Source organism: Cibotium barometz, chromosome 62 (assembly GCF_041138505.1).
Source record: "Cibotium barometz isolate CiBa-2024 chromosome 62, ASM4113850v1, whole genome shotgun sequence".
NCBI classification, from domain to species: Eukaryota; Viridiplantae; Streptophyta; class Polypodiopsida; order Cyatheales; family Cibotiaceae; genus Cibotium; species Cibotium barometz.
The window spans coordinates 35,286,340-35,394,450 of NC_141107.1; the positions used below are offsets into that span (position 1 = coordinate 35,286,340).

A 108,111-nucleotide genomic window follows, 5' to 3' on the forward strand; every position below is an offset into this window, starting at 1 on the left:
TAATAAATGCATGAGAGTTATCTATGCATTTAATATCAAATATTCTCATTGAAAATAAATTTTAGATTTCTCATAACAATGACATCACTTACAGTGATTGAAAGGATGTATCTATTAATATATTATTTTATATATTTAAAATTTCTTTACTTATTTGTTTGGATCCATTCTTTTAAACCTAAATTTGTTTTCTATTTTTCATTGTGCACTTCTAAGTTATATGTCCTTACAAACACAAATCTCCTTACCAACACATCTCCTTTTCCTTTAAAAAAAAAATTATGTTTTTGTTTATTAGGTTATATAGTACCTTACAAACACATCTCCTTACCAACACATCCTTACAAATTGATCAGAGTATTTATTGGGACTTTATATTTTTTAAAATAATAAGAAAGCTTACACAAAACCTTTCCTTGCTTAGCTTAACATCGGATAGATATGGCTCTCTAGCTTGCTTCTATTGTAAGGCCAAACCTATATCTAGAAGTACATGTGATGCTACAGTGTACGATTGTATGCCCAATGACTTGCATATAAGCAGACTAATGATACATCAAGGGGAACATTTACATGAGGTACAAAGTGTTTTGTCAATGTAAGCATTGCAAAAGATAAGAATACTTGTGCAATAGGTAGTGTCAAAGGTTGCTATTACAAGGCATCCAAGGAAGATTTAAATGGTTATCAGAAAACAACTAGTATTGGATACAGTTATTAGAAAACATATAAGGGATGGATCAAATATTAGCAACATGGAGTCACAATTATTGGAACACATGTATCCCCAAGTTTGATGTCAAAGGTAAGTTTAACTCTATATACATTTTAATTACATGATTGCGATTCTTAACACAAATTTAAATAAATTGTTAAGTTATCTATTTCTCTTGTAGATTTAGAAGGATGGTATGTTCTTCTAGAAACAACGATATAGTACAAGGTGCAAAGTCTAGTATTTTAGATTTGAAGAGACAATGCACTTTTAAGTTCTTCTATGATATTCATTTTCTAGGCCATGCTTTGGATGAGTTAGAGAGATGCTATGTATCTAAAATGTCAACCACCATAGAGCCTGCCTCAGGTTTAGACTTAGTGAACGTATGCGTCGATAGAGGAGACAATGATTTAAAAAAAGGATTTGATTTACTTTGATCACGTCAGGCATGTGCAAGGATGGACAACAATGGGCTGTGCATGTATATAATCTAAGGTACACTATGATCTTGTAAAACTCCCAGAATTTGTTAACTTCTTTATAACTGCTACATGATGGCATGCATCTTAGAAGAGCTTTTGATAGTTTCATACTCCGATGACTGTGGACTCTATAGCGGAAGCACTTTGGTTATGCAAAATGTGAGAGGAATGGCCAAGGTTCACCTCCCACCCATAGAGTAAGAATGAGCATGCACCCATCCCACCAGGCTATATTATATAGTGGCCTACGTGCCCACACTAGCATGGTTGCCCGTGTTATTCCAACCTAGATGACTAACCCCTCAACCCCAGACTTACTCGACGCCTACACTCCAATGTACGTACTCGAAGCCCGGTTGAGCCTCATGTGAGTTACACACCACGTGACATTACCTCCCCCTTAGGAAGTGTTTTTGTCTGCGAAAACCAACTCTGAATAGTTCTTGGTTAGCGTACTTAAATGTTCCCATGTAGATGCTTCTTGTTCCCTATCTTTCCGTTTAACAAGTTCCTCTTGGTACACAAAATTTTTGCACACTGTAGAGCTAAGGAGGTTCAAAGATGGCCATCGTGGGTAGAGAAAGAGAGAGAAATGAGTGTAGAAAGAGAAAGAATGTAAGTTGCACGACTCAATGAATACTTGAATCTATATTGATTGATATATGAAATTAAGTACAAGGCCTTTGCATATATAGCACTTTCAGTATACCAAACCCTTTGACTCTTATTAAATACCAGCTTATCCACCTATAGAGGTGGTTCACATGCAAATACTCTAAAGCACACTTACAACCATTAAAGGGGCTATTCACACATATACAAGCTCTAATATATCCCAACAATATCCCCTTCGAAGTGAAGGTGGTGAGACCCAAAATCAAAAGAAGTTGCTATCACCTACCCCACCCACCCTACCTCACCATATGTACCTCCTGTGCCATGGTATTCAAGGTAAGACCGAGAGGTAGCAAGGCTAACACGTAGTCACCCCCTTCGCTCCTAACTAGGATAGAGAAAAAAATAATCCTTTCATAACTGAAGGCAAACACACATAGATACGATTAGATTTTAGGGGGACTACCCAGGGCGGCAGAGAACCCTTATTGACACACACATACATAAAGGCAACTAGAATGCCCACTCATTTTATACCTCATCAAGGGAGACTTAGGCCATTGCTGTAAATATATTCTCCTCTTCATCAGGTTCCTCTTCAATTTGTGTAGTGTTTCTTTTTCTTTTCTCCAGATTTTTGAAACAGTTGGCCTCCTTATGCCCCATCTGCAATACCTGCACTGAATCTTTTTGTTGGTCCTCCACTTCTGCTCTCTTACAAAAGGTTTGACATAGTTCACACTACTGCTTCCTCGACTTTCCTTGTTTCTTCTATCTTTTTCAAGCAGCAAGGCTACCATAACTTTGAATGCTGTCGAAGTTATGTGTATGACTTCGATGGTTTGTTAAAACCGAGTAACATCTTGCATACTTTTGGTGAGAATTGCCACCTTGTCCTCATATCAAGCTCAAGGCTAGTGAGCTGTTGAACTAGTGAGTAGAACTTGGTAAGGTGATCACTTAATTCTTCATTATCTAGTATTTTCAAATGGGTGTGTTTGTGGAGCGAGCACGAGTTAGTGAGAAGATTGGGTTATTGACAACCTACTAGTGCGTGAGCGAGCAAGAGTGAGCCAAAAGATGTATGGATATGTACAAATGTAGTAATTAATCATAAAGGAATACTAAACTACCTATATTTACTAACATCAAATAGCAAGTTGCTTCATGAATTGACAAACACTTTACAACTAATACAACATAAAAAATATACCAGAGGTAATACTGAGGCAAGAACAAGTAACATTATAGTGCTAGTTTTTAGGAGAATCTGAGACACATGGCATTTCATGATAACTTCAAAAAGTTAAAAATTCTACCACATGGAGATGCCTATGCTGGTATTTCTACCATCACAAAATAGTGCTATACTAGGTATTCCTGGTCTACCAAAAAGGAGTACAACATAAAAGGAGGCAAAGGAAGTCTGGCCTAATGTGAAATGGAAGGGTAGCTCCTTACAACATAAAAGGAGGCAAAGGAACTCTGGCCTAATGTGAAGTGGAAGAGTAGCTCCTTATAGCTTTTGTGAGCATGAACTTCAAAACATGTTGAGCTATTTTTGCTTGATGGATGTGCATATTGTTATTCACATCTTGCCCAAGCACCATCAAAAACACAAAATATATATGCTTGTAAGCAAGATATGTCTTCTCGTTGTTTACCCTTTCCATAAATGCACCACATGAACAAGAGGGTTGCTTCTGTTATTATCACTTCAAATGGTGGCATCCCCTTCTCTTCAGCATCCTTTGTTTTCAAGAGGGTTGCTTCTGTTATTATCACTTCAAATGGTGGCATCCCCTTCTCTTCAGCATCCTTTGTTTTCAAATACAACATTTCTTTGACACCAGCCTTGTATACGACTCTGCCAACAATCTCTACTTTCATGCCCAATGCTTGCTGCATTTGTTCAAATGCAGCTTTAGATATACCTCTTTTATACGAAAACTTAAAATAAGCTTTTGTGCTTCTCCAATTTTCAAGGAGGTGCCCTTTGCAATGGGCCATACATTAGGAGCACTAGGGGGTGGATGTAAAACTAGTGTTTGAATCTTCCATGTATGTCTCACATCAGTATTGCAGAAATAGCACATCTTATCTTTTGTCCATTGTGACAACTGATAGTCACTTGAAAAACAAGAAGCAACATCCCCACCTCGCAACTGCACATCACATTTACGACCCTTTGCCCAATGATGGCACTTCACCCTGCTTGTCTTTGGAACTGTTCTCTTGCCCCCCACCCCCCGGGCTCTTTCCTCCCACCATCTCTGTCGTCCTCCTGGGCTCAAAGAGAGGAGCAGTCAAGAGCACAAAGGAGTAGCTCCCGTTGCTCGCCCACACACAGACACAAAAGTAAAAAACCTATGCATCCTCCAGGCTTGACAAACCTCACCCTGCTCTATTGCTTAGCTGGATTTTGTTCGTAGAGTGTGTATAGGGACTTTGAGTGAACTGGGGAAACGCAGGCCTCACACAAGATGCCTCCATCTACCATGCTAAAAAACAACAACATCCGCAAGTTCGTGCTAGAGGCTATGAAAGACGTAGAGCTGGTAGCCTTAGACACAAAGACATAGAAAGAAAATGAGGGACCCAATGCCATCTCCCCTCCTATCCCTATTTTAGGGCCGCCCTTGGATTCACATGAGGCAAAATATAGGCCGTCACATAGCCACTCCCATGGTTGGTTATCACACAGAGATTTACATTCCTCCTGGCTTGTTGTCAAGCTTCAACCTACACATAGACAAAAGAAAAAAAAAAGCAGAGAGATGGACATGGGGTAGACCAAAAAAAAAAAAGCAGAGAGCGAAAGAGGGGACGGGGGTAGGGGGGAAATCAAAAGAAAAATTTAAGGACGGTAGCTATGTGTTGGAAAGGTATGCAAGATATCCCTTCGCTAATAATAGAAATTACTAAATATAAACCTAAGGCCATTCAATTTTTTTTCCAATTACTAAATATAAACCTTAGAAAAAAGGCTGTTCAATTCAGAGTCCATGCATTGTTTTCATTTAATCAAATGCAAAAAAACATGGGGGTGCATATATAGTATCATATTGTTCTTTAATTGTCTTATTAGAGCTACAGTTTTTAAGCTCTTCAAAATGAAGAGAGCTCTACGCCTTAGGAAATACTCCCCTTTCAAGTTCAGCATTAATCCCAAGAAAAAGGTAGAGTGCATGACTCTCTCCTCTCTCTCAGTATTGTTTTGGCTTGTCTATTTTTTTGGTCAAGTTTGTTGGCTTCCTGACCTCTCTCTCGCAAGAAAAAGGTAGAGTGTCGAAGGCCTTTGGCCCATGTCCATAATTGTGAGCTATCCCATGCCCAAAGCCCATGTCCAGCGCGTGATTGAACTCCATGGCCAAATAAGCCTTGGAACCAAGCTTCTAAGCCATATGGTAGGCACGATGCCATAGCAGAAAGAGCGACATAGGGCGGCAAGAGCAGCGGCGCATGGCGCATGGCGCATGGCGACAAGAGCGGCGCAGAGTATCGAGAAGCTCCAAGGTGTCAAAAAGCTCCAAGGCGTCAAAACCACCACTAGAGATTGGATTGACTGTGTACTACACTTGCATAACAATGCCAAATGCCAATGAATCCCACAAAGAAAGACAATGCAGGCCATGATGCCATGGCGGAAAAACCAACACACAAGGTAGGGTAGTGCATGCCGAGTTAAGGAGAAAACGCTAACATTCGAGTCAAGGAAAAACCCTAACATGTTGATACGAACATTACTTTGCTCATAACATTACTTTGCCCATAACATTTACTTTGCCATTCATGTTAACATTGATAATAAGGATTAGCTTATCAAAAATCCATGAGACCCTTAGCTTATATTGCCATTTACTTTTAAAAAGCTTATTTTAACATTGATACTAACATTGATATTAACATTACTTTGCCCTTAGCTTACCAAAAATCCATGAGGCATCACATGAGTACAACTAAAGTCTCTTGTACTTTATACTTTAAACAATTAAGTGTCTCTATTTCTTGAAGAACAATTAACATCATACTTTGTGAATTTTTGATAACCGCCTACCTATTTTTAGACCCACTTTGACTCTTGGCTTAGTATTTTTAAATGATGAATTCATTGCCATTCGACTCAATGCCCCACTGCACTATGACACTTATATGGGTTACTTTATGAGATTTCTTCTTCTGAAGGAGCAGTAGTTTGCATAAAGTATTACTTGTTAATGAAAATTTCCTTCTTTTTTCTTATCAATGGGCCTAATTTGCTCACTCACAAATGGTGGGATGGGAATTATCATGCTTTTGATCACTCCATGGAAGTTGAGGGAGCTTCTTAAAATTGCTTACTCTCTGACTTGTTTTTCATTATAAATATTTTGTGAGCTTACGAGCCCACCTTTTTTGATGTGATGCAATCTAGAGAGATTGATCAGCTTTATTAGATCACTGCTAAATCACAATCAAACTAGAGGCCTAATCACATGAAATTCAAATCAGACACAAGGAATTCAAAAACACAAAGATTATTCGATTCACGTAGGTTTTTTGAAATCAATTAGAGACAAAGACTTCACATAGATAGATGAAGAATTAATTCAAAAACATATTATTAATGAGAGTAACTTACATTGTAGTTGGAGACAGGGACTTTACATAGATAGTGGGAGAGGAACTTACATGGTAGCTAGTGTTCGATTAGCAATGTAAATTGAGTAATTTTTTCCTGTTTTTCTACATGTCTTTGTTTATACATTTTGAGCGTCTTCTTGAACGTATGGTATTCAAAATCTGTATTTGTTATGAGTACCAAGGTCGTGGGTGCAATTTTGAGATACTGTATGGATATTTGTCATCATTCTCCCACTGAGGAAATGAATTCCCCATCCCGAAAATTTTAGAAAAATAAAATGAAAATTTTATTTTAATTTTTATTTCTAATTAAATTTAAAATATGTCAATGCTTATGTTTTTCTCAGTTCACCTAGCTTGTCAAAGGGTAGTAGATATTTTACAAGGTCATGTTGCTCTGAACCTGAATGATCATGTGAAAACATGGAGGTTGAAAGTCTAAGACCTAACTGTAAGCGAAAAAAGAAAAGTCCATCAACAGAGAAAACTCTATCAAGGTCTTTTATATGAAGATGGGTGGTTACTTGGAAAGTAAGGGGTCCTTCATTGTTTCTATCCTTAATTTAGAGGGGGAGGAGACATCCCTGACAGATGAGAGGAGGGAGTCTTGGAGTGATACATGGAAGACTATGAATGATAGGTTTGAGTAACTCTTGATCAAAAATGCAGAGTGGGGTCCATACCTGATCCACATATTTGATGGTGGAAACAATCGCCACAAAGCATTCATGTATTGCATCAAAAGAGGTGAGTATTATATTATAATTATTTATGTTGATGGTCAAATCTTGTCTTTTACTTATTTATAATTGTGTTCTTGATGCTGTAGAATACCAAAATGATTTATCAATGCACAACAGTGTTGTTTGTGATTTTTTTTCATTTGAGAATAATGATGTTGGGGAACTCTTGTTTTCTCTCACCCAATTGAACAAGTAAGAAATTTCTCTCTCCCAATTGAACTTATATATTCTCTCATCTAATTGACCAATGTGCATTTTGGGTCATTGATTGAAATGTTGTCTTGTGTGGTAGGATCAATCAGTTTGGGTATGTTCCCAACACATTTAGAGATAAGCTTTTTCAAATTAGAAAACTTGGGGAATCAAACCTTACTACTCTTATTGCTGAATTTGATGAAAAAGATAAGAAATGGATTGAAGTAGAGTTGAGCAAGATAGTTGATGCAAGAGGAAAAAAGTGTCGGTACAAGATTCTAATTCAAATACTCACACAACTTGTTTTCAAGGTAATTTCTTACTCGTACTTGCATTTTTTAAAATGTCGGATTACATATATGTCTTCCATTTTACAAAGTGAAAACATGTCTTCCATTTTACAAAGTGAAAACATGAACTTTCGTTAATTATTCTTGTTTTATTATATTATGCTTTCTATTAAAGGATGAAACGGAACAAAAAGTGGATGAAAAGACAAAGGTCATGGGATGATGAGGCCATATAAAAGGTCATAAGAGAGGTGGAGGTGTTGTATAGAGGAAAAGCATGGAAGTATGCAAGGCTTACAGATCCTCTCAATGGTGAGTGTTACTGGCATGCTGTCCTTTCTTTGCCTTAGCATAAGTCAATACATTACCACAGAGGAGAAATTGAACATGATTGCTGCTGCCTGCATTAAAGATGAAGACAAATCCTTTCTTGTGGGGATGCTTGTTGACAATTCCCAATCTCTTATACACATCTTGGAGTACTTACCTAATAACAAGAGGGAGATACGGGATTGGTTGCACATGTTTATTTATTGGCTTCACATTTCTGAATTGGGGATATCTTTGTTGCACGACATATGTAATGCAGATAGAGTGAGGCTTCCTAGTACGTGTACACAGAGTATGTCATGACCAATCGGGAAAGTAATTTAAGAAGGCTTTCAAGACTCATCAAGGAAGCATTAGATTCAACAATGATATTGAGCATTAGCCTAGTCTTCACAAAGCTACACAATGTGTTATTTATAGTTGAACTTCTTCCTATATACTTCTTGACCTCTTAAATTAATCGTTAATGACACTTATTGAAATTAGCTTATGTAATAAGCAGGTGGCTTCTTAAGCTTGTGAGTGTGGGTTCACTTGAGAGCATACCTCTGCTCTAGCAACCATATGGACTTGTAATGATATACCATCATATATGTATGAAGACTTGCAATTGGGAAGAGTAAGTGTGTATCCTTTGAGTTCTTGTTATACCATAGTCAACTATAACTTTTTCTTATTCTTGTTACACCTATACACAAGCTATTTCTAGTATTGAGAGAGATCATTGTCCATGGTGGTGAAAAGATGCAGGGGAGAAGAGAGCTTGAGCTCTTGCAAGCACACACACACACTCATAAAACCCTAAAAGAGAATACACAAGGTGAGAGGCTGAAAATCTTCTTCTTCTTCACACAACACTCAACACACCATATACAAAGGTACTCAACCAAATACATACTAGGGTTCTCTATAGTGTGAACCCAACTAAATGAGCTGGCGCTATAACTATGCTAGTCTCTAGAATGGTTGTCATACAGCCTGTCATCCCACTGGCCGCATATCACCCATGATCTCACCAACCATGCCAGTGGTGTAAGTGTGGGGCCTATCCCCCAGGCGGGTCATCAGTGTCCACCGCCTCACTAGATGAGCTCGATATCTCAACACTCCCCCTTGAGCTCAGCTCCATCTCATGTACACCAAGCAATGCCCTGAATCTGCGGAGCTTCTTTGTACCCAATGCTTTGGTGAAGATGTCAGTGACCTAATCCTGTGTGCTGACATAAACAAGGTCAACGTCTCCTGCCAAAACCTTCTCTCTGACAAAATGGTAGTGGAACTCTATATGCTTCATGTGAGCATGAAAAACTAGGTTCTTGGCCAAGTTCCTGGCCAAATGTATACTGCTAATGTTATCACAGAAAATGACAACTTGTCTATCCAACCACTGATAGACCCAAATCTACAAAGTAGCTTTCTCAACCAAGCTACCTCACATGCTGTCATAGCAGCACCTCTGTACTCGGACTCTGTACTACCAACCCAATCAGCATCTGTGTACCCATGTACACATATCTCTGTCTCCCAGTTTCATAAAATAGTCCACAATGCAAAGTAGACCTCACATACCTCAATATGCGTCTCAATGCATCCAAATGTAGCTTCCGAGGAACCTACATAAATTAACTCACCAACCCAATAGCATAGCTCAAATCTGGCCTGGTGATTGTCATGTAGATCAAGCTTCCTACTATGCGCCTATACATAGTAGGATCCTCAAAAATCTCTCTTGAATCTGCACTCAACTTGCCATTCTGATCCAATGGCAATAAGGTAGGCTTACAGCCTGTCATACCATACTTGGACAACATGTCCAAGCCATACTGTCTCTGCAGTAATCCAATACCATGTAGTGACCTAATCACCTCAATGCCCAAGAAATATCTGAGCTCCCCCAGATCCTTCATCTCAAACTTCTGTCTAAGCAAGATCTTTACATCAAATATCTCTGCATCATGGTCCCCTGTAATAATGATCAGGTCATCTACATAGATGACAACAAGCACAACCCCTCTATCACTGTGTCTCACATACATTGAGAAATTTGCATTGGCTACATGAAAGCCAATAGTGACAAGATATTCAAAAATCTTGTCAGACCATGCTCTTGGTGCTTGTTTTAAGCCATACAAGGTTTTCTTTAACCTGCAAACATGCTCGGGGTGACTCACATCCTCATAACCTGGTGGCTGTAACATATACACCTCTTACTACAAATCCCCATGCAAGAATGCATTGTTTACATCCATCTGATGTAAAGACCATTGCTTTGACGCAGCCACTGCTATCACAACTCTCACTGTTGCCATCTTGGCAACTGGGTTGAAAGTTTCCTTTTAATTAATGCCATATGTTTGCGCATATCCTTTGGCTACCAATCTAGCCTTGTACCTGCTTATGCTTCCATCACTGTTATGTTTTACTTTGTACACCCACTTGCATCCAATGGCTTTCTTGCCTTCAGGCCATTGCACTAAATCCCAAGTCTTATTTCCATATAGTGCATCCATCTCCTCATCCATAGCTTTCTCCCAACACACATTTCTAACAGCCTCATCAATGCATGTGGGCTCTACAACCTGCACAACTTTTGCCATGTATGCATAATAGTGATGTGCCACATAACCATCATAGGTAAACCTCCGCACAAAATTCTTCACTCTCCCAGATCTTCGCAGCTTTGCATTCATGGCTTCCATAGCCTTCTTTACACCAGGTGTTCTCATAGCTGGTATCCCAAAATCCTCATCAAGGCTCATCTGTGAGCCACTAGACTCTCCATCAACATGAGAATGCCCTGCAGAAATGTCAGGCATACTAAGGGGCTCAACCACTTTCTCTTTGCCTTTATGTGATGTACTAATCACATTTGCAGGACTGGTATTATGATGCAGCCTGCCACTCCATGGTCTATCAACTGAACCACTAGATGAAGACTCTCCTGGTCCACTCAAAGACTGTGATTGCTGACTTGCATTCTGTTCAACCACATTTCCACTCACATCAGCCCCAACAGCTTTTTTTTCAATAGCATACCAGCTGATCATCTCATCAAAAACAACATCCCTGCTTACCCTCAACTCACGTATAGCAGGGTTATAACACCTGTATCCCTTTTGCTCAAGGGAATACCCAATAAACACACAATTTTCAGCTTTTGGATCCAGCTTAGTTCTCTGCTCATCTGGCACATGTACATATGCAATGCATCCAAAGACTTTTAGATGAGACAAATCAGGTTTTTTGCCACCAGTAAATCTCTCCTCTGGAGTTACATCATGTATGGCTGTAGTTGGAGTCTTGTTCATGATGTAAACTTCTGTAAAAATAGCCTCAGCCCAATAGCTATGCGGCATATTCTTCTCTCCCATCAATGCTCGTGCAATCTCAGCAATGTGCCTGTTTTTCCACTTAGCAACTCCATTTTGCTGCGGAGTGTATCTGCATGTAAAATGTCTCTGAATACCATTCTTCTGCAAAAATTCAGAGAACTCATTGGAGAAGTACTCTCCCCCTCCATCTGACCTGAGGCACTTTACATGTTTCCCTGTTTACTTTTCAACCATAACTCTGAAATTTTGAAAATGAGTGAACACCTCACTCTTTTTCTTCATGAAGTATACCCACACTTTCCTTGTGTGGTCATCAATAAATGTCACAAAATACCTGCAGCCTCCCACAGACATGGTCTTCGTAGGACCCCATACATCTGAATGCATACCATCTACATTTCTGTCATGTGGAAATACATGCTTTGTTTGCTTTCCAAATTGGCATGCTTCATATATTTTCTGCATACCTTCAACTTTAAACTTTGGCAGCCCTGTCACAATTCCTTTAGTCTGCATAGACTTCATTCTCTGCACATTCACATGTCCAATTCTTTTATGCCAAATGTCTATGCCTGCAACAATTCCTAAACCGTTTGCAAACATCGCAGCACTCACTTTAGGCATGTTTACATTCAATGTAAACATTCTCCCCACTCTGTTGCCTTTTGCAACCAACCTGCACTTGTCTTTAAAGTCTTCAACATAACAACCATCAGGGATAAACCGAACCTGCAAACCCTGCACAATCATCTGGCCAACTGAAACGAGATTCTTTGTTATGTTCGGAACATGAAGTACATCTGCAAGGTACTTCACTTTGCCATCCTGCATAGATAATGGCACATCTCCAACATGGGCAATTGGATGAGCAGTGTCATCCCCTGTTTCCACAAAACCTGGTCTTTCAAGGTTTTTCATCTCCTTGAACCACTCCCCATGACTTGTCATGTGGTTCGAAGCACCTGAATCAATGTACCATCATACATCATCTTTATATGGTGCTTCAACATTTTCAGACATGGCATTAACGATATGCTGCATAACAAACAACCTTTCATTATTCTCATTGTTTCTGCTTGAGGATGCATAGTTGTTTTGCTGCAATTTCCCATTTTGCATGTCAGCTTGCTTCCTATAACAATCTGCCTGCACATGTCCATAGTCACCGCCGACACTTTGCAACCCATGTGTGAACGATGTGGCATTGATCACATGTTCCAAGATTGTCCAAGATGAGTTGCTTCAATGCAACTTGTCTCACAAAATACAACTCTTAATATCTTAAGTGTACAAAATAGGAAATTGTCCACATACGGTACCCTTGAATGTGCTTACACACTTACAAGCAAAGGCATGAGAAATAGTAAAAAAGAATGCAAAAGATAACACTTCGAAATAGGTAGGACATGTCTTAAAGTAGCAACCAAAAGAGAAAACAAAACCTTCTAAACCTAAGAAAAACAAGGGACAACAAACTATCGAAACCAAAGTTAGAAGAGAGGACATGAAAAAGGAACCTGTGGGGAGGAGGACATAACCCCAAAAGAATTATGCTTTGGCTATGTCTAATATGTGTGAAGAGGAAGAACCTCTTTCATTTGATGAGGCACAAAAATCAGAAAATTGGTTAGCTGCAATGCAAAGTGAATATGATGCTATAATGAAGAATGGTACATGGTCTTTGTGTGATTTACCTATTGGTAAAAAAGATCATTGGATGTAAGTGGGTTTTTAAGTTGAAATGAAAGCCAGATTGGCAATGTTGATCGCTATAAGGCTAGACTTGCAAAGGGTTATCCTCAAGAAAAGGGCATTGATTTTGATGAGACCTTTGCTCTCACTTGTCGTATGACTACCATTCATAGCATTTGTGCATTGGTAGCTCATAATGGTTGGAATGTACATCAGTTGGACATAAAGACTGTGTTCTTGAATGGAGATTTGCATGAGGAGGTGTATGTATCGCAGTCTCGTGGTCTTGTTCAAAGAGGGCAGGAAAACAAAGTGTGCAAGTTGAAAAAGGCTTTGTATAGTTTAAAGCAAGCTCCACGAGCTTGGTATGAAAAGATACATGCATATTTGACTGCACATGGTTTTCAGAATAGTCCAACAGAAAGCACTTTGTATGTTAAATGTGTGGATGATGTACATCTAATCATTGCTCTCTATGTCTATGACATGCTGCTCACAGGATCAAATGAGAGTCATATTGCTGATTTTAAGGCTGATTTGAATGCCTCTTTTGAGATGTCAGATTTGGGGCATTCGCATCATTATTTGGGGATACAATTTAAGCAGTGTGATGGAGGTATTGCTTTGTGTGTCAGACAAAGTATATTGAGACATTGTTGCGGAGATTTGGCCTTGAAGACTGCAAGCCTATTGCTACTCCAATGGAGACATGTTTGAAGTTGAGTCTTCAAGATGTTGGAGATCACTTTGATGTCACACTCTATCAGACAGTTGTTGGTTGCCTCATTTATGTATGCATTACGAGGCCAGACATTCAGATTGTAGTCTCACAGGTGAGCAGGTTTATGCATAGCCCAGGGTCTCAGCATTGGAGGCAGTTAAACGTATCTTTCGCTACTTGACTGGAACCATACATCTTGGGTTGTTTTATCCCAAGGGGGAATCGTTGCCGCCAGATTTACATACTTTTTCGGACTCAGATTGGACTGGTTACTATGACACAAGAGTGTCCACAAGTGGTTTTTGTTTCATGCTCGGTAGCTCATGCATATCTTGGTTGAGCAAGAAGCAACCTACTGTGGCCACTTCTAGTTGTGAAGCTGAGTACAAGGCAGCTTTCACAGCTACGGTTGAGTGTGTGTGGCTCAGACGGCTTATGGCTGACTTGGGTGTTGGACAGGAGTCTGCCACCTCTATCTACACACTGACAGTTAAAGCGCATTGGCAATTGCGAGAAACCTAGTTTTTCATGCTCGCACAAAGCACATTGAGGTGCATTATCACTATGTGAAGGAGAGACTCTCAGCAAGAGAGATCAGCTTGGCATATGTGCTAACACAGGACAACCTCGCCGATCTTTTCACAAAGGTGCTTCCTCGTGAGAAGTTTGAAGCTTTCCGCAAAGCTTTGGGCTTGCTCCCCTTTGTGGACTGATCTACTTCGGGCATGGCACTTCCCTATACATGAGTGCCAGCACTCGTTCACACCATCACTCCCAGGGGAGATTTGTTGCCATATATATAGGCAGTGATGTGTGTGAACACACTTAGGACCGCCGGGGCACTTTTTCCCTCTTTAGGAGGTTTTTTCCCCTGCTTGTATATACGCCCATCATTCTAGGGCTAACTTATCTTTTACATTGACACAATCTAATACACTATGTGTTGTGTGCATTCTTACTTCTTCTTCTCCATAGCTTTGTGTGCTTTCCTGTAACCCTAAATCCAACACTCATAAATTTTGATTTTACACATAGAAAAATGCATAAAAGATTTATTTTTATTTCGAAAGTGTTATTCTCCTTAAAATTTAATTTATGCATAAATAGATGCATAAACAGATTTTTATAAAAGTATTATTTTCCACTGAAGTTGTTCTTATGCATAAATAGATGCGTAAAGAATCTTTATATCAAAAATAAGAATTCTCTTACATTCTATAAATAGATGTAATAAGATGTGATATGAATCAGATAGATGAGAATGAATAGAGGATGGATGTGATGAGAATAGATGTGATGAGAATGAGAGGTAAATAGATGTGATGAGATGGGATGCGAATCAGATAGATGGGAAAGAATTGATGGATGGATGTGATGAGAATAGAAGTGATGAGAATGAGAGGTAAATAGATGTGATGATATGTGATTCGAATCAGATAGATGGGAATGAATGGATGGATGGATGCGATGACAATAGGAGTGATGAGAATGTGATGTGAATAGATGTGAGATGTAATGCGAATCAAATAGATAGGAAAGAATGGATGGATGGATGTGATGAGAATGAAAGGTAAATAGATGTGATGATATGTGATACGAATCAGATAAATGTGAATGAATAAATGAGATGTGATGTCATGTGAATCAGGATGTAAATGAATGATATAGCATGTGAATGAATGTGATAACATATAAATCGGGATGTGAATGAACAATAAGGGACGTGAATGAATGTGTTAGCATGTGAATCGGGATATGAATGCATGAGATGTGATGTGAAATGGATGTGATAAGATGCGATGTAAACTAGATAGATGTTAATGTATGTGATAAGATGCGATATAAACTGGATAGATGTTAATGTATGTGAAGTGATGAGATGTATGGGTAGATGCAAGTAGATGTGATCTGATGAGGATAAATGAGGAAGTAAGTGATGAGTTAGAAAAAGATGTGATTAGATGAGAATGGGAATACTTACGAAATGATTGTGGATTGATGTGGATTGATGTGTGGGTAATGTGGATTGATGTGGATAATCCACAATTGGAAGAAGCAATAGATAACAACTATCGTTGGGTACTTACCTATGCATTGAGCTCACGTTCCTTGAGTCTCTCCAAGCTGGCTTTTGGAAGCTCCACTCCTCCAATCTCCACCTCCACACTGTCACCCGCCGCGAAGTCGCTCATGCCACAATGCAAGGCAATCTTCCTCTCACTCTCCCACACACATGCATAGAAGAGGAACATACATTAGAGTACACTCTCTCACACACACACAAGACAACCAAGAGCTCTCATAGCTCAAAGGGGGATTGTGTGTTTCCATTATGAGAAAATGCCTTATATACAAATGGCTCTTATTCATACTTAGACGCCCAAAACTTACTAACTAAAGCCTTGTACAACCTTTACCGAACTCATGATTGAAGCTTTTTGAGGGTTCTTCAGAATGCTGAGTGTGATGTCCAGAACCCAGTGTCTACCATGTCTTCGAATGTGCCATGCATGTATCCTAGTAGTAGACACCTGAGGTGATGATAATAAAGCATCATTCCGCATTCATCAGGGCCTCTATGTATGTCGAAGCATAACTGCTCTGCCTCTCATATCCATGATACCTTTCCTTTGGTTGTTCGATAAGAACTATGATCAACTTCAAAAATCTGACAATAGCCACTATGTTGGGATCTAGTATTCTGCACCATGCTCGTACCCATGTCAGCATCTAATTTTGTTGACTTGTAATATCCTAAAATGTTGATGGTGAGAACTGAGGGAAGTTATAGCAATAGTGGGAATCCCGTTGCTTTGCCTCGTGGAACTATAAAGAAGTGAGACGCCTTTTGATTGGCATATAGAGTGGGTCTAATCTTTGTGTTGGCAGGGAGCACTAGTACTGAGAGTTGTACTTTGGTACTGTGAAATACTCCTTTCACCAGCCAGCAGGCTATATTCCAAAGTCCACTAGGCGAGGGTTGGTATCATCTGTAACTATTACTATGTATCCTCCCTGTGTATGTACTAGATGATGCTTGCCCCACTTGTGGAAATTATAACTGATCATAAATGTAACGATGTGGATTTCTAGTAGGTCGGCCAAGTGTGGGTTTACCAGTTTTGTGTGCCTCGCAACATTTTCCCACAAAATGCCTTCACCTCCCATTGGTAGCAGCTCCGCTAAGTTGGGCATTGGGACTCGTAGAGTATATGGCACATATGGTTGCCGCTTAGATTCCGTGGTCGAGTGGGCCTCTGGCAAGATTCTTCTTGCTGGCTCAAAGAGTGTAATCTACTGCACATCAGCACTTTGAACATCAATTTGGGCTTTAGGAGGGGATTCTCTGCTTAGATGAGGCCCTCGTATTCTAGCTGATAAAGCCTCAATGAAATTTTCATTAGTAGAATCTTGTAAACCATCACTCTTGTGAGGAGGTAGATCACGTACCTCATCGAGCTGCCGTGGTGGTGGAGATAAAGTAGTTGCCGGCAATGTGAGACTCCCTGCCCCCTCTGCGCACCGAACTCAGGAGTGCTAGCAGTAGCGAAAGTAGCAACCTCTCATGTGGGGCAGGGCTTCCCGGTGGTCCTTCCGATTACCGAGACCAGAAAAACTTTCCTCGCCCAGAAGGCACAGACGATTCCTCCTGGAAAATCTTCTAACTAAAATTTATCTAACGGGATCAACATCCTTAACTATCCTTTGTATTCCAACCAAACCCGTAGGTCACATGGCTGAATCAAGGAAGGGACTTGCACTTGGTTCATAGAGACCATCACTTTTTTCCCCTCAAGCGAGGCACAGCCTGCCGTTGATTCTTTCCCATAGAATAAGAATCTCTCTAGGACTTACTTTAACTACTGTGACTTAAACATAACTGAACTACTGTGACTTAAACATAACTGAACTATATTGTAGGAATCCACCGATCCAACCTAACCCCAACTCGCCCATGGGTTGGCCAACTGCCCAAACCACTGTATTGGTGGGATCCCTCTTTATAAAAATTAGTTATGTTTGTCTCGGGTACCAGGGAAAAGAATTCCCAGGCCCCTTAGCCGACACTCATGCAAAGATATCAATTAGACACATCACTTACGCACCCAATATGAAATTTGCCTTTTTCTCAAACTCAACTATTTTCAAGACAGAATTGCAATAAAACCATAGTATTTCCATCATAATCCTCAATATTCCATTTTCATTGTTCTACAAACAAGTCACATCTGGACTCTCCGTTGAGGACCAGCTAGTCAACCAACGAGATTCAATTTCATAGTTTTTCTAGTTCACTTAAATAATTTCTCTCGCCAATCCATGAATATCTTCCTCAACATACGCATGGGTGTCCTAACAGCCGCGAGCCCATCCATCGTCTAGTCAAAACCCTCTAGGATCCTCTTTATGTGTCCTAGCACTTCACTCAGGGACCGCTTCGTTGGCCCTCGCCCATCGTATCGGAAGCGCACCATTTTCAACCGTACCAAGGCTGGTCAAGACCTGGCTTTGCCGCAAGAGACATCCTTTGATGACTCCTCGCGAGCTGTTTTACAGCGTAACTCTCCTTAGATTAAACAATAAGCCAAATGCTTCCTCCAGCATTCTAGTGTAAGACAGTCCTTTACAAAAACAGAGTTTCTATGCAAGTAAGAATTTCCCATTGAGTTTGATTTCACAAGATCCCTTTTTTTCAAAACCCAGAATTTCTTAATGAAAATCACAAATCTCGTATCTCGTTGTTCCATCCATCAATTACAACGAATTTCTAACCTTTTCTAGATGATTTCGGGTTTTAGGGAAAACTTCTCTAAATCAGTCGGTTATCCATTCTTCATACTAAAGAAATGGGATTGGTCATAAGTCGAGATGGGCAGGCATCTTACTGATGACCCACCTTTCTCACGTGGTCATGGTCTAGCACAGAATTACTTGAATTTATTCCTGAGATATTTTCTAAAAATAATTCTCCATTTCTTCGATAAAATAACTGTGATTTCTAATTGTAAGGGTAAACATCCAAAATTATGAAAATTCATTCTTCCTTGGACATAATAGAATTATAAATAATTCTATTTGTGAATAATGAAATTTAACAAGGATATTTCTTTTTCCAATGATCCTTTAATGAATATGCATACATTATTTCATTAAAATATTCATATAGAAATATTCTTCTCTCCCTTTGGACATCAACATGCCCTAATTATCTACACATAATATGGTGAAACTTTCTCTTTTAATACCAAAATTAATTTATGCATTTTCCTAATTAAAGATACGATGAAAACTCCTCTTTTGATGAATAAAAATACCCATGCATATACATACCATGAATATACCCATTTTAGAATATATAAAAAATTCCTCTTTTAATATTTAAAATATTTGTACATAGAATATCGTGAAAATTCATCTTTTTGCATCTAGATTTTTATGCATGCACATACTATGAAAAATTTGTAACAAAAATCCTTCTTTTTGCATTATAATGTTTATGCATAGAATATGATGAAAATTTCTCTTTTTGCATTCTTCAAAATATGCATAAACCTTCATTCTCTAATGATAAAAATTTTCCATAACTTCCCCATATTTTCTATGAAATGTGAATGCTTGAAGTTCCACTTTTAATATAAAAATTTGTTTATGCATTAACCTAAGCATAAATATGAGCATAATTGCATCTAAGCATCTTATTTATTTAGAAAAATATCCAATTAAATCTTCCATATGAAAATAATTACAAAAACATTAGCATAAACTCTCTTTCAACTTAAAATGAATAAATATGAATTTTTTTAATATAAAACAAGCATAAATGAATTAATCCTCATTTTAATTAGATTAAAAATCATAAAAATGCTTAATCTCCATCTCTAGCTTGTTAAGCCTAGAGTTTTGGGTAAGAAAATGAGATTATGACTACGATCTATCCTTCCAAGAAGGATTAATCCATAAAGGTGAGTATTCTTACAAAAAGAGAGATTTGAAAATTACACTAGCATAGAGTTTCTCCAATATAAAAATCCAAAGGAATGGTGTTCTATTTATAGGAGAGGGAGGCCACTAACCAAGTCCAACTGGGGTTTAGAGGCTTCCAGCTTCAGTTTGATCCAATTTGGACAAGTTTTGGACCAGTTAGGCCCACTTTTTTGATCCGGTTTGAAAGAGGAGAGAGGAGAGATGAAATATCTCATTTTTTTAATTAAAAATTAGAATTAATGATGAGATTCTAGGCACCTCCTTCATGAGTTCCTGAGGTGTCAAAATTTTAATTTTTTACTAATAAATCCTCATTTTTTTACTATTAAGTACCTCTACTAGTCAACTCTTCATCTTATGTGAGAATTTACTCCTTTTTGGGAGATTTTCTTTTATTCTTGCATTTTTCTCGTCTAAACACTTGGATTAACCCCATTGGCCCTTTAGAACACTCTTTGGACCTTAATCCATAATTTTCTAAAAATGTGGACCCTTAGGCTAAGGTGTCTAATGCACATATTCAATTAATTTCTAATGTGGACCCTTAGGCTAAGGTGTCTAATGCACATATTCAATTAATTTCTAATGCATATTAGAAAACTCTTTTTATACTTCTGTTTCAGGGAAATTCATCTTAAATAGAAGGCATAACTTTATATCCAAAAATATCTCAAAACTATATTATCTCTCTCTAGAATATTTTCTCTCTCTAGACCAAAAACAAAGGAAAACAATGTTTTCTTGCATTCTGAAATAGGGGATGATTACAGGGGACTGAGAAGAGAACTTATACATCTTTTAGGGGCTAAGGAGGAACCTTATAGGAAACTCCTCGAGGTTGAGAGGGTGAGTGGGGAATTCAACAGGGGTCAAGGAGTAACGAGAGAATATACAATCTACCTCAATTTTGTTAGTAGGAGAGACACTATGAAAGGGATTTAGTAGTTTACTCGAAAGAGAAGTAAACATGGGGTAAGTTACAGAGGTTGAGGGTCCTAGGGTATCTTCTTGACCTTCCCTTGAACTGGGTGGAGGCTGAGGGGGTTTCACAGTCTTCATAAATTCATTAAGGTCGGGGATTTCTTCTAGGGCTATAGTGGGATATGAAATATGTTCATGATCAAAATGATAAATTTACATTAGTAATCATGGCCTCTAGATGTTTATGTATCAACACTATCATCTAGAATGACAGACTGTTATAACACCCAACACCAACTACAGAAGTTGAGCACTATGGGGTGTAACTTAAAAAAGAATATCTTAGCTGGGTTAGTAAGAATGATATCACCTGTTAATATCCCCATTACCAGTGTTGGTTCTACGTCCCTTTTTGTATTTTGATGTATGAGAGTGAGATCTCCTAAACTGAGGTCTTCTGTTACATTTATTTCATACTGAAGAAGAGAGAGAGTTAGTGTAGATTAAAAAAAAGTTAGAGTTTGAGGAGGAGCCCGAGGAGTCACCGACAAAGAGCTTATCAACGAAGCACGCTCAATGAGTTAACATAGTTCATCGGATTGGTCCTCCCTCTTCGAGGTCATTTGCTGGAGTTTTAGCCTTTGCTCTAGTTCATGGATCTTGGTATCTTTTTCGTTGAGGATCGTGGAGATAGCTGCCTCACGTACTTCCCTAGCAGTTGCTAGTTCTGTATATCTTCTTTCAGCTTCCTCGTGGGCTATCTTGGAGGTGGTGGCATGAGTATGAGCCTCCTTGACTTGCTTTAGACGCTCATGTGCCAAGGTTTAGCTACTAGTGATGAGTTATTGGTTGACATGTTTGGGTACTTGTTGGTGGCTGACCAACATCTCATCCATTTCTTGTGTCTTGGCACTGATAACCTCATTGAGGTTTCTTAGTTTCTCTGGGTGTGCCTTGTTTAGCTATTCTCGTTCTTCTTGGAGGTTAACCACTTTATGTTCCAAGGTAGCAAGTGCTTCCTTAAGCTCGTTGATTTTCTATGTATACCCTTCTTCTTCAGCTTGGAACATGGAGTGCATCCCTTAGTTGTTGTGTGTGTTGTACCTCCTTCTCTTTGGTGTGCGCCAACTCCTTCTGGAGTTGTTCCTTTGCTTGATCAACTTGCACTTTGAGCTCTTCATTTTCCTTGGTTGTTCTGACTATGGTCTTGCTTAATAATAACCAATTGTGCTCTTTAATGGTTTGCATCCTTGCTTCTTGTTCTGCTGCGGAGGCTACCTTTAAGCTTTTAATGATGACTTCTTTGTGTGGTGTCAATTTGCAGCTAATTGATCTTTGAGAGCTTGTACTTGGTCAGTTGTTTGGATCTACTTCCATAACTCTGTGTTTCTTTCATGCAACATATGAGTGGTCAACAGGTGATAGTGTCGTGCCCTTTGTTCCTATGACCACATATTCCAACTTGTTAAGGTTGAGCCATCTGATTCATGAAATCGGTGTTGTAGTAGCATATCCAATCCTTCCATGCTCTCTTCGAGGAAAATACCTGCATCCGTGGTGGGCATCTCTATATATTCAAAGAAGAATCTTGCGCCTTGGATGTTTTCAGAGTCCAATCTCCTTCTCTTACTTGGGTTGGGACCTTCTTCAACCCTTTTGCGATGTCAGTCTCTTGTTCTTATTCTTCTCGAGCAGCTTCTAGATGTTGTGATGAAGCTTCTTTGTCCTCCTATGTTACAATCCCTTATGGCAATTATTGTTCTTCATGTTCTTGGGGCACACCTGTTTCACTTGAGTTTGGCAGATCTGAGAGTACTGGATCCCTTATGGCAATTATTGTTCTTCATGTTCTTGGGGCACACCTGTTTCACCTGAGGTTGGCAGATCTGAGAGTACTGGATCATGTAGAGGGGAAAGGTTTTTGAAAACCAAGGTTGCCAGATCTGAGAGTACTGGATCATGCAAAGGGGAGAGGTTTTTGAAAACCAAGGTGGCGAGGCTAGAAGGTGGTGTTGGGAGTACTAACTCTGGAACCATAGAGTCTGAGGACAATTTTTCTTTGACGCTTATGCTTTCAATTTCCAATTGGGGGTCAAGAGTGGTTACCTTCAATGGTGTTTGGTGTTCTACCAGCGTTGCCTGATATGAAGCAATGTCCTTGGCCACCTCCTCTTCTCTACTTCCACTTGTTGGAGGATGCCTCTCATCTTTTTGGGTTTTCGTGGCTTCTTACCTTCCTTGGTAATTTCCTGTACAAGCTCCTTTGTATCCTTAAGGACAACTTGTCCTTTGCTGGAGTTCTTCTGGGAGGTGTGCTGGATTTGCCATGACCTCTTGTTATGTCTAGGCTTGTGATGCTTCCTGTTCCTGAGTTCCTTTGGGGTAGCGAAATGTCGCCTGCATGGCTAAGTATTTTGGTGAGAGGGTAAGGGTTGCACACCTTTGACTAGTCCAACTTGAGGTAGTTTTCCATCTCCTTGTGGATAAAACATGCCAAATCCTTTGTTTTCTCCTCATGCACCTTGGTGATTTTGTGAAGAGGGACTCTGCTGTACTTGTCCACACCGGCTTGATTTGGAGGATCATCGAAATAGCTCAGCAAGCTCGTTTATTTGCTTCTTCCGTGATGTTTTCATATTCAACCCCATTTGAATTATATGAAATCTTCTTTAGCATGTCTTCCATTGGCATTTTATCTATGGGATGAACATGTGACGGGAGGGGGGGCAATTACAATGCCTCTTGTATCATTTCCTCGGTGATGTGTACATGTTATATAGATCCATCTGGCTTTGTTATTGTTCCCCTTTTTGTATTCTTGTCATATGATTTGAGGAATTTTGCACAGAGTGATTGGTTGAACATGCGGGGTAGTACCTCTGTCATCTTGCCCAGCCCCACCTTTTCCAGCTTATATTACACATCTATGTCCTCGAGAATCTTGAGGCACTTGGGGCTATGGTATTGGAAGAGGATCTTTCCCTGATCCATTTTTGGATGTCGGCCTAGGGCATTGTCCCCTTTAAATCCTGTGCATAAGGACCAAGATATGTCAGCTTGGTGCTTCATGGTGCTCGCTTCTTTTTTGTGACCGGTTATCCTATAGCACTAGCTTGAGTCACAACCGGGTTCCCTTCAAACTCTAGTGGGTCAAAGTTTTTTGAGGATTCCATCTGTAACATTATCAATAGAGCATTAGTGATTAGTGACTGGTAGCAGCTCGTGTGTGAATAGTGAGCTAATCGGTGACGTATTATGGGAAGAGTGTTAAGGTGAGCAACAACAATAATGGAGTGATGTGGTGAATTAACAGGGTAACTACGCAAATTAGTTTGGGCCGTGAGAAACATTAGACTATAGTTCATAACGTGAAATTGTAGATTGCATTTCACGACGTGAAAGTGGTAGTAGGTGTGGAATGATTAATTCATGAACTAGTAACCCATGAAATGGTTAGTTTATGAAATGTTAATTCGTGAGAGGTTAACCCATGAGAGGTTAACTCGTGAAATATCAAATTCGTGAAATAGTTATTTCGTAAAACAACTATTCCATGAAATAGCAATTTCGTGAACTAGCGGGTATATTTCACCGGTTGAAAGTTTGTGACTTGTGTTAGTAATTTGCACTATTGCATGAGCAATTTTATCATTAGTAGGTGGATGCAGGACATCGGTTTATTTTCTGTGAAAGTGCATATGGGGTTTTGTTGCCATGAAATAGCAGACTCCTATTTCACGTGTTGCAATCCCGCATCCATTTGTGAGTGTGAGGGGAAGTATTGATGGAAACGAAGCAAATGGAAGATAAAAGTATAAAAAGGGAAAAGAATTGAAGTAGATGTAAGCATCATGTTCTTTAAGAAACAAGCATTTTGAAGAGAAAACTCGTGATTAATCGATGATTGAAGCAATCACAGAGTAAAGCGTAGAGCTCCTACTACCTAAGAAACGAGTAGTGGGCAAAATGTTGGGAGGAAGGGCTGCACACAATGACCGTAAACAAGAAGTGGGGGGAGAAGAAGACCTTTGAAAAATGATGAAGAAAATGCACGAAAGAGGAAAGACGTGGTATTTATGTTCTAGCCCCGTCGGCACTGGGCGCGGCCATCTTTATTGGGCATGCCACATGTTTGGAGATGATGATTCACGGAAGCTTTTTGACCATTTTACAGCATGAATTGTTATGAGGAGGTTCATGATGTGAAATAGCCCAAAGTGTCTCACAGTGTGAAACAGCCTGAAGCGGTTCACGACGTGAAATAGTCGGGTTCCCCTATGCATGCAAATGTTGATACCTTATGAAGTCCTATATGCTCAAACATTCCAAGGCCACACAATATGCATTTAGAGGAGTAGAATTGTACACGTGAAACGTATGAACATGTTTCATGGTGTGAAATGCATACCCCTTTACCTTATACCCATTTGGTGTTATTGCTTGGAGCTAGGTACTCTTTGTCACCCTCCTTCCTTTTATTGCCACGGTGTGAAACAGCCTGAAGCGGTTCACGACGTGAAATAGTCGGGTTCCCCTATGCATGCAAATGTTGATACCTTATGAAGTCCTATATGCTCAAACATTCCAAGGCCACACAGTATGCATTTAGAGGAGTAGAATTGTACACGTGAAACGTATAAACATGTTTCATGGTGTGAAATGCATACCCCTTTACCTTATACCCATTTGGAGTTATTGCTTGGAGCTAGGTACTCTTTGTCACCCTCCTTCCTTTTATTGCCACGGGAACCAAGTTTGTACTTGGGAGGTTGTGGGTATGTGTTGTTGGAGCCATTGTAGTTCTGAGTGAGAACTTCTGATTTTTCCTTCCATCCAGTGGAGGAGTACATCTACTAAATCCTAGTGAACCTATTTTGTTTCATGTGCATGTGGGTGCACATCTGTATTACCTAGGTCCACAACTTGGCTCAAGTTGATCTCTTTGGTGGGTGAAATTGGAAGTGTCGCACTCCTTTGTTTACTTGGTTGATCGATTTTCTTCTTCCAGACCAATTTTGGTGCTGCCTTGACACTTGATCTCTCTGGGCCTTGATTCTACTTGTGCCTATGGATCTCCTCTATTCCTTAGGAAGTAAATGCTGCATTGGATCTTGTGTTGGTTTTTGGTACCCATACTTTTGCATTTCCTTGATAGTAGTCATGTGCTGTTAGTAAGACTAACAAGATTTTATGTACTATCTTGACCAAGACCTTAGACTCCAATTAAATAGATTGGAAACACAAGCTCACTGCAGCACTATGGGCCTATTGTACATCATATAAGGTGGCGACGTGATACACTCCCTTCCATCTAGCTTATGGCATGTGATAATGCCTATGAAATTCTTAGTTTCCGATCCTTACGGTACAAGAAAGACTTACAGAAAATACATTAGCCAAGAGGCTGATTGACTTAGAAAAACTCGATGAAACCTAGCTAATTGCATTGCATAGGCTTATTGTCGAGAAATTACAGAGAAAACATAGTTTGACCGTAACCTAAAACACAAAGAACTGGAAACGGGGACCTTGTCCTCATGTATGGTGTTGGAAGCACCAAGAAAAAGAAATTAAAATACAAAGGGTTAGGACCTTTGAGAGTGTCCAAAGTCACCCCTCAAGGGCCAGTCTGAATTGAAACCATCGATGGGGTAGAAATGGAGGGATATATCAATGGAAGAAAGATCAAAAAAATATTATGGACCCTTGATCCAGGAAATGCTTGAACAAGAGCATATTCTAAAACAAAAGAAAGAGCTAGTCAAGGAAAAAATAATACAAGCTCAAGAGGAAGCCAAGGCAAGGGAAGCCAAAGCAAAACAGAGACTCCAAGGGAGAACGCTACATGTAAACATGGCTTCATTCACCTTACTTGAAGAGGATAACTTGGATATTGAGCCAGAATGCCTCAGTATAAATCTCTCTACAAAGGGTAGTCATACAAAGAGAATTGCATTGATTGTATGAGATCAGGTAATAGCTTGATTTCCTATGAAACGTGGGTAAACAAACCCCACCTAGAAGCAACTAGTGCACAGGTTCACAGTGTGCATTTATTAGTTACGCAAACAATGGGGTTTTTTAATGTTAATATCTCCATTAAAGATAATCCCTTGGTTGGAAAGGTATTTGTTATGCTTGCAAGAACCATGGAAGAGGAGATGATTCTTGGACGATCCTGGATTTAAGCCAATAACTATCACGTCCAATGTGGGCACAATAGGACTTAACGATGGAAATGACACCATCACCATCCCATAATACAGTTCTCATCTCATATTTCCTTTGAGGGTCTAGATGTGAAATGGGAAAGAAGAAGGGTTCAAGTGTTGGCATGATGACTTGTGGGATCTAGGGGGCAAGAAAAATGGAGAGAGAGGGAGGAAATATAATGATAGTTTAGGTTGTGTTTCATAGACCAAAAAAAAAATCATAACAGAAAGGATGGCACGGCGAACATTGACAAAGGAATCATAACATGGCATGGCTAACATTGGCAAAGTCAATTACCTTCAAAATCAAGGGAATCCATGGACTAAGGTGTGGAGATGGGGTGAGGTGTGGTCTAGTCAAGGACCTTAAGTCCAGGTAAGGATGTAGTATGTTAGAGTGGCTCATTTCCTATTTGAATGTCAACAAGTGGGATGTGAGATGAGGTTCCCATTGATTTCCTTATGGGGATGGGAAGGTCTTTGCAATGGGTTTACCCTAGCTCCTAAGACAAGTCTTGAGAGTTTGGTGAGGTTTAGAATTGTTAATGAGAAGAGTCAAAAAAGGGCCTTGGGTTGTGGGTATATGATGATGGTGTAGGCATAGATGGGTGGAGTGACCTAGTGGTAACTATGTAGCTCTCCATTAGATTTCATGGATTTGGGTATCCTGTTTAATAGCTTACTTGAATGTGAGGTGAAAGTGGGGGGGAAAATCATCCTCATGGCAATAGGCATTCTTGTTCATGGACATAAGTCAATTTCTTGTTGCCTTTAGCTAGAGATGTGAAGTGATACCTATCCTTCCTTGTGAGCTTTAGGTTTCCATTGTTGCCACTACGATCTGGTTTTTCCTTTCTGGTAGTGGGTGTTGGTGGTGTGTATAGAAGAGGAATTAGGTGTGGACGAGGTTGACTTAGGCAACCAGATTTCATGGATTTGGGTATCCTGCTTATTAGCTCACTTGATTGTGAGGTGAAAGTGAGGGGATAGTAGTAGGCATTCTTATTCATGGACATAAGTCAATCTCTCCTTGCCTTTAGCTAGAGACATGAAGTGATACATATACTTTCTTGGGAGCTTTAGGTTTCCATTGGCACCACGATGTAGGTTTTTCTTTTTGTGGGTGGCGGTGCTCGTAGAAGAGGGTTTAGGTGTGACGAGGCTGACTCAGGCAACTAGATAGTGTTGCCTTCATTATATCCTTGTGTATAGAGTAATTTCTTTAATACCCACCATATCTTTGGTGTGCAGGTTTGGATCAAGGTTACTCTCTCCTATTATGGATGGAAAGCTAGGGCTGCTACATGGGAGTTTCATTTGTAGTACCCATGTGCATGCACTGACCCACCAAACTTGGGATTATGTACTTGGGTTCCTATAGGATGACCAACATAGAGTGAACTTGGGTTCCTGTAGAGGTAGGTCTCTTCTTCTTCTTGGCCTTGGTTGTTGATGGATGACCAACATAGAGTGATTAACACATTAATCAACTATTAATATATTAATTAACATATTAATCAACTATTAATATATTAATTAACATATTAATCAACATAGTGATCTTGGGTTCCTGTAAATAGGTTTCTTCTTCTTCTTAGCCTTGGTTGTTGATGGATGACCAACACAGAGTGATTAACATATTAATCAACTATTAATGAATAAACAAACAATAATAATAGATAACATGCCATAGACACATAGTGATTAAGATATTAATCAACTATTAGTATGAAGAATCTAGAGAGGTCTAAATCACCTAGGCCAAAAAGAATGGAAAGAAGAAAGTCTCATGAGCATAGAAGCTCACCCACTTAGGCCTGTACCTCATGAATGTGACAGGCACCATCATCAATTATGATGTGCAGACACAAAGGGCAAGGTCTCTTTTTAGTACCTATATTAGGAGGTATAGATTGAATAGGTACACCATTCCCCATCAAAGAAGAGGCCTTTGCAGAGTCAATGAAGATAAGCTAGGAAGGGGTCCTGGAGGATTTAGAAGAAGAAAATATACTCATCACCAACAACAAGGAGATATTGGTATTTATGGTATAGAAAAAGAAGAAATAAAGTAGAGAAAAAAAGATTTTAGTGAGCCATGCCCATGTGAAGCTAAGGCGAGACAAGAAGAGTCAGAAGAAGAAGATGTACAAGAAGACTTGCTGCTATCCCCAACCCCTTTCTCTTCCATGGTCAACCATAACACATGAAGCGAATGTGTTGCATTCACACGAGCCTCAAGCCACACCTACTATCAGATCTCCACATCATGTATAGGAGCCTCTCCTCTTCTATGTAGAATTTATACAATAAATAGTAGAAGTTAAAGAGAAGTTGCAGGAGGAGCCACTATAACCCATGATATAAGAAGAGACTCACGTACCCTTCCCATCACAACAAGATCAAGGTAAGATAGAAGAAGCCAAAGAAATAGAAGATATTTAGAAGGCTAAGGGGCAGGACAAAGAGGTGCCATAAGTGAAGCTTCCACCAATAAAACCAATTTTACAAGAATCCACTCCTCTAGTAAAAATGGTAACAAAATCGGCACCTAAGGCTGGACCATGACAGATCTGAAGAAGCAGAAAGATCATGCTTTATAGATGCCAGCCCTAGGAATACTTGCTCTTGTCCCCACACCATATAGAGTCTAATCTTCTAGGTTACATGTCAGCTTTAGAACATTGCCTTGGTAAGAAATACTGATCTTCTGGTCTTGTCCCCATGGCACAAAGAGCCTATACATGTTGGCTGTAGAACATTGCCTTGGCAAGGAATACTAAAATGCAAGCACCTACATTGAAACCGTAAAAATTGAAGATAATGCAAATGAAGGTTTACATGCTGGCTAGTTATATATATACTTAATCGCAATGAAGGCTAGAGGCTTGTGAGGAAAACTACAAAGTACAAAAGAGAAGCTCATTGGAGAAAGGAAAAAAAGAAGCAAAATCTAAGCCAGAACTCAATAAATGGAAGCCAAAGTATCAATCTACAAAATAAATGCCCACCACCTCGATGTACTGAAACCATGGTTTGACATATAGGTGTTGGAAATTCTAGCACACGAAGCGGAATCCCAAGGGAGTCTGTAGGGACAAGTAAGCTAACAAGTCAAGCAAATACAAAACATCAAATAGAATTATGAATAAAAATTACAAAAGGAGGCAGAACAAGCCAATGAACTAAAGGCAAAGCTTCAGGACAAAGAATGACTTTGAAGCAAGTAAAAAATTGGTAGGAGCAAATAACTGAGCTCCATAAAGCTGAAGGAATTAAAAAGGAAAGAACAGAATATCTGGAGAAGGAAAGAGAAGAATTGAACAGAGAACATGCCTAAGCCCTCTAAGCTCTTCATGTAGAAATCCAAGCAGGTAAGGAATAGTTGGAATTGGCAACAATCAATAGCCATAACAAGTATCACATTTAGTAGCATCCATCCTAAGTATGAGGTTAGGAATGCAAGCAAAAGAAGAACTACATCAACAGACTTTACTCTACGGAAAGGGAAATAAGGGAGGTAGCCATTATAGGATTGCTAATGGAAAAGGATGCACAAATAGCAAGATTGGAGCTATCATTAATCCATTAGGTAAAACTGTAAATAGAGGAGCCTAGTAACAAGATGAAGCAACTAGCTTCATTACTAGTGACTCCAAGGGCCCCTCCTCAAATGATTAGTAGCACCTTTAACCTTATCCTTCTCCGAAAAATTATCTCCAGAAAAATAAATTATCATAAAGCTGCCATCATAATCCTGAAAAGTAAAAGCCTTTCTGTTGATCTTGTGTCCCTTCCAAGACTCTTGAGCATTGAGAGTAGCTCACAGAGTCCTTTGGATGAGACCCTCCTTAGAATCCAAAGAATTAGATTCGTAATATGCACGTCTTCGCTTCTTGTGGGTAAATTTTTGCTCAAGATCTTCTCTTTGCCTTTTCTCACTCAAGAACTAAGTTTGAAGTGTATTTAACTGATCTTGGATAATAGATGGTTGTGGATTTGTAGCCATGATTTTTTTTAAAAGAAGATAAAACATTGAGATAATATGAATTACGATAAAATAAATAAACTTAGCTGTTATTTTCAATGCTTTGCCTCAAGTCAAAGTCAATGGCGTCCAACGAAGAATAAGAATAATAATCCAATAATGCCTTGATGTCGACAATTCAGAAAGAAGCTCGTTCCAAATTGCTTCAAAAATTTTGCTGAGAAGTAATACCGAAAATCTTTATTGCAAGAGAGTTCCAAAAGAATATGAATTTTTTTTTGGTAATTTTCTAGCCTAAAAATTTTAAAATTTTCCCTTGAGTTGTGCCCCTTTTTCATCTTTCAAATCCTCAAAAGCTTTTGAAATTAAGCTTATATAAGCTTTCAATATTATAAGCTTATAATGTAAGCCTATAACATTAAGCTTTTAATAAAGCTTACAAAGCTAAGACCGTTTCCCTCTTCAGCAAAGGAAGCCGTCACCCAGCGTATAGTGGAAAAAGAAGAAGAACCTAGCCTGCACTCCTACCGTTGTGGAGAAGAGAGAAGAAATTCGCTAAGTTTTTTTTTTTTTAAGGCTTCTACATGGCTGCTGCGAACCAAGCGCCCATCGCATTAAAAGAAAACTGTTGCCTCTTTTAAAATAATAATAATAATTTATAAATCTTAAATTATATTAAGCTGAGTAAGCTTATTAAAGCTTTATAAAGTGGCCTGCTCCGACAATGCGCTCATTTTGCGGCTTGCATATAAGGAAACCGGCCCTCTGCGTGGCGAGAAATTAATAAGTGAATCCTTTAGTCATTGCCGAATTGGAGGGAGAGGGGAATAAAATTTAGCTTTTTAATTGTTCGATTTCTTGCAAGTGTGAGAAAAAAAAAGTGGATTAATTCCAAGCTTGTAATTCACTTTTGAGCCCACCACACCCATCCATTATATCCATTATAGAAATTGGATGTTTCCATTGGCTGAGCATTCCAAAAATTGGACCAAAGCCTCCTTCTCATGCCGGTTTCATCCATACAGACAGACAGACGGGGTTGAGAATCCATGAAAACCACTTTGCTTGAAAAGGGTGGGTTTTGAGAATCCATGGATGGTTTTTCTTCAAAAGGTGGCTTTCTTCCTAGCCCTTGATCTAAGTCTTCCTTCATCTAGTACTTTTGCCCAAAGGTCTTCCACACCTTCTCTTCCTTTATCTCTTGGATTTTTGAATGAATCCTCTCTTTGTCCAAAGCCTTTGTACCCTTTGTAGTTTGTACCCTTGTTGAAGATTCTCCTCTTCCCGTGCAAGTATTTTGAATTTGTTGAAAAGCCTTCAAATTTGCTCCGAGCCAATAACCTTTGAGTAAAAATCAATTTCTTGATTTTTCTTCAAGTCTCCATGACCCAAATTCAATACTTGAATTTGTTGCGCTTTGATACCACTGTTAGAGGACCGGAGATTAAAATATTCCACAAATTGAATAATAGAAGAAATAAACCATAATCACCATAGCCTAATTCAAGAGCATAAAAATCAAAGAACATAAGATTGGGTGCAATCACCACCCCCCCACCCCCCCATGTGTGTGGTTCCACTCCCACACGCTGTATTTAAATCATATTATCATAAATTTAGTCCTTGGAACTATAAATAGCATAGTTTTCCAAAATTGGGCTTTTTACAAAATTGAACCTTAGTCCAATACTTTAAAAGTACCTCATCAAAAATAAACCTTGCCTAATATATGTACAATGTGCCAAACCATACAAAATTAAATATTTAGCACACATGTGCTTGGCTGGATAATCTCATCCAATGTCCACCTTGGTTGTTCCGAACTCATGATCTATACTCAACATAGTCCTCAATGTTAGATCGCCATTACTTTGGAATTACTCTCAAAAATAATTTTGACAAATGAAAATCATTCACTACCATGCTTCTGACATAAACCATGCATCATACATAATTAATCGGATTCACTCCCATGATAAAATATTCTAAAAATCTCACTCCCGTGGATAAAGAAAAATCATAATCACCCTAAGAGAAGTTCATGAAACTTGACACCTTTTGCTTAAGGGAATGGATCTCAACCTCTACACACAAGGCAACTATATTTCCGCATATTTGGAACCTCCAATACATTGCTAAACTCCCTACGTAGTCAAATCTTGAAGAGATGCACCATAGTAATTTTTGTTATGATGAATGATAGGCACCGTTATATGTGAAGCTTCCCTGATTTCTTCAAGCCTTTGTATTAAGGTTTCAAACACCTAGTTTTTCCAAAGGTCCTTCATTTTCTTTCTTCTTTGTCAAAGGGTCCTTCGTAAACCTTCCTTTGAAATTTAGTTCCTTTTGATTTTTCTCCTTGATAAATACCTTGGCTTTGATACCATTGCCTAGACCTTGGTACCAGGAGAAATCTCTCACCACTCACTTACAAGGAGAAATCTCTGACCACTCACTTACATTTCAAACTAGAATTGAACGACATATGCAAATAAATCAGCCATTGAAAAAAAAATAAGAAAACACATAAAAGCATGAAGAATTAACACAACACAAAGCATTGGGTGCAAACCCCCCCCCCCCCCCGGATGTGAGTGGCTCCACTCTTCACACGTACATATTTTTCGTAATTTCTTCCAAATAACCTAAGGAGCCATAAATAGCTTTCCTTACAAAATTGGGCTTGTCTTTCTATAATCTTGCAACTAAGGTTGCAACCATAAATCATTATACTCACATATGCATAAAATATTACACGACCCAATTATGCAAAATGGGTGGCGTTTACTAACAAAATATTGGCTCATGGCCAAATAAATGAAGTAATCCTGGATGATATCGCAAATGATAATTACGTGCTCTATGCACAACCCTAAAACCATATGATATCCTAGTCAACTCTGTTGTAGTGCTAATCACCTATTACTCAATAATCCCAACCATGCTAGTTACATATACAATCACAATCATTCCCAACATGATAGCATATGATATGCACAAACATATACACTAATAACACTAGCCTAGTATATAACCCAAAATCCACCCACAATACCAATAACACTAGCATGGCCCCAAATGTATATTCACCAATAACACTAGCCCGTTCGTATTTAATAATGGAATCACCTACGATACCAACTACCACACAATGGTATTTCAGGTGTCCCCAATCTACCATAAAAGGATCTAGCCTAACAAAATATCAATAATGAGAGCTCTACCACTAGGGTAGTTATCAATCACATAGGACTTAAAAGATTTACCCACCAAGGACATTACTCCACTATACTACGTCCTCTCTAAACTTCCATAGAATATTAACCAATGCATGAAACATTTCTTTCTTCTCACATCTCTCCCGAATAGATCATGTTCCTAAATTGCCCAAACTTTACATCTTCTTTAAAAAACATTGGCCTAGAAGGCCTCTCTTTTAGCCTTATCTTTCAAGTCTTTGACATTCCAAGAAACACCATCCATGCAAAGAGATTAAATGGTAAACCAGATTCTCTAGTAGAGTCTTAGGAACCGTCTCAACCTCCTCATCAATATTAGGGTCCCCTTCCCCCACATGAAGCGCATCAACATTCTCAGTATGGCAGCTAAACCTTCGAAGAGAGAGGAAGGGTCACTATCTTCATCACTCAAAGGTGCATATAAGTTAGGGGAGTAAACCAAGGGGGGAGATTTGAGAGTGGAGTAAACTAAGGGGAGTAAACTGAAGGGAGAGATTTGAGAGTGCATTCCTCTATCTCTAGAAACATTTCTTCCAAACACTTGGTTCCACCTATCATCTGACTGCCTTGACCCATAACTAGAGCTATCTCCCTACCCCTCTTTCTTTCAACATGATGGCCTCTTGTCCTTTACCTAATGACATTGGATCCTTAGAGCTTGCTGGCCTGTTAGATTTAGGAAAAATGAAAGGAGCTTTCCCTATATCTATATTTGGTCCTATGTGTTGAATCCCATTTTTTATCATGGAGATTCTTTCTCATAGAAAAAATGTTATAGTCTTTCATATAGCTCTCTCTCTCTCTCTCTCTCTCTCTCTCTCTCTCTCTCTCTCTCTCTCTCTCTCTCTCTCTCTCCCCCCCCCCCCTCTCTCTCTCTCTCTCTCTCTCTCACACACACACACACACGCACATTCTGAGTTGTTCTTATCTTAACCAACTTAGGTTTTTTTGAGTTAAACACCTAAGTATTTGGAATTTTACTACTTTAATGAATATATTGAGTTGTTGGTTCACTACATATATCCATTTGATGTTGTGAGATGTGGCTCATTTGAAAATGCATGGGATACATTTGATGCACTTCACACACACACACACAAATGCTAGTATGCTTGTGTATATTCACACACACATTCCTAGTAATTCTTATCTCAACCACCTTAGGGTTTTAAGAGGTAAGCGCCTTATTATTTGCCCTCTTTTGGCGGTACCCATGCTACGGGCATTACCACTCTGGGTATTTCCTGGCAAGTTTTGATGGCGGAGCTCTGCACAGAAATCATCAAAGGATCCTCCTTGAACGCGAATGGCAGTATTAGTTGGCTTCCTTGGCTCCACGGCGGGTATAAAATGGCCTTGCATGTGAGTTCACATACTCACTTGGCTTGTTCTATGTTACTGGTTTTTCTAGACATGTCGATGTTGTTGGCTTCTGCTAGGAGTTCCTCTTCTCAGGAGGTAACTTGGTGCTTTGGGTTTTGCTTTCGTTACTACCTATGGTAGTCTCTGCACTACTTGAGTCATTTTGTAGTCTCTGCATTCTTTGGGATTGTGATCTTTCTGAATCCCATATGATGGAGTTTGTTTTTACTGTAACTCTGTTATGGCATCTGCATGCTGTAGATACTTGTGTCATATTGACTCGGAGACGGTGGGGCTTTCCCCAAATCAAATATTTATTCTAAAAAACTTGCATGGATAAAATTTGTTTATCTCTTTAATTTTTGCGATTATCTGACCCGAAAATTCACACATGCATTTTGACAGATGTTATTTCATTTTCGCCTCTAGAAATGCTTATGGATATTTGTTGAATAATTATTTTGATGTTGTGTTATTTTGAATATGGATTGGTAAGGCTCTGATTTCAAATAACCCACAACATTGTAGATTATGGGGGTTATATTACACTGCGTGTTGCATAACGATTAATGAGATTTTAGGGGCTTTTCGCTTTTTCTTGAAACTGATGATAGCCTACAAAGATGATGGTGTGGCTATTAGAATGCTTGTATTGTGTTAATCGCAAATTTGGCATCAATTACACTTAGGCTTGATCTCTAATTTGGCCATTACCATGAAAAAAATATATTGCTAAACTTTACATTTTGAGGGATTTTTGGATTTATAGACTCTTGCGGGGCTGTTGTTTTGCAGAGATCATTGTACATACGGCTTGCTCCTGGATTAATAAACCAAATCATTTATAAATCTTACATTGTACTGACAGTTTGACACATATGGGTATAGTCGCTTAGGGCGGCAACATGACTGACTTCCGACCAAGCACTCTGAATTATTCTGTATTTTTAGAATATATTCCTTATCGGTGGGATATACATCTTGCTTTCTACAATTGGCCGAAGAAAAAAGTAGAAGTAGGATTGTTATGCATCTCTTATGGAAAATTACATTATTGGCCCATAAGTTATCCGAATTTTGGAATGGGCTGGCAATTGAATTATTATAGGACTAATTGACCCAACTTTAGTTTAAACTTTGGTGTACTTGAGTGACATCTATAACATATGGTAGGGCCTAAGACACCTGTAAGACACACACATGCTAACTATATGTTTGTCTGTGTTGGATGGATGCAAGTAAGAGGTTCTACCCTCTCAAATATCTCGTAGTCTAAGCTCTTGGACACATGGTGTACTACCTGAGAGATTGTCTCATAATATTGATAACATGATTATCATAGCAATACTCTTATTTTATGATCATGTTAAACATTTCATTTATCAAGATTGTTTGGGTTTCCGAAATCTTTGAGTTCGCCTGTAGATATGTTATTTGTATAATTCACACACACACACACACACACACACACACACACACACACACAAGGACCTCTTTGTGTCTTGCTCTCCCCACCAGTAAAAGGCATGCAAGGACAAGGTCTCAATTGGATAATATTAAGGGCTTATTGACGTAGTTTGGCATTGATTGGATTATATTAGGGACTTATTGATGTAGGTTTTTTTTGGGTGTGTGTGTGTATCTGTAAAACCAAAGGAGCCTTTGTTAAAACCCTAAGATCTCTCTAGATAATTGTTATGCATAAACATGCATAAATCAGGCATAAACTCATCCACCCGTGAGCCCAAGGGATGCACACATGAAATATAATGAAATACATCATACCTTTACCTTGATTTCCCATACCATCAAGAGGTATAACTCCAATCCAATAGCATTTAGCTATAGTGTGAAATGGTAGGTGAGTAGATATGATCCTCTACACAAGAGACCATAACATAACCTAGCCTCAAGCTAACATTAAGAGACCATAGCCTAAGCCTCGAGATAACATAGCCTTGGCCCCCCAAGCCTCCCTTGAGTGTGTCCTATGTCCCTATTATATAGGAGGGCCCTCAAGTGACTCTTGACTCTCCGTTTCCCATGTGTGACCCTTGGATGCCTGACCCTAACCTTAACCCTTAAGGTTAGTCCTAACCCATGCTCCACTAGAGCTTGTTTCCATGCTCCCATACTCACAAGCCTAATGTGGGTTATCCTCCTAGTATATACACACATAATGAGCATATAACATACTTTCCCTCTCTCAAAACATTGCACTCTTGCAATGAAAAGAAAGAGAACTGAGCTGAACAATCTCAACCGACTCCCAAGTCAAATCCTCTATTTTCCTATCTTTCCACCCAATTTTAACCTCAAGGATTAGTCAACTACAAAGTTTCCTTTCGCTAAATTCAAGTACCTTATCAGGTTCATGTGGAACATAGGATAATTCTTCGACTTCAATGAGTTCTTGAGGAGTAACTATGTTATCCTCACCTCCCAGTTTCCCTTTCAATCTATCGATATGAAAGACTGGATGAACTCTAACATGTGGAGGTGGTTTAAGTTCATACACAACCGTGCCAATCTGATGTATAAATCGAAATGGACCACAATATCTAGGAGATAAACTCGAGAATTTTCCTATTGAAAAGTCTGAGAATCTTTAGGAACATTAAAATAAACCAACGCTCTTGGTTCAAAAGACCAAATTGAGCGTCCTCTATCAGCATAGAACCGTGCCCTATCCTGAGCACTCCTGATAGAATCCCGAGCTTCGGTTAGCATTTCTTGCATATCACGCAAGAAATTCCTCGATGCATCAAGCTTGATGTCCTTAAGACCGACATCAATAAGTGCCCTGGGTTGATACCTATACATAGGCATGAACGGACTAAAACCAATAGCCGTATGTTTAAAAGTATTATAGGAAAATTCCATCATTGGAAGATATTTTTCCCAATTTGATGCTTTTCTAGAGACATATGTACGAAGCATATCCTCTACAATCTGATTCATATGCTCTGTTTACCCATCAGACTGCAGATGATCAGAGGGATTCATACTCAAAGTAATTTCCTTATTGTAGACCATTCGGAATAAAGTAGGAAAACATGGCATTATAACAGTAGAAACCAGGGATTCATCGGTGCCCTAACGTACCTACATCTGCACATGGAATAATCGACGTCCCGAGTTACCCATATCAACATAGAGAGTCATCAAAGTCTTGATGAGTCACATATGTCCATCTGTAAACCATCAGGTTGACTGTATAAATCTGTAAACCATCAGGTTGACTGTATAAATCACCTAAAGTATGGAACTAGAGAAAGAAATGCCAACAAAGGAAAAATCCAAATTTTCTTAATCTGAACACAACAAGATAAACTTGTTGAACTCTAAAGAAAGAGATTTCAACAAGTGAATATGTCGATGAGATTACCCTCGTTAATACATGTAGGCTATAGATAAAAGAAGTTTATCTAGAGAATGTCCACACTGTAACTTCTAGTGAATTTAGAAAATGAGATTGTCTTTGAATATTGAGGTCAATATACTAAGTGATGTAAGCAAAGCAACAATCTTGAGCCCAAATTATCCCATAAGATAATATATGTGAGGGATCACTAGCGTCCCATACCATCATAATACCACCCATACATACCTTAACAATTTGAAACTCCCTAGTATGCCGTCTAGAAAAAATGTATAAAATCCTGTATAAAAGGAATAAGATAGACTTATCCCAGACTTTCACATACTAAAACCTGTCTCTATATACATGAGACCACATCAAGGAATAACTCTTTCCGAGTACATCACAGAAAAGAATTTGAATTATTGGCGCCTTTCTAATGATAACTACCCAATAAACATAATAAAGCTAGGGTAGAAAAATAACTTGCCTAGATACATAAGCAACTAGGTATCCAAGTTGGAATATGTACAAAAGTATAAGGAACATAGTCCAAAATTACGTGCAAAAAACGAAGGCAAATGCTACCTTCAAAGCACATGATATTATCCAAAAGATCAAAAGATCCTTATAAAACCATGGATAAAAGCATAGAAGCTCCTCGAATCCATGAAAACCATAGTTGATCATAAAAATCAATGCATACCATCTAATGTCATTAATCATGCCAAAAGAAGCATTAAAATTGGTGGCCAACTCATCAATCCGGAGTATATGAACATAGTGTCGTTCAAGAAAAACTCCAAAGTAAGAAAGTGAAACACATGTGTGTAGCACTCAATAAAAAACCCAGTGATCTTGGTAAAACCTAATGAGTCCATATAAAACTTGGAAAACATCCAATAAAATCCACCAAAATAAACCGATCAACTGACCCATGATAGAATTTGTCTTAGGCTTAAGAAATTAAGCACAAACCACACTTAAACAAGTGCAAAATAAATTATCATGGAAAAGTATCAAAGGTGAAACACACTTTGAACACAGATTATAGCCATCAAAAGTATGGAACATGTCCAAAAAGAATGGCTAAACAATGGTAAAAAATCATGAAAACATCGTTTTAGAATTAATCCAAACCAAAATAACTACTAAAACGAGGTACAATTGTATTAATAATATGCGAATAACCCCATCTATCTAATGTTAGCACGCGAATACATACTTCAACACTAAATAACCCTCGAAAATATTAAATTCTCGAGAAAAAAAATTATTTCTAATTATTTCTAATTTTATAGGGCCTCAAAATATGATAATTTTGAATTCCACCAAACCTATCTTATGGCATTCCAAACCTATATTTTTCCAAAAAAATTTTAGCAGTTAAATTTACTAAAATACCATTGATATTTTAAAAAATATCAATTTTTAAGATTTTTAAAAATAATTTCTAGAATATTCCTAATTTCTCTTGAGAATCCCATCATTCATGAAATTTCAATTCCGTCCGACAATTCTCAAATCCAATGAAAATTTATAATTTTTATGGATTTTCTAATTTTTCAGGCTAAAAAATATATTTTAAAAGGAATTTGAATGGTCACACGGGCGCTCGAATCGACACACCACATGCCAAACACCAACCCCACATTTTCTTGAAATTTTAAATAACCTTTGTCTAATTTTTCACTAATTTTCAAGAATTTTTAAAAAATTTTAATTTACCCAAAACGCATTCAGAATACGAACGGTCAAAAAATTTTGGAATCCCAATGGTTTTCCTGGAATACGAAAAGCCAACAGTTTCGGGAAAATAAAAAGACAAAAAAAAATCGAAATATGAAAGGTCAAAAGATTTTCCGGAATTCGGAAAGCCAAACGATTTCGGAAAAGCGGAAAGCTAAAAGGTTTCCCGGAAGATGAAAAGCCAAAAGTTTTTAAGAGAAAAAATTTTAGAAATTTCCAGAGATTTTTTTTCTCAAATGTCAAATTTCCTCTATTTTTAAAGGTTTTTTCCAAGCTTTTTTTTTGGAAAAAATTTCAAAAGCTTTTTTTTAAAATTAAAAAAAACCTCATTAAAAAAAAAACAAAGCTTAATAAGCTTTATTAAAAAGCTTATGGAAATTTTTTTAGGGGGGAGGGAACGTTTTTCTGCCGGCAGCTCTGCTGCGCAACCCCCCCCGCTTGTACGTAGAATTGAGAGAGAGGAGGTTCTCTCTCTTCCCTCTCCACTCTCCTTTCTCCTTCACTCCATTTCCATTTCCATGGAACCTCTCCACCCCCTCCTTCTCTGTAATCAGAGGGGGTGGAGAGGTTCCATTTCCATGGAACCTCTCCACCCCCTCCTTCTCTGTAATCAGAGAGGAGGATTAACATTTGATTAATTTTTAAATTAATCTTATTAATCATAATTAACTCTTAATTATGATTAACATTAATAAAAAATGTGTTTTTTCAAGAGGTGTTTATACACGTGAGAGGAAAATAGAAGGAAAATTTGGAATTGAGAGACGAAGAGGGTCCCACGCACACGTGAGAGCATTCAATGCATCAACATGCTGACCCTACTGCATTTCAGCAGAAAATTGACAGAAATTTGATTCCATACTCGCGGAAAAACCTGTAAAAATGTATATAAAATATATTTTTAACCATAAAAATGCTAAAAAAAATTAGAAAAAAAATCCTAAAAATTTAGGGAATTCATTCTACCAAAAATATCCACAATAAAATATGTGGTATTTTCGTAAAAATTTCCATTAATGCTTATTTTAAACCATAAAAAATAGAGAAAAATAGCATTAAACTCACAAAATTTCCCTGCAACGTCGATTCGTCCATTGAATAGTAGTAACACGCGTTCCAATCGCCAAATGGATGATCCACATGCAAATCATCAACACAAATTAATAAAATACCATTTTTATTAGTAAGTATTAAAATTTACTTCAAAAAAATACTAAAAATTACAATAAGAAAGAAAAATCAGCAACAATTAACTAGAGATTACTCTGATACCACTGTTAAAACCCTAAGATCTCTCTAGATAATTGTTATGCATAAACATGCATAAATCAGGCATAAACTCATCCACCCGACCACCCCCGAGCCCAAAGGATGCACACATGAAATATAATGAAATACATCATACCTTTACCTTGATGTCACATACCATCAAGAGGTATAACTCCAATCCAATAGCATGTAGCTATAGTGTGAAATGGTAGGTGAGTAGATATGATCCTCTACACAAGAGAGCATAACATAACCTAGCCTCAAGCTTACATCAAGAGACCATAGCCTAAGCCTCAAGATAATATCCCAAGCCTCCCTCGAGTGTGTCCCATGTCCCTATTATATAGGAGGGCCCTCAAGTGACTCTTGACTCTCCATTTCCCATGTGTGACCCTTGGATGCCTGACCCTAACCTTAACCCTTGGATGCCTGACCCTAACCTTAACCCTTAAGGTTAGTCCTAACCCATGCTCCACTAGAGCTTGTTCCCATGATCCCATGCTCACAAGCCTAATGTGGATTAGCCTCCTAGTATATGCACACATAATGAGCATATAATAGCCTTCCATTTATCTTATTTGGTCCTATGTGTTGAATCTCATTTTTCATCATAGAGATCTTCTCTCTCTCTCTCTCTCTCTCTTCCCCCCCAACCCCCCAAACTAACCTTGGCTTTAAAACATGGTGTATATAATTCTCGCTATTTGTTGTCTTTCCTATGTAGATTGGAGAACTCTCTCTCTCATAGAAAAAAAGTTGAAGTTATCTTTCATGCATCTCTCTCTCTCTCTCTCTCTTTCACACACACACACACACACACACACACACACACACACAAGGATCTCTTTATCTTGCTCTCCCCATCAATAAAAGGCATGCAAGGGTTGGACAAAATCAGGGGCTTATTGATGCAGTTGTGTGTGTGTGTGTGTGTGAGAGAGAGAGAGAGAGAGAGAGAGAGAGGGAGAGAGAGAGATGCACACATGCACACACAGAAGGGTGAGGTATGCCTTTGGGTTAGGCATAGTAGCAAGAGAGGAGGGAAAGGGAGAGAAGTGTGCTATGTGGGGTATATGTGGGTTGTAGGCCCAAAGTTATACCTTATAATTTATAGATCAGCCCAAAGCTACACCTTGTAATTTATAGATGAGGACATTGACCCCACTTAATGAATAGGCTATAGTAACGTTCAACCTTTGGGATGTCAACCCTCATTGGTGATTACACACTTAATATGTTCAACCTTGGTGTAAATGGGCAATGAAACGTTCAAATGCAAAAGGCTTGGTAGCTATTCTTAGGCCCAAAGCTATACCTTATAATTTATAGATCAGCCCAAAGCTATACCTTGTAATTTATAGATCCTCATTGACCCCACTTAATGAACAGGCGATAGTAACGTTCAACCTTTTGGGATGTCAACCCTCATTGGTGATTACACACTTAATACGTTCAACCTTGGTGTAAATGGGCAATGAAAACGTTCAAATGCAAAAGGCTTGGTAGCTATTCTTACGGACCACATTCACATGTGACCAACTGAAAAAGAAAGACATGGTGAGATTTCCTCCTTTCTCTGCACTGTGTACAACTTCCTACAGCTTTTGCTTTATGTTGCTGTTTAGCCGTTGCCACCGATGTACACTTATATTCTACCCTTTGCTTTATGTTTTTATTTAGCCGAAACAGCTTCTTCAAAACATTGAAATGGTACTACCAACAGTTAGTTACGAAACTCTGTAGCCGCTCGCCTAGTGGCATGATGCCTTCCAATTTTCTCACACTTAGCCGGTATGATTGCAGTACCCAACTTGAAAAAAAAAGGAAAATACAATATATTAGAAAACTAGAAAGTAAGTAGGTACTAGGTAGGTCCTGTTCCTGCGTACCTAGCCTGGAGTGGAAAGTTGAAATATCTGTTTCTGGGGCCGTAGGTTCTTCTCTCTCTAGACTCTGTCTTGCGTTTTGGCAGACACAGATGGTGGCCGATGGGACTGACATGATGAATGCGTCTCTTCAGTAAGACTTGGTGGGTCTGGCGCAGGTGTATTTTGGCGGACTTGCCCATGTACTTTTTGCAGGCTCAGCAAGATTACTTTTAACAGTCAAAAGAAAAAGCAATTTCATTTCCTTGGATCGCCCATTGTTGGGCTTTTGATTTTGGAAGGGGGCTTTGCTTGTTTTTGGGTCTCGATGGGCAACAGCAATAGTGCCAGGGAAGGCGGGAAGCAGGAGGAAGGTTGTGCTGAAACCTTGAGATCGGAGCTGGGCGGCGCCCAATTTGGAGATCACAGTGCCCACCAGGACGAGGGTCACGTTGACGACTCGGATTCAATGGGCAATACCCCACCAGACTCCCCTAGCAGCTCTGCCCACTCACCACTCATGTTCTCCCCACAGGTTAGTACTACACTACCTTCACTCGGCTTCTTTCCATAAGCTTCCTCTTACTTTTTCTGCTTCTGATGGCTCTAAGATCTGTATGAAGCTGCCTGCTTGGGCTTTATCAGAAAAAATTTCTGTTTTGATTTTCAGTATACAAGGTTGTCTGGTTTGCAGGCTTGGGCAGTTGTGTGCTCAATTGAACCAGCCTCTATTTGGGTTTTTCAGTGTACAATCCCAATTGAAGTTTTATTCTGGATAGCTGTCTAGATTACGGGTTTGATCGGTAGGAAGTAGTGATCTATGCTTCAAGGTTTAATTTGAAGGTCGTAGTGTCTTTTCCATAGAAGGTTGGGTATGGCTGAGGGGGTAGAGGCATTGACGAACCAGAACAAGTGCATAAACAGTGTGTACGTGCACACACAAGTGAACTAGAGATAGAGGCAATAAAAATACAAAAAATCGATATCCCCTACTTGAGCACTAGGCACAGACACACTATGTTAAGAAGGAAATTGTTAGTAGATCTACTTTTACATAGAAGTCTACCAGTGAGCGCCATGGGCAAAGACATTAGTGAGAGTACTCTCTCAACATGCTCTTCATTACTCTAAGAGCATTACATAGAGCCTACTGTTTGTGCTTCTCATGGATTTCAATTCTTTTAAATATTTTAGGTGCACGCCTCTTACTGCAAAGAGCTGAGCAGTAGGGATACACGTGCCATCTGTGTGTGACACATTACCTGACATTAACGAGTGAGCAGCTTGATACCACATGGAGATGAAGATTAAGGATGCAGGTTTTAGGGTTTGCCAAGGCACAGGCAAGTCTTTGGCTGATGCAAGAACCATTCCAGACATACTGCAGAGAAAGTGAGCTGATAGGTGCAGCAAGTCTATTTTAGCGGAATCTTGGTTTAAAAAATTGGGAAGTAGAACTGAGCTTAAGAGGCCATTATACATGCCAAAGGAGGTGTTAATTGAGCTGGCTAAACAGACATGATATTTTGGGCGTATGATAATGAACTCTTTGACACATCCAGCTGCATGTCTGTATTAGGAGGGGCTTTTCCTCACACTTACAAATTCCTTGCAGTTAAGCAAGTTTGCTTATTAAATGAGGCTATGAGCAGGCAGATCTGACAGGCAAGAGAAAACCAGTGTTGGACATTGTTGATCACAATTGGACGTGTGAGATGCTGCCAGGGTGTGCGTTCGGGGCAAATGGGAGCAAGAGCCAGTCTAGTTAACACTCGGGCAGGTGAACGGCATTGGACAGCCTGGGATGCCCAAAACAGCCAGCCCAAAGGGGCCGCCAGGGGCTGTCGGTGTGAAGGCCTTTAAGAGGGTAGAAATGGGGATTGGAGGCTGAAGTCGGTGGTCGTGCCGGAACGCAATCTGACCATCCAAGGATGCCCTCACGCTAGGATACGGTGTGTGTGGACAAGCTGAATCTGATACTAATGTAATATGCAGCAGAAGTCTTCGTATTGGAGGATCCTGTCACACAAATGCTCACACCTCTTTTGTATCCTGAGTTTCGTGAGTTTAGCAATCCACTTTAATACTTCAAACTTTAGAGAGATATGTATGGACTGCTGTACTGCTGCGCTGAAGAACTGTGGATGACTGAAAGCAAAACGCAGAGGCTCAGGGGCTGCAGAGACAAACGCAGATGCTCAGAGGGCTGAAGAGACTATTGGCTGTAGGCGGTTATGCTCCTAGGGCTGAGGACTGAGGCACTTGGATTCTGATTGCTGAATGGGAAACTAAGCACAAGGCTTGCCTATTTATACTAGTTGGGAGTTGGTCAAAGTTGGCTGACTGGTCATAAAGTTATTAAACTTTATGTTATAAAAATGGCATTAAATGCTAATAAAATACTATAAAATATTGAAAAAATACCAGATAAATCCTAGTTAATTTCCTAAGGCTTCTGTGATGTTCTAAGTGATGCACAGGCATACGAATGCATGTTATGCAAAATGCAGAGTGCTTTCTGATGCAAACCCTAAGGCTTCTACTGACTCTACATGCATGAAGGATTCTCTCCAAGTGGGTTAAGGGACTTGATTGATTGACTGACCCGCTAAGGTTGAGGAATGACCTACGTAGCTCGTGCGTGATTTATCCTGGACTGAGGATATACAATGGGGTCACATACGACAAATATCATCCTACTGGGTTCTAATAATGTACAGATGTTGCACTGCTGATGATGAGCCATCTTGTCACCATGCACTGAGTGCAGAGTGCATGTGACAATCAGTACCTGTCTGTATCTGCTTGCTGCTGTCTTGTATCCGATTACTGTACCTGCTGGGCTGCTCCGCTTGTACCTGCTGTTTGCACCAATTAGGAGTACATTAAAAGGGTATGGTCTTCTCTCCTGAGATCTGAATTTAAATCTTTATGAGGTACTTGTTTTTGTATTTCAAATTCAGGTAATATTAAATTTAAATGTTGTTTTTTACAAGTCTTGTGTAGGCAAGTATCACCCCCAGTTGCCTTGACCATGGAAGGCCACCGGGATGGTGATCTTTCCCGTGATTACCCTGACCGCGCTCTCACATTTAGAGGAGCCAATGAAGGTCGTTGGGGTATGAGGAAAACTGGAAGCAAAGCTTACTGTGGAGCACTAGGTATCACTCCCTCCGCGGTGCTTCACCTTGCCAGGCGTTAGTATAGGCGTGCCTGTTGGTGCATGGTCGCGGAAGACCTGTGGTGGGGGGCGGGTGTTCACCCAGTGAAGGTGGGAGACTGTCTGTGATTTGATCTACTCCAATAACTGATTCTTCATCGACAAACATCTTACTGTTTTTCAATTGTATTCACTCCATGTTATGGAGAAATCTGGCCTTGGGGCCCGTGAACACTTGTACATATAAAATCTCCAAGAAATACAAACTGTATTGAGGGGGGGGCCTGTCCTTTCCGGCCCCAGTGAAGGTGTCAAGTGTTCTTTGTCATTTTCAGTTTTAATGTTGCTAGTAATGTCCGTTGTTTGTTTTAGTTGAGTGATCTAAAAATGTGTATTTTATCTTCCAATTTGTAGGCCTTCTGTAGGGAGCGTTACATAGGTGGTGGATGGGGTGGGCGGTAAGGGGGTGGTACAGCCTCCTCATTCGAGGGCAAATACTCGCTGACAGAAGAACTCGATGAAGAGGAGGAATCTGATAAAATTAAAGAGGGGGTGGAAAAAGTTACTCGGGGACCACGGTCATAGTAGTTAGGAGGTTGTTTGAAAGGGGTTTCCTAAGTTTCAAACGCGTTTCAAACGGGTTTCGTAAAACCAGCCCAAAGTTTCCCACTAGTTTCCTACCAACAGGTTTTTGCATGTACAAAATTTCAATTATGTACTGTATAAAATATGTAAAAATAACACTAAATGCATAGAATACATGGAAACATCAATTTGAAGCCTACAGTCTTTGAATCACAAATAACAAAAACCATATAATCATCCATCATCTATGTCAAATGATCATGATTCAAAGACCATGGTCCGCTATCCATGATCCATGATCCAATCATCCATCATTCCATGCCGCAAAAAAAAAAACCATACATGACACTACATAGGGTTAAAACTTATAAGTTTGAAGTGTGCATGCCACATGAATCATGATGAATCAATAGTCATGGCCCAATGCCCATAAACAATACAAAATAAATCAGCCCCGATGAGGGAAAGTGGCACACGGAAACCAGAAAAAACTTTATCAAAAGAGTCACACAGATTTCAACGTTAGATTTGGGGGAAAAAAAATGTCAAAAAATTTACTTGAAAAAAACGCGTTTCCTCCACGTTTCCTTCCTTGTAGGAAACACGTTTCCTAACTACTATGAGGTCCATGGTGGAGGTGGGAGGTGGAGACTGTGGTGCAGTAACTGGTAGAGGCGACCGGGGCACGGAACCAAGATTTGCCACTGCTGTGTAGAGTTTCCGTCGAGGGCCATTGAAGATGCCGACGTAGAAGCTTGGACCATAGAAGGAACTTAATGCGACGGCCGGAGGACGTAGGCGATGGAGTATTGGTAAGGCACAGGGTGACGAGGTAAATCGTTAGCCATCACTGCAAAAGAGAGGATTTTTTTGTTTTTTGTTTTTCTACTTCTTCTTTGTTTGTTTGTTTTTTTTAATTTGGGAAGATTGGCAACGAGGAAGAGGGGTCTGCAGACTTGGGCAGGTGGAATGCACGAAGGGCGAGTAAGAAGAGATGAAGAAGAGGCAAGGAAAAGTGGGGAAGGCCTGATGGTTGAGGTTCGGGTAGGTTGAGGTTCGGGTAGGTTGAGGCTGGGGGAGGTGGTGAGGGTATGGGGAAGGCGAGGGGGTGGGGAGGGTTTGGCGTCGAAGGCAGGGGTGGTGAGGGTTTGGGGAGGCGAGGGTAAGAGGAGAGGGAGAGCGGTTAGGTGAAGTGATGAAGGGTCGCAGGTAAGCGACAAGAAGGGGGTGGGGAGGGTAGCCATGGAGAAGGGCTGAAGCGAAGATGCGATGGGAGAAAGAGGATGCCGGGAGGTATGGGGAGGGTGAGAGGATGTGCGGCGAGGGAGAAAGGTGAGAGGGAGAGTATGGTTTTGGGTTCGGGTGAGCTGCGAGGGGGGCAGTGGTTAGTTGAGGGCGAGGGAGGAGATGTGGCCGTGAAGGAGGAGGTTGATTGGGGGAGGAAGTCTGCGAGTGGGGGGGGGGCGGTGATGGATTGCGTAGAGGATGCAAGGGAGGCAGTGAGGTGATACCGGCGAGAAGGCAAGGGGAGGGGTTGGGTTATGGCGTCGAACTTGCAAAAAGGGAGTCGGGGTGATGTCGTCGAAGGTGCAAAAAGAAGGGGGCGGTGAGGTTTTGTCTACGATGCAAGGGTTGGTGAGCGGATGGTGAGGAACGCCGCGAGGGGCTTGGGTGAAAAAGTTGAGGTGAAGGGGAGAGGCGGATAAGCGAGGGTGGGGTGGAGGAGAAACGGCTAGATAAGAAGCTTCTTGGATGCTGGGAAGGCCCCTTCAGGATAAAGCAAAAGTTCAAAAATAACACCTATCTTCTAGATGATGCAAGTGGCCAGGAGGTTCCCGGACGTGCCAATGAGTACCGACTAAAGATATTCTACCCTCGAGCATCATGGCCAGCAGACCTCCAAGACAAGCATGGAGGATCTGCTGGGGGGAGGGGGGGGGGGGGGGGAAGATGTGACATGAAAAATTGATATCTTTCATTTTCAAATTTGTGCATATTTTGATGGTTTCTCAATGGTAATAAGGTGGAAGCTTGTCGAAGAATATTGCGGCGCCCACAATGGAATAACGGCGTGGTGATGCGGCGCGAGAGGGTTGGGTGTGGGATGTCCACTAAGGGGTTGGAGGGGTGTCAGGTGGAGGCGGTCGGAGGAAAGGATGCCCGGTAGGGGGTGAAGTGGCGAGGGTGTTTGGGAGAGTGGGTTGGTGGAGAGGATGTCCACTAGGTACGTGAGGTGAGGTGGTTGGCCGCAAGGGTGAGTGGATTAGGTGAGGGGTGGGGGGTTGAAGGGGTGGAAGCCGCGAGGGGGCGGTGATGTGGTTGTCCACGGGTTGAGAGGGTTTAGAATGTACGCGAGGGGTTTGAGTGAGGGTGAGTGTGTCCGCGAGGGATTGAGGATTAGATGGAGAGGATGGCCACCAAAAGGAAAGGTTAGACGGATGTCCGCAGAAGGGATTGGATTGAGGATTAGATGGAGAGGATGGCCGCCAAAAGGAAAGGTTAGATGGATGTCCTGCCAGCGAGGATGTCCCATGGCAAGGATGTTCGTAAGTGAGAATGTCCTGAGTTGAGGTGGAGAGGACATCCACGAGGAAAGGTGAGGTGGCGAGGATGTCCGTGGGGGGAGTCGGTGAAGAGGACGTCCACTAGGAAGGTGAGGTGGCAAGGATGGCCCATGGTGAGGATGTCCTGTGACGAGGATGTCCCCAGGCATAGTTGTTTCCGTACGGCGTATGACACCATACCGTATAGAATAACCTATGGGGCAATACCGTATGGACTCGTACGGATTTTTCCAAAATTTTTTTTTTGGGATTTTAAATTTTTTTTGGAAGGTAATGGTCTTTTTTTTGCTTGTCTATGGCTGTTTGAGCTTCCTCTATACTATGATGCTTCCCTCCTTTTTAAAATACTCCATATCTCGAATTGGAAATACCTAAGTTTGTAAGTATTTTTTTTAAACACTGTATTTTATCGTACGATAAGAAAAAAAAATTATATCATACTGTATTTTCCTGTACGACATCGTATCGTATGAACCGTGCGGCATCGTACCTGACAATTGTCCCTAGGTGAAGATGTGAGGCTCATGCTTCTTTTATACTTTGGAAAGCCTTGCTTTTCGCCAAAAAGTGATGCTTATGCTTTGCTTTTGCCTTTTTATTAAATATTATTAATAATAGCCAAAGTTCTTGATTTGTGCTTTTACAATTTCAAGGCCTTGCTTTTTGGCCTTAGAGCTGCTTTTTGAGAAAGCGGCTTTTAGCTTTTTGTTCCGGCTTAGTCTCCTCTTTCCAATGGTGCCCTTGGCTCGTAGTCAATCCTGTTTGACTTTTTGCTTTTTCCTGCTTTTTGACCAAGAATGGTGCTTTTTCTTAATCAATCCTTATGGATCTTGTCCCCATGTCTTCTTCCACTTGTCTGGTGTTCGGGCATGGATTTCATTATGTGAAATAGAGCTAGGAGAGCCAAATAGTTACACCAATGAATCCAAATCCAAATCCAAGTCCAAGTCCAAGTTTCAGATCCAAATCCAAGTCTAAGTCCATATCCAAGTCAAAATCCAAGTTCAGATCCAAGTCAAAATCCAAGTTCAGATCCAAATCCAAGTCTGGATCTAAATCTAAGTCCAAGTTCCAAGTTCCATGTTCATGTCCAAGCTTCATATCCAAGCTATATGTCCAAGTTCCATGTTTATGTCCAAGCTTCATGTTCCATGTCCAAGCTCTATGCCCAAGTTCTCCATGTCCAAGCTCTTTGTGCAAGTCCAAGAAACACTTGCTCATCCCATGAGTAATCTCCACAACTCCTATAGCCTTGTTCATGAAGAAAACCATAGAAAAGCTCTTTCTCACAAGAAAACTGATATAAAAGCTGTTTTAATGGTTTTTGGGCGATAAAAACATCCAAAAAGCAATTTTTAGGGTTTCTGAAATTTTTGTCCGTACATGTCCGTGTAGCTCCGTACATGCGTCTGTATCACCCTTGCATATATGCCCATACAAGTCTAGGGCTAACCGTACATCTGAAAAGCAAGTTGGAGAAGGTATTGATGGCGAAGAAGAAGCTCTCCATGATCATGATGATGCCCACACATACACTCCACAATCTCCTTCATGATTGCTACAAGAGAGGTTCAAGCCTTTTTATACTTGAAGAGGGCTCTGCTTTTTTGCCAAAAGCTTAACCAAGATTTTGCTTTTGCCTTTTTATGCTTTGCTTTTCTCTTTTAGCTTTTGCTTTTGCTCTTTCTACTTTTATTAATAAAATATTACTCAACTTTTGTCAAAGCTCCTAAACTTTGCTTTTCTAACTTCAGGGCCTTGCTTTTTGGCCTTGGAGCTGCTTTTTGAGAAAGTGCCTTTTAGCTTTTTGGTCCGGCTCAGTCTTCTCTTTCCAATGGTGCCCTTGGCTCACGGTCAGCCGTGTTTGGCTTTTTGCTTTTTCTTTCTTTTTGACCAAGAATGGTGCTTTTTCTTAATCAAACCTTATGGACCCTGTCTCCATGTCTTCTTCCACCTTTCTGGTGTCCGAGCATGGGTTTCATCATGTGAAATAGAGCTAGGAGGACCAAATAGTTACATTTTCTTCCTCTTACATCGCAGTTGTCCTCAACTGTGGACCGCAAGTGTTCCAAGTATGTCCATATCTTCCAAGTACATCCATATGTCCCTGGTACATCAAGTACATTCATATGTTTCAAGGTACATCAAGTACATCCATATGTTTCAAGGTACTAGTCCCATCTGGTGAGCTTGTGCATCTGGTCTTTCCCCATATCTGTGGTGTCATTTGCTCATCTGGCAACATCTCAGTGCCTTTTCTTTGATCAATAGCTTTGTTCTTGATGGTACTTCTTCATGGCCTGTCACGTGCTAGAAAAAAATAAATGCATACTTATCTCCTGTAAAAACTAGACACAAGCTAGTCAACAAACAAGTATGCATCATTCATGTCTACTGGGTATTCCACAGTGGACTATCACATGCCATAAATCCAAGCATTGTCCACGCATCCAAAACAACACACAAAGTCAAAGAAATTCAATCAACCACTTCCTCATAAGCTCGAAGTATATCTGTATAGTCCTAGAAGTACTTCTTTGGCATCCATTTTGCATTCAATAGCGAATAATTCTTGAATTCCAAGAGGAACTTTTTGATCACCATCTTTCCTTGGTGGATCCTCCAAAACAGGCTCCTCTGAGGGTAACTTGTACATGGTTTGAATAAACTGTCATGGAAGGTATTATGTGTCCTACAATGATTTGAAAGGTCAAACCGATGATCTTCTTGGTAATCTGAAAGGTCCATATATCATCATTCCCTGACTTTGGCCAAAGATAAAATCCAAAGCAATACTCTCCCATAGAACATTCAATGGGTGCAATAATCCTGCTAGCTTTTGTTGGTCAAACTTGTCCTTCTGATAAACCAAACATTCTCGAACATATAATTGAATGTTCTTTCTCATACAAGGCCAATAAAAGTAGCTTTCCAAAGCTTGAAGTGTAGTCAAGGTGTCTCTATGCCCCATGTATGGAGGAGCATGGCATTCCATTACTTTGGCCTCAATTCCTTGTGTTACACATGACCTGGGTTTGTATCATAAGAAAAACACTTTTTGATGACATAGAAAGTCACCAAATCTTTATTTTGTAATCTGTTCCAAAACATCTTTGAAGTCTTCTGTGGTAGCATAAAGATCCTTCATCAAAATGAAATCCATAGGGTAACCCATAGAACCTTCATGGCTCAGGGCTCTTCGAGATAATGCATCTGCTACCTTGTTGTCTTTGACGTTCATAGGCCACATCATGGCCTTTTTGGTTCAAGACTGCTCCAATGCAAGCTCATTATGTTCAACCACAAAAAAGGTCTAGAATATCCAACACTGGTCCTTTGCTAGCATAAAGGCTTAATGCTTCAAAAGGATTCTGTCTCAACTTTGGTCCACCAAGATCCCATGGCTTTATTTGTCGAAATATGCAATGGGCTAAGCACCACTGCAAACCATTTGTCGAACTTCCTGGCATGATGTCAATCTCATGATCTTCCGATCTCTTTGGCTTCTTTGCCTTCCTTTGCCTTACCTGTCCCGAGGAAACTGCATCTGAAAGAGTAGGCTTAGGCGTAGCTTCCTTGTCTGCTGCATGATAAATAGAGCGGGTAGATCTAGATCCTCCTGCAATGGTGACCCCTTTGGCCTGAAGATAGGCTTTAGGAGCTTCAACTCCTTGGACTTCGGTGGCTCGATCCTTGATGAAATCTTCCAACATTTGAGTCCTTCTTTGGTCCTGTTCCCTCTTGGTTCTCCACGCAAGGAATTCTTCGTCTCTGAGAAATTGTCTAAACTGTTGAAAGTCATAGTACTCTTTTGATGACCATGATTTCCATCCTGAAGTCTTGGATTGGCCTCATAGTTTTTCCCTTCATTAGGCCCTTGGTCTCCCTCTGCTCTTGACATGGCTCTGTCACCCCAAGAAAGTTTCTTCAAGAGAAATTGTGCTCTGATACCACTGTAAGCCCAGCGGGGCGTGCAGTGAGACAGACTCAACCATGTGTCCAAGAGATAAAGATATAGAGAGGGGGTAGAGAGAAGGGAATAGGAATCTTACACAATACACCACATTGAGAGGGGGTAGAGAGAAGGGAATAGGAATCTTACACAATACACCACATTGAGCAGGGAACAGGCTCCGCCCCCTTTCAGGAATTTATTCAGGAACAATCCACGGGCACGCTGGCCAGGATCAATACAATCAATGAATTGAAAACAGATAGATATGCCGATGTAGGATATCCAAGTCGATGTTGAGGCATGAGATCTCTGATGCCGTGCACACCACGGGGATGCCCCACAGGTATCTCTCACTGGGCTAGTACCAAATCTAATATCCAAATCCAAATCCAATGAATCCAAGTCCCAGTCCAAGTTTCAGATCCAAATCCAAGTCCCAGTCCAAGTTTCAGATCCAAATCCAAGTCTAAGTCCAGAATCCAGATCCAAGTCGAAATCCAAGTTCAGATCCAAATCCAAGTCCAAGTTCCATGTTCATGTCCAAGCTTCATACCCAAGCTATATGTCCAAGTTCCATGTTTATGTCCAAGCTTCATGTTCTATGTCCAAGCTCTATAGTTCTCCATGTCCAAGCTCTATATCCAAGTCCAAGAAACACTCGCTCATCCCATGAGTAATCTCCACAACTCCTATAGCCTTGTCCATGAAAAAAACCATAGAAAAGCTCTTTCTTGCAAGAAAACTGATAGAAAAGCTGTTTTAATGGTTTTTGGGCGATAAAAATATCCAAAAGCAATTTTTAGGATTTTTGAAAATTTTAGGGTTTCTGAAATTTCTGTCTATACATGTCTGTGCAGCTCCGTACATGCGTCCGTATCACCCATGCATATGCCCCTACAAGTCTAGGACTAATTGTACATCTGAAAAGCAAGTTGGAGAAGGTGTTGATGGCGAAGAAGAAGCTCTCCATGATCACAATGATGCCCACACATACACTCCACTATCTCCTTCATGATGCTACAAGAGAGGTTCAAGCCTTTTTATACTTGAAGAGGGCTCTGCTTTTTTTCCAAAAGCTTAACCAAGCTTTTGCTTTTGCCTTTTTATGCTTTGCTTTTCTCTTTTTGTCTCTGCTTTTGCTCTTTCTACTTTTATTAATAAAATATTACTCAACTTTTGTCAAAGTTCTTAAACTTTGCTTTTCTAACTTCAGAGCCTTGCTTTTTGGCCTTGGAGTTGCTTTTTGAGAAAGTGCCTTTTAGCTTTTTGGTCCGGCTCAGTCTCCTCTTTCCAATGGTGCCCTTGGCTTGCGGTCAACCCTATTTGACTTTTTGCTTTTTCTTGCTTTTTGACCAAGAATGGTGCTTTTTCTTAATCAAACCTTATGGACCCTGTCCCCGTGTCTTCTTCCACCTTTCTGGATTCCGAGCATGGGTTTCATCATGTGAAATAGAGCTAGGAGGACCAAATAGTTACACATACACTGTGTGTTTCTAGATCCAGTTGAGGCGGAAGAGGGCCTACGAAGTCCATACTGATGTCATGAAAGGGTGCCTCAGGAATAGGCAAAGGTTGAAGTAACCCTGCTTGTTTGGTATGAGGAACTTTCACTTTTTGACATATATGGCATGATTGGACATGTTGGTAGACATCCCAGCGCATCTTAGGCCAATAGAATGGCCTCTCTAACTTCTTTAAGGTACTGTTGATACCCCTATGACCCCCAGCCAGAGAATCATGGGCATCATGGAGAAGGACTTGACGCTTGTCTTTGAGTACACAAAGGCGGTTCTTGAAAAACAACCAACCATCCTGTATACTGTAATGGCTTGGTTCTGAGCTGAGGGCCAACTGATATTGAGTCCCGAACTCTACCGAATCCGGATACTGTGCCTTCACATTGTCTAAGTCTTTGTTGTGAATTTCAAGCACAGTGGACTCGTGTAATGTCTGAATAGTGCCCTTGCGACTAAGAGCATCGGCAACGGGGTTATGCTTGCCTGGGACGTATTCAATCATTCCCCCAAACTATGGGAACAATCGACTCCATCGGGATTGCTTGTCACTCCATTGAGAATTAGACATGGTTTGCAACCACTTAATTGCGTGGTGATCTATCTTAACTGTGAAGTGCCTCCCGTAAAGGAAGTGCTTCCAATGTTTAATAGCGGTCATCACCCCCAAGGAAGTGCTTCCAATGTTTAATAGCGGTCATCAACCCCAAGAGCTCTTTGTCATACATTGAATAATTCTTCTTGGCGTTACTCAACTTGCAGCTATAATAAGCCATTGGCCTACCATCTTGCTGTAAAATAGCTCCAATGGCAAGATTACTGGCATCGGTAATCACCTCGAAAGGATCATCCCATGATGCCAACTTCAAAACTGGAGACTGAGAGGCAACTTTCTTTATGGCCTAGAATGCCTCTAGAGCCTTGCCCGTGACAAACACTTTGTGACAATGAGTCTTCACGCCCTTGAGCAAGTCAGTAAGAGGTGCTGTAAGGTTAGAGAACTTGTCCATGTGTGCTGTAGGCCCGACAAAGACCCACAAATGAGTAGATTTCCTGGGCTATAGTGGGAACATCCCAACTGAGAATGGCCTGTACCTTTTCAAGGTCGAGGCTAATACCTGAAGAACTAATGATGCATCCCAGGTAATGGATTTCTTGTACTCCAAACTCACTCTTCTTGGCATTGATAAACAACTCGTTGTCCTGCAAGAGTTGCAAAACCTGTGCCAAATCTCGCTCTTGTTGCTCTGCATCTGCTAATGAGATCTCGAAAGACCCGAGACATCATTTTGTTGAATGTCACTGGGGCATTGATGAGACCAAAGAGCATCACCACAAATTCGTAGTGGCCGCTCGGTCCGAAAGACCGTTTTTGGAATGTTGGCCTCGAAGATCCGAACCTGATGGTAGCCACTCTTAAGATCTATCTTATAAAAAATCTTTGCACCATTGAGTCGTTCTAGGATGTACTCTATTCTGGGCATGGGGAACCTATTCTTCACTTTAAGCTTGTTGAGCGCCCTGTAATCCACACACAATCGTGCAAACTTATCTTTCTTCTGGACAAACAGAATGGGAGCGGCAAATGGTGAGGAGGATGGTCGGATAAAACCGGACCGGAGTAACTGAGCTAACTGTTGTTCCAGCTCGCTCTCCAATGCCTTAGAAAGGCGGTAGGGAAACTTGCTGGGAGGTTGTGAACGAGGAAGTAATTAAAATGAAGGTTTTTTAGTGCACTTACCCACACCACAAAACATGTCAGAATACAAAGCACTCGCACGGTTCACGGGCAGGCGTCCCAAGCCCGTGAACTGGACATTCATGGCATGCAAACACACGAAAACAGTTCACGCGAAAACAGTTTCAGGCATGCAAACATGTGTGCATGTGCACTTGCTATGAACAAATCTCCCAATCATGGAACATGTACAACACTGGCATTTTTGGGCACGAATCTGGCACATAGAAAGCGTGGAACTAGGATCCCGGGCACTTGGATCCACGCATTGGCCACTGACGGGCACGAAGAACTAGGATACCAGACACTTGGATCCACGCATGGGCACGAGAAACTATAGAGGACCATTTAGGTGGCCAATTGGTGACATCCTCCCCGACTTCTAAATAGTTGTCCTCAACTGAAAAGCATCGAGGTATGCCTGAAGAAGTTGTGGATAATCAGTGAAGTACTCAGACGGAAGACTCTTTACACTTGTAGCAAGAGTAGCATGAGCCACGTGTAGCTCAATCCAATGGGATTTGCATCCCTTTCGGAGCTAGGGATTCAATCCGTACCGGTGCACGAAAGCTTATCCACGAATGGGAGAGAATGCTATGAACACCACTACCTTGACATAGACTTTACACACACAAGCTCAATCTTGCCATAGCTATTCATACATCCAATACAAGAAGAAGATTAAGCTAATGCACACACAAGCTCAAGCACACTTCATTCTCAAGCACTTACTTCCCTAGCATGCACACAAACCTTGAAGCTTAATGGAACTTGAAGTAAACATGCATTCTCATTCACTACTCAAGCAATGCCTTGCCCATGGATAAGCTACAAGCTATGGAGAAGCTTAAGCTTGAATCCACTACCACACAAAGCCTAATAGAGAATCCACAAGCATCAACAAAGGAGCATGCACACTAGAGAATAGAGATGAGAAGAGAGAAAAACATCATCTCATTGCATTGAATTAGAAGAGCATTGCTCATACAATAGTGTAGATGGGGAGAGAGAAGAGCTTGCACCTCTATGAACAAGAGGGAGAGCTAGTCTCAAGAGAGCTCAAGCATGAGTTTAGCCCAATGTGTATGTGAGCTCTCAAATGAGCCACTATTTATACCAAAACTCCTAAAACTCTCAAAACTTCCCATGTGGGATTATTCTCAAGCCCACTCCCACACTCACCTACAACTTGGAACTCTCTACAAGAGCCCTAAATAAGAATGTCAAGTCTCTGCTTTTCTTGCTTCCATCTTTGTGTTGCATCCTTGCATTGATCACCACTCGTCACGCAACATTCCCCCCTTCCTATTTTGCGCGCGTCCGCCAGCGCGTAGATGCCAAGGAAGAGTTGAATCTCCTATGTGTACCTGCAAGCAAAATGATAGGTGGTTTGTGTGTTTTTAAAATTTTTTTTTTTTATAGAGAGCAAAAGTACTGACAGACAATAACAAAACAAGCAATTTTACTAAATAAGACATGGCAATAAGCATCCAATTAGCTAGAGGAAGGAAACATTGAAGCAGTGTAGAGATTGAATAGGTTAGTTCAAGCCTTAATAATTACTACCTACAGCTAACTAAAGTAAAGAATGTTTTATGCCAAATGTATTGTTCTTTTCCTAGAAGGCAAAAGACAACAGTTAATCGAGGGACTATCAAGTAGTATACTGAGCCTATGCTAAGTCAAAGATGTTTGTTCAACATTAATAAATCTAACATAATTATGTAGTGGCAGACTCTTGATATTGCTTAGTGTTAAGGTTTAATATTTTAAGCACAACGGCGACCATCCTGGATTAGACAAGCATTTCTCTTGGTGCCTTTCTCTCCTTTTTTTTTTTTTTTTGACAGGGCTTTCTTCAAGAGTATGTTTGCGCACTCGCGGTATGGCTATTCCTTGCTACATAAGGCATTGGTCTGGGAAAGGTATAGACCTCCCTCGCCTACCATGAATAACAAGGCAATACGCCACAAACATATACACTTTTCTTTTATTTTTGTCATGCCAATTTTTGTTATGGAAGGTTTATTAGATTGTCCCTAAGCAATGTCCTAGTAAGGGCAAGATATCCACTGACCGTCCTATGATTAATTTAGTCTCTTTGTCCTAGGTCTGGAACTCTACCTTTAGTACAAAATACTAATTACTTTGTATTGCTAAACGGGTAAAAACAATTACGGTCAAACTTACACTATCAAGTCTAAAGTCACTAGAATGCTATCCCTACTCTAGGCCAAAGGAGATGCATATTGCCATGCTTAGTAAAGTGAATTTTATAAACAATCAAGCAACAAGAAAAATACAAAAAACATTAAAGATTGGCATGAGTTCACCTGTTTCTGTTAAAGCGCTGGTTGGTGAAGAATTGTTTGCACTTGATTGTATGACTGTCAGTTGCGGTACTGAAGCGGAAGATGTAGTTTGGTGCTTGTATTTGTTTTATTCCAACAAAACAACTAAAGAGAAAGAAAATTAAAAAGATAAAAAAAAATAAAAAACATTGGTGCTAAACACCGGATTTGGCCGAGGGAAAAAACCCAATGGGAAAAAGTGCCCTGGCTTCTAGTTCTTATTAAGAGAGTACAAGTGCTAGTCTTGCACTGGAGGTGGATGTATGTCTGCATCCTCAGGTAGGTGGACATCAATAGCTTCAGAATGTAAAGATAACCCAGAACGTAATCCTACCCATGGAGAAGATGGCAAGGGAAGAAGTGCATCTTCACTAACATATGGTATGGGCACAGTAGGAAGGCTAAAGAGGCACCTATGGTTTTGAAACTGTTCTAAAGACTCACTCACATTGAACCAAAACTGACATGTAGATTCATGTGGAAGAAGAGCCTGCAAAATGGGAGGGGTTAGCAAAATGGGAGGGGTTAGCAAACGAAGGGTGTCTTCGCGCCATGTTTGAGCTCTTTCCTCTTCCGGGAGTCTTTGTTGGTTGGGTCCACGTTGCGGCATCATAATTGCCCAGAGATTATGTCGTTGAGGTGTGACCCCCATGATCTGCTGCATCATACCAGTGCCATAGCGACGGAAGTATGTGCGACACTGCCAACATATATGGGAAGCATTCCCCAATACCATACGAGCACAGTCGCGGCAGTGTGGAAACGGATGATGTTGCTGGTAGTATAACTCCATAAATTGTCTTCCACAGCAATCCTCACCCACTGGGGCATAAAAGTATCGGGAGTGCGTCTGAAAAGGTGCAATGCTGTAGCCCCCTTGATGGTCAGGGCAAGTGCTATCTAGGTCCAAAGATGGACTGCATGTGTCCAGCCAAGTCTCCATTTGGTTATTCTACACAACACATAAGGAAGTGTTTAGATTTTTTTATTTAATGCAAGTTGAACGAAGAATGCTAGTATGTACAGGCATGACGGAAATAGAGCTAATAGATTCGATAGATGAATTGCCAAAAAGTAGCTTTTGTAGCATGATAGCTCTTTCAAAAATGAGTTTGCTTTTGGATGTAACATTATGCAAATTGTTTGTGGGGTGTTGACGTATGGCACAGGTTCCTTTTTGTTGGACTCTTTTTGGTACCCATTTCAGAGTACGTGCAAGAGATTGAAGTTTAGTCGGAGGTGAGATTTTAGCGATAGGCATAGGAAATGCATTGGGACAAATAGGAGGTGTGAATGTAGATGTTTGAACACTTGTGAGCTTTGGCAACCATATGGCAGCTGTGTTCTTGCCATCCCATTGGGCTTTCAAAATTTTCTTGGATCTTCAGAGTGCCCAACTCTAACACCTATGCCTGTAGACTTATGGCTGGTAATTTAATTTGATTAGGGAAAGAGTAGAATACCGACGACATTCCAAATAGTTGGAGTTGTAGGAAGAACGCTCTTTCCTTGATAGTCAGGGAGTCTACTTGTGTAGGAGCCTGATTGAAAGTTGTCGGCTTTGTAAGACAAACTTTGACATTGCTTGTGTTTTGAGAAATAGACTCTGAACTTGATTCGGTTGCAATATCCTCCTTCTGATGTGTTGCCTCTGGGATAGAAGTGAGTAAAGGTACCCACTTGCCTTTTTCTTTCCATGTCAGTTTGGAGTATCCCTTCCTGTTCGAGACCTTTTGATGATGTCCGATTGACGCGTCAGCTTGTGTTTCCACTTGGACTCTTTCAGGCTTGGTAAGGCGTGGTTTCCAGTATTGATTTAGTTTCTGTAAGTGAGGTGGTATTGACTGCTTTTGTTCTTGAGTAGATTCAGGAACATAATTATGTTTTGCTGCAGTAGTCCCTGCATTCTTTTTTGGTAGCCACAAGGTAGTAGTACCCTCGTAGTAGCCTTGTGCTTTGCAGAACCTTCTTTGGGATCCACCGTTGTTGAGTGGTCTTGTTGGAGGTGGAACTGTTGGTTTTGGTGAACCTTCTCTTTAGCTTTGTATTCCTTGGATGTTCCTTGGTAGCATTGGGTCTTGGCTTGCGAGCTGCTTTAGGTAACCAGATTTGAATCCTAAGTGCTTCCCCCCTTCCGTAGCCTTGTGCATATAAGAGAGATGTTGGCACATGCCATCCTTGAGTATTGTCATTGTCATTATTCACCCAAATCATTGGATCTTTTGAGGATGTCTCTATCACAGTAGGGATGGTTTCCACCTTTTGAAAAGATGGGAGTGCCGAAGCACTTGATCCTGTAAGGTGAGTAGAATTTACCAACAAGGTGTATTGTCGTGAGTTTCAGTCTATACCGCATCTGGTGGTTCTAATCCATGATCTGCCTAGAACAACATCCACCACTGCTTGGCTCTTGTTAGCAACATAAAAAGTCACGTGCATGGATTGATCCTAAATGGACATATTAATACAGCACTTGCCTAGGGCTGGGGTTTCATCACCAGAGAAACTCTGGAAGTTCAATGATGCATTGGTGAGCAAAGGTTGGCCTAATGATGTCCACGCTTCATAAGACAAAACATTGCAGTCAGCTCCCGAATCTATAAGTGCAGACGCTGCAAAGATTGCTCTTTGAGTAGGGATCCTTACTTCAATATGAAAGGGATCTACAAAGTCTTCATCATCATTCAAGTGGTGGCCATGATAGCTGCCTTGCGGCGCTCTCGTGCTAGTGCTACTCTAGCCTTAGCTTCTTCTTTTGCTTGACTTTGTAACAAAGCTTGAGCTTTTTTACGTGTTTGACTAGCATGTATGCGTATCAGCATATCATCTGTTAGAGGTTCTTCATAGCGCTTCAAGCGGCTACCATTGATGAAGTTAGTCATTGGCTCTCCATCTAAGGTTTCCAACCTTACTGCACCACTCGCACTAAGCTCGTTGATCACAAATGGACCAAGTCCTCGCATTTTCAGCTTGCGTTTTTGTTTCTTCAATGTGTAAAGCAACACTAGATCACCTCTCCTGAAGCGACCTTTCTTCACATGCATATCATGCCAACGCTTTTGGCGTCGTTTTTCAGCATACATGCCAATGACTGCCAATAGTCTGTCTTCATCTAGCCTCTCCAATTCATCGATCCGTGTAGAGAATTCATGATCCGTCCACTCAAGTTGTTTTGCAACTCGAAGTGTAGGTACAATAAATTCTATCGGAAGGATAGCGTCTAATCCAAAAACTAGATTGAAAGGTGTCGTGCCTATGGACGTTTTGTAAGCAATTCGGTAAGCCCATAGAACTGAGTGAAGTTTCTGTTCCCAATGTGTTCTATGTCCCTCAACAATCTTTGTAAGCGCAGTGCAAAGAGTCTTGTTTGTGCTCTCAGCTTGACCATTTGCTTGCGGGTGATAAGGCGCTGACCTCTTATGGATGACCATAAAGTCTTCCAAAAGAAAGGTAATGACTTCATTGATAAAATGCACACCTTGGTCACTCACAATCTCAATAGGTAAACCGTAGCGTGTAAACACATGTTCGTATAAAAACTTTGCAGTGGTCCTAGCATCGTTTTTTACTGTGGCTTTTGCTTCTACCCACTTCGTAAGATAATCTGTGGCTACAATGATATACTCAGCATGTGTATGGTTTAAATCGGTCCCACAAAATCAATTCCCCATTTTGCAAAAGCTCTAACCCCCATAATTGGTCTCAATGGCATGTCCTCATACTTGGTAGGAGGTTTGGCTCTTTGACATTGATCACATCGTTTGACATACTCTGTTGCATCATGAAAAAGCGTAGGCCACCATAGTCCTGACCATAGTATAAGTTTGGCAGTTGTTTCTCCACAGAAATGTCCACCCCCAACTCCTGAATGTGCATGAGTCAATACGCTAAGGTAGTCACTCTCACAAACACAAGTCCGTAGGTTTCCATCTTTGCTCCTTTTGTACAGCTGGCCTTCAACAATCTGAAAACTCGCTGCTTCTACCTCTATGGCTCTCTTTCTATGCCTAGGCATCTTATCGTCCGTATGACCCTGCGTCAAATACTTCACAATGTAGGAACTCCAATTGGGTGTTGTTGAAATATTAAATAGAGTCACATGAGGAATGGGTTTCCTTTGTTGACAAATTTTACAAGTTCGTACGTACTCTTCTGTATCAGCATGAAGTGTTGGCCACCAATATCCTTCCCACAAAACTCTTTTAACCGTATCCTTTCCAGAGACATGTCTGCCTCCTAAGCTCACGTGGATATATGAGATAATCTCATCATATTGATCAGGGTCAGGGCATAGACGAAGTATCCATCTTTTCCTAATTTATACAATCGTCCAGAAAGAAGCTTATAAGGAGCACAATGCTCTAAGGTCATTATCTTTTCATTGGTGGGACTAATGGAGTTAACAAATCCTGTCGTTAAAACTTGAATGATGGGTTCTGTCTATCTTGGTGCTGTCTCAACCAAGAATAGAGTAGCGTCAGGAATATCATCATCTATACCAATGGGTGCTTCTCCTGAAGTTATCCTGGAAAGATGATCAGCCCGCTGATGCATTTTTCCCTTCTTTACCGCTACTTCAAATTCAAATTCAAGTAGAATAACAAACCAGCGTACAATCCTTCCGGTTGCACATGGCTTGTTCACAAGGTAAAGCAAAGCTTGATGATCTACGAAGAATGTAAATTTGTTGGCCAAAAGGTAATGCCGAAACTTCTTCACAACATAGATCATAGCTAAGCCTTCTCTTTCCGTGGTGGTGTAATTCTTTTCAGCACTATTCAACTGGCGGCTAGCATATGAGACTGGAAAGTCCATTTTGTTCTCGCCTGGTTGAGCTAAAATACAACCAATTGCAAAAGCCGAAGCATCTATATGTACGTGGAATAAATTATCCCAATCCGGCGACCTGAGAATAGGTGCCGTCACTAATGCTTTCTTCAGCTTTTCAAAGGCTTCTTCACAATCCTTTGTCCATTCAAATACAGCAAGGAGTGCGTACAATGGCCGTGCTATTTCAGCATACATGTAGATAAATCTACGATAGTAGCCGCAATGACCCATGAAAACTTGTACCCCTTTTGCATTGTAAGGTCTAGGTAGCTCAACAATAACAGCTATCTTTTCCGCATCCGTGGATATACCATTCCTAGACACAATGTGGCCTAGAATCTTCCCTTGCCTAACCATAAACTTGCATTTATCAGGGTTAAGGCATATGCGATACACTCTGCATTTCTCAAAGATTTTTTTGAGATGCTCTATGTGTTCTTCTCTGTTTATGGAATGCACACACAAGTCATCCATGAATATTTCAAGAAATAATCGCAGGTATTCTTTGAACGCATGGCTCATCAACCTCTGAAAGGTGGCTGGAGCGTTAGTCAAACCAAAAGGCATGACTCTATATGCAAACACTCCCCATTCTGTAGCAAATGCGGTTTTGTGTTGATCCTTGGGATCAATAGATACCTGGTTGTAGCCCGAAAATCCATCAAGAAAACTGTATGCCTTCTTACCAGCTACCCTCTCCAATACATGATCAGTGAGTGGAAGCGAATAGTGGTCCCGGACAGTAGCAGCATTTACTTTCTTTAGATTGACACATACTCGTAGTTTTCCATTCTTCTTAGGTACTACCATAATCGGTGAAACCCATTCTGTATGTTCAATCTCATAAATAAATTCAGCCGCTAACAGCTTGTCAATCTCTTCTTTGATCTTTTTGACAAAATTATCGTTATAAGTATAAGGACACTGCTTGGACGGCTTGGCATCCTCTCGCATGGGAATTGTATGCTTGCAGATCTTTGGATCTACCCCCTTAAGGTCTTTGTAACTCCAAGCAAATATATCTCGATACTCTCTCAGAGTAGAGATTAGCAATTCTTCCTCCGCTTGGGTTAAGTCTGTGGCAATCCACACGTTACGTGGCTCTTCGCTTGGTTCTGCCAGGTCTATTTTCTTGGCGTCCTCAGGGCCATCATAGGAAACTCCTGGTTCCTCAGGTTTCTGTCGAATAGGTTGTTGCAAGACTATTTTCCGATCTTGTATGGTGAATTTCTTGAAGTTTGAGGGGATATTTGTGGTATCCTCTTCTTCCTTTGAGTCATCACTCATGGAAGACCATGCTGCTTTTAGCATTCTCTTCCTTTCTTGCACTAGAGCTTTACGCTCCACTCTCGTCATGGTGCTTTGTTCAGTCTTGACTGAATGCACTGAAGCCTTAGATTTTAGCTTCGGTTTCCTTTTCCTCTTCTTCTTTGGGTTGTCACTCTCCTTCTCGTTTAGCTTTTGCACTAATTGAAAGCCGTATCTCCATTTCATCTCGTCTTTGATGCAATCATCAGCTCCCAAGTAGTACAAGTACTCGTTCTTCCCTACAAAGGTTGGAGGTGGGATAAAGTCTTCTTTATCCACATCTTCTCTTTCTTTTTGTTGTTGTTGTCTCTTTTCCTTGACTTTCTGTTTGCGAAACTTCCGGTGACTCTTGCAAAACTTACGTTTCGGTTTGTCACTAGGAATACTCAGCAAGACCTCTCTATCCTTTAACAACAATCTTATCTTCTCTAACTCTGATTCAGGGACTATGGCATCGTCATCAGAATCCTTCCCATCAGAGGATTCTAAGCATCTATCCTCATCTCCTTCGTCAGCTGAGCTGTACTCAAGAGGGGATACTTCCTCTACAGATACCATATCTCCTAGCAATAATGATTTGTTTGCTTCATACCTAGGGGCTTCTTGAGGTTCCTCTGCATAGATCGGTCTTAGCATTCTTACGGGAATAATGTCATACCCATCTGGATCACAGAACTATGTTTGCCTTGGCAATGCATTCTAAGGGATCCATCAAGTTCTTAGGAAAAGGTATAGGGATATACGCCTCATCCGTCACACTTCTGTCTATGGTAACATTTCCAGGTTGTAAGTCTCGACAAGATGCTCCACAGATCCATAGATTAGCTCTTCCTTCAGACATAGTTGCTCCCGATGCTTCTGAAGAAGCGGAATCAAACTCATCCACAGGAGAGTGCGTCACATCTCGATAAGCATGGTTTTTCAGATTCACCCTCGTGGTTACATTTTCATGTCTAAGGTACAAGTAATTGTAACCCCAGTCTTGAATCATTTTGAATTGGCGCATGAATGGCCTTCCTAGGATCACTTCGTAATTTGTGTTCTTGCCAAAGTCTATGATAGCAAAGGTATGTCCGTACTCAATGCCACATGACTTGACTATAACGTTCTCAAGCAATCCTATGGGACTCTCTAGATTTCCGTCTGCCAATTGCAAACTCATCCTTGTACTTCTAATTGCAGGTTTTTCCCACATTTCCCATACAGTTTTTGTTGCTATACTCACCCCTGCTCCGCTATCTAGAATAGCTATAGATTCAATCTTGTTGATCTCCACAGGAAGCGTAGTATTTCCTTCGTCGTCTTCACAATGCTTGCCAACTTTGTTCACAGGAACCGGAATTGTTTGCTTAAGCATTAGCTCAGAAGCCTTTGTCTTCAACAACTCCTTAACCTGGATGTTCTGGTTCCACAAACCTTGCTCAGTTAATTGTGTAGCCACTTCTCCCCACAATCTTGGCCTAAGCTTTAAGAACTGTGCGAGTGGAATGGTACACGTAACTGGTGCCGACATTAAGGCTTGTAAACTCCCTGTCTCATTCCTGATGAGGTTGTCGTGTCATTGATGGTACTTGCATGATTTGGCTATGTGCTTCGTACAGTCCTAAATATGAGGGCAGTGTCTTGCATGTGAGCTTGTTGCTCCGAGCTGAGACAACAGTCTGAGCATCATCTGGTAGAGATAAAGCATCAAATTCTTGAACCCTTTGATTCGAGAATTCTACTATAGAGAACGGTGGTGACTTGTCAGAAGATGCTAGATCCTCAACTTGTTTTTGCACCGCTTTCCACATCTCCCTTGCTACTGCTTCCTCTATTTCAGGAATTTCATCTCCAAAATCCGCGGTAGTCAATGGTTTTGACTCGTCTGCATTGGTATGAGGTAAATCATCTCCTTCAGGCATTTCTGGGAAATGTAGAGATACACCCTTTTCCATGCTTGGCGTGGCTTCTGGTATCGTCTCTAAGTCAGGCTTCAGAGAAGGAGGTCCTCTTGCGTACATAGGTGGTGTGGGCCGTCTATTAGAGTCTGAGTATCCCTAATCAACTGCTTATGGATAGCCAAGTTGATTGTCTCTTCACGAGGGTTGGGATATTCTTGCAGCTTCTTAGGCAGCTCGGTCAGAGTTGTGATCCTACTATTATACGCTTGAAGCGCTGCATCTAAAGGCTCGTACACCTTGTCCACAAGGACTGATCCTCCTGAGCTTTCTTCAGACTCGGATGCTTTTCTCTTTTGCTCATTTTGAGTTTTCTCTCTGATTTGTTTCGTTTTCAACATTCCTTCTAGCTCTTTTGGGATAGAGTTTCCTCCATCAGAGCTCTTCTGCTCCTTCGACTTCTTACTCCCCTTGCTGCGTGGTTTACGTCGAGTTGAATTCTTTCTCTCTTTTCCATCTTTGGATAGAACCTTAATCTCAGAGGGTTTCTCAACAACCTCTTTGACATTCTTTTGCGCTTGGGCTCTAGTCACTACTCTTAGCGACACTAGTTCATTCTCATCCTCAGATGTCGTGGGTGATGGAATCACTTCAACATAGTTGAGGGGCGCTTTAGCTTTTTGTGCTGCCGGATCCGCAGGCTTCAACAAGCAATCCTTTGGTAGATGGTCAATGCTACACCCCTGGCAAAACCTCTCTATAGGTGGAAACGTTGATGTTGTGCCTATGTTAGCTAAGAGGGGTCGTTTCTTGTTTGGACATTCTCTCGCCCAATGTGGTCCACCACATTCGTAGCATGGTCCTGTTTGTTGCGTGGGGTATAGTCTCTTTGTAGGATATGGTCCTGGATAACCTTGAGTCTTGGTTGGCTGAGATGCTATAAGCATCAAAGAGCTTGGGTCTCCATTAAAGTCATGAACTAGGCTTGGTCCGGTTGGGTTCTCAAAGTAGGGTTCGACAAGAGGATGCTCCACTTCGATGTAGCATGGTTGAGAGCTAACCATCTCCATACCTAATTTAGGATTCTCATATTCCACATATCTAAAGGAAGCTGTGCCAGGTGGAGGAGGTTGAGCTCCTAGCACCGGCCGTGCTTGCTCTTGAGCAACTAAGGTTCTCTCATGGTTCACAACTTGCTGTCTAGGTGCAGAGTTGTTTGCTTGTTCCCTTTGTATCCTGGCAACGTGATTGCAGTCCGAAGTCACATGTGTGTAGTTCCATTTACAAAGCTGGCACCACTTCTTTGTTGGTTGATTGCCAACCAATGGTGAGAAGGTTGGGCACTGCTCGGTTTTATGGCTACCTCCACATCCTCCACTTACGTAAGGGCCTGTAGGTACAGTATGCATGTATGATGGTTGGGGTCGGTAGGAAGGTCTGTAGTATTACTCCATCTTTTTCAATACTGTCTCGGCAATCTGATCTGGATTAACTAATGGCACACTAGAGTCAGAGCCCTTCCCAGAGCTACGTTTATCATCCGGATGACTATCTTGGTTTCCCATGCCAGTCATGTCAAAGTTGTCATCGTAATCCATGGCATCCATGCAACACTCATTGAAGATGACATGCTTCTTTGCGTACAAGTGAGCGTGAAGCGTCTTGTTTCGTAAGCCTTCCAAGAAGATAGAAATTAATCTCCCTTGGCTTGGCTTCTCATCGTCAGGGCATCGATTGATGTATTGCTTTAGGCTATTTACACAATCTTGCACAGATTCTTGATCTTTTTGCTTAAAAGCGTAAATTTGAGCTACCGCATTGTGCTTAATTCCCATTTTTGAAAACGCAGCTATAAAGCTCTTTTCCAGCCCATCGAAAGATCGCTTTGCCTCAGGCTCTAAAGTCTGAAACCATGATAAAGACTTACACTCTAGTGTCAAGCCAAATCCTTCGATTTGTCTATGCGTATCCGTGACTTGCTCCGCATGTATAGCTTGCTTAAAAGCTGCTATATGGTCATATGGGTCACCGGATCCGTCATACTTCTTGACAAGCTTTTGCAGCGCAGATGGTCTCACTTTTCTAGAATATTCATCGTCATGTCTCCTATATGAGTCTCGGCCTCTAAATCTAGGCTCTTCAAATGTCAGTTCACTTGGTCTATGGGGTTCTCTTGGAGGTACATATCCACTTGCTCGTGGTCTTTCTTCTCCCCTAGATTCTCTAATAGCCCCGGGTCTCCTCGTAGGATTAATCATTGGAAAGACTGGTCCTTTAGCAGTTGTTAGCATGGAAGGTGCTTGTCGAGCCACACTTGGGGTTCTAGCCCATGGTGGTGCTAGTGTTTCTCCTCGAAAGGCAGATTCGTCTGGACGTGCCGTGTCTAAGGTAGACACCTCAGTGAAAAGGGGCCTTCCTTTCCATGTCATTTCCCTAACCTGTGGCCATTCAAGGGTTCTAAAGTCGTTCCCCCATCTATCATGAACACGCTTAGTGAAACCTTCTAGATACTCTACAGTTATTGTATGCGTGACTGGAAGCTCTAAGCTCGGGTGCTTAGTGGTTGCATAGTAGGTTTCTACCACATCCCTATACACCTCTTTAATTGGGTCGTCCTGATAGATTTTAACTACTGGGATTTCTTTTACTATGTCCCATGGGTTTTTCTTGGTCTCTTTTTCTTTTCCCGTTCTTTCTCTATCTTCCCAATTCGTGTCGGAAACAATTCTTCAAGTAAAGAAATGGGCGTACCAGGTCTACGCGATGTTCGTGGCACATTTGGGTCCGAGGGAAGCTCCTTCTTCTGCTTTGCTTGTGCGCTAGGTTGAAGTACACCCAAAGCATCCACTTGTTCAGGATTTTTGGTGACCTCGTAGCGTACTCCATTTCTACCCATGTACATATCGTCTTGGTAGTTTATCCATGGTGCTGGTTCAAGCGCAGAATGAATGTCTGCAATTTTAACAACAAACCGGCTCATTGGATCTTTGTAGATCTCACTGCCATGCGCGTTTGTATACAAGAAATGGAGTCTCATGTTGTCAATCAACTCCCCATCTGGGATTTCAAATGGATTAGCAGAATCTGCCATACCAATGGGTGTGGATGGTCTATTCATGCCAAATGACTCGTTTATGTCCATTGAAATATCACTCTCGGTTCTTGAGAGGCTCTCTGTTTGAGACTCTGAAGATGTCTCGAGAATGCTCTCCAAGTTGCCAACAACCGATTGAGTGCCGCTCCCTTGAGTGGTTACCCTAGATGGTGCACTAGTGTTACGTCCCCCTACTATTGTTCCCGAGCGTAGATGCATATGCTATTGTTAGCACGTTGCAGTGTCCAGTTTTGAAAATTTTTTTAATTATGTTTTTTTATTTTATTTTTTAATATATATATATATAAACCCTACCTAACCACTAAATGCAACTAACATGAATATGTGTGTAAATACATATTTTATTTTATTTATTATTATTTATTATTTTTTTATTTTTATTTTCTTAACTAATTACACAAAAATACGAATTATGCTAAAAATACTAATTATGCAGACTACACTAATTATGCAAAAAATTATAAAAATTTTAAAAAAATGCAGAATATGCAGAAAATGTGGACTCAAAATAAAACACATAATTTACAGCTTTTTTTAAAAATGATTTTTTGTTTTTATTTCTATTTTTTTTAAAAATGCAGAAAACATGAAAATTTGTATGCGGAAATAGCAGATTTTTTTTAAAATTAAAGATTAAAAGAAAAAAATAAAAAAATAAAAAATAAAAAATAAAAAATAAAAAATAAAAATACTAACCTTATCTTATCGCTTTCTGCTGCGGCCATCGATTCGCTCGCTCTCCTCTGCTGACGCGACTGCCTTCTCCTCACGTTCTCTTCACTCCCACAGCTGGCGCCTCACCTTCTGACGCCACCGGCTCCACAGCTGCCGCTGCGCCACCGGCCTTCTCTTTCGGTCACCTCTCCACCGCCGGCCACCTCACCTTCTTATTCGCCTGCTCTTTCTGCTGCTTTCAGCCGGCCCTTCGCCGCCGGCTCCTTACCCTTTGCTGCAGCGCCTTCTCGCCCTCTTCTCTGCTGACGTTGCGCCACCTCACCTCCAGGCGGCCCTTCACGTTCTCTGCGTGGTTTCGCCGGCCACCTCTTTAGACGCCACTCTCTCCTCCAACTCGCCTTCCCTTCCTCTCTGCTGCGCTCGCCTCCTCAGCTGCAGCCGCCTCAGCTGTCGCCGCCGCCTTAGCTGCCTCGCCCTCGCTTCCACAGCTGCCGCTCCAACTGTGCCGCTATCTGCTCTAGGCTCCCGGCTGGGCCCGCCAACTACAGCCCAACACCTTCAGCAAAATGCCACCACAAGTCAGAAGGTGGGTAAGCCCTTTGGTGCCATGGACATAAACCTTCTCTAGCCAGCTAGAGACCTCTGCAAGAGTCATCCCATAGGAGTTATGGAGCTCGAGCTCAGTCCAAGCCTTGACATCATCAATTGCAAACCACTACATCGATAGGAGCTCTCCGCCCTCCTCAACCACCTTCACCTTCGCCTTCTCCTCCTTATTCACTAATCTACTTTTTCTCTTCTAATCACTAGCTCCGAGATTCCACACTCGTGCTAACTCTAAACCTAAAAACAAAAAGAATTAGTGGTGGTAATGCAAGCTTCTCAACCGGTTTTGAGTCTTCTCCCCGGCAGCGGCGCCAATGGAGAGACGGAAGACTCTTTACACTTGTAGCAAGAGTAGCATGAGCCACGTGTAGCTCAATCCAATGGGATTTGCATCCCTTTCGGAGCTAGGGATTCAATCCGTACCGGTGCACGGAAGCTTATCCACGAATGGGAGAGAATGCTATGAACACCACTACCTTGACATAGACTTTACACACACAAGCTCAATCTTGCCATAGCTATTCATACATCCAATACAAGAAGAAGATTAAGCTAATGCACACACAAGCTCAAGCACACTTCATTCTCAAGCACTTACTTCCCTAGCATGCACACAAACCTTGAAGCTTAATGGAACTTGAAGTAAACATGCATTCTCATTCACTACTCAAGCAATGCCTTGTCCATGGATAAGCTACAAGCTATGGAGAAGCTTAAGCTTGAATCCACTACCACACAAAGCCTAATAGAGAATCCACAAGCATCAACAAAGGAGCATGCACACTAGAGAATAGAGATGAGAAGAGAGAAAAACATCATCTCATTCCATTGAATTAGAAGAGCATTGCTCATACAATAGTGTAGATGGGGAGAGAGAAGAGCTTGCACCTCTATGAACAAGAGGGAGAGCTAGTCTCAAGAGAGCTCAAGCATGAGTTTAGCCCAATGTGTATGTGAGCTCTCAAATGAGCCACTATTTATACCAAAACTCCTAAAACTCTCAAAACTTCCCATGTGGGATTATTCTCAAGCCCACTCCCGCACTCACCTACAACTTGGAACTCTCTCCAAGAGTCCTAAATAAGAATGTCAAGTCTCTCCTTTTCTTGCTTCCATCTTTGTGTTGCATCCTTGCATTGATCACCACTCGTCACGCAACATACTCTTCGTCAACCCACTTGACATCAATAGGAAGATAATTTTTAAACTTCACAAGGTATCGCCTGGAAAGCCTGCTACCAGCTAGCTTTCTCTCCTTGTGGAATCCTATCTGCTCTGGTTGAAGTGTCTCTTCAAGCTCTTCTACGTCCGGTGGCTCTTCCGTGTGACAGGCTCCTGTGGGTTTGGCCCCACGTACTTCGGCAGCCGACTCACATGAAAAGCATTGTGAATCTTCCAATGATCAAGTAATGCCAACCTGAAAGCAGCTTCATTGATTTGCTTGATCACTTTGAAAGGCTTCATTGATTTGCTTGATCACTTTGAAAGGCCCATAATACTTGGTAGAGAGCTTAGGACATGCTCTCTCTTTGCTTGGGCTCTTACGAAGTCTTGCTTTCTCAAATTCAAGCAATACCCAATCACCCTCTTTGATGTCCATCTGCCTTCTATGTTTGTTGGTAGCCTTTCTATGCTTATCTTGAGACCTAGCAATGGCTATCTGCACCTGTGCAAAGGCAACATCGAGATCTCTTACATACTCATCAATCAGCATCGAATATCTCTCATCCTTAGTGCAAGACCACTTTGCCATACACAATCTGAAACGGGCCCTTTCGCGTGGATGCATGCATTGTGTTGTTATAGGCAAACTCTACAAGTGGTAGATACTTCTCCCATGTTGTCTTTTGATTTGCAACATAACACTTGAGAAGATCCAACACGGCTGAATTTGCAACCTCACTTTGGCCATCCGTTTGGGAATGATAAGCAATCGAAAAGTCCATCTTAGTGCCCATGTTATCAAAGAGAGCCCTCTAGAAGAGACTTGTAGTCCTGGGATCTCAATCTCCCACAATGGACTTTGGCATACCATGATGCTTGAACACATATGCAAGAAAAACCTTCACCATATGCTCGGGTTTTATGGTCTTCTTGATAGGCAAAAAGTGTGCTTGCTTGCTAAACCTGTCCACAATTGTCCATATGGAATCATTACCCTACTGGGTTCTTGGCAAATCCATTATGGAGTGCATAGAGATGCTTTCCCATGGCTGCAAGGGAATAGGCAATGGCTGAAGCAAACCTGGAGCCTTTTGCCTATCAAATTTCACCTTTTGACCGGTGATACACGCACATACATATGCTTCAATATCCTTACGTGGCCAAAAGAAGTAGCACTCAATCATGCGTGTAGTAGGCAAAATACCTCTATGACTAGCATAGGGAGGAGCATGGCACTCATCCATAACCTTTTGCCTCATGTTAGACACAACACATAGGTAGTTATTCTTCATGAGATAGTCATCTTTGATCACATATGAAGCATGTGCATGACCAGCCATCAAATCAGCCCATAAACTTGCAAAATTAGCATCGGAATGATACAAATCTCGTAGGGCAGATAGGTCCTCATGAGAGGCAATTGAAATTGTAGCCACACATGGTCTCCTAGACAGAGCATCTGCCACTACATTCTTCTTCCCTGGAGTGTGCACAATCTGAAAATGAAACATAGAGAGAAAGTTTGCCATCCTCATATACTTTTTTGAGAGCTTTGTTTGCATGAGAAAGTACCTCAGGATTTGGTGATCCGTCTTCACCGTGAAATCAACCCCAAGAAGGTAATGTTTCCATATGGTAAAGGCATGAATTGCATCCAGTAACTCTTTCTCAAATACCCAAAGAAAGCTCGGCATCATGCAAACGACGGCTCTCATAAGCCACGGCATGTCCCTCTTGGTTTAGGATAGCCCCAATGCAATTTCTGCAAGCATCACACTCCACACTGAAAGGCTTTTGCAAATCCGGAATTATCAATACCTGTCCACTTATGACTGCTTCCTTGAGTTGGAAGAATGCATCCCTCTCATCCACAGTCCATTTGAACATTGCTTTCTTCTTGGTAAGCTCATGTAATGGCGAGGCAATCCAAGGCAAAGTGCCTTATGACCTGCCAGTAATATGAGCATAAACCAAGAAAGCTTCGTACTTCATGTATAGATGTCAGCTCTAGCCAATTGCGAATGGCATCAAGCTTTGCGGGATCCATTCTTACACCATCTTTAGATACAATATACCCCAAGTAATGTATTTCTGAAAGGAAGAACTCACTCTTTTTGGCATTTATAAAGAGCTTATCCTTGCATAGCTCTCTAAAAACTATGGCCAAATGAGTTCTATGTTCCTCCTCATTCTTGGAGAATACCAAGATATCTCAAAGAACACACCTGTGAATTTTCGATGCTCTCGGAAAATGCAATCCATCATTCTATTGAATGTAGCCAGGGCATTCATGGGACCGAACGGCATGACTAAGTACTCATAAAGCCCAAAAGCTGTCCGTAATGCTGTTTTATGTACATCTTGGGGGTACCACACGCACTTGGTGATATCCACTCTTCAAGTCAATACGGCTAAAGCATGTTGATCCATCAAGCTTATCAAGAATGCCATCTGTGCGTGGAATCGGAAAACGATTCTTGATTGTAAGCTTGTTCAAGGCTCGGTAGTCAACACACATACGGAACGACCTGTCCTTCTTTTGCACAAGAAGTACTGGAGAGCAGAATGGCGAGGAGCTTGGCTAAATTAACCCCTTGTCCAAAAGCTCATTTACTTGCTTCATAATCTCCTCTTGCTGTGCAACACTCACGTGGTATGCGGGTCTATTTGGTGGAGAACTCCTTGCGACCAAATCAATGCGATGATCCTTAGCCCTTTGAGGTGGAAGCTCCCCTTGCAATGTGTCCGCAAAACAATCATTAAATTCAATAAGGAAATTCAGCCTCTCTTGAGTGAGAGTATCCATATGCACATCACTATGTTCAACATTATCACGAACAAAAACCATGTATGCAGAAAGACTCTTTTTCATTTCTTTATTAATCTGCATGTGCGATACAATGGGAATTGAGTCTTCCTCTTTGCTGGCATCAATGACCTGCATGCGGCCTTTATGCATAAAAGAGATTCGGTTTGTCTTGTAATCCTTGCGAGGATCAAGACTGTGGTGCCATGGTTTGCGGAGCAATACATCACATCCATTTAATGGTGCAACCAAAAAGTTCTCATGGTCCAAATATCCTCTTTGCCCACAAAGGTATCTTCCGTCTCAATTTGGGGTCCCAAGTCCCTTATCTCAATGCCTGAAGCAGCGGCAGTTTGCATGGAGATGAAGTTGTCCATGCATAGTGACATGGGACGGGGGGAACGGACCCTAGAGACGGGGAGCGCGTGGGACGGGGGCGGGATGTCCGCGGGACGGCAAAACGGGGACGGAAACCTGACGGCGAAGTGGGGACGCCGGGAACGTGTTCCGGGAACGTCTCGGGAACGCCGTTCCCTGTCCGTACGGGGACGGTCAAACAGACCGTTGGCGGGGCGCCAACGGCTATCTGTCTTGACCGTTTGGCCCTTGCGCCACTTCTCCAAAGCTTCTCTCTCGAGTCTCTCTCTCCCACATGGCTCCCCTCTTCTTCTATATAAGAGACCTCTACCTCCATGCTCTCCTCAAGCCCTCTCCTCTCCAAGCTCTCCCTCTCCAAGACCCAAGGCTCAAGCTCTCCCTCTCCAAGCTCTCCTTCTCCAAGCTCACCCTCTCCAACCTCTCCAAGCTCACCCTCTCCAAGTTCTCCTTCTCCAACATCCAAGCTCTCCCTCTCCAAGCTCACCCTCTTCAAGCTCTCCTTCTCCAACATCCAAGCTCTCCCTCTCCAAGCTCACTCTCTCCATTGTCCAAGCTCTCCTTCTCCAACATCTCCATCCCGATTCTCCATCTTGACTCTTTCTCAAGCTCTACCATCCATCTCAAGCTCTACTCTATCACTATGGCATCCTCTTCTCAAACCCCTTCCTCTCCTCAACCCGGGTCCGCCGCCGCCTCCACCACTTCAACACCCGCTCCATCACGAACGAGGAGGCCCGCCGTACATCGATGGAGTTGGTGGGATGAGGTAGAGTGCTCGCAAAACGGTCAAGGGGGTGGTTCAAGAGCATGGGTATGTAAGCTTTGCGGCTACAAGCGAACCGGCAGTGCCCACAAAGTGCGTGCTCACTTCTTGCATGAGCCCGGCAATGAAGTGCAATTTTGCAAGGAGGTTTCGGCCGAGAAGAAGAAGGAGCTCCTTGAAAAGCTTGTGGTTTATGAGGCGGCCGAGTTGGCAAAACGCAATCCTCAAGTGGCTGTTGACCCCACATCCTTTGTGAGGACATCAACGCCGCATGTACCTCGTTCATCAAGAGAGGCATCCGCTTCCCGGGGACGCCAAAGTACTCTTGATGAGAATTGGAATCCTCAATTGAAAGAGGAGGTGGACATGGCGGTGGCACGATTCTTCTTTCATGACCACATAGCATTTCGGGCGGCACGGTAAGTCCTTGGCACTATGCATATGTATTATTATTTAATATTTATACTATTATGTATTATGCGTTTATACTTTAGGCCGTAGGGTTGCTCATGTACTATTCAAATATCATGCTCTAAAGACTAAAAGACTAAATGATGGTAAAAATCTGAATTTTGTTTGTGTTTTGCATATAGTGTTTTGGATAGATCTCCATACTTTCGGGCCATGTGCAAATTGATAGCGGAGATGGACCCTCTTATGTTCCCCCCTCTTCGGAGACCATCCGCACCTCTCTCCTTAAGAAGGAGAAGGCAAGCGTGGAGGTGGCGGCCAACCACATGAAAGAGCAATGGGCTGAAAATGGTGTTACCCTCGTCGTTGATGGGTGGAGTGACACTAGAAAGCGCTCCATCCATGGAGTTGTTGCCTACTCACGAGGGGAGACATACTTTGTCGACTCCCATGATGCTTCCCGGACGGGGAAGAGTGCCGAGATACTTGCTGCGGAGTGGGCAACAACACTAGAGACGGTGGGGGCGGAGAATGTCATTGCCATATGTGCGGATGGAGAACCGGCAAATAGGGCGGCGGGGAAAATTCTCCAAGCAACTTATCCTCGCATCACCGTGTGCTTTTGCATGGCCCATTGCATCAACAACCTTATCAAAGACATAGGGGCCTTGGATTGGGTTGCACCTGTCATTGAGAGTGCCAACAAAATAGTGACCTTTGTCCTCAACCATCAAAGGGTGCAGCACGAGTTTTCCAAGAAGTCAAGCCTCTCTCTTCTTAAGTATTCCGAGACGAGGTTTGCATTCAACTTTCTCATGCTAGGCCGCTTGTGTACATGTAGTAGGGCATTGAGGGGACTCTTCCTCAGTGATGAGTTTGCACGCACTTTAGAGGCTTCCACGACGGTCGGCAAATTTTGCAGGGAAAGGGCGGAGGATGCGGCATGGTGGGAGGAGGCCAAGGTGCTTGTGGAGATGGTGCAACCGATTATTGATCTCCTTAAGGTAGTGGATTCCACTCAACCATGCATTGGCAAAGTGTACGAGGCAATTGATCGCATGATAGAGAAGCTAAAAGCAATGTTCAAAGTCAAGCCTCACTATAAACAGGTCAAATCCCTATGTTTGAAAAGGTGGCAAGCCTACCACTCTCCCCTCCATGCTGCTGCCTACATTGTTGATCCTGAGTTTCAAGGCAAAGGGCAACACAAGGACAAAGAGGTGAGCAAAGGCCTTCGACAAACCTTGGATCGCCTTTACACTAGTGAGGAGGATCGCCGCACAATCAAGGACCAATTGCAGATTTATAGAGAGAAGCGGGGGGCTTTTGGTTTGGCAGATGCACAGGCGGACCGCTTTAAGATCGGGTCTGCACTTTGGTGGGAGGATTATGGTGCGGAAACTCCAAAGTTGCAGGAATTTGCTGTACGCGTACTCTCGCAGGCTTACAGTAGCAGTTGCCTAGAGCAACTCTAGTCAGTTTATAGCCACATTGCCTCTAAGAAGAGGAACCGCCTTGGTGTACAACGTGCAAATGATTTGGTATTTGTCAGTGCCAACTTGCGAATGCTTTGCAAGGGCTTGACAAAGAAGGCAGATCCTTTCACCGAATGGGACCAGGCACAGCAGGACCCACATCTCTCTGATCAGCAGAGGGCCGAGATTTTAGAGGAGCTTGAGGTTGTGCCTGAGGCATTGTCCCCCCCACCTCCCCCTCCCCCTCCACTTGAGGACCAGCCTATGGAGGACTTCACTGAGGAGGTCACGATTGATCTTCACCCTTTTCAGCCTCTTGCCTAGTCTCTTGAGTCTAGAGTCTCGAGTCTCGACTCTTGCCCCACTTTTTTGCTAGCAATCTTGTATCTTGGGACTTAGTCATTTTGCCTTGAGTGTACACCCTCCTTGGGCCTTTCATTATGCCATTTGGCATTTTTGTTTAGATTGTACACTCACTTTTGTTTATCACGCCATCGGCGCCCCATTATAGTTTTTTGCTAATACGACTATGCATTTCTCCTCTTTTTGGTGCAATTTTGTGCTTAATGTCTTGGTTTCTAAGTGTAAATCAAGTGAGTTAAAAAAAATTGCAAAAAAGCAATCGTTTTCAGATTGCCGTTTTTTTCACCGTCCCCGGGACGGCCTTTTGCCCCGTCCCTGTCCCGTTCCCCGTCCCCGTTCTCGTTCCCCGTCCCATGTTTCTATGTGTCCATGGCACAATCATCAAACATAAAGAGAGTGGATTGATCCTGGATTTGCCCCCAATCTTTGCATACCACTCTCTCATTGCCTTCATGGCTAGTGTTTCCTTTTTGCTTTCATTCTTCTTTTGCAGTTCCTGATATGCAAGGAAACACTAGCCATGAAGGCAATGAGAGAGTGGTATGCAAAGATTGGGGGCAAATCAAGGATCAATCCACTCTCTTTATGTTTGATGATTGTGCCATGGACACATAGAAACATGGGACGGGGAACGGGATGGGGACGGGGCAAAAGGCCGTCCCGGGGATGGTGAAAAAAACGGCAATTTGAAAACGATTGTTTTTTTGTAATTTTTTTTAACTCACTTGATTTACACTTAGAAACCAAGACATTAAGCACAAAATTGCACCAAAAAGAGGAGAAATGCATAGTCGTATTAGCAAAAAACTATAATGGGGCGCCGATGGCGTGATAAACAAAAGTGAGTGTACAATCTAAACAAAAATGCCAAATGGCATAATGAAAGGCCCAAGGAGGGTGTACACTCAAGGCAAAATGACTAAGTCCCAAGATACAAGATTGCTAGCAAAAAAGTGGGGCAAGAGTCGAGACTCTAGACTCAAGAGACTAGGCAAGAGGCTGAAAAGGGTGAAGATCAATCGTGACCTCCTCAGTGAAGTCCTCCATAGGCTGGTCCTCAAGTGGAGGGGGAGGGGGAGGTGGGGGGGACCATGCCTCAGGCACAACCTCAAGCTCCTCTAAAATCTCGGCCCTCTGCTGATCAGAGAGATGTGGGTCCTGCTGTGCCTGGTCCCATTCGGTAAAAGGATCTGCCTTCTTTGTCAAACCCTTGCAAAGCATTCGCAAGTTGGCACTGACAAATACCAAATCGTTTGCACATTGTACACCAAGGCGGTTCCTCTTCTTAGAGGCAATGTGGCTATAAACTGACTAGAGTTGCTCTAGGCAACTGCTACTGCAAGCCTGCGAGAGTACGCGCACAGCAAATTCCTGCAACTTTGGAGTTTCCGCACCATAATCCTCCCACCAAAGTGCAGACCCGATCTTGAAGCGGTCCGCCTGTGCATCTGCCAAACCAAAAGCCCCCCGCTTCTCTCTATAAATCTGCAATTGGTCCTTGATTGTGCGGCGATCCTCCTCACTAGTGTAAAGGCGATCCAAGGTTTGTCGAAGGCCTTTGCTCACCTCTTTGTCCTTGTGTTGCCCTTTGCCTTGAAACTCAGTATCAACAATGTAGGCAGCAGCATGGAGGGGAGAGTGGTAGGCTTGCCACCTTTTCAAACATAGGGATTTGACCTGTTTATAGTGAGGCTTGACTTTGAACATTGCTTTTAGCTTCTCTATCATGCGATCAATTGCCTCGTACACTTTGCCAATTCATGGTTGAGTGGAATCCACTACCGTAAGGAGATCAATAATCGGTTGCACTATCTCCACAAGCGCCTTGGCCTCCTCCCACCATGCCGCATCGTCCGCCCTTTCCCTGCAAAATTTGCCGACCGTCGTGGAAGCCTCTAAAGTGCGTGCAAACTGCTACATGTACACAAGCGGCCTAGCATGAGAAAGTTGAATGCAAACCTTGTCTCGGAATACTTAAGAAGAGAGAGGCTTGACTTCTTGGAAAACTCATGCTGCACCCTTTAATGGTTGAGGACAAAGGTCACTATTTTGTTGGCACTCTCAATGACAGGTGCAACCCAATCCAAGGCCCCTATGTCTTTGATAAGGTTGTTGAGGCAATGGGCCATGCAAAAGCACACGGTGATGCGAGGATGAGTTGCTTGGAGAATTGTCCCCGCCACCCTTGTTGCCGGTTCTCCATCCGCACATATGGCATATGGCAATGACATTCTCCGCCCCCACCGTCTCTAGTGTTGTTGCCCACTCCGCAGCAAGTATCTCGGCACTCTTCCCCGTCCCGGAAGCATCATGGGAGTCGACAAAGTATGTCTCCCCTCGTGAGTAGGCAACAACTCCATGGATGGAGTGCTTTCTAGTGTCACTCCACCCATCAACGACGAGGGTAACACCATTTTCAGCCCATTGCTCTTTCATGTGGTTGGCCGCCACCTCCACGCTTGCCTTCTCCTTCTCAAGGAGAGAGGTGCGGATGGTCTCCGAAGAGGGGGGAACATAAGAGGGTCCATACTCCGCTATCAATTTGCACATGGCTCGAAAGTATGGAGATCTATCCAAAACACCATATGCAAAACACAAATAAAATTTAGATTTTTACCATCATTTAGTCTTTTAGTCTTTAGAGCTTGATATTTGAATAGTACATGAGCAACCCTACGGCCTAAAGTATAAACGCATAATACATAATAGTATAAATATTAAATAATAATACATATGCATAGGGCCAAGGACTTACCGTGCCGCCCGAAATGCTATGTGGTCATGAAGAAGAATCGTGCCACCGCCATGTCCACCTCCTCTTTCAATTGAGGATTCCAATTCTCATCAAGAGTACTTTGGCGTCCCCGGGAAGCGGATGCCTCTCTTGATGAACGAGGTACATGCGGCGTTGATGTCCTCACAAAGGATGTGGGGTCGACAGCCACTTGAGGATTGCGTTTTGCCAACTCGGCCGCCTCATAAACCACAAGCTTTTCAAGGAGCTCCTTCTTCTTCTCGGCCGAAACCTCCTTGCAAAATTGCACTTCATTGCCGGGCTCATGCAAGAAGTGAGCACGCACTTTGTGGGCACCGCCGGTTCACTTGTAGCCGCAAAGCTTACATACCCATGGTCTTGAACCACCCCCTTGACCGTTTTGCGAGCACTCTACCTCATCCCACCAACTCCATCGATGTACGGCGGGCCTCCTCGTTCGTGATGGAGCGGGTGTTGAAGTGGTGGAGGCAGCGGCGGACCCGGGTTGAGGAGAGGAAGGGGTTTGAGAAGAGGATGCCATAGTGATAGAGTAGAGCTTGAGATGGATGGTAGAGCTTGAGAAAGAGTCAAGACGGAGAATCGGGATGGAGATGTTGGAGAAGGAGAGCTTGGACAATGGAGAGGGTGAGCTTGGAGAGGGAGAGCTTGGATGTTGGAGAAGGAGAGGGTGAGCTTGGAGAGGTTGGAGAGGGTGAGCTTAAGAGCTTGGAGAGGGAGAGCTTGAGCCTTGGGTCTTGGAGAGGGAGAGCTTGGAGAGAAGAGGGCTTGAGGAGAGCATGGAGGTAGAGGTCTCTTATATAGAAGAAGAGGGGAGCCATGTGGGACAGAGAGACTCGAGAGAGAAGCTTTGGAGGAGTGGCGCAAGGGCCAAACGGTCAAGACAGATAGCCGTTGGCGCCCCGCCAACGGTCTGTTTGACCGTCCCCGTACGGCCAGGGAACGGCGTTCCAGGGATGTTCCCGGAACGAGTTCCCGGCGTCCCCACTTCGCCGTCAGGTTTCCGTCCCGCGGACGTCCCGCCCCCGTCCCACGCGCTCCCCGTCCCTAGGGTCCGTTCCCCCCATCCCATGTCACTATGACGGGTGCAAGCTGGACTCGAACTTCCTCTTCTTCTCTTGATCACTAATATGCATGAACGTTGATACTTCCAAGAGAATCTTCCAAAATTTTGATACATAAGCATGCACCGATTCATGCTTCTTTTGATCAATGCTGTCCCACTTCTTAACAATCTTCTTTATAGCATTAGGGCATAAAACCGCTCCTTGAATTCATCCCAAGTGGCAACAGGATCCGGAGATAGCCTTTTGGAGATCCACGAATGGGAAGCCGTGCTCTTCAAGAACATGCTCACATGTCTAATCTTGGACTTCTCCGTAAGTCCTCATCACTAAAGGCAATATCAAATTGGGCAATAAAAGCCATGACCTTGGAAGCATCATACTCCCGACGGTTTGACTCAAATTGGACCCGACTTGTCACCTACTTTGAATTCTTTGAGCTTCTTGCCATGGTATCATCATCATGTTTTCTTTTTCCCCTATCCAACGGGGCAGCCCTTGCAACATGGGGCTCATGTGCTCTCGGAGTTGGTGGCCTTGGCAAAAGTAGCCTACCTGCATGCATAGATACATCTTTCCTTGCATCACCATGCTCATGGGAATACTCTTTGATATGAGTACCATGAGCTGAATTGTCATCATGTGCATCATGTGTATAGTGAGAAAATCTCAGCCCATGTGTGGTTTCTCCACGGGCCAGTTTTGTAGGCAATGTACCATGTCCTGCATGTGATGCATTCCTTCATATGCATATGCATATTCACCTAGCTGTCCACCCTCTCTAGCACAGGCATGTCTCTCATCCATGAAGTACCTAAGACTTTGATGATCCGTCTTGATAACAAACTCAACACCCATAAGGTAGTGCTTCCAAATCTTCAATGCATGAATGATAGCCATCAACTCTTTCTCATATGTGGGTGCGATCTTTTCGGCTCCTTGAAGTCTTCGACTTTCATAGGCCACAACATGGCCCTCTTGGTTCAAGATTGCAATCTCGTGAAGCATCACATTCAACCATAAAAGGCTTTGACAAATCCGGAATATTCAACATTGGTCCTTTGCTAGCATAAAACTTCAATGCTTCAAAGGATTCTTTTTCAGCTTTGGTCCACCGAAATCCCACGGCTTTCTTTGTCAAATCATGCAATGGACTAGCAACCACTACAAACCACTTGATGAACTTTTCTGTAGTAAGAGCATAAGCCAAGGAAACTTCGAACCGCATGCACACTAGTCAACTCTGGCCATTCCATAATAGCCTTGACCTTGTCTGGGTCTATCTTGACCCCTTCCTTGGACACGATGTGGCCGAAGTAGTGAATTTCTGACAAAAAGAACTCTCTCTTCTTGTCATTCACATACAATTGGTGCTTCCACAGTTCTTGAAACACAATATTAAAGTGCTTTCGATGCTCTTCCTCATTCTTAGAATGCACAATAATATCATCAAGAAAGTAGATGCAAACTTTCTCTGTGGTCGAAATATTCTCTCCATCATTCAGTTGAAGGTAGGCGGGGCATTGGTAAGACCAAAAGGCATCACCAAATACTCATAGAGTCCAAATGTGGTCCTGAATGTGGTCTTGTGAATATGCTTTAGAACAATCATGACTTGATGGTTACCACTCTTCAAGTTGATCTTGCTAAAGATGGTGGCTCCATCCAATTTGTCTAGGATATCATCAATCGTAGAAATAGGAAATCTGTTCTTAACAGTGATCTTGTTAAGAGCCTTGTAATCAATGCACATACGCCAAGAACCATTCTTTTTCTGAACCAATAAAGCTGGAGAACAAAAGGGTGATGAACTAGGTCTAATCAAACCCTTCTCCGATAACTCAAAGCTTCATAATCTCTTCTTGTTGTGCCTGACTCACACAATAGGGAGGATGGTTAGGAGGTGAACTTCTTGGCATAATGTCAATCTGATGATCTTCCGGTCTCTCCGGGGGTAACTCTTCTGGTAGAGTATCTGCAAAACAATCTTCATATTTCTTTAGGAAATCTTTCCTTTAATGATGAAGAGTTGGGAGTGATTCATCACTCTCAGATTCCTTAGGATCTGTGACATAAACCAAGTACGAAGAAATAGATTGCTTTATTGCTTTAGGAACCTAGAGAGAGAGAGAGAGAGAGAGAGAGAGAGAGAGAGAGAGAGAGAGAGAGAAATCATTGGGGTGTTTGGGGATAGATCAACTTGATGTTTTCCCACCGGCAATTTGTACTTCCTTGTGGAGATACCACTCTTGATTGGGTTGCCAAATCATAGTGAAGCCATGTCTTGTCTCTTATTCGACTCGAAGCATGGGAAATCTGATTCTGGCTCCTTTCTTCCATTAATGTCCATATGAAAATCTTGCATTAACTCAATCCACCTTGCCTTCTTTCCCCTCAAGTTAGGTTGATCGATTCATGGTCGGTCAAGATTGAAAACTTGGAGCCATACAAATAGTGTCTTCAAAATATGTATCACAGCATAAAGCTCTTTTTCCTGAGTAGGGTACCTAATGTAAGCCCAGCAGTGTGTGTAGTGACAAATTCAACCACATGTCCAAGAGATAAAGATAGATAGATAGAGAGAGAGAGAGAGAGAGAGAGAGAGAGAGAGAGAGAGAGAGAAGGGTATAGGGATCTTGCACAGTACACCACACTGAGCCCGCCCCCTTTCAGGAATTTTTTCAGGAACAATCCGCAGGCTTTTCCAAGCTAGGACCGATACAACAAATGAATAAAATATCAAACAAATATGTCGATGAAGAGGCCTAGCTCGGTGTCAAGCCACAAGATCTGATGCCGAGCATACCACAAGGTTGACCCACAAGAGTCTCTCACCGGGCTAGTATCAATGTCCAAAGTTTAATCAAATCCCGAATCCTCATGGATGTCCAAGGGAAAATCTGGTAGGCACTTCAAGGAAACAAACACCGAGGTGGTGGAAACGAGTCCCCAAATGGCAATCCTCCTGGTGAGGATTTTGAAGAAGAGGTATTAGCAAAGCGGAAGATAAAAACGGCGGGCAGCTAAGAGCAGCAAGCGGCTCTGTGCAGAGTGGCAACAGTTGTGTTGGCCAACAACGGCTCCAACACAGGCAGTGGTACTGGGGTAGTGCGCGGCTAAGAAAAGCGCTACAGGTGGCTCTTGGTAGGCAGCACAGGCAGGCATAAGTGGACGCCGCAAGGCAGCGCGGTGGTGGAGGCAGGCGGTGCTATAGGAGAAACGGTGGCGCAACAAGGCGGCGACGGTTCTATCACCAGTGGTGGTGTTTCAGGGTGATGGCGCCATAGGCACAAGGCGGTGATCTGGCGGTGGCAGTGTAGTTGATGAGGTTGATGGAGATGATCCTTTTGCTCTCCACAAAGTTGATCTTCACGGAGTTGATCTCCACCAAATTGATCTATATCATCAAAAGGGATACATGCTTCTTTTATACTTGAAGAGGGTCCCTGCTGTTTGCTATGCTTTGCTTTTGTCTCTTCTGCTTTTTATATTCTAATAATAATCAAACATGGCCAAAAGTTCTTGATTTAAGCTTTTCTAACTTCAGGGCCTTGCTTTTTGGAAAACGGGCTTAGCTTCTTGATCTAGCTCAGTCTCCTCTTTCCAATGGTGCCCTTAGTTCGCGGTCAACTCAGTTTGACTTTTTTGCTTTTTCTTGCTTTTTACCCAAGACTAGCGCTTTTTCCTAGACCCTGTTCCCATGCTTTGATGATTATGTCCATGTGTCCGGGCATGAGTTCCATTGTGTGAAAAGAGCTAGGAGGGCCAAACAGTTACACTTGGGCTTCTTTGAGCTTCTTGCTCTCAAAGAAACATATTTACTCTCTTGGAACAGAGTTGTCCCTATTACGAATGGTTTACCAAAATCCAGTTAAGGATAAGACAAGTGAATCCTTCACCTTCATCTTAAGGCTTTGAAAAGCCTCATCCATCTTTCCATTCTAATCAATAGGACTATTAGACTTCCGTCCACGTCCTTTGTGAAGGTTACTCAATGGAAAAGTTATCTTAGAATATTATTGCACTAACTTCCTAAGGAAAACAATGAATCCCAAAAAAGAACGAAGCTATGTAATAGCATGAGCAACCGACCAATCTAATACCTTTTGTATACGCTCATCATCAATGCTCATGTCTTGCCTGGAAATTCAATGTCCCAAGTAAAACTAGTCCTTTCTATAAGAACTCATACTAAGAGATTTTGCATATAGCTTCTCACGCGTGAGGATATCTAAAGATGATTTGGAGGTGCTTTTCATACTTCCTCAAGAGAACCTCGTAGACCAAAATATTGTTTAAGAATACCACAACAAATTTACTTAAATAACCTCGAAAGAGATCATTTATCATTTTCTAGAACGTGGTTGGAGCATTCGTGGTACTATGTGCACCCTCACCTTGAGTTCTTGTAAAGCTTCTACTGAATAAAGAAGTTCCTACAGGGTGCTGGCCGTTCCGGCTTAGTGCGCTCTCTTTATATTGTTGTGGCTTCCTGCTGCGTTCATACTTTGTTAACATATTTGAAGTGTTTATCTTCTGTTCCGAGTCCCCGATCACTTACAGTGGTATCAGAGCGCAGCTTTTCCAAATTTCTTGGAGAAGAGCAAAGATCTTGGAAGGATCCAGAAAAGTTTTCATAGCTTGCTCCGACATCTATCCTATTGATAGAACAACCTTGCTAGGATATGATATGAAATCACTATTTGAGCACATGGCTATAGGGTTCTAGAAGACCCTTGATGCTCAAAAGGAGTTTTATATCGGATAGCTGGACAAACTCTTGGAACAGTTGGCCAAGCGAGAGGCTTTGTTGAGCAACTACCGACGCTACCCAAATGTGGAAAGGCTACTATCTGGAAAGGATAGGTCGGTAATGGATATTTTTTGAGACTTAGCACAAATGTATGCCGAAGATCCTCAGATTTTGGCTTTTAGATACCTTTGGGAGAATGGTAACATCAAGGTGCAACCCAATGGCCAATTTCTCATTCCAAACCCTCCTGAGCAGTACAGAAAACGTTTACCCTAGGACTTGGATGAGCACTCATCCTCGCACAACTCCCTCTCTTCCTCCTAGGAAGAGCAGCTCCCGCGCTAGGGTGAAATAGGGTGTTGGTTTTGCATTGCAGATAGTATCACCCCGTGATTCTTTGTGGCAGCCTAAGTTCACAGATTGTGGAGCAGTGGGACACATGACGGTCTTTTGCCCTCATCCAATTATTACACATCATGATGATAGACAGGCTTCGCCTGAGATATAGGTTCTTTGACGAGGGATTTCAGCCTCTCATGAAGGCTTATGTTTTGTGTAAAAAGGATGCTATTTCGCATACACCTAGGTTGTGTACTTTTGCCAAGTATCCTTTGATCAGGTAAGTATTTTGGCTTATGTATATGCAATTCTTTTGAAATAAATATATCCAGTCTTTCTGTCGCTTGAATATATGTTTTTACTCTTGCATGTATGTGCAAGGAGAACCCTCCGGTTGTTGGTGTTTGTTGCAGGAAAGATACTTTGAGCAATCCAGCTATCTATCTTTCTTTCTTGGCCGCAAAGCCACTAAACTAATTCATGATTTTGGTATTTTATGCGATATAGAGTCATTAAGATTCGGGTTCTATCTATCTCCAATGAGGATTTAATGCATTTCTATGGCGCTTTTGTCATTATGATTGTGCAAACACATGACAATTATATTAGCGTCAGCTCTTGAATCAAGTTTTCGCTCCCTTTATTTGGGATGCATTGGACATATGGAACTCATGGATATCTCATGGAATGAGAATTTTGCTATGGATTTCTATTGGCGACCGAAATGCCTGTAAAACTATATATTTCAAAAAAATTTATGGAGCACCATATCTATGCTTGTGACTCGTTCTTATCTTATATTATACACGTGAGCCCACCTCTCCTTCCAGATCTGTGATCAGAATACCGCCACCACGGAGTGCACGTGGTAGAGTGAACTTGAGCCCACCTCTCCTCCAAGGTGTGGGATCAGGATACCAATATAAAGTGTACGTGGTAGAGTGAACTTGAGCCCATCTCTCCTCCAAGGTGTATGCTCTGAGTACCGACACGGAGTGCATGTGGTAGAGTGGACATGACGTCTCGTTGGCATGGGACTTGTGTCTACGCCAAGGGTCATGTGATCTAGCATCCCGTTGGCAGGGGACTGTGTCTACGTCAACTGTGGATGAAATCACTCATGGAAGGGTTGGTGATCCTAGTGAATGAGTATGTGAACTCATGGAAAGGTTGGTGACCCTAGTGACTGAGTATGTGAACTCATGGAAGGGTTAGTGACCCTGGTAACTTGGTAAGTGAGTATGTGAACTCATGGAAGGGTTGGTGACCCTAGTGAGTTATGTAAACTCATGGAAGGGTGGTAGCCCTAGTGAGTATTTCATGAATTCATGAAAGGGTCGTTGTCCTAGTGAATAAAGTCTTGTGGAAGAGGAAACTCTGGCGAGCATGTTTGGCTTCATGTAAGGGTCATTGCCCTGGGAAAGCACTTGTACTCTTGTATAGGGCTCACTACAAAGCGCAAGTACCTGTGAAGAGATGGACATGTGAAGCATGTTATGCTTGGGCATGTGTATGGATCATAGGGGTGGTACCCTTATGCAGTCCAATGGCATGGCAAGATGTTTTGTGGCTATGTACTCTGTCCATTTTCTTTTTACAGATACTCATAGCTACTTATGTATTTATGGATGTTTGGGACACACTTGCCACTTGTACCTGTGTCTGCTGACTCTTGACATGGCCGCTAGAAGTAGCCAAAGTTTGTTTCTTGATACGGTTGACTCTTGTGCCCGTATTTGACTTCGGATTATGGATTTGGATTTATGGCTTCAATGCCTGGATTGTGAATATATTGGATTTTGGACTTGAGCCCAGCTACTTCCTCCGTAGTAACGGATGGATATCCAACTGGGAGCGTAACTGGTAAAGTCGCCCACTTCGTGGAAGTTGGGACACGGTTATGGATCTATGGAGACTTGCCTAGTCTCGCCCATTTATTTGGGACATGATTATCTCTTGAATATATGGATTGAAGCTTAAAGATGCGGACAACTTTTACAAAGCTGCCGAGAATGTCACTAGCATGGACATTTCCCAGCATGAAAGGTGCCTCTTGGCTGCATAAATTTCAGTTGGAACTATTTTTTTCTATGGCTATGGTTGCATACTACAGATTGGCACTGAATCTCCTACATTTGAAGAGTATGTTTCTAGTATCACGCTTATACAGTTGCGGACAACTACTTATAAGGCGGAGGGGATGTCACCATTTGCTCTATTCAGAAGTCTTGATCGGTGTTTAGGGGCAAGCCCACACTCAAAATGGAACCAAGGTGAGAATGGGGATTGTCCACATAAGGAAGCTGAAGCATTCACTAGCAAGGATTTGCCTGAAAGGTTGCCACACAACATGAGCATCATGGGGTTTTAATCATTTAAGTGACTTATATGGATGTGTTCACACATCGTTAAAGGCTGGCTGGACATATTATTATTTGGGCATGAATCCTTGGACAAAAAGAGGTGCCTAGCTACAAACTTGGGGAGCAAGCTGGGAAAAGCAATAATTGGGATATTTTGAGCAAACATAGCCACTTTTGGCAAAGAGGAAAAGCTTAGCTAAAGAGACAGCTGGTCGACTCCATAAAAAGCAGGAAGGGGCTGTCTTTTGGAGTACATGCACTTGAGAACACGTGGCCGACTGCAGCTGAACATCCCTCTCTTGCGTGTGCACAGTTATAGGGGGCAGCAGCCGCTGATTGACTCTCTCTTTTGGAGGTGCATGAGAGCACAGATGGGCCAACGGCAGCATATCTCTCTCTCTTGTGCACACAGGCGGGCAGCAGCTTTTTTTAACTCCTCTCTCGCTTTGCTGCCTGCTGCAGAGGCGCTGGCCGTACAGCAGCAGCTCTGCACTTTTTGCTGCTGGCTGTCCTCAGCCTGCCAACCACAGAAGTGGCCGTACAGCAGCTGTACTGACAGCCATACAGTCAGCTGCACAGCAGCTGTACAGCAGCCGTACTCACCCACATGTGTGCCTTCAGCTGGTGTTTTTTCTCTCTCAGTTCTGGCTGGGCATTTGGGGACTGTTTTGAGATAGATTTTGGACAGTTTTTGGGGTGTTTTGAGACAGCTTTGGGCTGATTTTTGAAACTGTTTTTTTTTTCTCTCTCTCTCTGGTTCTGGGAAGAAAGCCAGGCTTGAGACTTGTTTATGCTATGTGGAAGGTTGCTCAGTATAGCTGTGGAAAATCTGGTGCCATGTGCACCCTCACCTTGAGTTCTTGTAAAGCTTCTACTGAATAAAGAAGTTCTTGCGGGGGGCCGGCCATTCCAACTCAGTGTGCTGTCTTTATATTGTTGTGGCTTCCTGCTATGTTTACTCTGTTTGCATATTTGAAGTGTGTATCTTTTGTTCCAATTCCCCAGTCGGTTACAGCGGATGATTAATTGATAAAGTGCAAGCTATGGTTTATGTTAAGTTTGCACATGGGGTTTACACGCATGGCATATTTGGCATGCCGGAGGCTGTTCAACACGGATGGACGGACATCATACAGTGCCTTATTGGAGACTTCGACAGGATGCAGCAGCAGAGGTGTCTCAACATGTGGAGCCGGGGCCCATTGGCTTGGAGCACCCATCATGGCACTACCCTCCCCTCCCCCGCCCCCAAAAGAGCGGGCCAGCTGGAGAGTGAGTCCCACCTTATTTTTCATTCGAGGGTTGTTCTTGGAAAAAAAGTAAAAACCTCTGTAATCCCTCTTCAGTGTGCACAGGCTGTGATTAGAACAATGTCATGTGTATAAGGGCACCACTAGTCATGAGCCTGCACCCCCAAATCTGTCCATGAAGAGTGAGATCTCATCAATATACAAACCAATATATATATATATATATATATATATATATATGTATACGTAGAAAGAAAGAAAGAAAGTTATATTAACGTCTATGGAAGACCCAAGAGCCTATGACTCACGAGACCAAAAGTAATACAATGGTACCATGGATATACTAAGCCATGGAAAACTGAAAGAAAAAGTAAAATGAAAACATATGACAGTACATGTGATCACCAGATGATCCTGTGTAGAGTGAGAAAAGCTGTGATCAGCTAATGACGATAACCATCTCGGCCAGGACCAATTTGATGGTGGAGTGAATGCGAGGCCTCTGTGATGGGAGCGTGTCATGTTGACGGAGAACCTCCCTAATCTATCTCTGTGTGGTGGAGGGTCCTGATGCTCTAGGTCAGGGACGTTTGGCTCGTAGAATGGATCGAGCTCTCTCGCTACTAAGAACTCCTGTGGGGGGCATGGAGCTGGAGCATGGGTGTGGGTGGTGGTCGGCTCTGATGTTGTAGTAGAGGAAATGTTGGGGGCAATGGATTCCGATGTGGATGTGTGTACCACAAAGAAATCTGTGATGGCTCTCTATGAGGTGTCCCATCATCGGAGCCGGGGCTGTCTCTCAGCATGCTGCCTCAACACTACATCCCTGTGTCATCTGAGCTCCATCAAGTACATGCCCAAGCAACTCTGATCTTCAAACAATATCACCCGTGTGAGTGGTCTGAATCCGTCTTGGAAGAGGTAGTGGAATCTCCCCCATATCTCATAGTAAGCCGGGCAACTGAACAGATAATGGGCCTCATCCTCTACTGCTCCTGTGATGCATACTGCGCATGTCCTCTCCTCATGTGGGATATCCTCAGCTTTACCAATCTCTACTCTGAGGCGGTGGGAGGATACCCTAAGCTGGCCGATCGTGATACTACGCATAGCATGTGACGTGTGTATCTATATGTATCCCGGGATCTAAAAGAATCCATCCTCGAAGAGTCTCAAGAAGTGATCCTTGTAGATCTCACACTTCTTACCAATCTATGACGGTGAAACTCGCAGGCGGTGGGCGGTGCCCGGAGAACTAGGGCCTTTGACACACTTGTTGATACCATCAATGCATATTCAAACATGTAAACATAGCCACAGCCTTAACACATATCCATCATCACTTTGCATAAAACATAAAAGCGATAAAACATCCACAAATGCTGAAAATGGAGCTTGCACGTGTGACACCGCATAGAAGCCGGAATGGGCCGACCCCCCCCCCCCCCCTTTACCCAAGGAGAATAATATCATGTACAAGCTTTGAGGGCCTTACTCACCCCACGGGAGATGCTGGATTATCCATATACAAATGCCATAACACAGCCCAACACAAGGCAACTGAGCCGGAACATAGGCTGTAGAAATGCCGAGCCAACAACATAATCCATATACCTCCGTGTGGGTACTGATTCTTCCCCAAAAACCACGGGTCTTCATGCAATAGAGCTGGTACAGCAAGTACAACTCTCCATTCAGTCGGTACAGCAGGTACAATGGTTGGTACAGTCGGTACAGTAGGCATGGCTGGTACAACCGGTATAGTGGTTGGTATAGTAGGTACAACAAGTACAAATGTTGGTACAGCATGTATAGTGACTAGTACAGCAGAAACAGTGGTTGGTATAGCAAGTATAGAAGCTGGTACAGTCGGTACAATGGGTGGTACAACAGGTACAAAGGCTGGTACAACAAGTACAATGGCTAGAAATCATAATAAATGATTAAATATTCTTGCCTTCAGTATTTCTTCGCGATGGAAGCCTCCAAAACAGTCCCCAACAGCCGGTATTCTTCATGGGCAGCCTTCAAGAGAGAGAAAGAGAGTAGCCATCATTAGGGCAGCCTGTAATGGTGGTAGAGGCTAGTGTGCAGCAAGAGAGCCTCTATTAATGAAGAGAGAGGACTCCAATTTATAGATTTGGGCCTCCCATGAGCTAGAATGGCAAGAGAAGGCTACAATAACAAGTGGAGAGCCACACAATAGTTGAAGTGACAAGTGTCTCACTTTGATCCACTCTCTAACAAGTGTCAGGCCACTTGTCTCACTTTGGTCCACTTTCTTGCCACATGTCCCAATCTAAGAGATGGGTCCTTCCATAAACTTTATCTCTATAAATATCCCAACTGGTAGACATTCTGTCAACATAGGCACTTTGCCAACTCTTGGTATCTGCTCAATTCCAGATGTAATGACGCGAACAGAATTTCCGTCGGAGTCGAGCCAAAAATGTCTCAAAAATCCAATATAACTGAAGAATCCATGTCCCAAAGAAATGGGTGAGACTAAACAAGTCTCCATAATACCAATATCAAAATCATGTCTCAAAATAAATGGGCGAGAATTCCATGGAAGATATGCTAGACACAGGCACAAGAGCCAATTGTGTCTCAATCACCAATATCAATGAGATAATCATATGTTGGGGTAAAGGCGTTATGCCCACCCTTATAGTGTGTACAAGCCCATAAGTTATAGTACATAGTACACTTAGTACTTTTAATGTACTAAGTGCACTATGTGTACTAGTGCAATATACATGTGTGATAGGGGAGTCACACACTCATGCTTTTCATGAGTTGACTTATCCCCACAACTCTCTCTCTCTCTCTCCCTTGCTTCTCTGTGTATATCTCCCATGAATGAACTCTAAACCCTAATTCAGGTTTCTCCCCATCAACTGGTATCAGAGCGTTGGTCTCTCCAGATTCTTCTTGAGTGCTGATTTCTGTCATTCCTTGCCCAGCCAGTAGGCGTGGGCTGGCTCAGCTGTTGCCCAGCCAGCAGCGTGGGCTGCCCCAGCTGCCCAGCAGCCAAGCGATGACTGCCCAGCAGCCAGGCGGGCTGCACAGCAGCCACGAGCGAGGAGGTCAGCACACGGCGCAGGCAAACGGCGCAGGCGAACACTGAAGCAAGGCGCTGGTGGCCAAAGAAGCGAGTCGGCTCAGCAGCGAACGCAAGCGTGTAGAAGGCGCACGGCGAAGCAAAGCATAAGCAGCTACGTGAGCGACTCTAATCAGCAAGGCGCTAGGCGAATACGTCAGGCGGGCGTTAAGCGCTAGGCGAAACTGGAGGGTGTGAGCGTGGAACGAACACGCGTGAGCAACGGGGGGCACCTACTTCCGACTTCAGGCGCCTACAACAACTGAAGCGCAAGGACAGTCAACGCAGCAGCAGCCACTTTTTTGCATCTGAGCGTGGAGCGAAGACGCGTTGGGCAGCACTTCTTGATCTTCATCGCTGCGCTCTCGGCCATTTGCTGCTGCAGACTCGTCAGGCTCGCTATGGTCCCTCCTTCCTTCGCATTCTGCCATTGCCCGCAACAGTCACCTGTGTAAAGGCGCCTCTCTTGAGCCCGACTACAAAGGTTTGCATGAACAGCAGCATCAGCATCAAGCATCAGCACCAAATTCATCAACCCGCCTGCAAATCAGAGAAAAATCCAGAAAATTCAAGGTATTCTGCTTCAATTTTTTTTGGGATTTGCAATTGAGCAAATACAGTAATCAATTGAGCAGGTACAGGTGCCCAATTGCTCAATTTTTGAGCAAAATTGGCAAAATCGGGTGACATTGGTCACAATCAGGATAAATTTGCAGGAAATTGGTCAAATCAGGATCAATTTGCAGGAAATTGGATGTCAAAATTTGGGGCTTTTGATGTAATTGTGCAATTAAGCACTCATACATGCTGTATGATGTGAAAAATCGCACATTTGGCCAAAATTGCAGCAAATTGCAGCAAATGCAGTGCAAATCAAGGGGCTTTTGTGCCGATTTGGTCGATTTGCATGCAGGCGATCGCATTTGATGCTGTGGTTAATGTGCTAATGCCTTACAAGCACTCAATGTGCCTGTAAATCAAGGGGCTTTCATGTATTTGATGTATATGTGGCCAGGGGGAAGCATCGTGAACACTCTGGATGCCTTCATGTGCGCCAATGTACCATGCATGATCAGAAATTGATCTCAAATCAAGGGGCTTTTTCAAGTTTGTATGCTTGTTGAGCTTGGCAAAGCAGCAGGCAAGTCATTTATGCCTTGAATCCTCAAAAATCAGCTTGCAGTCAAGGGGCTTTTGCCCAATTTCTGTTCGGAACTGTTGTATGCAGTATACAGGACTGTAAAAGTCTGATTTTCACTCATTTGGACAGCCAGGAGAGCATTTATTGCTACTGTACCTGCTGGTACAGATTTGGTACAGATTTGTACATGTTTTGGCATGGCTGTACACTGTTTTGAGTGATCAAAAGGTTCAAATTCAGCTGCTGAAATTGCCGGTACAGGTTTGGTACATCATTGGTGAGCACTTGGTACTGCTGTACAGTACTTTGGAAGGGCAAAAGAGCACATTTAAGGTGCTGTCCAAAATCTGCAGCAACCAGATTTTGGTGTTTTCATCACAAAAAGTGGGAGAAAAGTTGCATTCTTGCTTCCGCAGTGGGAGATAAAGCTTGGGAGAACATTTGTGAGCACTTTGTGTGCTTTGGGTGCAGTGTTTGCACATCTTGGGTGCAGTGTTTGCACATTTGCAGGGAGTCAGGCATTACAGGTTGCATTTTGCTATGGCAACCACAGGTGAGAGCTCTTCATTGCTTCACATCAAGAAGCTTGAAGGCTCGCATAATTATGATATTTGGCAAACCCAGTGCTACAATGTGTTGCTCCAGAAAAAGCAGCACAAGCCTATCAAAGAAAGGGGTGTGATGCCCGCTTCTCTTACAGCTGAAGAGTGGGAAGATATGGATGAGCTGGCAAGATCTACTATCATGTTGTCTGTGTCAGACTCATTACTTTTCAGCATTCGTGAAGAGAAGACAGCTTGGGGAATGTGGCAGAGATTGCAGGACTTGTATGCCCAACAAAGTGCCTCAAGCAAAGTGTATTGGTTGAAGAAACTCATAGGTCTTCAGATGAAGGAAGGGGCGTCTATGACAGCCCATTTAAATGAGTTTAATGGTATTGTCAGCCAGGTCATCAATCAAAAGTTGGCAATGGACGATGAGTTCAAAGCCACTTTTTTGTTATGCACTTTGCCAGAGAGTTGGGACACATTTAGGACAGCCACTAGCAATTCGCATGCTATGCTGTCATATGCAGATGTTGAGGGTGCTCTTCTTCAAGAAGAGATGAACAGGAAAAACAACTCTGTTGGAAAGTCCAATGCAATGAATGCACGTGGGAGATCCCAGCAAAGGGGGAAAAGCCAAGAACGGGGAAGGAGCAAGTCTCGCTCCAAAAAGGATTTGGAATGCCATTATTGTGGCAAGAAGGGACACATTAAAAAGCAATGCTACAAATGGAAAAATGATCAAAAGGAAAAGGGAAAAGGCAAAGACAAAGAGAAGGATGAAGCCAAAGATGTAAAGCCAAAGGGCAAAAGTGGAGTCAAGATTGAAGAAATCAATGTGTCACATGCAGGTGGCAGTGAGGATGAGGTCCTCTTTACGTCTTCACTTGATGCCCATTCACTTCTTACAGGTGGTCATGGTATGCACTCATGGATCATTGATTCAGGTGCCTCCTTTCATGTCACAGGTTGCAGAGACTTGTTTGTCAGGTACACTGCTGGCAATGAAGGAGTGGTTTATTTGGGTGATAACCATGCATGCAAAATTCTTGGCAGAGGTGATGTAAGGCTTGTATTTTCAGATGGCTCACAGCTTATGCTCCATGATGTCAGGCATGTGCCTGAGATCAAGAAGAATCTGCTTTCTACTGGACAGCTTGATGATGCTGATTATGTTACCACATTTGGTAGTGGAAAGTGGAAGATTAGTAAGGGCTCACTGGTTGTTGCCAGAGGCTCTAAGGTGGACACTCTTTACTTTATGCATGCAGGTGTTTGTCACCATGCTAATGTAAATGCAACCGAGCTGCCGGAAATTTCTATGTGGCATAGCCGGTTGGGACACATGAGTGTCAAGGGAATGGAGCAATTGTCTCGTTTGGGTTACTTGCCTTCTCTAAAGTTTTCAAGTTTTCAGTTTTGTGAGCATTGTATATATGGTAGGCAACTACAGTGCCCCCACAAGAAAGCTCTTGGACAGAAAGATGCTCAGTTAGAGCTTGTGCATACAGATGTATGTGAGATGCCTCAGCTTTCTTTGGGAGGGGCAAAATACTTTGTGTCTTTTATTGATGATGCCACACGCAAGGTGTGGGTTTATCCTCTTCGTTTGAAGAGTGATACATTCTCAGTGTTTCAGAAGTTTGTTGCTCATGTTGAGAATCAAACTGGCAAAACACTGAAGGCTTTGCGTTCCGACAATGGTGGAGAGTATACGTCCAAACAGTTTCAGGACTTTTGTGATGCTAAAGGCATCAAGAGGGAGCTCTCTACTCCTTATGATCCTCCACAAAACGGGACAGCAGAGAGGATGAACAGGACCATACAGGAGAAGGTCCGTTCTATGTTGTCGCATGCTGCATTACCTCATGGTTTTTGGGCTGAAGCTGTTATGACAGCCGTTCACCTTATAAACAGGTCACCTAACACGAGGCTTGGTGGGAAAGTGCCAGAAGAAGTATGGACAGGGAAGCCTCCGTCATACAAGCACTTGAGAGTGTTTGGTTGCGTTGCGTATGTGCACATACGCAGGGAAATGCGCACCAAACTTGATCCTAAGTCTCACAAATGCATATTCCTAGGATATGGTGACAGAGGTGAAATGGGGTATAGACTTTGGGATCCCATAAATAGAAAGATCATACGCAGCAATGATGTCATTTTTGATGAAACATGCATGTATAAAGAGCCTGCAAGGCAACAGGAGCCTGGCAGAGTCATCTTTGATGACGATGGACATCATGGACAACAACAAAGGGCTGTAAATCAGCCATTACATCAGGAAAACCAGCCCTTAAATGGTGCTGAAAATGGTCCAAATGGACAGCCAGATATGGCAGAAGATATCCCTATGGATATACCACAGTTGGAGGATATACCGGGCATGATTTTTCAGCCTTATGGCATGGAACAGGAGCCACCAATGGGTGATATGCAGGCTGGACAGCAACCTGCAAATGATGGTCATTGGGTACGGAGGTCCACAAGACCCTCCAGAGCCCCTGACAAGTTTGTTCCAGGGGTTGACTATTTGATGCTTACTGACTGTGGGGAGCCCTCATGTTATAAAGAGGCTTTACAGAGGGCAGACAAAGCTCTATGGGAGCGTGCCATGAAGTCAGAGATGGATTCTCTGCATAAAAATGAAACATGGAAGTTGGTGCATTTGCCTGCAGGCAAAAAGGTTTTGCCATGCAAGTGGGTATACAGGCTCAAAGTTGCACCAGATGCAAAGCCAAGATACAAAGCCAGGTTAGTGGCTAAGGGCTTCAAGCAGGAATATGGTGTGGACTTTGATGAGATCTTCTCTCCAGTGGTCAAAATGACCACACTTAGAGCTGTGTTGGCTTTGGTTGCGCATGATGATCTGGACTTGATTCAGATGGATGTGAAGACTGCTTTTCTTCACGGTGATCTCCATGAGGAGATATATATGCAGCAGCCAGAGGGTTATGCAATAAGTGGGAAGGAAAAGCTTGTATGCAAGCTTAAAAAGAGTCTTTATGGACTCAAACAGGCACCAAGAGAATGGTATCATAAATTTGATACATTCATGAAAACTCAGAAATTCAGGAGAAGTGACATAGATCACTGCTTGTACACCAAGAAAGCTTTGGATGGCAGTCTCTTGATTCTCATTCTGTATGTTGATGATATGTTGATTGCCGGGAAATCTCGTAAAGAGATGGATGCCTTGAAGCAGAGGCTGCATCAAACCTTTGATATGAAGGATTTGGGTGATGCTAATCACATCTTGGGTATGCGGATACTTCGGGACAGAAATCAGCATGTGTTGTATTTGTCTCAGAAGGAATACATTGGCAAAGTCTTGCAGAGGTTCAATATGGACGGGGGGAAGAAAGCTAGTACTCCTTTGCCTCCATATGTGAAACTCAGTGCTATGGACAGCCCACAGTCAGATAGAGACAGGGCTGATATGGCCAAGATTCCGTATGCTTCAGCTTGTGGCAGTCTCATGTATGCCATGGTTGCTACTAGGCCGGACATTGCATTTGCAGTGGGAGTGGTTTCTAGATACATGGCCAACCCTGGCAAGAAGCATTGGGAAGCAGTGAAAGGTGTCATGAGATACCTGAAGGGCACACAGGATTTGTGCATTTGCTTTGGCAAACAGGATGCATTAGTGCATGGTTACACGGATTCGGATTATGCCGGTCATCCAGATAACCGGAAGTCTACTACCGGTTATGTGTTTACATTCACAGGAGGTGCTGTGTCATGGATATCCAGGATGCAGAAGTGCACTGCCTTATCTACTACAGAGGCCGAGTATATTGCAGCCACAGAGGCTTGCAAGGAGGCATTATGGCTATCTCGGTTAGTGGTTGATTTGGGTTATACAGGGGATATTCCATTGTTGCATTGTGACAGTCAGAGTGCCATTCAGTTGGCAAAGAACCCTGTTTTTCATGCAAAGACGAAGCATGTGGATGTGAAGTATCACTTCATCAGAGAGGTGATAGAGAACAAGCAAATTCGGCTTGTTAAGATTCATACGGATGACAACCCGGCTGATCTGTTGACGAAGAGTTTGCCTCCAGAGCGGTTTGCTCATTGCAGACACTTGATGGGCATTGGATGAGGCCAGTTTCAGCCTTGATATGGCCTTGTATATTATCATGTACATGCTGATTTTTCTTTTCCTTTACTTAAGGGCACTTTGCCTTTAAGTGGGAGGTTGTTGGGGTAAAGGCGTTATGCCCACCCTTATAGTGTGTACAAGCCCATAAGTTATAGTACATAGTACACTTAGTACTTTTAATGTACTAAGTGCACTATGTGTACTAGTGCAATATACATGTGTGATAGGGGAGTCACACACTCATGCTTTTCATGAGTTGACTTATCCCCACAACTCTCTCTCTCTCTCTCCCTTGCTTCTCTGTGTATATCTCCCATGAATGAACTCTAAACCCTAATTCAGGTTTCTCCCCATCATCATATGCCAATGAAAATCACCAACCAGTTGCTAAGACACTTAAATAAGTGCCATGCACAAGAAACTAGTGCCTCACACAAAAACATGTGCTATGCACACAAACTGGTGCCATTCAAGAGCACAAACCATGATGACAGAAAAGGTTGTTCTCCATAGTTCTGGCAATCCTTTCTCCCAATCCCAACAGTTCCCATGTTCTCCCATACAATCCCAACTCTGATCAACAAGCATGGTGTGGAAACAATGAAACATTCACTCCACAATCGCAACACGAATCCACGTGTATAGTGGAGTGCTCATTGAATTGCCCTCTTACAATCCCAACATGAATCCACATGCATGGTGAGATGAACAATGAACCTCTTGGCCTCTGTATGGGGAGATAGTGATTCTAATATGGCATAAAGATAAATAAATCCATGTCCCAAATAAATGGACAAGACAAAACAGTCCCATAAGTCCAGATATCATAATCCAAGCTCAAAGCACACAAACATGTGCCAATCCACATGACCCTTGGCGTACACATAAGTCCCTTGCCAACCAGGTATCATGTCCACTTTACCACTTGCACTTCGTGTTGGTACTCTGACCACACACCTTGGATGAGAGGTGGGCTCAAGTAACAAGATAAAACAATCACTCGCAGGCATAAATAGCGTGGTGTTCCATAAGCATTTCTGCTGCACATAGTTTATAGGCATTTCGGCCACCAACTCACTCTACCCTCTTAAGTGTCCATGTTCCCTTCCATCTGCTCTCTATTGTTCCACCCATACAAGGTAGAAACAATCTTCAAGAGAGCACGTAGGACAAGAGAACACTACACAGGGTATGTTGTGCTTGACACTACCCTCTGAAGTGCCCATGTTCCCTTCCATCTGCTCTCTATTTTTCCACCCACACATGGTAGAAACAATCTTCAAGAGAGCACGTAGGACAAGAGAACACTACACAAGGTATGTGAACAATGAGTTTCATAACTCCAATGCATCCCAAATAAAGGGAGCCATAAAGAATAATCCAACCCAATTAAAGGGAGTCATAAACATAATCCATAAACCTAAGGATGGATCCATACTTCCAAGATAAATTTTGTGAATTCATAAATCCTTAGACCAAGCTGTCTATTGCTCATGCTCTTGCTTCATAGGCTCTGAAGTGACTGGCCATGCTTAATAGCAATGATGGTAAGTGTGGTCCCCACTCGAGATCTTTTCTCTTCCTTATTGATAGAAGGAAGCCTCCGCTTCCAAGAAAGCCTATGCTCTAATACCAATGAAACTCGCAAGCGGTGGGCGGCGCCCACACACTTGTTGATACCATCAATGCATATTCAAACATTTAAACATAGCCACAGCCTTAACACATATCCATCATCACTTTGCATAAAACATAAAAGCGATAAAACATCCACAAATGCTGAAAATGGAGCTTGCATGTGTGACACCGCATAGAGGCCAGAATGGGCCGACCCCCCCCCCCCCCCCCTTGGAGTATTTTATCACCGAAGGAGAATAATATCATGTACAAGCTTTGAGGGCCTTACTCTCAGTGGGCCCACCCCAAACTTTGCATGTAGAATGTCATGTGGTACAGATGGCTTACTCCTGATCATGTATGACATCATTAGAGAGAGAGAGAGAGAGAGAGAGAGAGAGAGAGAGAGAGAGATTGTCTCACCATTATTGTCATGTATAGATTCCAATGGTACCCATTTCAAAGGGGAACGACGGAGGGTTCAGCCCATACCCTCCACGCAACTTTGAAATACAAATGCGAAATGATCATCAGCAAGAACGAGGCATTCCTACCATAATTCAGTGGACATATGGTGGGGATGAAGTCTACATAGAAGGCTCATGGGATAATTGGCATAAAAGGTTGCAGTGTCTTTTGTATGTTTTTTAATAATTTGCTTATTCACATGCTCCAGTCACACTGATCTTCTATCGTTTGTCCATTGCTTTTCTCTGAGTGTATGGTACTCAAAAGCCTTACGCATTTTCTTTACATTTATCATTGAATGCAGAACACGTTTGCAAAGGGCTGGAGATGACTTCACGATTGTGAAGCTCCTCCCACCAGGGGTATACCAGTTCAGTTTTTTAGTGAATGGGGAGCTTCGGTACTCACCAGACCTTCCATTCACACAAGATGAGAAGGGACTTATCAAGAATGTCTTGGATTTGCAAGTGAGGACCTTCGAGAAAAAATTGTTCACAGAACGATTCTCTTATGTTGAACCTGTGTCATGCCTCTCATTTCTGGATTTGTATGGCAGGAGAATATTCCTGAGAATGTTGAAAGTATATCAGGATTTGAACCTCCCAGGTCACCGGATTCAAGCTACGATAGTCTTTTCCCTACAATGGAGGATTTCAGCAAGGAGCCCCCAGCAGTACCACCTCAATTGCAGCTAACTCTCCTGGATGTGCATGATAATGCTGATGCTTCTGGCTCCCTGTTGCGTCCACAACACGTGGTTCTCAACCATCTGTATGTCGAGAAGGGGAGGACAGTACAGTCGGTGCTTGCTTTGGGTTTAACCCATCGTTTCCATTCAAAATATGTCACAGTTGTTCTTTACAAGCCCCGTCCTAAGAGAGCAGGGAACAGATAGTATGGAGGCTCTTAACGTATCTTGTAATATTTGTTTAGAGGCAAGAGGTACATGGGTGTGTGTGTGTTGGCTGGAGCAGTGGGACCAAAGCAGGGCTTGTGAAGCTCGGTTGGCTTGTTTGATGCAAGTAGTGACATTTTAGTTGTATACTAGCAATTTCCCGTTGCTGTGTTGTTGAGGTTAGTACAGTGCTCTTAAGCAACCAGAATTGTGTGAAGTTGCGTTTTTCCTTTTCACTAGCAACCTTCTGGCACGGACTTTTGAAGGGTAGGAAATATGTAAAATGTGAGAATTACAAACTTGGATTGTGTTCATAGTTAGTGACTTCCACTTTGTGTGTATCCTTTAAAAGTATGTTCTGTATTTGGAGGTTACAAAAATAAAATTTGAGACTTGTTTAACATATCTTCAAGCCACATCTGTGCCTATGCTCTCACCTTTTAGCAGCAAGTCCACAAGAGTCAATACCATGTCTCAGCGAGGTTTTGATGTCATTTTACGAGGTTCAAAATGGTGTGCGATAGGTGTAGACTGTAAAAGCACAATTGTAGTCAGATTCTAGTGTGCTACTAGCTTTCTATGCTGCAAAACTGAACTACCAGGTACTCCAGCTTCCTTTGAGGCTGCATTTTTAGAATCCATCATTTTGGTTGGTAAGAGTCCCTAGGAGCATGTGCCCATCTCTAAGACAACCTATATGAGGCCCTCATCAACATGCATTGGCACATCACTAAGATGCAACTACTTGAGGGTATCTTTGGGTGGAGTTTGATTTCTCAAAGACTCTTCAGGGGGTCCTAGAGCCAATTGCATCGCCCTATGTTATGACACTGCATACCTAGCACTGTGGTAACATGGCTATGCTTCCTAATGTTGCCAAAAGAGTACCATGAGCTCCTCTCGAAGCAAGGCTTTCTCAACTCACATTGACACACTGCTCGTTGGAGTTGGCATCTTGATCATCGTATGCTTCCTAGGCTTTGTCAAAAGAGGCAACACCTTTTGCAAGTGGTGATGCGGCACCTAAGATTGTCACATTCCATTGCTTAGGGTGATTGTTCTCAAAGTAGAATGTCATCCCTCCCTTGGATTGTTCTGCCTTACAATAAGGACAATAGAACATATGTGTGTGTGTGTGCGCGCTCTCTCTCTATAGCCCAACAACATGTTTTTGCACCTTGTATGAATTGTATAGTTCTATATGCCTGCCTTTCTCCCACGACCTCGTGCCATTTTCCGTCTTCCCCTACAACATGGATGGATATGTAGGAATTGTCTATTAGGTGTTTTCATTCGCCAGTTGATGCAAGTATTCCATCATGATTCCGAGTTCTTGGTCATGGGTGCGTGTGGAGATATATTGGTTTGCTTCTTCAGGCAAGACACAGATTGAAGGCCATTTGCATCTTCTTCACTGCTTCCTCTCCAGTAGAGAAGAGGTTCTATAGGCACTATAGTGCCTTCATTAGACCATAACTTATGCAAAGCTACAAGCTTGTTTGAATGGTCTTTGAGTTCTATTGCACCTACACACACATGACTTAGAGTTGGTTGGTAGGTTTGTATTTTTTCTTTAAGGCGGTAAACCTCTTTCCAACACCCCCCCCCCTCCCCCCCCTCCCCCAGTATACAACCCATTTGGCCCATGCGCATTTAAAAAAAAAACTACTTTTCATGAATCGTGGTTTACTAAATAGTATTGAGCCTAGGATTGGGAATGAACCTAGGATTGAGCCACAAAAGTGGCCTAAGGTTGATTTATGAATCTTGAAGAAATGGAGAGTAAATCAATTAAAAATCTTATGAAATTACTTAATAATGCTTGGTTAGTATAAATTTACCTAATAAAATTAAATAAATTATGATCTTTAAAATTTTTAAAAATAGCATAAAAATATTCAAAGTCTTATCTTCAGGGAGCTGTACATAAAAAAGTGGTGTCTTTAGGTGATATATTGAGGATATATGTCAATGCTCTAGATATATATAGAACAATTTCATTTGTAGTGTGCTTCAAAAAGTATTAAAAATAATTCAAAGTAGAATTTGGGGTTAAAAGTGCTTAAATGATGACCATAGAAAACCATGTCCATGTTGCTTAAAAGTGCTTAAATGATGACCATAGAAAACTACATTGTTTAGAAAATAATAATACGTACATTTTTCTTTCCAACTATTATCCTCTGGTGACACTATATTTCATAGTAGGAATTTCTCGAAAGCACTAACATTCACGATAGGCACAAGTTTTCTCCTCCTCATTTAGAATCATAAATGCTAATGCACGCGCTTCAATAACCCGTTTGGCCCATGCACACTACAAATACTAGTACATTTTTGTGCAATACATCTTGATAAATCAGGTGCAACAATTGGGAATTAAAAACCCAAGACGTCAATCTTATTACTAGTCAAAATGGGCATGAGTGACTAGTAGGCCTTAAAGCCTAAAGCAAGGTTTCATCAAAAATTTTATTTAACTTTTTCCCTTCAACTTGGGCATCAATATACCACTTTCCTAACTATTTAGATCTTTAAAAAAAACTCCTTTATCATGTAAAATGTGCAAGTATCTCTATAAAATGCACATGCAATATCAATAGCAAATCTAAAATATAAACTTGGAGATCACTCGACCAAAGAGTCAATCAGAGTATTTCTATAAAATAACATTGGTTGAGAAATATTTTACACCACACAAATACATGCGATACACAAACTTTGTTGAACACAATAAATTGGAACAACATAACTAAAAACATGGTCTTCATCATGAATAGATAACAAAGGCTTTGTGCATTGTATAAAGATGCGATCTTTTGTGCATTGTGAATAAAAAAGAATCCCAACTAGAACGTCAAGAATGTCGTCCTATTAGCACTAGTGTGTTACTACTTTCGGTTGCTTTTCGAAAGAAGAGACCTAGAACCAGAGTTTAGTGGGGCTTGTAGCCTGGGTTTGTGTGAGGCTTCTAAGACCATCTGCTTGGAGCTTAGATGGACAAGCTAAAAGTGATACAATGTTAGATAACATAGACAACATGCTAGAGCACCGTGGACATACTATAACAAGAGCACCGTGGACGTTATGCTAGGAGGCCCCAAAATTTTTAGAGGATGAGAGTTAAAATTTTTAGAGGAGGAGAGTTTGAAGGCAGCAAAATAAGGAGGTGCGGGGCCACATAAGTTAGGCTTGACAGGTGAGATATTTATTGTCTTTGATAACATAATTCAGAATGTGTGGAAACCGATGCAACGTGGACCTAAAACCTAGGTTTAATTTTGAAACTTCGGTAACTTAATAGGTTTCATTGTTGAACAATGGACTTCAAATTTAAGCACGGCTTCCATGCAGCGCTGAAATTTGAAGGCATACCAGAAGTAGACGGAGGCGTAGGAGCCTGGGCACGTTCAAGCAATTTACTAACAAATCATCTCCAACCTCTTCTTTTAAAAGAAAAGGTTGACAGGCATGCAACAAATATCTCTCTACTTCACACAGACAGAAGCATCGAGGAGCTCTAAACCATCTGGGGGGCGGGGGCTCTCTTTTTCGTCAAAGGGAAGAGAAAGTTTTACTCCCCTTCTTTGACGTGGGCTCTGTATCACACATCGCGCTAGGCAGGAGGGCAACAGTCTTCTGTGTCCAGGTAAGCGCTGGGTGAGCACGTCTCTTTTTGTCGTATGGAGGGTAGATACAGAGTGGAGGTCGCCTTATGGCCTTCAAATGGAAGGTAAGAACTTGGCCCCGCCTCCCTTCGCAGCTCCTCTACCTGCCTCCTGCGTACCTTAGAAGACCGAACTAGTGTGGACGGTCAAGGCTATAGTTAGCCGGTTAGGACCTATATCCGTCGATTGGGTAGAGAGTTGAGGTTTTACACTGATATCAGAGCTAAGAGATCTCGCCACCATCGCCCCTCGCAGGAGTCCCTTGCCTTGTCCACATCAGTCTTGGGAAGCGCACAACACAGCACCCAGTCACGGTGCTCAATAGCCGTCGCATGGACAAGGGCCACGCCCATCACAACAGCGCTGTTATAACAACGGTGCCATAACAAGAAGCGGCGCACACAGGCAGTTGTCGTCGAGAAGAGTAACTACGCTCTCTCTCTCTCTCTCTCTCTCTCTCTCTCTCCCTCCTGTTACTTGTTTGCATGGAAAGAAGGAGATCAACAATGCTGCACGCAACACCGTGGACCATACCAACAGCTGACACCGTCTCCATAGTGAGCTGCAGCACCACGAACCACCATTCCACACACAGGCGCATGCACATGCTCACCAACTTGCCCACGTTACTTTTTGAGACAAGGAGAAAGCACCGCATCTCATCGCTTTGTAACCACACAACCACCACAACGACGCT

The 108,111-nt window shown here is 42.2% G+C and overlaps 1 protein-coding gene across 1 annotated transcript; it reads left to right on the forward strand.

Annotated features, from left to right (window-relative positions):
- Nucleotides 1-43,717: 43,717 nt before the first annotated feature.
- On the forward strand, nt 43,718-104,148 carry LOC147604410 (SNF1-related protein kinase regulatory subunit beta-2-like). Its single transcript, XM_086795253.1, has 4 exons — nt 43,718-44,227; nt 102,825-103,006; nt 103,156-103,318; nt 103,408-104,148. The coding sequence occupies exons 1-4, from the start codon at nt 44,021-44,023 to the stop codon at nt 103,744-103,746; spliced, it is 891 nt and encodes a 296-aa protein (XP_086651379.1). The 5' UTR covers nt 43,718-44,020; the 3' UTR covers nt 103,747-104,148.
- The last annotated feature ends 3,963 nt before the right edge of the window (nt 104,149-108,111 follow it).

Excerpts from the sequence above, each read along its gene's own strand:
- LOC147604410 (XM_086795253.1), top strand. The coding sequence starts at position 44,021 with ATGGGCAACAGCAATAGTGCCAGGGAAGGCGGGAAGCAGGAGGAAGGT. Across the intron at positions 44,228-102,824 it reads CACTCATGTTCTCCCCACAG|ATTCCAATGGTACCCATTTC; the intron begins GTTAGTACTACA and ends TGTCATGTATAG. Across the intron at positions 103,319-103,407 it reads AGAATGTCTTGGATTTGCAA|GAGAATATTCCTGAGAATGT; the intron begins GTGAGGACCTTC and ends TTTGTATGGCAG.